This window comes from Halichoerus grypus, chromosome 2, assembly GCF_964656455.1.
Source record: "Halichoerus grypus chromosome 2, mHalGry1.hap1.1, whole genome shotgun sequence".
Lineage (NCBI taxonomy): Eukaryota > Metazoa > Chordata > Mammalia > Carnivora > Phocidae > Halichoerus > Halichoerus grypus.
In genome coordinates, this window is record NC_135713.1 from 184546630 (window position 1) to 184667013 (window position 120384).

General features: G+C 47.8%; 4 protein-coding genes and 1 long non-coding RNA gene across 9 annotated transcripts in view; 4 read left to right on the plus strand and 1 right to left on the minus strand.

Annotated features, from left to right (window-relative positions):
- Positions 1-1935, plus strand: part of TAC4 (tachykinin precursor 4) — an 8769-nt gene extending 6834 nt beyond the window's left edge. The window contains exons 4-5 of the mRNA XM_036094946.2: positions 259-330; positions 1546-1935. Of these exons, the coding sequence (XP_035950839.1) occupies positions 259-330; positions 1546-1589 (116 nt within the window). The 3' untranslated portion in view covers positions 1590-1935. The remainder of the gene's footprint in view (positions 1-258; positions 331-1545) is intronic.
- Positions 1936-9295: 7360 nt separating this feature from the next.
- KAT7 (lysine acetyltransferase 7) lies at positions 9296-40679 on the minus strand. Of its 4 annotated transcripts, XM_036094840.2 has the most exons (15): positions 40370-40525; positions 37783-37930; positions 35132-35308; positions 33092-33331; positions 29870-29952; positions 26538-26627; positions 25040-25138; positions 21402-21512; positions 19328-19519; positions 16790-16879; positions 16430-16570; positions 15261-15354; positions 12950-13096; positions 11998-12104; positions 9296-10976 (listed from the first exon to the last, which is right to left on the minus strand). In XM_036094840.2, exons 1-15 carry the CDS (start codon positions 40382-40384, stop codon positions 10875-10877), a joined length of 1836 nt encoding a protein of 611 aa, XP_035950733.1. In that variant the 5' UTR covers positions 40385-40525; the 3' UTR covers positions 9296-10874. The 4 variants fall into 4 exon arrangements, with proteins under 4 accessions (XP_035950733.1, XP_035950720.1, XP_035950751.1 ...); XM_036094827.2 differs by lacking the exon at positions 37783-37930 and having other exon boundaries at positions 40370-40679; XM_036094858.2 differs by lacking the exon at positions 26538-26627.
- LOC118537512 (uncharacterized) lies at positions 40651-59323 on the plus strand. Its single transcript, XR_004918174.2, has 3 exons — positions 40651-41200; positions 56594-56670; positions 59113-59323. It is a non-coding gene; the product is annotated as an uncharacterized LOC118537512 (long non-coding RNA).
- Positions 59324-60884: 1561 nt separating this feature from the next.
- Positions 60885-103041, plus strand: FAM117A (family with sequence similarity 117 member A). Of its 2 annotated transcripts, none has more exons than XM_036094871.2 (8): positions 60885-61099; positions 85088-85257; positions 93565-93660; positions 95317-95427; positions 95903-96037; positions 97172-97373; positions 98768-98918; positions 101812-103041. In XM_036094871.2, exons 1-8 carry the CDS (start codon positions 60904-60906, stop codon positions 102110-102112), a joined length of 1362 nt encoding a protein of 453 aa, XP_035950764.1. In that variant the 5' UTR covers positions 60885-60903; the 3' UTR covers positions 102113-103041. The 2 variants fall into 2 exon arrangements, with proteins under 2 accessions (XP_035950764.1, XP_077921709.1); XM_078065583.1 differs by lacking the exon at positions 60885-61099 and adding an exon at positions 82267-82884.
- A 2150-nt stretch (positions 103042-105191) lies between these two features.
- Positions 105192-111667, plus strand: SLC35B1 (solute carrier family 35 member B1). The gene is made up of 9 exons (XM_036094932.2): positions 105192-105627; positions 106303-106406; positions 106928-107058; positions 107330-107360; positions 107933-108090; positions 109075-109201; positions 109970-110076; positions 110225-110378; positions 111408-111667. The coding sequence occupies exons 1-9, from the start codon at positions 105413-105415 to the stop codon at positions 111458-111460; spliced, it is 1080 nt and encodes a 359-aa protein (XP_035950825.1). The 5' UTR covers positions 105192-105412; the 3' UTR covers positions 111461-111667.
- Positions 111668-120384: the final 8717 nt, after the last annotated feature.

The window sequence follows — 120384 nt, forward strand, 5'->3', positions numbered from 1 at the left end:
TTTCTGTCTATGAGAGGTACCCATGAGGTATCTATGGAAGGGAGGGCAAAGGGAGGGAGAATGAGGGAGAAAGAGGTGGGAATCAATGAATGAATCAGTAAATGAACGAACCAATCCACGGTTTTTCCTCACCTCCCAGGATGCTTGAGGAATGACTGCATTTACGAGGCCCCAGCTCTGGTCCTGGCCCTGCTCTGCCCTTCTTGGGTCCCAGGACAGCCTTACTGTGCTGCCTTCTTTCTTCTCTCTCTCTTCTAGCTCCACCACCAGAGCATCCGCAAGGACAAATGGTGCAGGGCCTCCTGGGCAGGGCGGGACCATCTACAGAAGGTAGGTGAGAGCCTCTGGTGGATTGCAAGGGCATCATGAGAAAGTGACCAGATGCCTCGCTGCCAGTCTCCATGGTGGGGGCCAGGCAGACGGAGAGACGGAGCAGCCTGCCCACAAGCCAACGGGCAGATGTCCCATAGAAGAGAGCAGCTGAGGCGTAGGGAGGTGGTCCCTTTCATGATCCAGGCTTGAGACAGCCAGAGTCCAGAAGCTGTACCCTCTCCACCCCAGCACGCCCAAGCACACTCTACACCCCGCCTTCTCAGGTCCAGCTGAAGCCACAGAGCATCAGGTGTGTTTTTTCAGACCCTGGAACATCCCCCTTATTCCCACAGTGATCAATGATTGTTAGAAAATCATGCCTTAGTCTTGAGATATTTCCTTTCCTCAGCAATCGTAAGTGTGAATCACTCCGCGAGGGGTCACACCGTAAGCAGTTACCAGCTAACACCTTCTGGCAGGGGCCACAATCCCAACGGGCCCAAGGGTACACTCAATAAATGAATAAACAGGCATGAAGGTAGATAAGCGACGCAAGCGGGGGAAAGATCAGAAGCTCAAGCCAGCGGCACGGGAGGGGGTCAGAGATACCGAGCTCCAGTCGGCCTTCGCTAATGCCTGACCTCTTCCCCCGGAGCGCATCCTCTAGCAGCATGCCTTTCTAGCTTCCCTGATTGAACACCTGCTCTTTCCAACATAAGCACTTGGGAATAAAGATGGCAAGTCCTCTCTTTCCCCCCAGGATTCTTTTCTAAGTGTCTGAGCCATTCCATTCTAAGGGCCATGGAAGTCACCTCAGTACCCAAATGGAGATGAATGTCCCTCCACACAGAGTGTGGGCAGGAATCCCATTTTTCAGGGATGGAAAGCAGCTTGCCTGAAGTCACACAGTGAGCCGAGGACAGCCGGGGCTAAAGCTGGGTCTGCCGTTACCTAGTCCGCGGCACCTTCCGCGTCTCTAGGTGGGCCTTTGGGCTTGCAAATACAGGATCGCCACTTCCCTCCTTTTAGAGAGAATAGCTGAAGGCTGGCTCGTCCATGCTCTGGAGGTGCTTCCGATTGAGAACTGGAAGATATGGCAGATGAACTTGTAATTTGCCCCAGATAGCTACAGCCCGAGTTAGGGAAATGGAGGGCCCAGGGAGGAGTGACTAGGGAAGTCCCCCCAAGGGTGGAGGAGACAGACAAGACTCCTGAAACCACTGTCACGTACAGAACTCTTCCCAGGCAGAGAGGATGAGGAGCATGGGTCAGAGTGAGCACCCCCACCGCACACTTCCCGGAGGACGAACCCACCGTCTCCTTCCCTGGACGATACAGCTGACAGTCGGCCAGGCCAACTCTCTTCTGTGTGTGTCCCCCGCGCCCAACACTGGTGTGTCCCACCCGGCCTCACTGAACTCATTGCGCTTCCTTCTAGGACTCTCGGTCCTAAGCAATGGTGATGCACAAATGCACTGTTGTTGCAGTTGGGAGCTGAAGTGACCCTGCCCTCCCTCAGTGCTCAGCCCCCATCTCACTGCTAAGCGGGGCTGAGTGTCCCCCACTTCTATGTCTCCTGTGCCTGGAACACCGTAGGGGCTCAATAAACGGACAAACAGCGAATAGCTTCTTCTCTGGTACAGGGCAAAGGGCAGGAACGGTCTGGGTGCTACGCCCTGCCTAGCGGCCTACAGCGCAGCAGGCCGGGGCGGGGGGCACTTTTCCAGAACTGCAAAGGGAAATAGTAAACAGCCCTGGTCCCCACGCTTGGGTGGGAAAACAGGCTTGGGACACAGGTGAGGAGGACAGCCCCCACCTGAAAGCAGACACCTTCTCCCTACTCAGAGTCCTCATCTCAACGCCCCAAATCCCTGTCTTCTGACCTGGAGAATTGGGTCCCAGGTCCTTCCTCAATTCTCATGCATAAAGTGGCTCTTCAACTCACTGCTTTGCTTTTGGGACACAGGCAGTTAGTCATGCTCTGAGCACTGGGAAGAGCTCCAGGGGCACGAAGCATTTCCTGCCCTCAGGGAGCCCCCCGTCTTATGGGGAGACCACTGTCGCTGCCCCTGTGGTTAATGGGGCAGGATGCAGAGGACCCCAGGATGCTTAGAGAGAGGCACCTCAGCCAGAATGAAATCGTGGAGGGCAAAGCTGGTCATGAGCACGGAGGGCTGCGTAAAGGAACGAGCTGGGAGTGGGGTGGGCTCAGCAGTAGAGGACAATTAGTGAATTTGCTAGGCTACATAACATTTAGCCTCTGTGTCCCTCTCTCCACAAAGAATGGGTTAGACGCTTTTTGGGGGGACGTCTGATCCTTTGGGAGTGGGTGGCCAGGCTGTTTTAGAAGGAGGGGAAGTGGCCCTGGAGGAGAAGGCATGCCCTTCACCTGGGCGCCGGGGAAGCTTTTAGCAACAGCAGAGACCACTAAGGAGTGGCCAGGTGTCCGCACAGCCAGCAAAATCCATTTGCCCTGTGATGAAATAGCCTCTATGTTAAGACAGACAGTTTGTCGTGAGCCCTGAATAAACCTCAGGCCTCCCCGGTCTTCCTTCTCCCACCTTACCCAGGCCCAGTGCGCCGCCCGGGGGTGGGGGCGGTGCGCGCCCTCTCCAGACACCACGGCAGAATCCCCCAATGAACGCACTTATTCCATACATTCCCAAACCCCTCACTCCCGGGGCACCCCCGGCGCCTTCCCCAACTCACCCCACCTGGTGCTGTGGGCCCAAGAGGCGGTTCACTGTCATAGCCAAACTTGAAGGATCCGTGAAGATTGAAGATTTTCTTCTCGTGTTTGAAGTTTGGGACATTTAAGAGAAACTGGGGTCACCAAAAATTTGGTGAGTTTCCTCTCTGTGCGGGCACTTTGCCAGGAACTCAGATGGCACTGGGAGGATTGTAGAAGCAGGAGACACATTTGTCCTTGAAGACCTAATGACTTCACAGGGAAGCTGAGATGTGCAAAGCCTGCTCTCCTTGCTCAAACCCACCAAGTTCCCTCAAGCTTCTGGTTTCTGCACATGCCATTCTGGGCAAGTCTTACTCCAAGGTCAATGTCTCTGTAACGCCTTCCCCAGCCGGGAACTACCCATCCACTCCCTCCTGAGTTCCCCAAGCCCCTTGCACGTTCCCCCATGACAATACTTAACATTAGATGTTCTGATTCACAGTTTCTCCCAAGTACACGGACACATCCCATTTATCTTTATCCCAGTGCCAGCGCTAGTGCTTGGCCCCTAAGAGGTCCTTGGAGAGTGTTTGACAAGACTCATACTTCCTGTCCTTGGGGAGTCTCTGTCTCTAGAGAGCCATACTTAATGCAAGTACCCGAAATAAATAATAGCAGCTACCACTTACGGAATGTGTATCCTGCAGTTCTCAAACTCACCATGTCCCACTGCCGAACCCTTCACCTACTGCCCCAAAGCCACTCCCCGCCCCGTGGTGGGCATCCCCACAAATGGCACCTCCACGTACCCTGCTGCTGGGAATTACCCTCCACTCTCCGCTCCCCACATGGAATATATATCCCCTAGTTCTTGGTTTCTCCAAAACCATCTCAAATTCCTTCCCCCCTCCACTACCACTGTTAATACAAACCATAGTCTGCCGTTGTCCGGGGGAGGCAGCCCCAAGTGACTTCCTTGCTTCCCATCTTACTGCCAGACCTGACCCATCCATTCTCCATCAGGAGCATGACCTCTTAAAATGAGAAATCAGGTCATGCCATCCCCTGCTGGCCATGGTTCAGCTTCTTGGGATAAACCTGACAGTCTCCTGAAGGCCTCCAAGGCCCTGTGTTCTCAGGTTCTTCCCACCTCCCCCCCCCCCCCCCCGCCCCCAGCCAGGCTTTCTCGCAGGCCCTCACACACAGCAAGGGGCTGCTTACACTGGGGTCTGTAGCTAGGCACTCCCCACTGTCTGAGCGCTGCCCCCATCCCTCCACTCCTCCTTGGACTAATTCTTCATTGTTCAGGCCCCGGGACAAAGGCCCTTTCTCAGACAGGGCTCCTTCTAGCTCTGCTCACACATCTTGTCCTTTTCCTTCATGGCACTGATCACAATTAGAAATCCTATGTATTAATATCGGTCTCCTCCAGAATGCAAGGTCCACATCTTTTTTGTACAAATGAGTATTGGTGTACAAATCAGGCATTCCACAAGACAATTTTCCCTTCACAATCACTGTCCTCACTCTGATGAGGATAAGCCATGTGCTCCAAGTTACACAGGAAATGGCAAAGCCAGGATTTGCGCCAAGGTGCCTTCACTCCAAACACCCAACCCCTCCCCACCTTACTTGGTCTATGCCATAATCATACAGACAAGTCCCAGGCAGAATTAAGACTTCACAAGGAATTCCTGGACGTTTTCAGCTGGTAAGAAAGAAACCCAAATATAAGCCTCCAGTGTACCAGTCTCTCAGGAAATGTTACTGTGTCTTCCCTCTAGGAAAACCCCCAGAGGGAGGAGGTTTTGAGAAGCTCTGATGTCAAGAAACATACTGATACTTTTTAACTGTCTTCCAAGTTTATATGACTACAGTATCCTTTTTGCCCATACTATTGTGTTCAATGCAATACATTGGGGGGCGGGGGCTGTTGAAGTGGTGGATTTCCCAGTAACAACAGGAAAGGGGATAGAGACTAATCCAGTTGCACTTTGAGACTAGGTGTCGGGTAATGATGAAAGCTATGTAGGCTGAGTCAGTTTATGGACAGACTTGAAAGCCAGGATCTGTGACCTTAATCCAAGCCCCGTGGATGAGCAGGGAAGTGACAAGCCAGGTCTTAAGAGCAGGATATTCTTCCTTTTTCCTGATCCACTTCTGTAAGGAGGTAGCTAAGATTCCCAGGCCAGGCAGGGACTTCAGGAGCAATTTGACTGACAGTGAGACAAGCTGAATGGCCAAACAGGGCTCAAACTGGCTCCCAGGCTCTCAGGGTGCCACTGTATGGAATAGGAATAGCGCCCCCTGGAGTTACACAGGGTGGCGGCCCTCACCAGGCACATCTGGTTCCCAATCACAGGCAATCGGCTGACGGAACCTCTGAGGTCAAACCAAATTCCAGTTTTCATTTCAGAAGTTCTCTTCCTGCATTTACCCACTGCTGTGTATCGAACCGTGCCAAAACAACGAATGGCTTACAGCAGTCTTTCGCACAGTTCCCGAGGTTGGCAGGACTCGGCTGCATTTCTTTGGCTTCCTGCGGTGTCAGCAGGGGTCACAGCTGAGGCTGCACTCAGCCAGGAGGGGGCGGGCATTTGGGTGCTAGAGGCTGCAGCTTCTTGGCCCTCCCCTGCATGATCTCTCTTACACGGCCCTCACCGTTCACGGTAGCTCAAGCTTCTGGTCTGGAAACATTTCTGCTGGTTTCCAACAGCCGAAGTGGAAGCTGCCAGAACATTACTTCTGCCACGTTCGATTAGTCAAAATAATGAAAAGTCCAGCCCACACTCAAGAAGGAAAAATCTCTTATTGGAAGGAGAACACATACCCAGAAATGGCAGAAATTGCTGGTGGTCAGCTCTGGAGATGATCTACCACACCAGGTTTGTGTGTGAGACAAGAGTGTAGGTTTCTAATGACTTCGGAATAAATACACGGTGAGCTGTTCCCAGAAACGAGCACCCGGTTAAGAAAGAGTAGCTTCTTGGAAAGAACCGGACTTGTCAAGGAAAAAGGTGTTTATAGCTCACAGCTCACGGAGAACATCTGGGAGGAGCTACGGAGCTGATGTTGCGCAACAGGCAGGTTATTTTCTCCACTCCTGTGCACAAATAAACGAGCCCCCCAGCCCCCAAGTGGTGGCAGCATGACCCGCATGGACAGGGATTGCACAAGACAGAAGAGACGAACGAGCATCTGGGACATTTGTCACCACCGGGCAGTCCTTTGTTTCCTTCTTGGTGACATGCATTGGCATTTTGTTGGAAGATGCCACAAAGGAAGTGGGCAATTATACTGCTCCCAGCAGCAGGAAACAGTCTGGAAGACGAGATCATAAAAGTCTGTAGCAGAAAGTTCTGAGGCAAAAACCCATGGGTCTAGTACTAGCATTCCAGGATCCCAGCGAAGAGCAAAAGATAGTTTTTAGAATTCCTAGCACACAGCACATATTTAGCAAAGGAGTTTTCACTTTATTCTAACAACATGCAGAACCCTGGGCCACATTTTGTATATACCTGTACTTGTGAGGCCATGGGAGGAACAGAGTGCCACAGCAAGCCAGGCCTCCTCCCTTGGTGGTCACTGCTTCACTCAATGGGACCTGTTATTTGAGCCTGCACATGCCAGCCAGTTTAGGGCCTTGGGGTGAGTGAAGGCAGGGTTAATACCTGCTCAAGGAGGCTTTCTGTTTCAAACCAAGGTTTCTTTCTTTCCTTCTCTTAAAGATTTTATGTATTCACTTGAGAATGGGGGGGGGGTGCCCACACGCAGGGAACCCCGCGCAGGACCCGATCATGGGACTCCGGGATCGTGACCTGAGCCAAAGGCAGCCACTTAATCAACTGAGCCACCCGGGTGCCCCAAACCAAGGTTTCTTATTTGACCCCAGTCTAGGAATGGACTTCAAAGGTCCAATTTCCTGAACTGTAGACAAATTTGCATCATGTGCGTTCAAGATCCAATTCTAGGATTCTTCTCGTAAGGTCAGAAGAGAAAAAAGGTAGAAAGGGTCACTGCTGAGAGCTACACTGCTTGATCCTGGCACGGCTCACACAAACCCTGCTTCTGGAATGCCATTTGGCTTAGCAATTGCTCTTCAGACAAAGGCAGGCAGGTTTAGAATTACGCTTGAAGTCACTAATATACCTCTAAGATGCGTTATGTTCCATTCCATTCCGTATTCCAGAAGGAATGTGTACTGAAAGCAAGCTGTGGTCTTTTCTACTGGCCTTTCACATGTAGCCCCAACCTCGACCTGAACCAACTGCCTTCACATCAACTCCATTCAAGGTCATTCTTAAGCCGAGACAGGCAATCTGCCCAGAACTGGAGGACAAAACAAAGCTAAGTCAAATGTCCTCTTACCCCGTAAAGGGTAAACCATACTGTCACCAATCACTTGACTCACTACTCCCCCTTGTGAGAAATGGGAACAGACACAGCATCAGAGGCCTCCTGACAGCTTTAGGAATGGGTATGGAATCAGAAAATCAGGGCTGGGGCTCCATAACCCAGAGGCAAGACCTCTAAGCTCCCAACTTTCCAATGAGAAAGAGGCAGAGAATACCCACCTTACAAAGGTGTGGTGAGGAGGGAAACCAGTCAAGGGACAGTGCTTACTGAACAGCTTATTCCTAAATCAGCAGCAGTGTCAGAATGGGGAACAGTTGCTGCTTGCTGGGTCTCTGGTCCCCAAATGCTACTTACAGGATCAATTAAAATCCCTTCTTTCATCTGAAAGCTTCCACCAGTTCCATTATTTTTCTTGTAATGGAAGCCACTAGAAGCATGGGGGCCTGTGGCCGAAGCCAGGCAACCTAACTAAAAAGGAAAGGATGATTAATCATTACGGAACTAAAAAAGTAGAGAAAGCAAATGGTAGAGGGGAGGGTGGAAGTTCTCAAGTTGGAGACCAAAATGAGTTCTCTGCCCTCATTGCTGTCACCTTAGGCTCCCGGTCTCCTCCTGCCAAACCAGTGTGAATGTCTCCTGCACCGGGGCTGACATGGGGGTCAGAGGACGCAGGAGGAAGGCACCCGGCAGTGCCAAGCATATAGGAAGCAACCAGCACGTCAGGGCTCCCTTTGTCCTCCAGATAGAGTGGGCGCTTCTTCTTAAAGGGTTTCGGGAGCTGGACCCAGGAACAGTTCTGCACTTGCTCTGCTAAGGAAGGAGCCCAACAGTGGACTTGCTCTCGTGCAGCTAGAGTCGGAGGGGACAGTTTTACACAAAGTTGTTAAGGAAGTAAATTCTCTGTTTCCATACCTGTGAGGGATTTAAACCAGAGAAATCTTTTTATTTTTTGGTAAGGCAAGTTGGGTGGCAATCAGGAGTCTTGGGGGCCCGACGGTGCACAAAACTTCAAGTGCCCTGACCCCTCAGCATCTACTCACATGGTTCATTATCATCTACCCTTATATTTTCAAAATGTGAGGGAGCAGAATTTCCCTTCATTACAAATATCTAGAATGGGGAGATTTGGGCATATATCAAACAGTGTAAAAAGGGTCTTCCTGTAACCTCAAGCTTCTCTCCAACCCAGTCTCCACCCCCAGTAAGTGGCACACAGGACTCTAACCTTACAAAGGAGAACCCCTAGTTTATCCACCAGGATAGGTTCTCAACCCTACCATGCTGAGCAAAACCACCCCAGCAAATACAACTTCCAGCATCCAAGTAAGTGCCGGCCCGTCTGCCTGCACTGGATAAATGCTGCAGGACAACGCAGCTTCCAGAAATCCTCTCAAGCTGGGAGAATCCATGACTGGGGGGCGGGGGGACAATGTTCACTATTGGCAAATGAACTTGGAGACGAGGAGGGATAAACCTGTCCCCACCCCATCCCAAGCATCCACTGTACCCCATCTATCCTAACTTCCTGCCGGTGCCCTTGCCCTTGAAATCACAGGAAAATGAGCTTAAGAATGAGTAACACTGAGGCGCAAGGCTGGCTCAGTTGGAGGAGCATGCAACTCTTGATCTTGGGGTTGAGTTAGGGTCCCACATTGGGCATACAGCTTTAAAAAAAAAAAAAAAGGAGTAATATTGACTTGTCATCACTATGCATACCCATTAGCGGCAACCAAGTGAGGCAGAGAATTCTTCCCACCAACTAGACAAGTTCAGAGTAATCACTCCCTCTATAGATAGCCTGCATCAGAGAAAAAAAAAAAATCCCACAGCCACAAACCACATCCCTCAACAGTCACCTCGCTGCCGGGGAAAATAACCGCCCAGTGTGCTCACTATTAACGGCAGGTGGGCTGCGCCCTTTGCAGACTAAAAGAAGAGCCCCTGAGTGAAACAGGCTTGAGCAGAGAACATGCTTTATTGAGGAGTAGATATAGAACAGCACATTCTACCACATGTGGGGAAGGGTTAGCTTCGGTAAAAGACCTTTACCCCTTAAGAAAACCCCCAGTGAAGTTGCTTTTGGATAAACGTTAACAGTGACACTGAAACTGGTGGGGGGCTGCCACTGACATGCTGAAAAGGGGCTCCCCCCAACCCACAGTGAGTATAAGTAGTGTACAGAGAGGACAAGAGAAAGGCACAAATGACCAGAGTTGGGACCGTGGGGAGGGCTCCACGCGAAGACAGCAGTGTTGGAGACCAAGTCGGGAAGGGGAGCACATGTCCTACATCCAAAGCTGCCCCAAGATAGCGGGTTATAATGGGCTGGAGAGAAATTAGAAGGAGCGGCTCTTCCTTTGCTTGAAACCAAAAAAAGGAGAGCAGAGAACGGGGCGGGGGGGGGGGGGGTGTCAAATCCCAAAAAGGAAACGGAGTTCTTGGAAGGGCAGGAGCACTTCAGTCCCAGAAGGGAGGGTGAGGCACTGTAGAAGCAAACGCTGGGAGGGGGTGGGGGGGCGGCACTCTGCCTTGTTGAGTCATGGGCTGAGAGGAGATGTGGAATCACTTCCTACTTCTCTGAGGAGGTTCAGGCAAAAATCAATGCAACTGAGGCAGAAGTACAGGTGTGCCAGATCAGAGCGACAGGTACCGGGGAAAAGGGTTCTGCAGTCTTATGAACTGATTAGCATGCGGCATGAAAGGGAGAACCGGACATTGTTTGGCCCCCGCAAATGTAAAAAGGGGAAGGGGGTCACAAGAGAGGAAAACATTTAGGGCTGGGCACTTTCTGGTGAGGCAAAAAGGACTCGTTTCCTTCCACCAACACGCTGCCCACTGGTGAACTCAAATCAAAGTACAGAATCACCACCTGTCAATTCTCTCCATTTCATTCAGATAAATTATGTGCAGTTACCAAGACGAGTCCCTGGGAGAGTCTTAAAAAATACTGGTCTCTCATCAGCTTGACACTGATCAAAAACCAGTCTTTCAATAAAAACGGCAGAAAAACTCAAAGTGAAATAAAATCCAAAGGGAATGGACCCCTCCCAGTACACACAGTCAGAAATGTTACCTCTTCCCTGCTCTTCCAAAAAAAAACACATGTAAGGAGTAACTGGAAAGGTCCTGGTGGTGGCAAACCATGGTTTGGAAGTCTGGTGACCGGGCAGCAAGAAGCACTAGTACAAAGTTTAGAAGACACAACACAACCTCATGGGGCTAGAGGACATGAGGAGAACCAGTGACTGGACAGGTACAGTACCAAACAGAACACCTTGGGTCAGTGCTACAAGGGATCTGCTCTCAAGTCTAACAGAGATCCCATCCGGGCAACCTCACTGAGGCCGAAACAACAGTTCCTCAGAACCAGCGTCTGCAGTGAACACGAGGGTCGGAGCCAGGACAGTCCTGAGGGGGATGGCCTTCCCAAAGGATACTGTACTTGCCAATCACAAGAGCAACAGAAATGACAGACAGATCCCTAGGGTACGGATTCCTACTGCTGGGGTTCGCTGGCTCAGAGTAACAGGTCACTTTAAGTGCCCTTGGGAGGGGTCCATTTTAAACAGCTTGGATCCATGGTTTTATTGGAGTTGGATCTTTTGGCCTCTTTGGCTATCCACTCGTCAATCAGGTCCTGCGGGAGAACAATAGGAAAAATGACTCTACATTCAACGAAAATGTCTTCATTAATATACTAATGGTAATAATACACCAAAGGCATAAAAGATTATCTTTTGATTTAGAAAATGTTTTCCTAGAGAAACCATTTCCAACTGTCCTCAGGAAGAACTAAAATCATTATTCAATATTCACCTTCCCTTATATGTGAGTCAACTAAAACAAATTAAAAGTGGGCATGAGTTGGGGCGCCTGGGTGGCTCAGTCGTTAAGCATCTGCCTTCGGCTCAGGTCATGATCCCGGGGTCCTGGGATCGAGCCCCGCATCGGGCTCCCCGCTCCGTGGGGGGCCTGCTTCTCCCTCTCCCACTCCCCATGCTTGTGTTCCTGCTCTCACTGTCTCTGTCAAATAAACAAAATCTTTAAAAAAAAAAAAAAAAAAAGTGGGCATGAGTTGAGATGCCATTTGTTTAAAGAATTTAAAAGCACTTGCATGAGGGGCACCCGGGAAGCTTGGTAGGTTGGGCATCCAACTCTTGGTTTCGGCTCAGGTGGTGATCTCAGGGTTGTGAGATCAAACCCAGCATCAGGCACCATGCTCAGATATATATATAAATATCTTTTTTTTTTTTTCTAAAGTGCACTTCCACAAAGATATTTTTAAATATCTTTAAAAAAGAAAACAAGTGCACAAGCCCTGGAGTTTATGAGGATTCCCCTCAGATGAGCAATTTGCTCCAATCTAAGAAAATCATCAGAAGTGCTGTGTGACACAAAGCTGCTTAACTGAGCTCCTTTGCTTGTGTCATCCAAATTTGAGACAGGAGCTTACTAAAAGCTTCAGATAAGGACAAGATAAGAAATAAGCCTAACAGGCATCACTGCACGCTTTAAAAAAAAAAAAAAGGTACATGTAGGCAAACTCCCTTAAGGAGAGAAAGCAGCTTTTTGGGTATTAAGGCCCCATTTTGCTCTGCTAGGCCTCAAGAGACATTTAGCACTAAGCCAGCAGCTGACAAAAACTTCAAAAACTTTACCTGTCTCTTTAAAACTAGGTGTTTTCCTTTCCAGTACTTGAGCATCTGAAGGGCCTGCAGAGTGCTGACAATGTCCACAGGATTCACAGCTGTCTCCTGGCTAATTTCTGAAATAGAAGCGCTACTGAGAACCGGGCCAAAGTGCAGACCCCCACCTTCACCGACCCCCACCAAGCCAAGCCCCGCACCTCGCTTAGAGGAAACCCAGATGGTTGAAATCTGATACTTAACCCAACCTGTTCAGAGAAAGCTTATGAAGCATTTATTTGACCAGTCCTAATAACTACAAAAGAGAAATACTACAGCAAGAAATCACTCTGACCTGTATAGAAATCAAGGTCAAAGACAGACTTGACTAATTCTTCTACCCTTACATAAATATACAGGCATGTCTTATCAGCTCCTATGTTTGCCAAAAGACTTGGAAAAAAAATATTCACGTTTTTCCTCCTCCTTGACTTTCATTAAGAATTAAAGTGTTAGGGATGCCTGGGTGGCTCAGTCGTTAAGCAAGCATCTGCCTTCCGCTCAGGTCATGATCCCAGGGTCCTGGGATCGAGCCCCGCATCGGGCTCCCTGCTCAGCGGGAAGCCTGCTTCTCCCTCTCCCACTCCCCCTGCTTGTGTTCCCTCTCTCGCTGTCTGTCAAATAAATAAATTAAATCTTTAAAAAAAAAAAATAGAATTAAAGTGTTAACCACCCCAGGTTTGTAAAACCAAAATCATATAGCCATTCCCAAAGGGCCAAATGCTCTGGAATCCTTAGGCACTTTCCGGAGGGTCTCTGCAGTGGCCCGCATCCAGTGGGCCTTCTGTTCTCATATTCAGATGAAGCACGGAAGGGATATTCTCTTTGCAGGTTACCAAGCATAGCAGGGACAAGTAGAAAAGCTGGAATGTTCAGTGGCATTAACACCTTGGGTACCAACTATCCTAAAGAGCCAAAAACCAACCTTTGATAGAAATCTCTTTGCCTTGGAAATTATGCAGGTAACGGAGAAGCACTTCTTTCCAGTAACTGCGATAGCTTATGAGCCCCAGGTCGGAGAGGGGACGTTCCGGGGAGCCGACTTTTTCTTCCACTTTGGAAAGTAAGTAACCTACCGAGGAACAAAATGCAGGCACTATTTTATCCTAATCACAAACACCACTGTGTCAACATGGAAGGCTTGAGGACAGGCTGCTTCACAGTACCAACTAGGGGTCGGACATTCAATACGGGGCGGCGGCTGTACAGCATGCTGCCTTGGGATAAGCCAAAGGGGAAGACTGGGGTGTTTGCACTTAGTTGTACTAGACATTAAGAAAACTCTGGAAGGTTTCACAAGATAGAAACTTTAATAACAATGGTAATCTGTAGGTGTGTGCTGGGAACAGAGATGGGAAGCCATTTCATTATGTCACTTTTTATATTTTTTGAGATTTTTTGATTTTAAGAATAGATTATCTCAGTACTGAATCTCCTGAAGCCTCTGGTTCTAACATCTCAATGACTAACGTTAAATATTATGGGGATGCAGTCCACAAAATCCACATTCCGCAAAACGCTAGTGGAAAACTAACGTGCTTTCAACAAATAAATAGGAAAGAAATACAGGAAAGAGATGGGAGTGGGAACTTTCAGATTAAAAGTGATTTACAAGCCACATCGATCAATCCCAATGTATCAATTCTATTTGGAACTAAGTAAAATAATTACATGTGTGTTTTCTTTAAAAGGAACAAAAATCACAAAATCAGGGAAATTTGAATACTATAACTTAGGGTTATTAAGGAATTTGGGGAGGTTTGGATTTTTTTTAATGTGAAATAGAGCTTATCTTTTAGAGATGTGAAAGTAATTGAGGTTGAGAATGGAGGTAAAACAAGATTGGCCATGAAACGCTGATGATACGTTACAAGGTCTTTTATTACCCAACTATTCTACACTTGTATGTTTAGAAATCTACATAAAATCAAGTTTATAAAATAGGTGTCACCTGTTCCAAGATATAGGGCCCCCTCCTCCATGGATTATGCCACTTCCTGATTTCATCACTTCCCACAGCTGGGAAGTGATGGGCTAGAAGGCTAACTCTAAGAATTGTAATTCTGACTAAAATCTCATAAGACAGTGAACACTGAACAAAATACAGTTGATTCTCATCATTTACAGGAGTTACATTCTACAAAGTCATGGCAAGCACTAAATTAGCAAACACTGAACCACTGCTCCTAGGGAAAACAGGGTTAGGTATCTGTAAGCCTCTGGTCATATTTTCATCAACCCATCGTTATGGTCACCTTGTTCTATGTGTTTCTGTTTAATAATGCCTTTTTAAATATACATTGTTGACTCATTAGCATCGAACTCCCGGCCAACAGCACAATCACCTATGCCTAAATGAAGCCTAATACGGGTATTTTCTCTGTAAGACACACCCCATAGCCTTTGTAGATGGCATTTCGGCGCTACACCTAGGGGCCATTTAAAATCAGCAACAAGGGTGCCTGGGTGGCTCAGTCAGTTGTCTGCCTTCAGCTCAGTGGGATCCAGGCTAGCGTCGAGCTCCCTGCTCAGTGGGGAGCCTACTTCTTCTCCTCCTCCCTCTGCCTCCTCCCGCTCCCCCCCCCCGCCCGCCCTGCTCATGCTGTGTTTCTCAAATAAAATCCTTAAAAATAATAAAATCAGCAACAAAATGCACAAAAATATGAAAAGCACGGCACTAACAGACTGCAAAAAAACATGTGTTTACACTGAGAGTCGAAACAAGGCACCTGCTTGTCTGACCAGAGTGGAGAAAATATGGTGACTTCCTTCTTGCTGCTGTGTGCATGTCCACAACTGACTGCAAAAGTGCCAAGAGTATTGATTTGGGGATTACAAATAAATTCGAGGAGGCGAATTCCCAAATACAGAATACACTACTAAAGAAGCCCAAAGCCTCTATCAGGTATAGGGATTGCCACTAGAAAAGTCCTTACAAAACTGCCAATCCCTAATCCAGGAATAGATTTGAAGCCTTATGCACGTATGTGCTGTTCCTAAGTCTCAAATGGGGATAATCCTCATGAGCTTTCTTTCCTATCCTCTATTTCCCCCACTATCAGGTAGCAACTGAGTCCTGTATTCATGAAAGATTCCAGGTAACACCCGGCTGACCAAGGACATTCAGATTCTGTCCACATAGCCGTTCACCTGCTGCACGCCGGGAACTACAGAGACCCAACCGTTCCTGTCGCCCCTGCAGCTCGCGGAGCCTAGGCCGGAGCAGTCCCACTTACTGAAATCGATGAGCATCTTGCCATAGCCCTGTCTCATGTACTGAGGCATGGTGAGGATACACGACACGTTGTAGTTGAGGAATGAATTCTTTTCCTAAAGTCAAGAGCAAAACAGATGACAGCACGTCAAGAGGGTTTGGAACCCGAGGTGTCAGCAGTCCCACAAACGCAAAAGAAGGCTGCTGGCAAACAGTCTGGTTAAGCAGTCCCAGGGAGTGGCTGTCACGCTCACAGCTGGTCCGTGCACACCGTTTCCTACGATGGCCGAAGCCAGCCATGCCAGGCTCTCCCTAGCTCGGAGACCAGTCTCATTTTAAGGGGGCTGACTGAGTTCCTTCTAGTCACAGAGCAGGGCAAGGTCTGACTGCTGAGTCGGTCAGGGCAACCCTCTGTAAATGTAATCTTTCAAAAGGGGGCTGCCTGCTGGAAAAGAGGGATCCCCAACAGTAAGCCCCCAGTCTGGAAGGGAGTCAACAATCAAATCACATACTGTACGGTTCCCTTTACACAAAACGCTCAGGACAGGCACACTTACAGAGATGGGGCTGACAGTGGTGGAGGGGAAATGGGCAGTGTTGCTCCGGGGGTGCTTGCTGGGGTAGGGAGAACGGAGCGGAGGGCCTGCGTGATTACTGCACTACACTCTGACCGTACAAAACCGCTGAGCCATGCGCTTTAAATGAGTCAAGTGTGTGGCATGTGAATTAGATTTCAATAAAGTTCCTAATAAAAAGTCAGAAGCAAAACCTGGCCTTCAGCCTTCAAAGGCACAGTGGCCTTATCACAGAATGAGCCCAGCTAGAAAACCAGGCGAAAGGAATATATTCCTGGTTTTAGGCTAATAACAGAGGGCAAAGCTAGGAGCGTTGGCTCGACTACAAAATGTGGGCTTCAGGGTTAGCAGGCAGGGCCTTGGACAGTAATTAATAGGTAGCTCTAACCCACAAGTCCAGAAGTGAATAAACCAGAAGCTTTTAATAAAGAATTGCAAACTTGCATTAAACAATCTTTGATACATGGATTTTTGCGACCCTCCCCCCCAACCCTTAAGGGAAGGGCTGTCATTGCCCAGGGTACAGCCTCTTCCTGTCAGTGAGCCGGGTCCCCAAATGCCAACATCAATCACCCTGCTGGGGCAGGTAGCTTCTTAATCTCCAGATCCTGCTGACCTTGGAAAAATATCCAATCAGGTGACAGCCGGTGTTGTCCGCTTCTGTCATAACATAAAACAGGAAGGGTTCCACATCATAATATAACGTCTTATGGTCCAGAAAAAGCTTGGCCAACAGGCACAGATTTTGGCAGTAGATCTGGAAGCAGAGACAGAATTCATGCATGGGCCAGTGATTCTTAAACTTATCAGATAAAGGCCTAAAATTAAAGATCATATCATCATTGTTGATGAGGCAGCAAGTGTGCTTTGGTCCACAGCAGAGTCCTACCTTCTTTACAAAGGGGAGATGGAGACAGAATAAATTGCTTCCAAGACCTGTGAATATACACCCTCCACCACCACACCTCCTTCTTACCTTGTTTTTCTTGCCATCCACTTCAAACACGGAGATGGAGCCTTTACGATAGATCTCATCGCCAGGTGGGTGTTTCCACACACATTTAGCCTGCAAGAGAATGGAATTTGTATCAGGGAAACAAACCTTCCCCAACAAGACTGCTGCTCAAAAGGAAAAATGAATCACAGGTCAAATTTAGTTAGTGGAGATGACAGACAGCTGGACACACTTGAGAATGTACGGCAAGAGTTGTTTTTTTGTTTTTTGTTTTTTTTTTTTAGTAAAACAATTAACGGCTTCTAAAATCATAGTAATGTGTTTATGGTATTTTTATAGCAGTTTAGGACAAGTTTTCTAGATCATACTCTGGCCCTGTTTCAACCCAGGAGATTAAAATCATCTACTACGTAAAAGCCAGATAAATAAAAAATACCCTCGATTCTAAAACGCCCTGTGCCAACAGGAAATTCTTAAGCAGCTTATTTCCAGCAGCTTAGAGTTGCTAAGAAAAGGTAGGAATACTTGATGTTCACCTTTACCCGTAAACTTTGTTACCACATAACCATTAGTCTTTTCTTCAGATTAGAAAACAGGCCCATGACAATAAAGACTAACCCCTACCAAAGCGTTCCCTTTGTTATATAAGGAAGATGAGCAAGTCCTTCTGTGGCTTAAAAAAAAGGCAAGGCAGCCTGGTTCAGCAGCAAGAAACTGCAGGGGTAGGTGGGCATCTGGCCACAAGGAGGCACAAAGAACCCCTTTCCTCACCCTCAATTGCTAAAGGATTTAATGCAGCCAGTCAGCCATTGCTGGAAATACGTGAATTCTTACAAGGTTTTATGTAAATACATTAAATAGTATCATTTAGGAAGCAGATGTATATGGAACATTTTCTATTAAGTTTTATTGTGATTTTTGGTCAACTCAAGAATCACACCCCAATTGTCACATGTAAATCCAAATACTAACTGGAATTGCTTCAAGAAAGCTCCACCCCTAGGCTTATTCCTATATCCACCCGTTTATTCATACTGGCTCTTTCCAACAATAACCCAACTAATACAATTGTTTAGAAACAAGCCAAACTGTTGGCCGAATGGCCAAAGGTGGCCCATTTCAGCGATTACTCATGAAGCAATGGGAATCAGAAGTGTAGACGAAAACACAGGTTTTCATTTCCTGAAAATCAGTTTTTGTACCTCCCGTAATGCAGATCCTCAAATATTCAAAATGTTTACTTGACCCTCAGATTTATTCAAACCGTTTATTTTCCCCGCCTACTACTGTGTCTTGCCCTTTCGGGCTATTTTATTGGTTAATGCCACTAAATAACCAGAAACAAAAAGGAAGAAGTAAAACCTAAACGGTAAGCAGTTCACATCAGTAAAAATACCAGCCTTACTTTCACACAGGAAAACCGGATTTTAGTTTATTTCCATGGTCTACAACCACGGAGACCAGTCCTCTGCTACCCTCACCCCTGTGGCCTAGTGGCCCCACCAGTCCTTCATCCCTCAGTCGCTCTCCCCCCAAGTCGAGTCGAGTGTGCAGGAGTCTGGAGGGCTGAATTCACAGGGGCGGTTCTGGGCCGCAACACTACAAGAGTATGGGTTCCAGAGATGAGAACACAAAATGCAGTTATCCCCCAACCCAACCGGGGACAAGAGTAGAAGGATAGGAACTCTGGGAAAGCCTGGGCCGTAGATGTTCAGCATACAGAAAACCTGGTAAATAAAGGTGGAAGGGGATGGAAGGAGGGACACCCTAAAAGGTCTTAGAGCCAAATTATGCTGGGATGACAGAAATAGGAAAAGGAAGGTGTCCTGCCCAAAAAGCTCCTTCCTCTCTTCCCCACCCCTGCTCCTAGAAATTCCCTTATTTAAGACAAGTTTTTCATTCTTCAGCTAGGAAATGAAAAATGACCTAAAGCTACAAAATACCTAGTGAGCATATTTATGAACAATAAAATGAGTGTCACATCTTTCTTCCTATTTGAATAGGAAGGACAATGTTCAGGAACCAGAAAGCACTAAACTTGGGAGAAGGCACCAAAGCACCCATTTTGTTAATTTCCTAAGTTGTCTCCTTTAAATACGCATTCATTCAACACACATTTACTGGGCACTTCCTGCCCTCGCTGGTTGCTAAGGATACAAAGTGAGTCACATTGTCCTTGCCCTGTCTAATGAAGTCAATCTAATGAAGTCTACTTGCTTTTATCTAGTTTGGGACACGTAAAAACTGTGGGCAGAGGTAACTGATATCCCAAGGAGAAATGGCAAAGAGCAGGCAGCAAGAAAAAAGACAAGTCAATGTGTGTGACAGGATGTGGTTATGGGACATCAGCTGCTTTGGGTGCCACATGGCACCAGCCAGGCCCACAGGCTGAATCCTCCCCACCCTGAAATGTGGCTTTCCATTTCCAATGCCTTTGTGCCATTACTATGGACCACTGAGAGAGGAAGGCTTAGAGATGGAGGTCATCCAGGTAGAGGTCAACATCTAGAGCTCCTCTGGCTCATCACCATCATGATCAGAGAACCCCAGACAGCTTACCATGTGTCGGCGGAGTATCGTTTGGCTCTTCATGTACTTTAAACAGAATTCGCACATGTAGAGACGTCCCAGGCGTGCATATTCTTCGGGATAGGGAGAATGGTACCAAGTATCAAGCTCATAACGACCAAAAGCAATTGTTTTAATCATGTTGCTCCCCTCTGTGATTTGGCCTTGCAGCCTTAACTTCTCCTATTGTAGAGAAGAAATCAGAAAGAGGATTACAATCAATCATCTTTGTTTTTAAAAAGCCTCTAGTATGCTTGTTTGCATGCCACCATGCTAGGCTAGGAGAAAAAATAGAATTGCCTTCTAACTCATGAGAAACTTGCACTAAAGAGGGGTACCTACCTGGACACAGATAGTCAAGATGGCTTCTAGAAAACTCACGATCTACACTGCCTGAAAACACAGGTCTCAACAGACTGTGGCTTTTCTCTGCTCCCTACCATGCTGTGTGGGCCTCGTCTCTAGAATCTCAGAACAAGTCCTTGGTAAAATTTTGTTTTTTATCAGCCTACACCAAACTTCTTTTTTTTTTTTTTTTAAAGATTTTATTTATTCATTTGACAGAGAGAGACACAGCGAGAGAGTGAACACAAGCAGGGGGAGTGGGAGAGGGAGAAGCAGGCTTCCCACGGAGCAGGGAGCCTGATGTGGGCTTGATCCCAGGACCCTGGGATCATGACCTGAGCCGAAGGCAGACGCTTAACGACTGAGCCGCCCAGGCGCCCTACCAAACTGTTTTATAAAGGCAATCTATCACAAATACAAATGCCCCACCCTTACAAAACATTCTAAAACCAAACAAAAGATTATCTAGAATGTGCTTTACTACTTCTAAAACTGTATGGATCTGTGTGACATAAATCCACAGGTATATGGGGCCATCCTCTCAACGCAGGTCCCTGAAAAAATATTTTTGAAACATGGACAATGCTTTAATACTGTAATCTAAACTCCAGATAAAGTAGAAAGTATTTTTGGGTATCAATCTCTACTCAGTGGCTAGGAGCTGACTACAGGAAGAAATTTTTTTTTTAAGGTTTTATTTATTTGAGAGAGAGAGAGAGAGAGAGAGCACAAGAGGGGGTGGGGTCAGAGGGAGAAGCAGACTCCCCACCAAGCAGGGAGCCCGACACAGGACTCAATCCTGGAACCCCAGGATCATGACCCGAGCCGAAGGCAGTAGCTTAACACAACTGAGCCACCCAGGCGCCCTACAGGAAGAATTTTTAAGCCTAACCAGGTGGAGAGCTGTGATAGGAAATGCTCTGCTCCAGAGCAGGAGAAAGCAGCTACCAAACCCTGCCCCCTCCAAGTTTCCAACAAGTCGAGGATTTGTGAATGAAGTATTTGATATAATTAAAAAAAAAAAAAAGGGTAAAGAGGATAATCACTCTACAAGCTAAATTTCCCTCAACACATTTAATCTGTTAAATCAGAGGTACCACAATTTTTTAAAGCAACCTTGTTGAAAATTCTGCCTAGGGTACAAAAACTAAGTGAGACTAACCGTAAATAAAAACCAGAACAGAAAACCAGCTTCATAGATAAAACGTGGCTGGTCAAATATTAATTTCCTTTATAAAACAACCAACCACAGCCTTTTCCATTATTCTTCTTCACTGTTCTCTTAATTCTTTTAGAGCTAGACTGGAGGGCTGAGGAAACCCTGCAAAGGCTAGTTCCTGGGGGGGGGGGGGGGTATGAGAACAAGAGAGGCTTAGCCACCAATCTAGAGGCTCTCAGAATTGCAAATTGCCCAATTGAGACCAAGGGGCACCTATTGTCTAAACCGGCCTCAACACTCCCACCGAACAGGTCCTTCTGGGAGGTGAGGTGGAGAGGGAAAAAGGGTCAGGGCAAAGGAAGGGAGGAGGGGAAATTAATTTTAAATATGAATGGGAAGTAGGATCATCCTGAAAAGGATAGCTGGGGGAGGGGAAAGAGATTCATGCAGCAAAGGACCAAAGGACATTTATTTCCCATCAACTGATTGCTGATCACTTTTCTTGGCAGTTGTACAAGCCCTTCACAAGTGGTCCACAAGCTTGAAGGTTTTAATACTCACCAAATCCTCTGAAGCCCGGGCTTGTGCTCTTCGGAAAAGATCCAAGTCATACTCGCTAGTCAGGTTTTCCAAGAGAGGTTCCCGAGTGTTCCCATAGGTCTGTCTATGTTCCTAGGAAAATAACCAGAGCGTGATTCTTTCTGCTTCTAAGAACTTCATCTATTTCATTTCAGTCAATGCCAACCAGAGGGCCAAGCACAACTAGAAGCTATTTATTTAGTGCCTACTGTATGCCAGGCATTATACTAGGCACTGGGGACTGAGCATAAGACACACTATTACCAGGTTAATGCCAAAAACAACCATTATCCACCCTAGTGAATCTGGAAAGAAAATGCTCCTACACCTTCAAAAGGGAGTTTCATTCTTCTCTCTCTAAATGAGCACCTCGAGGGTCAGAATTCTATGCCTCCATTTCTTCATCTGAAAATGTGCATGACAATACAAATAAATAAAATATAACAAACCCAAAGGCACTACAAATTCCTAGAATCTTGAGACCTGGAAGGAACCTTGGTGGATACTCCCATATTTCAAAGCAAAGCAAAACAAATAGCACAAAATCTCTGAGACTTAGAGTCTGAGATTTTAGACTGAAAGGAAAAGCCGCAACGAAGAAGCGGTATCTGCACTAAGTGGTCCTTGCTAAATTCTATCCCTGCAGTCGCTGGGCCCAAGACACTGTCCGCCCAAGGCCTGAAAGTCTCGCCTGAGATCTCCAGCCCCAGTGCATGGGAAACACAGGCTGGCCCCTTTAAAAACCACTGTACTAAATATTAAGCAAGAAGAAAGAGACAATACTCATAGAAAATCAGCAGCATAAAAATAAGCCAGTTCTCAGTAAGTATTAAATCTCACCATGGCAGTCATGACAAGTACCCTGGCACCGGAAAGAAAGGCCACAAGGCAAACTTCCCTTTTTAAACCTCTGATTCTAGCCCTTCCCACTCCGTCCTAGACTCCACCTCCCACCCATAGAATAGAAGATAATGGTTGTTAAGTGGAGTGGATGGCTCATCCCAGGGAGAACATTATAGAATTCACATATATATTAGCATATGAAAAAACTATTCACCAATACCTTGACCCCTATTACAATTTCTTCAGGTTCCTCTGGGCCCATCTGACCGGTATCTTTTGCATTTGGACTCTGTCATCTAAGATTCAGATTCTAAATATTAAGTTATTTCTTCTAGTTTCATAAACATTTTTTTAAGCTTAAAAAAAATATCCTATCCAGCATTTTTAACAGCAAAGTTGGATCCAAATAACTTAGCTCAAATTTTGGAAAGCAGATGTTTATAAACTAAATTTCAGGAGCTTTTACTTCAGACATTCTTTCTACCCCCATATGATTTCTGGGCAAATTACTTCTCAAAACCTCTGTTTTCTTATCTATGAAATAGGTAATACACCATCCATCACAAAGAGTTGTCATAAAGATGATGGAAAACAGGGCGCCTGGGTGGCTCAGTTGGTTAAGCGACTGCCTTCGGCCCAGGTCATGATCCTGGAGTCCTGGGATCGAGTCCCGCATCGGGCTCCCTGCTCGGCAGGGGGTCTGCTTCTCCCTCTGACCCTCTTCCCTCTCATGCTCTCTGTCTCTCATTCTCTCTCTCTCAAATAAATAAATAAAATCTTTAAAAAAAAAAAAAAAAGATGATGGAAACAACATAACCATGCCTTAGTGCCTAAGCACATAAGCACTCAATAAATGCTATTATCATGTTACTCATTCCACGTCTACCCAGTTTGTAGATAAAAACACTGAACAAGGCAGAGGGAAGCATACAACTTTGCACCTGACAGCCCACTACCAGAACCCTCCCCTCTACTAACCCCACAGTCTGGTGTAGGAATTCAGCTACAAATTCGCCCACTACCCGTTTCCTGCTGGCCCATATCCATCTCATTCATAAGATTATCATTTTCAGGGGCACCTGGGTGGCTCAGTCGTTAAGCATCTGCCTTCGGCTCAGGTCAGGATCCCAGGTCATGATCCCAAGGTCCTGGGATCGAGCCCCGCATCGGGCTCCCTGCTCCGTGGGAAGCCTGTTTCTCCCTCTCCCACTCCCCCGCTTGTGTTCCTGCTCTATCTCTCTCTCTGTCAAATAAATAAATAAAATCTTTAAAATAAAAAAAATTTTAAAAAAAAGATTATCATTTTCAAGGCAGTGAGGATGGCCAAAAAAGTAAATACATGGTTTGGCATATTTTTGCCTTAATGAAGCTGTGTATCCACAAGCCATACATTAAATAACCTAATGCCTAAATAAGCCAATATTCCAACTCTATGAAAAAATAAAAATACACATCAGAAAAAGACCGAGAGGGCGCCTGGGTGACTCAGTCGTTAAGCGTCTGCCTTCAGCCCGGGTCATGATCCCAGGGTGCTGGGATAGAGCCCTGCATCAGGCTCCCTGCTCAGCGGGAAGCCTGCTTCTCCCTCTCCCACTTCCCCTGCTTGTGTTCCCTCTCTCGCTGTGTCGCCCACTATCAAATAAATAAATATTAAAAAAAAAAAAGAAAGAAAGAAAAAGACCGAGAGATCGCATAGCAAAACACGCACTGGGAGGAGGGGGTTCCTATCTCAGAGGGTGATTTTTATTGGAATTTTTCTTCTCTAATATTTTCGGTATTTTCAATAGGAAGCATTTAACACATTTATAAATATCAGTCACATATACTTATAAATCATGTTTACAATAAATCTTAAGTTAAATTTTATGCAAAAAATTTTTTGAAGAATTTTTTATGAAATGAGGAAATTATAGTTCATGTTATTTAAAACACAGAATCCAAAGCTGTACTTACAGTAAAATCCAAATTACATAAATAAGGCATTATGTAAAAGGCTAAGAAGAAATATCCCCAAATGCTAACATGGCTACTTTTTAGGTAGTAGGACTGATGTTTATTTCTGTATACTTTTCTTATGTGTTCTATATTTCCTACTACAAATGTGCATTACTTTTGGGGCACCTGGGTGGCTTAGTCAGTTAAGCATTTGACTTTGGCTCAGGTCCTGGGATAGAGCCCAGCATCATTGGGCTCCCTGCTCAGCGGTGGGGATGAGGGGGGGGTGGTCTGCTTCTCCCTCTCCCACTCCCCTAGCTCATGCTCTCTCTCAAATAAAATCTTGAAAAAAAAAACAAAAACAAAAACAAATGTGCATTATTTTTAAAAGTAGAAAAAAAGTTAAAATACTACCCAAAAAATCTTCTTATAGAATATATCACCCAATTAATACTTTTTATCATTCAGGAATTTTGTTTTCCCATTAAAATACACAGACCACCACTTAGTTTGAATACTTTCCCTTATACAGACATCTCCAACATCCTGATATTTGTTCGAGTGGCTAAATTTAACCCTTTACAACTAAAGTGAGGTTTACAAACAACTACAGGACTGAATTTTTTTTCATCTAAATTCTAATTGTATTTTGTTTTTCGAAGCTTCCTGGTTTCCACTCTTAACAATCCAGTTTGAGGGGGATTATGGCAAACTCTAAGGGCCAGAGAAGGGCCCTTCTACTTGAGAATACCGAATGGCAAATCTGAAGAGCAGGGCTTAGAAACCAAAAGCAATCAAACGCAATCGCAAGAATTCATGTTAATTATTTAACTTTTTCTCACCATATATTTCTCTTTCTGCTCTTTGCTCAGCCCAGAATTCCTTTTCTTCCTGAGTTCAGCCACCTTTTCCTTATACCGCAGCTGCCTCTCTGTTGGTGCCTAAAAGGCAAGAAGAGGGACACTGAGAAGCTAGCTAGAAAATGCATGATGTCATTCAGTTTCAAAATGAAAGTAACAACACAAAACAAAACACAACCTGGGCAGGGAAGAAAAACATGCCAGATGCATGACAGCCATCCTGAGAGTACTATGGCAAGTTTAAAATTCCAAACTGGGTTCCCAGACCACTATGTTACTGTCAGTTAATATGGGATCAAACAGAACATAGATTAAGGAGGGATGTCTTCACCAAAGCAACAGGAATAAAATAAAGGTATTTCAATTCAATAAGCATTTCTTGAATGTTTACTGTTTTCCAAGCACTGATACAAGAATGAATAAAACTTTTAAACTGAGTAAGCTGAGAACCCCAGACAGACAATGAAAACAAGAGCAGCTACCATTTATGGCATGCTTATTACCTGCCAAGCACCGGGGATGGGCATTTTGTTAGCCAACTACCCTACCAGGTAGGTATTATTCACTCCTTGTTATTAACAAGGAAATAAAGTTTAGGGACCTAAGACCACACAGCTAGTGTCACAGAATCACAGTATTCAAATCCAGATCTGTTTGGCTCCAAACCCAAACTTTTTCCTCCTCACCAGGCTTCCTCTGCTACCCACCTATAATCTAACCACAAAAACAGACATCCGTATGATGAGCTGTGTATATATATGTGACAAGGGCTAAACCAGCATTCTGAGAACACTACAACAGAATACCTAAGGAAGAAATTCCTCGATGGTAGGAGGTCTGGGAAGAATTCCTACAACAGCTGAGAAGTGTTCAAGGCCTTGAAGGATAAACACAATCTCCTGGCACAGAGTTAGCCAGAAAAACAGCAAGAGCAAAGACCAAAGGCATTCATGGAGGAACAGGAATTAAGCATCATCAATAAGCAGGAATATTCAGAGAATCAGAAAGATTAGAGCAAAGCAGCATCTTGGAATCCAAGGCAAGAGAGAAGTAGAAGAAAAATGACACCACCCACAAGTGTCAAATGCTAATAAGCACAAGTCACTGGTGACCTTGGAAACATGCCAGCACAGTGAGGGGGTTTGAAAGTAACAAAGGGTTAAAATGGAGATGCGACATGAGGACATGGAGCAGCAAGTGTAATCTCTGAAATAATCAGGATTATGTGTGATAACTATTATTTTCATAAACAACATGATTCCTTCATTTATGAGGCAGAAGTGCTTGTTTCATGAAATTTTACTCTCTGGAAAGCAAATATGCTTCTGAGTGTACAAGTGAAGACGACTTAAGACGAGTTACTTAGAAATACCACGGGGAACAAGAGACAGAGAGAGACCTAACGCCCGATCCCGGGCAGAGGAGATCCAAGACTTGGCTCTCAGACTGTGAGCGGCCGGAGCTTGAACAAGGCCCGTACCTGGTGCCTGGTTGCATGCCTGTTGTTGTCATCTTGCCTGTGGGACAGCATCCTCTCTTCTATCTGCTTATCCCGGCTCTGTGCTCTCACCTGCAACCATCAACAACGTCAATAAATCCTCCTGCTTCTAAGACTAAGTTTACTTAAAAGCATAAGAATACAATGGTAATCCCTTGAATTTATGTTGCGCTTTTACTTTCAAAGGATCTTCGTGTTTATTATCACAAATCTCTACAAGAACAGGTAAGGCAGGCCTCACGGTCTGCTTTCTCAGCCATTAACTGAGAATCAGAGAAGCGAAATCATCACAGCTCCATGGTGGTAAGGCGAAGATTTTAATGAAGTCTGATAACCCTGAGCCTGGACCCCTCGCAATGCACAATGGGTAAGAAACAAGAAACCGTGAGGAAGTGCAAGAACAGGGTGAAGAGGTGCAAAAGAAAAGCCTGGATAGCTGGAGGTCAAGTCTACGGGGAAACTGAACTCTGCAGTTATGTGATCTTAAGACAAATCACATCAGCTCTCCAACAGTTTCCGCTTCACCTTCTGGAAGTGAGGGCTCATATCCAACCTCCTGTTCCACTTCACAACAAAACTCAGCACGGTCAAACAGGACGACTGATATTTTCCCACAAATCTGCTCCTCCCAACCATTCCTTCTATCGACAGATAGCAACACTTTCTAACCAACTCATCAGGTCAAAAACTTGAAGGTCGTCCTTGCTGCTTCTCTTTCTCACATCATATCCATCAGCAAGTCTATCAGGCTGCTCCCTTCCAAAATATATCCTGAACCCGATCAGTTCTTACTATCTCCACAGATACAGCACTAGCCCGGGCCACCAGCCACTGCCTGAGCTTCGGAGCAGCCTTCTAACTAGTCGACCTGCATCAACTCCTGCCCCGACCGGTCCATTCTCCACACACGACAAGCTGTGATTTTTAAAAAGCATTTATGAAGTTATATTACACCTCTGCTACAGCCCTCCAAGTGCTTCCCACCGTCGTCACAATAAAGACACACTCCTTGTGCTAAGGCCTACGGGTCGTTCAGGATCTGGATCCTCCTTCCTCATTTCCGATCATGCTCCAGCCACACTGGCCTACTTCTGGCCCCTCCAACCCAGCAGTTGATCCCCACCTCACAGCCTTTGTGCTTGCTCATCCTTCCATCTACATCTCTTCTCCTAGATCTGGACACAATTGTCTCTTTGCCCTCAGCCATGACTCAGGTCAAATGCCAACTCCTCTGGAAGGTCTTCCTTAACGACCTGAGCAAAAGCCAGTGCCGTACCCATCACCCCCAAAACAGCCATCACCCCCAAAACAGCCATTCTGTATCTTTAGTTTTTTTTGTTCCTCACAGCATTTATCACTGCATGAAATTCTTCTCTACTTATTCATCTGTATGCGTTTTGCCTCCCCCATGAGAAAGTTAGCTCACTGAATGCAGTCTTTTTATCTCATTCAGAGAACCCTCAGGTACCTGTACAGTATGCAGTCATGACATTCTGTAACCAAATAAAAATGGCAATATCCTTGATTGCAAACATTTACCAGGAAACTCAAGGGTAATCACGTATATGCAAGTACGTTAAAAATGACAGAGCTTTCAATAAATGCCAGGAATTAGTCTAATTTTTCCATTTGGGATTCTAAATGTAATAAAAATATATATCTTTCAGAAATTCCCCGGATCCTCTAGGTTCCAGTAGTAGAGATGGATTATGTGGAGCCTCATTCCTCTTGCGAAGAAGAAAGCACAAGAGAGGAAAGATTCAGGAAATGCTTTCCTTTTTTTCAGAATTTTCTTCCCCAAACTGAATTCTTTTTCTTTTCTTTCTTTTTTTTTTTTAAGATTTTATTTATTTATTTGTCAGAGAGAGAGAGGGAGAGAGCACAAGTGGGGAGAGTGGCAGGCAGAGCGAGAAGCAGGCTCCCCGCTGAGCAAGGAGCCCGATACGGGACTCGATCCCAGGACCCCGGGATCATGACCTGAACGGAAGGCAGGCACTTAACCGACTGAGCCACCTAGGCGTCCCCTTTTTCTTTTTTAAAAATAAATTGCTTCACTTATTCACACTGCCACAAGCCAACAATTTAACAAGTTGTACCTCAGAAAGACTTCAATTGTGAAACCATCCACAGTATCAGATCATGATATTTAAAGACAAGATGCAGAGGACAACTCTCAAAAAAAAAGAGATCACGGTCTTTTCAGAGAAAGAAATATCTAGTGCCTTGTCCGTGATCTGATGCAGATGTTGGCCAAGCTCTTCCTGTTCTGATCTGGTCTCAGGCGAATGGCAAGATAATGGGAAGACCTACCACTCACTCTTACGTGGAGGAGCAGAAGAAATGACCTTCCTTATACAAGAAAATTTGGAATGAAGAAAAATAAGAGTGTCTTCAACCTTAAAATCCATGTAAGCATTCAAAGTATACTACTTTGATGAAAGACTAAACACATAGAGAAATTTCCTATGGTGTGGTCTAGTTGTGAATAAGAGACCAAATTCCTGAATCAGAAAGAACTAATGTTGGCTAGGGATTCTAATTTTTCATAGGATGAAATTGGCTCAGACAGGAATAAATCTGTGACCTCGGCGTTGTCAGAAAATAACAGCCACAAGAACAACAGTTAATACTTCGATCTAATGAGCTTGGATAACCTGTCCAAATACTACCCACGCAATCCATTTAATTAAGAATGTTTCAACTCTTGCTTCCCCATTATTAGTTCCATCCTTGGTAGCAGCAACCCACACAGAAACATATAACATAGGATCTTAGGCTCTCCCAAATCCATTACCCCCAAATCCCAAGGGTTATTTAGGACTATATTTCTCAAGAATTTAAAACAAGAATTAGCCAAGAGTAGGTATGATTGACAGTAACAAAAACAAAAACTATTCCACGGAAACAGAGAAAAAGGAAAATAATTATGAAAAAATTTAAAGAGCAAAATGTCTTCACAGATTCGTGAGAAGAGAACCTAATGCATAACTACTGAGATCACATATTTATGCGAATTATTTCCTAATGGAAAAGGTCCCTGGCAGTCATTGAAGTCAATGATATTCCAAATATTCCATACCTAATCTCCCTATTAATTTCCTTCAAAGCATTCATTACCTACTAGAATTCTTTTATCTGTTTAACTATTTTTTTAAAAAAACAACTGTATTTTTATTGTTTCCTCCACTAGAATGTAAGAAAAAGGACCTTGCCTATTTTGTTCACACTGGATCCCCAGTGTTTAGCAAAGTGCCTGGCAAACCTTAAGTAAGCGCTCACTCGGTAAGCATACGTCAAGTAATGAATACAATTACCTTGCATTCATCAGCTGAAAGGTTATGATAGAGCGGGCATCCTGAGATGGAGAAATGTCTCTCGTGTTTTCCTGTAAGATGTCCTGTTAAAAGAGGGAAAAACTTAATCTCAAGATAAAAGATTTAAGCTCATAAAATGATAGTTTTCTGTATGTCAACCGTGTTATTTTGCTGTATCATTTTTATGCAATATATATCTGATCAGAGATTGAATCCACCAAAGGTAAGTGATGTCAGGGCCATAACTTGTACCCACAATAAATTCTTTTCTTCCACAGGATGGATCTGGCAATCTTTGAACATACTTGTATATGTTCAATATCAACTGTAGTTCCTTCTGTTCTTCTGATAATGTAGTTCTCAAATTCCAAAAAAATCATAAGCCATACATTTATAATAAAGGAACAAAACAAATGAACATTTTCTTCCAGTGAAATTTAACTTTCCTATGCTAAATTTTCAAGTTATATGTATATTAAGTGCTCCTTCCTTTCTATTATGCAATGCTACCTAATCTGAATTGAGCTTTCTTCAATAATCAAAAGAAACTTATGGAAAATAAAGAAAATGGACTCTTCAAATCTACAAATAGGCGTATTTTGATAATTTTGAACCAAATTAAATATATTCATTTTTTTGGAGGGGGGCTGATTTTGTTTAAAATTTAGGCTTCTTGGGTGCCTGAGTGGCTCAGTTGGTTAAGTGACTGCCTTCAGCTCAGGTCATGATCCTGGAGTCCTGGGATCGAGTCCTGAATCGGGCTCCCTGCTCAGCAGGGAGTCTGCTTCTCCCTCTGACCCTCCTACCTCTCATGCTCTCTCTCATTCTTTCTCTCTCAAATAAATAAATAAAATCTTTTAAAAAAAATAAATAAATAAAATAAAATTTAGGCTTTTTCTGTAATCAGACTTTTAAATAGACAGTTAGTATTTACAATAGCCAAGATATAAAAGCAACTCAAATGTCTATCTAAAAACAAATGGATAAAGATGTGTTCTATATATATATATACAATGGAATATCACTCAGCCATAAAAAAGAATGAGATCTCGCCATTTATGATGTGGATGGACCTAGAGGGTATTATGCTAAGTGAAATAAGTCAGTCAGAGAAAGACAAATACCGTATGATTTCACTCATATGTGGAATGTAAGAAACAAAAGCAAAGGAAAAAAAAACCAGACTCTTAAATAAAGAGAACAAACTGGTGGATGCCAAAGAGGGGAAGGGAGAAAGGGGTGAAATAGATAAAGGGGATCAAGAGTACACTTATCTTGATGAGCACTAGGTAATGTATGGAACTGCTGAATCACTATATTGTACACCTGAAACTAATCTAACACTATAATAAAATATATAGGAAGTCAGCACAAGGCACTCTTATCAGGGGACAATGTTAGTAAATAACAATACTGAAAGCTCATTTTATCTAAAGGGGTACCTTTTCACTTTTCTATTTTTCACGTGGTTTTGGGAAACACACAGGGAACTGAATGTTACTTCCTTTTTATACATCTCTTTAACCAAAAGGTTTACAAGACCTTTGGGTAATGGAGACATTGCCATTTAAAAAATCATACATGATTTATGGAGTAAGCTTTAAGGGATGAAATTATCCAAGTACTGGGGGAGAGAGGAATTAATATATGATATGCAGGCTGCCATTTCTCCAGGACTGTATTATTAAAAATATGATTTTAAAGATCCATTCAATTTATCTTGCACAGAAAAAACTACCTTCAGTGATCAAACACCATGTATAAAATGTAAAGCATCAATACTACAGAAAGCCTTCTTAGTATTTCTTAGAAATACCTCTATAAATATTTCTTTCTAAAATATTATGCGTCTATAACTTCTGGGTAAATTATTCAAGTCATGTCTTATTCTAGAATATATAAACTAAAACCAATCTAATGCGTCTATATCAAAAGTGTTAAAAAGGATGGCTAGTCTATTGATCTAGCAATTCTACTGCTATAAATTTAGTCCTACAGGTTTTCTAGGAAAATACCAAAATACATATATACAAGGCTATCCACTACAGTATAATTCAAAATAAATAAAATGAGAAATAATCTAAAGGTCAATCCATACTGGACAATTTAAAAAATTTATAAACTATCAATATAATGGAATTTTCTGTATTCTTTAAACAGATGGAACCCTAAGTAATGTAAAATATCCAAGATGCCAAACCATTATATTTTCCCTTTTGTGAATAACAAAATAGAAATATATGTATATACACGTGTGTGTGTGTGCATGTACATATAAACTTACTAGAATCATTCATTAAAAAACTACCAAGAACAGTTTTATACCCAGGGATATGAGTGAAGGAAAACTTTTACTTATGCATTTCAAGGCTCTTATAGGGTTTTAAGTTTTCACGAGCACAGAATACTTTTATACCAAAATTATTAAAAAAAAAAAATTAATGACGTTATTTTGCTGAACATATTTTCTGAACCTGATGGCCACGTTGAAAAGTTTACAAATTTGAGAAGTAGACCCAGTGGAGAAAAGCCTGTAATCTCAATCAGCGCCTTCCAACTCTAAACAAAAGCTTAAGCGCAACATTTGCACTGAAGCTCACCTTAAGGAGCATTCATAAGGTTTAAACCATTATAATAATCTGTCAGTAAGGGCTAAAGGTCATAAGAAAACACTGAGATATTCATTTATCTGAGAAGAAATATTTGTCTGGTTTATACTTACTAAGTACACAAAACCTAAAACCACTGAAGTCACAGAAGTCCAGCATCTCATCCGTGCCCTTTTAGTTTCACAGCCGTGCAATAAGAAATCTTGTTTTTCTCATTTCCTTAACAGCTCTGGCCATACAACCAGTATTCTGCATTAGCATACACTCCTCATTAAGCTCCAACTATGCACCTTACAATGAGCCATTTGGAGGTAACTGGTCTTTTGTTTTGTTTCTGAAGGAAAAAGGAGGAAATTTTTCGCAGGGAGAAGCTCTCAATAAACTGATCAGTGCATCACATTTAATGTCTTTGCAACCAGATCTATTATTATGAACCACAGGCCAAGAAAGCAAAAATACTCTCTACTTGAGTGGGCAACTTGGTGATACTCTGAGCACCACTGAAGAACCTAAGAAGCGAGATCACAAGAGAACACAAAACATTTCTTCATGATCCTAATTCCAGAGGGTAAGAACCACAGAACACAGGTGTCATGGAGCCGGTCACACTCACCTAGAGAGTTACAGCCTGGAGTAGGACATTTCATATTGAAATTGTAGCTTTCATGGAAGCGACGGCGCTTGGGGCGATGAGAGAGATCACTGCCCGAGTCCTTCAGGGACATGTCCTTGGCAATGCTCTCATCATGAGACACGTTGGGGCTGGAGATGTCTATGTCAGACTCAGAAGAAGGGGCATTTCCAGTTGGAGTTCGAGGTGGAGACTCATCATGATCAGCTGTATTTTTAGTTTCTAAAGCAAAAGCAATTGGTAGAGCTCATGAATGGGGTTCATTTATTTAGAGTTTTACTACTCAGAAGAGTTTATGGGCTTCCCAGATCCTCTATCATTTAACTAGTGACTTTTAACCACTTATCTGCTATAAAGCTATAAGGAAAATGAAGAGAAACTAACATCATTCCTTTGTGCAACTTTACATTCTAAGTAAAATTCAGTTTCGGGTTTACCCTAATACATTTCACTTATCTGTGTTTCTCATAAGGCCCCCATCATGGGTAATCAAAACTGGACGGAAGTAAATTTTTCTTTAAAATGACCATCCATGGGGTGCCTGGGTGGCTCAATTGGTTAAGTGTCTGCCTTTGGCTCAGGTCATGATCCCAGGGTCCTGGGATTGAGCCCCACATCGGGCTCCCTGCTCAGTGGGAAGTCTGCTTTTCCCTCTCCCTCTGCCCCTCCCCCCACTTGTGTGGTCTCTCTCTCTCCCCCTCTCTCAAATAAACAAATAAATTCTTTGAAAATAAAGTAAAATAAAATGACCATCCAACTCTCCTTCCAGGAGACACACAGGATGGAAATGAAAATGGGTGTCCTTCTGGATGACAGACTTGGTGTGAGAGTGTGAATGAACTTGACTCTCAAGCTAGCTTGTTAGTAATCTAACAATTCAGACTGTAAATCATGGGCTGTAAGCTAAATGCCTAAAAGGGCCGAGCAAGGCCAAATCGAGAGCAATTGTCCACCTCAAGAAGACAACTGCTATTCCGTTCCAATCAATACTGTGAGTGAATGGTCACCTCATGTTCCCAGAGCTTTCCAGTTTTTAAAAGAAACTAGTAACCCAGGTTTTTGTTTTTGTTTTTTTATGAAATTCTGTATTTTCAAATGCTGGCAACAAACTTTTAAAAATGTAAATAAACACTGGGGCACCTGGGTGGCTCAGTTGTTAAGTGCCTGCCTTCAGCTCGGGTCATGGTCCCAGGGTCCTGGATCGAGCCCCACATTGGGCTCCCTGCTCAGCGGGAAGCCTGCTTCTCCCTCCCCCACTCCCCCTGCTTGTGTTCCCTCTCTCGCTGTCTCTCTCTCTGTCAAATAAATAAGTAAAATCTTTAACAAAAAATAAAATAAAATAAAAAATAAAAATGTAAACACTGGGGTACCTGAGTGGCAAAGTTGGTTAAGCGTCCAACCCTTGGTTTCAGCTCAGGTTGTGATCTCAGGAGTCCTGAGATCGAGCCCCATGAATCTGCTTGTCCCTCTCCCTCCCCCTCTGCTCCCCCCCACTCCCTATGAAATAAGTAAATAAATCTTTAAAAAATTTTTTTTAATTTTTTTTAAAAAAGGTAAATACTGTGCAAGCAAACCAACAGAGCATGTTGGCAGGCTAGATGCTCCCCGGTCTGCAACCTGTGCTCTAAGGCATCTCATTTGGGCTGGTCAATCACAATCTCAACAGCTCACCACGCCCATTACCAAAGGTCACTCCTCCTCAGAAATTCAGAGGTAAGTGGACTGAAAAGCGTAACTATAGGAAAATCTGGTTCAAGCCTTCTTCATCTATGGGTAAAAGGGCTCCAGTCCCTTTTGCCTATTATGGGTTCAATCTAATATACTTGTTACTCTAGACTTTAAGAGTACTCCAGTACAAAACTGCTCAGCAAGCCATTCAAGAAAGGAATCAGACAAACAGCATTTACCTAGCTGAATTTTGTCAGTATTGGGCATCTATCTGCAGTGGGCCCAAGCCTTCCTTAAGAGGAAATTGACCAGATCCTCTCTGTAATTGACCAAATGATCCCAAAACTCACTCACCTCTATCTGAAAAGTCAACCACTTGCTCAGTTTCTGAGCCAGACGAACGAGTCTGCCGAAGGGGGTATTTTTTTGGAGTCACTGGGGCAGGCTGCTGCTGACTACGGGTCACTCTTCTGGTAGAATAAGCAGGCTCCTCAGTGCCAAAAGACTGCAAATTTCGAACAGGACTGGAATCTGATCCCCAATATTAAAAGATAATAAAATAATTAAAGAGAAAAGAAGGAAATTTGTTTTATTTCTTATCCATATGATTTATTAGCATGTATGCCCTCCTTGTCATACTTCACAAAATCCGACAAATAGTTAAAATATCTATTTTATTAAATAAAATATAAGCTAAAGAGCCTAGATCAGATACAGAGGTGCAATATAGTAGAGAATAGTTTAGCTTCTGGAATCAAGACTGACTCCCATTCCATTCCACTCCACCATACCAACTAGCTACAGCATCTTGGGCAAGTTCATCTCTTCAAGCCTTTTCCCTGATCTATAAAAAAGGTAAAATACTAGTTGCACATTCCTCACACGTTTGCTGTGAGAAGTAAGTGAATACTTCATATCAACTTCATTTAACGTGATCCCTGGTACCTAGATCTAGTGCTTTCTAAATATTAGCTGCATCCTCCCTTTCTTCCCTTAGTCCAACCCACCATAAAACAGATATTCTACTACTAAAGGTATAACAATATATAAATATTTCCTTTCTTTCGGGATCTCTGATACTCTGAAGCAAAATCATAATAGATTTATGAAGAGTGAGGCAAGAACACAGCTTCTGGAATTTTTTTAGATAACAAAACCTATTCTGAAACACCTGGCAGCCTTGTGACATCTCTAATTTGATGACACTTAAAAAAGAACTAGAAAAAGATGCAAAGCTGAAAACAAGCATTTTTTAAACAACGAAAGATCTTAAGGTGGTATGTAAATCGCACAGGTTCTCCAAAGAAAACTGAAATTCTCAAACTTTTGGGTAAAAAAAAAAATTAGCACACAGCTAGGTTACCGGCTTGCATACCTCCAGAAGGCTCAATTCAAAACACAATCTACATTTTGCTTTTGAGAAGGCTACCTTACATAGACTACATTGTGAACAATGCCCCTAGGAATTGTGCAACTCCCCAGTTATGAAGTATAACAACTAGGAAGAGACCCAGGGCCCAGGTATTTCCTAGCAGTTTTGAATATTTACAACTTTCAGGTGTCCGGGGCATGACCAATTACACTTTGTAAGAATATTATGCCCCTTCCTTTGCATATACTGTTCCCTCTGCCTAGAATAACATTTTCCCATCTTTCAACTTATAAATTCCTACTAGATCCTTCAGGAATTCCACCTTGGAGACCTGCCCCAAGTTGCCGGCCCCATCTCTGAGCTTCCAAAATACACTATGCAAACCTCTCAGAGCCCTTACCACAATCCATGACCATGATCGACTGACACATCTTGCACTGAACTGTGAGCACCTTAAGGGCAGGAACTATGATTTTTCTATCATGGCATTCCAGTACACAGCACAGTATCTGAATTACAGCAGTCGTTTATCGATATTCCCACTGTGCTAAAAAAATAAACACAAACTGAGACTCAAGAGACAACAGCGTCCTTTCAGCTGAAATGTTAAATTCAAAAATAAAATAGGGGTGACTGGGTGGCTCAGTCGTTAAGCATCTGTCTTCGGCTCGGGTCATGATCCCAGGGTCCTGGGATAGAACCCCACATTGGGTTCCCTGCTCAGCAGGAAGCCTGCTTCTCCCTCTCTCACTGCCGCTGCTTGTGTTCCCTCTCTTGCTGTCTCTCGCTGTCAAAGTAAATAAAATAGAATCTTTAAAAAATAAAATATAGAACAGTTGTTGAGAATGTTCCCATTTTCTTGCTTGATAAACTATTTTTCTCTCATTTTGCAATGTGCTCATGAAGTAGTAACCAAATTGGCACTGTTTAAGTGCTCAAAGCATATTACAAATTTTTCCCTCTTAATCTGTTATCACCTATTGATTATCAGCTTTTTGCATTAACTGCAACCTTCTTTCCTCCCCAGGGAATCCCAGAGCAGAACCAGGAGGGAACAGGGGTACCCTCCAAATCTAAGCCGAGATGGCTAATTGCAGAAGAGAACCTTCAAACTACCTTCCAACACAGAGATTCTCCATTCTTTACTACCAAAGCAAAATTCTAGGCATTTACAACTGACAGTTGGGTGCAACTATTTATATTCACTAATTGTGTCTGACTACATAACAGAATTAAGTACAAGTTTTAGAAGTACTGAGAAGGACTGAACCTCCTCCAAAAACAAGGTCAAGAGACTCTTCTAAGTCCCTAAGTCTAAACCATTCTAACAGAAAGTAAAGAGATGGCATTCCCATTTTACTGATGGAAAAAGGTAGTCTAAAAAAAAAGTTAAACGACTTAAGACATCCATGTGTCACACAGCCATTATATCAGACATAGTTCCTTTGGGTGTCCAAACTGGACAACACTCCTAAGGGAACCATTAAGACTCGATACTTCTGCAGTCATTCCCTCTGCATCTTACCAGATTCTGTCACCTACACCAAGCCAAGGGACCAGTTTCCATATTAACACAATAACATGACCAGTGGGTAGGCAGTGAGGCGTGGTCAGGAAGAATGAATTCTTATACCTTGGGAACTCTGGCTCAGCCGGGCTGAAGAGCGAGTAACTCGGGCAGATCGCCGGGATGTACCATCACTCTCTGAACTGTCTGTGTGCTCGAGATCTGTAGAAAAATCGGAATCTTCGGTTCCATCTGAACTACTGCCTGCATTCCTCTGTAACACCATAGATCCAGACATTAGCACAGAAGCATTTACTCTGTGGGTTTGTGTTAACACTGGAAATAAAGTGAACCATGATCCTGAAAACACTAAAGGAGGATTCCACCGCCAAATTCCCTTTACTTAAGGCATTTAAACGGAACAACCTACAAATAATGCACCTTTATAAATGAATGAAAGAATTAATTCTTACTTCATTAACACTACTTCGGAAACAAACCCATTTATCAGTCAGTACTACAAACTGGAAATAAAAGTACCCAATTCAAAATTGTCTGGCCAACAATGCTATGCACTTGAAGTCCATGGTGGTGAGAAAAATATCAGTGCTAGTCTCCTTTTAACTTTAGAGTAGCTTTTGTTCAAAGTCTCCACGAAAGGCCATCACGTTTTTTTAAACCATATACTAATTCAAAATATCATGATCCACAACTCTGATCCCAAGAGAACGTAAAGAAAAAGACTAAAATTCTTCTTTCTTATGTTATCTACCTATGAAGTTTCTCCACATGAATACCAAAAGTGCTTAAAAAAAAAAAAAAGTAGCTTGCACATGAAGACTTGTAGATATTCAAGAACAGAGATTTTATCATCTCTTCAATTAATAATTATTTGTCAATTATTATCTTCCTGAAGCATGATTAGTCATACAGATAACTTTTAACAGCTGAACATTAACACTACACCCTTTACTAAGACAGAAAGGGGAAGAGTATTTGCTTAGAAAACCATATAAAACTTCAAGCTACAAGCCCCCTGTTTTTTATTCAAAACCCTTAGGGACAGTTGTGTTTGAAATTCATAACTTTTTGGCTTTTTGGAAAGGGAATACTTTGCATATATCCCACAAGCAACACCCCGTCATCAAACACGTTAATATTTCTACAGCAGAATATGTAACAATCACACCCAACAAGACACACAAAAACTTTAAGTAGCCTCAGCATAGTTTAAGACAGGTTTTGCCAACCAAATGTTACTAAAAACATATTTTCAAAAGCTCTTTGTATTTGGGAATTGCAGAAAGGGGCCTGTGGACCTATTCCAAGGCACCAATACTATTCCAGCATGTGGTGAGCCTTAACATAATACCACCTAAGAGTGTAGGCCATTTTTAGGAGGAAATAAAAGGTACAGATGTTTGAAAACCTCCATGAAAAGAAAGATTTCTGCAGAAATGAGCAAGAATACCATGCAGCTTTCCAAATATTTCAAGGGTAATCTGCCCAGAAATGAGCAGAGGCTCCAGAAAATCCATGGGATGAAGGGGGAGTCTTAAAGGTCGTCTAGTCCAATTACCCAGATACTTGAATCCCCTGACCATCCCCTCCTGGTTTGACGCTGAAATTCAGCTCTTCTCTCTGGCTTTCACCATCCACTTCCCATCTTACTCCACAGGCGACTTAACTGCTCCCTCACTTCCCTCCCACAATACTTGTTATATACCCCCAAGTAGAGAATTTACTAGCTCCTTCTACAGTTATTTATATGCCTGTTTTCCCCATCAGACTGTGATCTCCTTAAGCCAGGGATCATGTCTAATTAATTCGTGAGTCCCCAGCAACTAGCACAGAAGCAAGTAGTCAATAAACATGGGTTGAATTTAATTAGATTTGTTCTGTAGTCCTGGCTCCGCTATTGCCTAATGGGAGTGGCTTGGGGCACTCCATTAGGTCTCTGTTTGTTCAGCTGCAAAGAAAAGGGATGGGGGTATCCCTCGGTGACCGTATAAATCCCATCTAACTCTGGAAAGTTTTTGCCTTTACGAACTGCATTTTCTGGCCGCTGTCCAACTGGGCAAATAAGGAAAAATTACTGCTTAGATGCAACAGGCCTGAGTGGGATCCCTAGGGAGTGGGCGCTGGTTCCTTACCACCCAGTCCTCTGCTTTGTTGTGCCCCCCGCCTGGAAAGGAAGGATGCTCCAAAACCCCGCCTATGCACCTATCAGCATCACCGGCCGGAAGGGCGGGGATTCGTGCCACCCAATGGCGCTACTGCTACACCGCGCCCCCACGGGACAGACTGCCAAGCCTAGCCAATCAAGAGAGGAGGGATCGTTCTCCACAGCCAGTCGGAGAGCGGTAGGGCCGGGCCCCGACACAGCCCCCGCACGCGGGGAGGTGACCGTTGGACCCAAATGGGCGGTGCCACCAGCCAATCAATATCCTTCTAGGCGTTTCAGCGACCAATTAACGAGAAGAACGCCTCCGAACCAGGCAAGCAGAGGGCGGGAATAGTTGCAAGCATAGGCCGAGGCCAGGATCGGGCCCACATTTTTCTGTTGGGTAGGGACAGAAGAGAAGGTTGCTGAGCTAGGTTCGGGGGAGCGGGAAGTTGGAACCCAACCACTGTGAGGCGTGGCCAACTGCGTCACGTTGCTCAATCGACTGTCCTTAGACACCCGCCATCCCTTCTGTCCCGTTCCTCTCACCTTCCTTCGCGGCATTGCCGGCGGCTGCAGCCCGACAGTTCCGATTCGGGCAGCGGCGGCAGCAGCAGTAGGAACGGTGGCTCCGGCGGGCTCCGTGGCGGCCTCTGTAGCAGTCCCAATCCTGCGGACGATCCCAAGTGCCTCCTGCTTCACAGCGTCTAGACCCTTCTGCGCAGGCGCCGCGGGCTGAGGCGCTTTTTCCTTCACTTCCGGCTGGGCCTCGCGTCACCTGACGTTGAGGGCCCGAGAGGGTGCTGGGAGGTTCGCTCCTCCTGGTGAGGCTGGTGAGCGCCATTTTGGAATTGGGCAGAAAGTAGCACAGTAGTAGAAATCCGGGCCAGCCATTTTTAGTTAGGGGACTGGCACCTTTTGTGGACGTGGGCAGCCATTCTTGTTTGGGGCTGAAGCCTGACAATTGAAGTTAGCGGCTCTCATCTTTACCTTGGGCAAATTTCCCTTCCCGGTCGTTTTAATTTCTGAAGTCGAGGAAGGAAACCCCCAGAATCCATCAGGTGGCTGAGGTTTAACCCCTTCGTTGCCTAATTGGCTAAAGGACATTTCTGTTTATTATATAAACTCAAAGTTGGGAAGGGATATTTTGCACAAAAACTTGTATCTTAAAAGCCATCCTGCATCACAAAGTGGTGGGAATGGGGGCTTATAAAAGGAACTAAAGGGTAGCGCCCATCATCAGTAAGTTTGTTTCTGGTAGAGGAGACATTGTCCTTGCCCTTAGCGAACAGCAAGTAAGTTAGTTGTTCACGTCGCGGAAAGAGGTAAAACCATTCTCCAGAAGCTGTAGCTCCAAAGAATTCCCAGTTTCACTTCATGGTGAGCGCCCACCTCCTTTCCCCGTTCTGTATGGGTTTGAGAGCCCTGGGTGGCCCCGCGGGGGTGGGGGCGGGTGCCGGTGCGGTACCAGTGTCGGAGAAGCAGTGAACCCTATTTAGCCCAAGTGACCTCTGTAAATCTAAATGCTTGAGCCAGTAGTTGGGGGGTGGGGGACGGTGGGGGAAGAAGAGGAAGGAATATTTTTAGTGAAGCTGGAGCTTTAAAAAGGCATGGATATTTAAATGATAATAATAATAGGGTCAGTTGTGAGAGGAAGGAAAAGTTGGTCAAGAATATCTGGCTAGAAGAGCTATTTTAAAAAGCTGGGAAATGATGAGCAGGCGTTGAGGATTTAACCTCGCTGGAGGAAATGCTTTGAGAGAACCAAAGGTTGGCGGAAAGCGACTGGGTGGACTCCAGGCATGCTCAGTCATTAAGTTAGAATCCTGGACCCCAGTTTCACCTGAGTTCCCCCATGAGCAGAGCTAAAGAACAAAGCAGTAGAAGGTAAACATCTGATTGATGAGAAAAACAGAGGACTCTGAAGTTAAAGTTCCAGACCTTTAGCCAGCACTGTCATCGGGGATATTCTGGGCTGCTGGTAACACAGGCAGCTTTCAGTGTTTAGTATTTAGCTTTTAGTGTTTAGTATAAATACCTCTGAATAACCTACCTAAGGTTGAACTGCACATAAGAACTTGTTGGAAAAGGGCTCACGTTTCTTCCTCTTGTATCTCTTCATTTAATTTCCCACTATTACTGTTATTTTGCATTTACTGGTGTGTGCCTGAGGTCAGTCGTGGATGCTCTGGCTCCCAGACTAGAGTAAGGAGCTCTCGTGTTAAGAGCATAACTCAGTTTTGTGTATCGTCCTTAATTGTGTGCCCAGACCGTGCTCTGCCCACACTAAATACTTGCTAGTCAATCAGGACATGTTTATTGTTCCACAATCTCTGAATGGATGGCACTCAAAGATGGTGAAATATCCCTCCCTGGAAATTAGTATTTTAGAATAAGATCTTATCCTGACTTAACCATTCATCATACAAATACCAGCATTACAAATGTTCAACATTAATTGCTTACACTGGATTCTCAAACACTGCAGCTGACACTGAAGAATTTACAGTTTCATTTAGACATGGTTCTTGTCCTTGGAAAGTGGGCACTCTGGAAGAAAGATGAAAAAAACTAACATCAATAGGATAGAAAGATGATCAAAAGGAAAACGTGTATTTAAGATGAAAGTGGAACAGCTAGGTATATTTAGAGTGGGGAAGAGGGAACCCTAAAAGCTTTTTTTTTTCTTCATTTCTTTTTCTGGATCAAATATAATCTTTACTTTGAGGGTCATTTTCATCATGGCACAATTAGCTCTTGAAGCAGAAACTGATGTTGGTTTCAAAGTTTCTTGACTAGTTGCCCCTGGCCCATCTTCATATGCCAGACTTCACACAGGCAGCCCAGCTCCACTGTTTCTCCTGCCTTTACACTTTCACACGGGCTTTTTTTTTTTTTTTAAGATTTTATTTATTTATTTGACAGAGAGAGACACAGCGAGAGAGGGAACACAAGCAGGGGGAGTGGGAGAGGGAGAAGCAGGCTTCCCTCAGAGCAGGGAGCCTGATGTGGGGCTCGATCCCAGGACCCCGGGATCATGACCTGAGCCGAAGGCAGACGCTTAACGACTGAGCCACCCAGGCACCCACACACGGGCTTTTTCTCCTGCCTGGATGCATCTCCCAACTTTGTTGAACATTTACTTTCTTCAGAAAGTCTTTCCTGATTAGGGCGCCTGGGTGGCTCAGACGGTTAAGTGTAGGTCATGTAGGTCATGATCTCATGGATCTGGGATGGAACCTATCACCTCAAACTCCGAGCTCGGCAGGGGGTCTTCTTCTTGAGGAGTCTCTCCTTCTGCCCCTCCCCCGACTCATGCTCTCTTGAGCTCTTCCCCTCTGTCTAAAATGGATAGGTAAATCTTTAAAAAAAGAAAAAAAGAAGAAAATCTTTCCTGATTTATTCATTCTAAGGTAGTAGGGCATAGTGATATATTATTTTACATTTACTACTATATTTATACTTTTCCTTATACAGTTTGGTCGATGTTCTGTTCCCCTTTCTCCTTTCCAAACAGATAATAGGAACTCCTATTTATTTTATTCATAGCTCTACTAGTACCCAGTCCAGGGCTCTGATGTCAGATCGGGAATTGACTTTCAGCTCTGCCACTTTCTTTTTTTTTTTTTTTTTTAAGATTTTATTTATTTATTTGACACAGAGAGAGAGAGAGTACAAGCAGGGAGGAGCGCCCGAGGCAGAGGGAGAAGCAGGCTCCTGGCTGAGAAAGGAGCCTGATGTGGGGCTCAACCCAGGACCCCGGGATCATGACCTGAGCCGAAGGCAGATGCTTAACCAACTGAGCCACCCAGGCGCCCCTCAGCTCTGCCACTTGTCTGCATGGCTCTCAGACAGGTTTTTGAATTTGTGCCTCAGTTTTCCTATCCGTGAAATGGAGACACTAATAGCCGCCCCACAAGGTTGTTGTAAAGATTCAAGGCGACGACTGTCGTAAAGCACTTAGCACAGTTCCTGCCAGAGTATATACTCTGTAAATGGCTGTTGTTGCTGATATTTATAATTCCAGTCACCCTAGTCATGGCTAACATCCTGCTGTTAGTCAATATATCTTTACATGGTCTAGTGATTGTTTGCTTTTGTCTGTTCACCCTCACTTCAGCTCAAGAAACACAGAGTAATTACCCGGGAATTCTAGCCCAGGTTTTGAGTCACACCCAATATGGGCAAGACAGCATGTCTCCCCAAGCCAGTAATCTCATGGTCCCCAAATACTGTAGAGTATTAATGGGAAAATAGAAGGACGAGCAAGGGTCAGAGTGGTACAGAGGAGGAAGTAGAGTGTTTTGTCTGGAGGGTAAAGGAAAGGATTTCTAGAATAGGTAAAAGAAGAGTGGGGTTTCATAGGACAGATGAGTTTGCCAGCGGGCAAGGAGAAGAGGGGCTTTCCATGCAAAGGGAGCAGCATGCACAAAAGCGCAGAGGGACGGAGCAGCATCGTGCATGGAGGTGACCAACAGCAGGGTGGAGTTGGGGGGTTGGCTGCCAAAAGAAGAGGCAGGAATGGTTTGGGCGACGCCCTGCTGAGGAGCCCGGACAGGAGGTGATGGAACATCTCGGAAGGACTTTAAGCAGAGTAGTCCCACGATCACACTTGCACTTTAGAGATCTCTTTCTGGAAGCCGTGAGGGGGACTAATCAGAGTGGCAGGGAGACCAATGCGAATCCTGCTGTAACAATAACCTTACCCAGAGTCGAAGAGGAACTGAACAGGGCAGGGGGCGTGGGGCTGATCTTTTGTGTATGTTCTTGTGCCTTTTCTTTCTTGTATCTGTATCTTATCTCTTCAGTCACATTTGTAAGCTCCCTAAAAGATCCCTGAGTTTCCTTTAAAATGCTCCCCTGCCAGTAAAATGATAGGTACTGTATTTCAAATGCAAAGTGGAGTTGTTTGTCTTTTACTTCAGAGGTCTGGCTCCTGGAGGTTGGGAGCCTTGCCTGGGCGGCTTCTCCCTGGCTTCCTGACATCTCCAAGGGTCAGTAAATTCAGCGGCTACTGCCAAGTGTTGGCTCAGTTAGGAAAGACTTGCACAGAACCAGCCACCCTCTCTCCTCTAAGCCTGTTTTTGACCAGGGATGTGCCAGGAGAGGATAGAGACAGTAGTTTCTTCTTTGTGCAGACAACTGTCCTGTAAGGTGGGGAAGCCTGCCTTGACCTTCAGAGTGGCTAGTGTAGCCGGGCCAATCTCCTGACTTCTGAGTAGAAGTGTTGGCCTAGTCTCTGTCCCTTCGGGAGAACCTCAGAGGTTGCCGATGCGACTGTAATTCATATTAAAATCCTTTCATTCACAGCTGCCTTCAACATGGAGTCAGCACAGTCACTACTGGTCACTTTCTCACTCTTCTTGGAGGGTGGCCTGCAACTTCTCTTCCCTTCTTGGCCGCTTGTGAATTTGGTTCCTGTTATCACCCTTATCTACCACCCACCCCCAACCCCACCCTGGGGGAAGGTATTGGACAGATCCCAGCGGGCTCAGGAACGGCTCCCCGCCTCTGCAGCTGGGGTTATAAATAACCACCAAAACTAAACAGTCAAATAACCACATTTTGAAAATTGCTAAAAAAAAAAAAAAAAAAAAAATCACCCTAATCCTGATTCAATAGCAGTTCTCCCACTCCTGCCCTTCGTCTCCCCCCTTCCTCCACTTATCTACCTCCCTTCCCTGATCTAAGCTCCCCAGGGAAGTCAGTCTGCGCATGAAGTCTATGTGTGATGAAGACATCCTTTTCCATATTTGACAGGGCCAAAGCCCTCCAGGGCTGTAGTTATAGTTACACAGCGTTGTTATGGCAGCAGAGGCCTCCAGGCAACATATGTTCCTGGGTGGTAATTGGGTTTGCTTTAACAGACTGTCTCTCCCTGGGTTCTCCAAGCCCAAATTCACTTATCAAGAAGACCGGGGAATTGCCATTGTGGATGGGCCTTCATTTTTTTTTTTTTTTTAATTTTAAGTAAGCTCTAAGCCCGATGTGGGGCTTGAACTCATGAACCCGAGATCAAGAGCTACTTGCTGTACTGACTGAGCCAGCCAGGCGCCCCACCTTCCTTTTTTTATTCGAGCAAAACCAAATTCTTCTTCATTCCCCAGGATGGAACGTGCCCAGTGACCCCGGGTTGAGACTTTTTGGACTGCAGGCATTTTCATTTATTCATTCAACAAATATTTACTGAGCATCTGATAAGTGCTAGGATTGGGCTAGGGGCTGAGTGCAACCGTGGATAAGCAGACGTGGGCCTTCCCCTCCTGGAGCAGAGGATGTAGGACAAGTGTGTATAGAGGGGGCTGGGAGAGTATGATTTTCACTTGTCCCAACCCCTCCACCTTTTCAAACATTAACACAGAATAACACTAAATAAGGTGTTTGGGTTTTTTGTTTTTTTTTTAAGATTTTATTTATTTATTTTAGAGAGAGAGAGGGAGGGGGAGAGCACAAGCAGGGCAGGAGGGGCAGAGGGAGAGGGAGAAGCAGACTGGCTGCTGAGCCAGGAGCTTGACATGGGGCTTGATCCCAGGACCCTGGGATCATGACCTGAGCTGAAGGCTGAGGCCCAACCAACTGAGCCCCCCAGGCGCCCCAACACTAAATAAGCTTTGAGAAAATAAGACATCCTTAATCTCACTGCTGCCACAAAGCTACTTTTCTTTTTTGCAGAGTACCTTCCAATTTTTCACCACATGAGCACATTTTATTATTGTGGATATTTTTGTATAGATGTGCCCATTGTTTACATGAAATTTCATATTTTTACATATTCTCAACATGCGCCATGTTTCTCTATGGTCTTCATAATTGTGATTATAATCATTGTGTGACGTTGCATTGTGGTACTGTGACATAATGTGCTCACTCCCCTATGTGGGATTATTGAGGATCTTTTACGTCAGATAACGCGGCAGCAAGCGTCCGTGTGCCTCTGCAGGTCTCTTCTCTGTTTATGTCTGCCCCTTATATATCACTTTTTGTCTTTCCCCAAAGACTTACCCAAATGTAAAGTGTCACCATCATCATGTGAGGGTGCCAATTTTAAGACATTATTCCCAGAAGTGAGTGTTACCACTTAAAAAAATCCTGCAATTTGGGGCGCCTGGCTGGCTCAGTCTGTAGAGCGTGTGACTCTTGATCTTGCAGTTGTGAGTTTGAGCCCCACCTTGTGTGTGGAGATTACTTAAAAATAAAAATCTTTAAAAAAAAAAAGATCTTGCAATTTTAGTCAAAATGAAAACTGTGCCTCCAATGTGCTTTGGATTTGATTTCTGGTAAGGATTTACTTCAGTCTGCCGTATGTTTCTTTACTAGTTCTGTTTCCTCTTCCATGAAATCCTCATTACCCATTTCTCTACGGGGGTCTTGATGATTTTCTTTTTAAGTCTGAACGAGGGTCAGATAGATAGATGGATAGATAGATAGATAGATAGGTAGATAGATAGATAGTCAGATGCTTCATGTGAGCCACATTCGGTTCCGGAGTCAGTGTTATTTAAGAAGGCAGAACATCCGCTTTGTAATTCTTGCCCTAGTATTTTCTCCTCACTGTTTCGCTCTGGCTTTCCAGTGACCTCTAGGGGTAAACTCTTAGTCAAGAATGCACGCTACTAGGGGCGCCTGGGTGGTTCAGGTGTTAAGCATCTGCCTCCGGCTCAGGTCATGATCTCAGGGTCCTGGGATCGATTCCTGCATCGGGCTCCCTGCTCAGCAGGAAGCCTGCTTCTCCCTCTCCCACTCCCCCTGCTTATGTTCCTTCTCTTGCTGTGTCTCTTTCTGTCAAATAAATAAAATCTTTAAAAAAAAGAATGCACGCTACTGAGAGAGAATGGCCCCGTGAACAGAATGTGGAGGTGACAGGCATGAAAGCAGTGAGGAGGCAGGCTCCCTTTTACCTCAGCAAGAGGTGTGGGGCCACTTTAAAAGCTGTAGTCACGCTTGCCCACTACAGGAACCTTGAAGATGGTTCTATAGACAGTATTTTCCCAGGGACCTAGAAGAAACCGAGTCCCAGAAAGAAAAAGAATTCCAAAACCAGTCAAGCTTCAGGAGGATGAAAAATGACCCTGAATTTTGCCATTTGTAAACTGTGGGTCTTTTTATTTTGTTGGGAGATGCTTTCCCAGGAATGGGGGCTAGGAATGGGTCCCTGAGTCATTTACACATGCTTACCCAGTCTCCCTTGTGACTAACTGTAGCCAAACGTAATCAACTGGCCGAAGTTAAGGATGCAAGCTGCAACTAGAAAAAACATTTCTCTATTTAAGGCAAATCAGCACATATATGGTCCAAACCCACAACCGTGGGCTTCTTACTCTTGCTCTAACCAACATCAGGGGCTTAGGATGATTTTTTTTTTCACTAGTCCAAAAATTACTTGAGGGTAAGTGGGCATCTGGTCATTTGCTTACCTGCCTTGCTTTGCCAGTAGATGTCACTACACCAAACCACATTCTCCAAAAATAGGATCAGAAAGAAGGAGAGGCCTTCAGAAAGGCTAAATCCAACCATCATGACCCTCTTATCCCATGGTTTCCAGTAATACCAGTGCAAAGCTATCAAGGATATGTACCTGGTTCCAGACAGTACTGAGGCCTGAACTCAGCAGGTCAAAACCCCAGGTTCTGGGCAGTCAAGAGTTCTTATCCAGGGGCCTTCCCCAGATTGGGTGGGGAGAACAGCTGTACAGGAAGGGCAGCAGGGTGAGCGGGCCATTTAAATGGGGGGCATACATGATAGAGTTATCTGGGAACAAGAGCCATAGTCTTGGGACTGTTCCAAATGTCACTGTGGAGCCGATACCTCAGGCAAAGCACTCCACCCACCCTCCACCCCTGCTCCTCTGTCCACATGAGCAGGGGCCATCCCTTGCCTGAGGGCTGCCAGGGTGGGGCTGGCTCATGAGTCCTGGGCCTCCCCAGTGCCAGGCAAACATAGCCACACCATGCCAGGACACTGGGAAAGTTCCTAGCACTTCAGGCCATCATTACCATTCTCCTTCAAGATAAGTATAAGCAACTTAGTAATCTGGGGAAAAGAGCCATTATTAACTCTTCTGTAGATTTTTGTTTCATATGCTTCTGGAGAATAATGACTGGAATCCTTACCTGGCCTCTAGGGTCCTGCATGGTCTGTCTTCTGTTTAACATTCCAGCTCATCCCACACCACCTCATTCTCTGTGTTGTAGCCTCATTGGCCTCCCTGCAATTCTTCTGGAGTGCCCTGGTTCCTTCTACCTCAGGACCTTTGCACTTTACTCTGCCTGGAATGTTCTTCCTCATACTCTTCTTCACCTATTTCCACTAATCCTTCAGATCTCAGATCACATGTCACTTCCTCAGGGAACTCTTTCCTAAAGCTTCCAAACTAGATCCAGGCCTCCATTTCTATACCTTTAGGCACCCTGTACATTTCTTCATAGCTCTCGTCTTGTTTGTAGTTATAAATGTACTTGTGTGACTTCTGGATTCTTTATCTTCCATACCTTAACATATACCCCAGACCACAGCATCCTCAGTATCGAGCATGGTGCTTCGTAGGCACTCAGTTAACTATTGGATGTTTGAAAACACGGCCAACAGTTAAATGAAGGAAGTTAGAAAACATTGTGTTACCCATATACACACATGCATATAGCATTCGTATACAAAATATAGTGCCTAATTCCAGTCACTTGGCTCCCAAGGAAGACCTATCAGAGTCCAGAGAAAGGTCATGTAAATTATTAGCCAAGGGAAAAGTGGGGGTCACCCTATGAGGCAAACTTTAAAAGACTGTGGAAAGGGGCGCCTGGGTGGCTCAGTCGTTAAGCATCTGCCTTTGGCTCAGGTCATGATCCCAGGGTCCTGGGATCAAGCCCCGCATCGGGCTCCCTGCTCCACGGGAAGCCTGCTTCTCCCTCTCCTACTCCCCCTGCTTGTGTTCCCTCTCTCGCTGTGTCTCTCTCTGTTGAATAAATAAATAAAATCTTTTAAAAAAAAAAAAAAAAGACTGTGGAAAGATGGAGGCTGAGGATCTGAGCCCCGCATATGAAAATGTAAGGGGGTTACCTGCCCATTGGATTACTAAATCCCAAAGCACAAAGGAAAATCTTTTGATAACTAGACCATGGACTCGGCAGAGAAGTGAACCCTGTGTGTTGTTCACCTCTATATCCCCACACGGAGTGTGATGCCTGGTACATAGTAGGAGTTTAAGAAATGCATGTGGAAATCTTTTGTTAAAGCTTAAAGGCGGTAGACTCGTAGACTCGTAGACTCGTAGACTCGGGTCTGGGGACAGGGTAGCGTGCAGTTATTCACTTGGGAAACCCCAGAGGCAAGAAAAAGAGAAAAGTACGAATAGGGTCAAGAAGGGTTCCTTTACATGTAGAGACAATAGCCATACAATAGACTGTTTCAGGGACATTAGGGCTATTCAAGGCCCATCCCTTGACCTTTTGAGATCACACTTATGAAGGGCAATTACCAGGCACTCTCATGGAAGGCATCTTCTTTCCCCCAGCCAGGACCAAACTGTAAACTATATAAAGCATGGGTCTCACCCTACATCACGTTGTTATCTCCTTCAGTGCCCTCCAGACTGTTGGGCACATGCCCTGTTGGTCCTCGGGGCATATTCTACTCTGGTTTTTGACCAGAGAAGGGAAAATCCCAGAAGGTGGTGCCCTTCAATCAGAAGTAAAAATGGCTGCATCTCTCAGGGCAACCAAAGCCCGGGCCTGGTATTCCCAAGCCCACAGCAGGGAGGCCATTAGCCCCGATCCCAAGAATCCCTGCAACCAGCATCTCTGGCTTTTAGCCTTCCATCCCTGGCACTTAACCCCCTGGCCCCTTAAGCAGGGACATTTCAAATAGTTTTTCTTGGAGCCGTGGAGGGTTCAAAAGAATTCTTGTACATGAAAAAAAATAAATCCTCCAAAAACACATATTGAGCTGCTCGACCTCACTGATTTCTTCCCTCGCCCAGCAGTATGAGGCTTACAGAACAGGCTGCAGATTTGGATGTATGTCCATTAGTCTCATTCCAGCCAGTTCCACGGGTCTCAACCTAGATGGTACCCGAGCCTTGGGCCCCAGGAGGGGTGACGGCTGTCTCTTGAAACTGAAGGCACAGGCATCAGGAAAATACTTTGACTCTTGTCAGTGGTGTACTGATGCGTCATGGAAACTAGTCCCTAATCCCAGGGGCTTCCCCTCTCTGGCTCCCCCCCCTTCCTTCCAGCAGCCTATAAATCACAGAGTATTAAATACTGTCTGGAGGACCCTTTTTACCCCACCCCTCTCTGGGGCTCCCTGCCAGGCAGAAGTTTGCAGCAAACTAAGCAGAGAGAAAAGAGAATGGGCAACAGGCAGGGGTGCTCATCATTTATCAGCCAAACAGGGCCGTCGGTCAGGCACTCTTCCCTGCCCTCCCCCGCCCCCTGTGTTTTCTGGCCTCGGAGAGCACAATCCAGCAAGAGCACACCTTATTTGGCTGCCCCGCCCCAGAGTGGGGAGATAGAGTCAAGGGGTGAGTCCCTTCCTTTGGTGATTATAGTGGTTTCAGAATTAAAATACACTTTCGGTCCCGGATCAGTTCTTACCTCCTTGCCACCCTCCTCTGCCGAGTCTTCCCTAGAGCCTCCTCTTGTTGCCTCTCTTTTGACCCCACGAAGAGCTTTCTCACTTTATCTGCCACACTACAGAAATTTCTTGAGTCTTGGTTCCAGAGCTCTGGCTGCCTTGCTTAGAGAGCAGCACTAACCCTTCTACCTCCTTTCATTTTGCTCTCGTTTCTCCCAATGGAAATCCCCCAGCTTCCCCATCTCTCTCTCCTCCCCCAAGCTGGGAAGCTTGGAGGAAGCAAATGGATTTGATCCTAGGCTAGTCCGCTGAAGGAAAGACATGCTTTTGCCAAGGAGAAGTTCCAAAAACTGTTCAACTCCCACACCAGGAACAGCTGGAACCTGCCAGACTCACCTCCACAATTTCTGAGCACCGCTTCCTGCAATATAAACAAAGTCAGAATTCTAGAGAGTTTAGGGCTGGGGAGGTGGCAGGGAGGCAGGGGAGTGGGTGGTCTGATGGGTGGCATGACGGGTCTGGCCTGTATTCCTAACTCTGACCTTCGACCTCTGGGTAAGGGGTGGTGACCCCCCCAACCCCATAGTGGTTATACATACAGTCTTTGAAAGCAGGTGAACCTGTCACTTCTAGCTATATAATCTTCAACCCATTTCCTAACCTCTCGGAGCCTCAGTCTTCTCAACCTGTGAAATGGGGATAATTATACCTACTGTATAGGGTATAATAACTATGACTGAGGATTAAATGAGATTACGTGTGCAAATTGCATAGCCTATAGTAAGCACCCAGTAAGTGGATGTTTTCTTCTAATGCTGTGTAGCCGGGGCACATGGCCTTTAGCATCCTGATTATATCACTTCTTTCCTGGGGGGGTTGGGGGGGCTGATGTTATTGTCTGCACAGGTGGTGCAAACTTCTTGGGAATTTTGAGGAATGCAGGCCCATTACTGGGTTCAGGGATCCCAGAATTTCTAGTCTGTCTTGGGAAGAATTCAGAGTTGAGTGTATAGGGCCAAGAAGTTGACAGGGCTGGTTTCTAAACCCTGGCTTGACATTCTGGGCAAACACCCAGGAGGTCAAAGAATTGGATAGAGCTTCTGGGTGGGACTTCCAAGGAAGGTGCCAACTTGTGTGATATTATCAGAGTGGCATGGAAGAAGCAAGGCCGAACTGCTTCCTACCCCAGCAGAATACAGGCTACTTTGTAGACTACCAGGCCTTTGCCTAAGTTGATTGGAAGCAGGGGTCATAAAGGCCACTGGTGGAATGTACTGGAACATTCCAGCCCCTTCCGCTGTACAACACAACTCCTCAAGTCTTTGAGCCATCGGGGGCTTCCAGGATTGAGCACAAGCTTCCCCCTCCCCTCCATGATGCACATCAGGAGAAACCACCTGCTCTGAAAGAACGGTTCTAAGTGCCATGAAGTTACTAAATGGGAGGAGTGTCAATTCAGCACTTTGGGACTTTCTCATGAGATAGACAGACTAGGCTGCCAAAGCCATTTTGTTGAGCCAGAGCCATCTTGTGGAATAAATGTGTTGGGTACAGGATATCCACAGGAAAAAGGAATAGACACCTCATTCAGTCAGGGCTGAAGAGTTGGACGGGATATAATTGGACTTCATTCTTTCAGTCAGAAACAGGCTTACCATGAAGCTAATGAAACTTTAAGAGTCTGAGCCCCTCACTTGCAGAGAACACTTCTAGGGCCTTGTACCTAATTCTATAATTTCTTTACTCTTTAACTTAAAGAGGAACCCCCAGATGATAAGCATTAGTCCTCACAAAACCTGGAGCCTTCCTTCCCTCCTTTCAGTTGTCAGGACTTTTAGCCCCAACTTCCAAGAGTGATCAGGAACATTCAAGAGCGATCAGTTGGAGAAACAGTCAGTTACTTAAATAACCAACACCGACTCACCACTGCCCAGTGCAGTGGGTCATGTTAGGTACTGACAGGAAATACGAGAGCAAGGGGCGCCTGGCTGGCTCAGTCAGTTAAGCATCCAACGCTTGGTTTTGGCTCAGGTCGTGATCTCCAGGTCGGTCATGGATTAAGCCCCGCGTCGGGCTCCACTCTCAGCGCGGAGTCTGCTTCGGGTTCTCTCTCTCTCTCTCTCTCCCTCTCAAATGAATAAACTTAAAAAAAAAAAAGTACAAGAGCAAATGGTTCCCTTTGCTCAGAACTGGGGAGAAGGGACAAACATACATAAAATGACTTAGGAGAAGCAAGAAAGCTACCCATAAGCTAGTACAAAATAATGGGCTGCAAGCCGAACACTGAAGCTGAAAACCTAAGTCCTGAGGGAATCATCAGTGCCTGACCAGGTCAGTTGAGGAATGTTTGGAGGAAATGAGGTCTAACTGGAAGTGGAAGTTGAAGCAGATGGTGAAGAAGACAGAGTTGCCAGGAGGCTGGCGGGGTGGGGGGGGGGGGCAATCTCATATACCAAAGCCCAGAGAATAAAAGTGAGGAAGAATCTGTGGTGATATTTTGCAGTTATCTATCACAAAAGATACCTTTAGAGATAATATTTTGAGCTCTGAAAATAAGCTCTGGAGCCTATGCCCTGGGTCTAAAGGAAATCAGACTGCAGACCAACTTTCCAATCATACATTCCTTCTGTTATATTTGGAATCTTTTTCAATTGGATCTCATGATACTTGATGCCTGATTTGGTGCATGGTGTGAGAGGAAGGGAGAGGGATTGGATATGGAATCAGATGGAGAATGTTTAGGGTGTTGTAGCTTATTTGCTCCCAGGTAATTGTATTTTTGAGGCCAACTTAAGGTAAATGGGAAAGGAAGAGGGAAGTCAAAGGGGCTGAGTGTCGCCTGGTTGGCTCAGTAGGCGGAGCATGTAACTCTTGGTCTCGGAGTTGTGAGTTTGAGCCTCACGATGGGTATAAAGATGACTTAAAAAATACAAATCTTTAAAAATTTATTTATTTTAGAGAGAGGGAGAGAGAGAGCTCAAGCGGGGGGAGGAGCAGAGGGAGAGGGAAAATCTCCAGCAGACTCCACGCTGAGCACGGAGCCTGGCGCGGGGCTCAATCTCACAACCCTGAGATCATGACCTGAGCCAAAACCAAGAGTCAGACGCTCAACTGACTGAGCCACCCAGGGGCCCCCCAAAATACAAATCTTTAAAAAAAAATAAAGGGAGCTGAGACTCTGCAGTCTCCTGGGAGGGTACATAACCCAATCTGTCCTTGGCAAAGACTCTGATCTCTGAGAAGGCCTGGTGTGGGGGTACACAAACTGTTCCCACCAAGGCACTGCTCTAGTTACCAAATGGTTCCTCAAGGCACCTGTGATCACGTGACCTGACAGAAGTCAAGTTCATTTTTGTGAGGCACCACCAGGCATGCCAGGCACAGAGCTCACTGAGTAATGAGAGCGATGACCAAGACACACCTGTTCTCCTGAGGAAACTTCTCTATTTTAGAGAGGAGGACATGTGTAACAATTGAAAAATGCCAGCCTGGGTGTTCCATAGGCCAAAGAGCCAAATCTTCTGTCTTTCACAGTGACCTTTTAAAAGGGAGATCACGGAAGTAGCTCTCTTTGTTTCCTGAGACATTCCCTTAAAAGAATAGCAGGGCTTGCCACACATCCGAGATCCCTCATTCGTACACATATCTAACTCCTTTTTTTGGGAAACAGCTTGATTGAGGTATAAATTACATACCACAAAATTCACTTATACATGTGTAACTGTGTGATTTTTTTTTTTTTTTTTTTGGTAAATTTCTAGAGTTATGCAACCATCACCACATTCCAGTTGTGGGTCCTTTCTTTCTTTCTTTCTTTTTTTTTTTTTTTAAAGATTTTATTTATTTATTTGACAGAGAGAGACATAGCCAGAGAGGGAACACAAGCAGGGGGAGTGGGAGAGGGAGAAGCAGGCTTCCCACAGAGCAGGGAGCCCGATGTGGGACTCGATCCCAGGACCCTGGGATCATGACCTGAGCCGAAGGCAGACGCTTAACGACTGAGCCACCCAGGCACCCGTTGTGGGTCCTTTCTATCCCCCCAAAAAGTTCCAGTGTGCCTGTTTCCAGGTAATCCTTGTTCCCTGTCCCAACCCTAGGCAAGCACTGATCTGCTTTCTGTCTCTATAAATTTGCCTTTTCTGGACATTTCATATAAATGGAATCCTATACTATGTGGTCTTTTGCGTCTGGCTTCTTTCACCTAGCATCATGTGTTTGAGGTCTAGGCATGCTGCAGCACATATCAATAGTTGTTTGTTTTCATTGCTGAATAGTATTCCATATAAATTCTTTTAGAAGTTATTTATGTTTTGAGGCAACACTGAATAGGATGCAGGAGTCCTGGTCTCCTACCCTGTCTCTGATGTTCTGAGTGGCCTCTGACCAGCCCTTCTCTCGTTTGGGCATCCATTTCCCCATCTGTAAAATCAGAGGGCTGATCAGGTAGAGTCTCTAACATCTGTATCAATTCTTTTTTTTTTTCTAAAGATTTTATTTATTTATTTGAGAGAGAGAGAGAGAGAGAGAGAGAGAGGGAGCATGAATGGGGGGAGGGGCAGAGGGAGAGGGAGAAGCAGACCCCCCTTTGAGCAGGGATCCCAACGCGGACGGAGCTCAATCCCAGGACCCTGAGATCATGACCCAAGCCAAAGGCAGACGCTTCACTGCTGAACCACCCAGGTGCCCCTCAATTCTTAAAAAAAAAAAAAAAATCTATTTTCTATTTTTCATGGAGTGCCAGCAGGACCGGTATACCAATATTTTGATGTCTCTGATCCCACATTTACCCTTTACCTGTTTTAGAACTTCCACCATACCCCATATTGTTAAGGATAAGGAATCTTCATTTTTAAAAGGCTGCAGTTCAGCAGGAAAGTTTGATTCCCACTGAGAGGAAACGAAGAGTGAAGGAGGGAACGTCATCCGGTCTGAAAGAAGGAAAATGAGCACGTGAGATAAGTAAGCCAGAAGACAGGAAGCGGTGGGCTGCAGCAAGGGATGGAATGTGTCAGACACAGACCCGAAGGTCGAAATCCAGGCCATCTAGTTACCTTGGGAGTAAGAGGGAAGGAATAGAGGGAGAGAGAGGCCACCAGAGTGGGAGAGATGTTGAGGGCTGGGACCCCTCCCTACTCTGTTCCCATAACCTCATTCATTCCCTCAACCCTCCTTCCCAATCCCTCTCCGGCTGCTCTGCTCCTTCAGTTCTGACCCCATTTCCTCAGGATCTCGTTCCCTGAGGAGCCGGGCCTGACATTTCAGACAGAGGCTGAGGAAAGGAGGTAGGTCGGAAAGAGACACTGTGTGTCTGCGTCATCTTATTTTCTGTTTTGTTATTTTGGAACCTGAGGGCCAAAGACGTGAGCACTTGGACATTTACCTGGAAGTACAGAGACAGTCCCCCAGGTACCAAGGAATATCAAGAGCTCTCTATTCTCTGAACAATTGCTATTGAGGGTCAGGTTTGGGAGAGTAAGAATGGTGATCTGGAATTCCCGTGCTTGTTGGTAATTGTGGCAAAAACGCATAGAGTGAGGGTCAAGGTGCCCTGGAAATAGGGCCGGACATCACCTTCAGAACTAGAAGGCCCTTCTTAGCTATGAGGACCCCAGCCTTCTCCTAATTCAGTAGCCAGTAGGATAAGACGTCCTTGTTGATCCTCTGATCTGCCAGAATTCCCTACAGCCTTTTGTCCGTGGTACTCCGTCTGACTCCTGCAAAGTATTGACATACTTTGTGTATGTACTCTTCCACTTTTGCTGTTTCTGAGTGCCTGCCTCTGACCCAAACTCCCTGAAGGCAGGAACCACTTCATGTCTCAATCAGAATGGCATCTAGCCCGGTACCATTTCTGCATACAGGCTTCAAGGCCCGCTGGGCTATGAATTCCAGGGTAGGGAGCATGTCTCTGAACGTTAGTGTCATTCCTTAGTGCCTAGCTCTCTGTCCAGTACATAGTGGTCATCTGAATAAATTTGTGCTGAATGAATGAATTAATGACAACCATGGTGATAAGGATGACAGGGGGAACAGTAACAAAGGTTTTTGTTTGTTTGTTTGTTGTTTTGCAAGCTACAAGATGCTTTGTAAGGCAAGGCATCTCCCTTAGCAGCACACAGCCTCCCCAAAGCCATGGTTTTCTTTCAGTGGAGGAAAAAGACAAGAGTTTATCTTCAGATGAGGCCTTTATCCCCACCATCAAGCCCGTGCCAGGAGAAGCTATCGGTGATAGAGAAGGGAATAAGAGACAGCTGCTTGGGCATGATACCTGTGTAAGGAGAAGACAGGGATCTCCTATGCATGCTTGCCTTCTCACTCCTCCGGCTAGGTCAATTCGAGTGTCTCCTGCCAACAACTTATCAGGAAGGACCATGACTCTCTGGACTCAGAAGATCCAATTCTTCAGCTGTGCCACCTCCACTGGCTCTTCTTCCACTGTCCAGGTCCTCAATTCCTGGTACCTTGGCTTTAGAACAAAATTTATTTTTTTTTTTAAAGATTTTATTTATTTATTTGAGAGAGAGAATGAGATAGAAAGAGAGCATGAGAGGGGGGAGGGTCAGAGGGAGAAGCAGACTCCCTGCTGAGCAGGGAGCCCGATGCGGGACTCGATCCCGGGACTCCAGGATCATGACCTGAGCCGAAGGCAGTCGCTTAACCAACTGAGCCACCCAGGCGCCCCTAGAACAAAATTTAAACACCATGTCCTTGAGGCTACCCACATTACCCTTCTCTCCAATGGAAGAATGCTGCTATCTAATACTGTGCCATTTTATCTTTAGAACCACTCTGTGAGATTAATGGAGGTGACTCTTGCATAGAGAAAGGAAGCCACCTGCCCAAAGTATTTCAAGATTCCTCATTCCAGGGCTTTTACCTCTAACACACGCCGTATGGCTTAAGCAATAACAATTACCCATCATCTCCTAAGAATGCCTGAGAATTTACATGTTGAGGGGTCCTAAAATGGAATATGTTGTCAGGCAAGAACAGATTTCAAGAGATCAACTAGCCATCCTTTGGCTCTTAGGTAGGCCAATTGTCTAGAAGTTGAGTGTTGGTTGGGAAAGTACTTGAATTTGGAGTCCAAAGACCTCCGATGTAAGTCCTGGGTCTGCCATTTACTGAGTGGATGATTTGGAGCAAGTCACCTAACATCTGTGACTTAGCCTTCTATAAAATAGGGACAATAATGTCTGCGTTTTTGTTTTTGGGGACTTTTTTGTTTGTTTGTTTTTACTTTACATGCCTATTGTGAAAATTAAATGAGATGATGTATGTGTACTAGGCAGTGTTAACATCTCAGGCAAAGTTGCATCTTTGGAGACTCTTTATGTAAAATATAAATAGTAATCCTTCTGTGTTCATAACAAAGTTTTACAAGAATAGGAGTTCAGCTCTGGTGTCAGGCTGCCTGAATAACCTTGGTCATGTTATTTCTTTCTGAAACCTCATTGAAGAGGAGATAATACCCATCTCATAGGTGTGGTCATGAGCATTAAATGAGCAAATGTACACACAGTACTTAACATGTACCTGGCATAGAGAAAGGAACTCAGTGAATGTTAGTTGCTACCATCACTGATTTTATTAATGGAGAGGTGGGGCAGGGTGGTCCAATAAGATCTGATAGAGATCTGAGCTACAGATCAAAAGGACTCACTTTCTTGGCCTCGGTTTTCCTACTTGCTCTATAATAAAAATCTATGGTTTTCTTCTTCCAGATTGTCATGAAAATTTTAAAAAAAAGCATATGAAGACTTTGAACTAATTGGACTTGAGGAACATAAGTTGCAAGATATTTTTGAAAAAAACTGAGTTAAGTTTATAAAGACTCTGACTTTTTATCAGTTCATCAGTTTTTGTTCATCCCTATCTGCCTGTGTTAAAGTTGTTCTCTTCATGGAAAAGGAATACAGCATTTCCCAGCCAATAAAAAAGATTTCAAATGTCAGATCTTGACATAAACCCTTCAAATCTGCTAGAGTACATACACTCTTCACAAAGAAAACCATACTTTAGGATGTTCCATTGCCTCAAATTTGTTCTGTGTATGTAGGGTGATTTTAATATTCAACCAATTCTTGAATTTCCACTTTGGGTATTATCTGCTTTCAATACGTAATCACAGAATGACCTCTCCTTGCCTTGCAGGATGCTCCCAGATTACCTCCTTTTCTCTGATTAACTAGGATGGCTTCAGGGAATACCTTCATTTTAACATTAAAGTGGGCAAAAACAGAAATAGAAAGATAAATCTGTAGCAAGATCAAAAATAGAATTCATAGCTAAATATAAATCTGGAGGGAATTATCCAATTATTTGTATGGTCCCTTATCGCAGACGATCCAGGGTTGATTGCCTTCTGCTTTTTCCTTATGTGGAACAAAATGGTTAATAAATGCCAAGAGTAATTTTTTTTCTTTTGAAGAGTAATAGTTTTTAATAGTAACTTAAATGCTGTTTTCTTTCCCAGATGTCCTCATATACATTATAGCATGTGATTTTTACTGCATGCATTCTCTTTGGGGACCATCTCAGCTCATTTTGACTTGTAGGTCAGAGAGCTTTGAACTGGGAAGACCAGGAGTTGTTAATGGAGTCACTGTACAAATTTGGGCAAGTTTCTCAGTCACTTTGTTCTTCCACTCTGCTGAGCTAGACTTGGAATGGACGGCTCTGAAGGGAAATTCCCTGCTCCTTTTCAGTCGCAATATAATTTACAGGCTAGCAGCTGGGTTGTTTTTTTGTGTTTTTTTTGGGGGGGGGGTTGGACCCACACCAGCTAGGGACTTGGAAGCGTGGAGAAAGACAAATGTGGGTGTCACATGAGGCACGGTAGCCATTAAGTGCAGGAATATAATGCAAATCGCATGCAAATATATGCAAACTTTGCATTAATTTGTAGAATCTTACGTTGGAGCTTGCGAGCAGCAGTGAGATCCTATGAGGGTTCACAACTAATATTTTTAGGTTAAATCAAAAGTAGTGCTTTTTTGAAGTTCTCGCTTTCTCGATGCTTGCCGGGCTCAACTGCCGAAAGTTTGACACTCCTCCCTACCCCCCATAATGATTCCACTAGTGCTTGATTCCATCTTACACCCGGCCCCACCCCCGCTTAGCCTGACGTCACGTGACAGTGTATTTGCATACTACCTGGGACTGGGTGTGACGCTCCCCTTTTCTGCGTCTTCTCATTGGCGGCACCGGAGAACCGGCCCTCTTCCGGACGGACCAATCGGCGGCTCCTCGGACGGAGGAAAGCGGGAGGGGGCGGGATGAGGGTGGGGTCTTGGGTTGGATCGCTAGGCATATCGAGCAATCATCCTCTGGAGTGGGAAGAACAAGCCGTGGATTGGTTGGGGGGAGGGGTCTGGGGCTCTGTAGGCCAATGAGAGTTCTGGGCTGAGGGGGCCGGTCTCCGCCCCGCACAGCAGATAAGCAGCCGCAGCGGGGGTTGGGGGGCTGTGTGGGGCTCGCTGTGGGGCCGAGGCAGGCAGGCGGTCGGGCGGGCGATGGCGGGGGCCGCAGCGGGCGGCAGAGGCGGAGGTCCTTGGGGGCCGGGGCGCGGAGGGGCCGGGGGGCTCCGGCGGGGCTGCTCTCCCCCAGCCCCCGCCGGCTCCCCCCGGGCTGGGCTGCAGCCGCTCAGGGCCACGGTCCCCTTCCAGCTGCAGCAGCCGCACCAGCGCCGGGACGGGGGTGGCCGCGCAGGTGAGCCGGGCCTGGAGCGGGTACCGGGGGGAGGAGCCGTTGGGGGAGGGGGGGCGCGTGATGGGGGGAGGGGCACGGGGAGAAGCGTGAGGGGAAAGTGGATGGGGGCGAGGGGAGAGAAAGGGGGTCGCGCAAAGTCTGCGAGGGCGGAGGGAGCGAGACGCTGGGTCCACCGCTGGGACAGAGTGTGCAGGCAGTCGGGGCCGGGAGGTGAGGGGAGGGACAGGGCAGACGGAGGCTGTCTTTGGGGGCGTAACCGAAAAGTGGGCAGAGGTGTCGTGTGGGGGTGAGTGGAAGATGCAGGGGTGGCAGCGAGGTGTGAGGAAGGAGTGAGTGGCACGTGATGGGGGCGCCCTGTGCTGGCTGGCGCTGGAGCGAGGAGCCGGTGGGCGCTGGACGTCTGCACGGGGAGGGGGAGGGGCATGGAGGAGAGCCCCGTGGAGCCATGTGTTACTTCTCCAACTTGAGTTTGGTTCCAGCATCCCGCTCTACGGCTCTGGAGTTCCTTTCCCCCCCACTTAACGTGCACTTCCCTTTATGCCACCTCCCGGAGCTGATTTCATCCGAGCCGTTGGAATAAGTTAGTTTAATGGCTTTTACTACGGTACAAACGCTCCGCTCCGATTCCCTACATTCCTCTTGGTGTGACCCAGAAGTTGTATGTTCCCAGATCATTGACCTGCTTAATATGGCTGTCTCATTCCAACTATCGTGTGGGTGTGTGTATAGGGCCTGGGCAGTGTGCCCCCTGCCTTTCTCTCCTACCCCCACCAAGGCTGTTTAGTCCGGGGCATTGCCAGCCAACGTGGCAGTGGGGTGAGGGCTACACTCAAGGGCAAATACCCCCGCTTTCTGAACAGCCCTGAAACGGTGTCTTAATAGCAGCTTGATGTGGTGGGTGTGGGGAAACTAGGGAGGAGCAAGATTAACCTTGCTTTCACACTCAAAGCTGTGATGGATCCCCCACAAAGGCAGGCAGTGAGGAATGGGAAAAGGAACCTACTTGCATGAGGAGGTTGGCAATAAGTTGAAAGTGAGGCTTGCATTTGATTCACACCAGATGTGAAAAAGATCATTGCACACTTCCAAAGCCTCAGAGTCTACCAAATGTACAAAAGTCATGGTCCCCACCGTCTAATGGTTAATGACATTCTCTACACCAGAGTTTCTTGAGCTTTTTGTGATTACTAGGCTTCATTGCGGCACACCCCCCTCCTGAAAGTATAGCTGCTACAGTGCCTTTCTAGGTAGGAATGGGATTAAGGGTCTCTGAAGTAGAAAGTCCAAGTCTATCTGGACCTCATTGTAAATGTTAACATTGCATCTTGGAACACAGAAACGTGGTCAAGTCTGGTAGCAAGATGGTGACCAACTAGTCAAAGTATGCCTATCTGGTGGTGTAGAGCAGAGCAATGCCCAAACTCATGCCTATCATGAGCTATAAAGCAAACCACAAGATTATAAACCTGTTGGTTTTGTTTGGACTTCCTTGGAGTCCAGGGGAGTTAGTAGAACAGCAAGCACCAGAACCTTAGTCACTTTTAGTAGAAATCAACAGAAAGCCTGCCTATGCTATAGCTGGAAATCTAATAGCAGTCATATTTTAAGAGCAGTTATTTTATGTCTACCATAGAACTAACATTAAAGGCACAAACACTGGTGGGTGCTGTGGAATGGAGAAGAGTGTAGGTTTGGATAACTGGGTTCTTTACGTGGCCTCTTCCTTTTTAGAGGGCCAGGGGCCCAAAGATCCTGGTAAAAATCATAGGAAGCTAGAGTTCTGCATAACTATTTGGATGATTTAGGGCAAGTTGAGTGGTCCTTTGTGTATGAATTGGGCTGATGGGTTATCCCTCCACCTTTTAGTATCCCAGAGGCATTAATGAGGCACTTATCTGCTATATGGTGGGATTATCTATAGATTTTCAGTGAGGCAGGAGAGAGGAAAGATAGGAAAGAGGGGTCTGAGCCTGTGGACTTCTCTGTGAGCAGACATTAAGGGGCTGTACCTGACCTTTGGTTTGGGAGTACATCGGGTCTTCTATGTGTTAACTTGACTGTCTATGTGTGTTCAGATTGTTTCCATTCCTTGCACTTGAGAAGCGGCAGGAGTGGTTTCCTCTACAGGCTAGTGGCGTACCTGCGATAGGAGGAAACGCCTTACATTCATAAACCCTTACGAGAATCCTCCTGGCTCTGGGTCCCAGGATTCCTGAATTTTGATTCCAGGCTCTGCCATTTACTAGCTGTGTGGCATGGAAGAAGTTTCTTAACTTCTGTGCCTCAGTTTCCTCATCTGTTAGAATGTGAATCATAACTATATCCTGAGTTAACAGTTATAAAGTCTGAGGCACCTAGAAGGTGCCATCAGTGTGCCGCTGCTTCTGTCGTTACTCTTCCCTCCACCCAGCCACGGTGAGAGCACTGTTGGCCAAAACCCATTGCCTTTCAGGCTTCAAAGAGCAAACCCATGTTGGTCTGAAACCAGTACTGCAAATTTCAGAATTTCAAGGCTGCCTCTTGCAGTTTTACTCCCTCATCTTTTAAAATGAGCTTTTCTAAACAGGGCTCCAGAACCCAACTGTTTAAAAAGGCATGTGAGCTGGGACTGGGTTTCAGGGACAATTAGGTGCCGTCACTGTTTCTTTCCCATCCCAAAGTGTCGTAGTGCTCAGGGCTGTGCAGTTATCTCTGCCACATGCCCTGTTGTGGTCCTGACAAGATATATTAGACCTTGTAAAAACAGGGTGATGGTGTAAAGAACAGGATTTACCTTCTGTGGCCATTCATCATGAGGGATGTCTTCATAAAATGAGGAATGGCTTCATTTTTCTGAGCCTGGGCTAGGGGTGTGGAAGGCAAAAGAGAACAGTGAGAAAAATGAAGGTCAAGTCTAGGAAAGCTAAGATCCACCCGTGGGGAATAGCAACCCAGGATACATTTCTTACAGCAGTTTCCCCTTTAATTAAATTCTCATTTGTGTCTTACGTCAGTTGGAGGCTGCTAACTTTTATGTTCTTCCAGGACTACTGATGGACAAAACGGGACTGGGAGGTGAATTGTTCTGGGTTCCAGTCTTAACTATCCTGTTCAGTGTCTCTGTCTCCGTATCTCTAGAATGAAGATAATGTTTAATCCAGCTTTGCAAATTCCTCTCTAGTGGACCAGCCCCACAGGGGTCAGCTGGGTGCTGGGGGAGCCACGGGTTGCCTCTGACCTCCTCTGCCCAGCAGAACCTTCTTTAACCCAGGGTTGGCAGTTATGGCCTGCAGGCCAAATCTAGGCCTCTGCCCGCTTTTGTAAATAAAGTTTTATTGGAACTCAGCCATGCTCCTTCATTTAGTATTGTCTGTGGCTGCTCTTTCACGACAGTGACAGAGTGGAGTAGTTGTGATAGAGACCATAAGGCCCACAAAGCTTAAAATATTTACTACCATGGCACTTTACAGGAAAAGTTGGCCTACCCTTGTCTTAAACAGTGTTCCTTACCATTATTCCTATATAAAGGTCAGTTTCAATGCATGTGGTGTACACCTCCTCAGAAAATTCTAAGGGAGTAAAGAAAAGTAACAAGCCTGTATCCCCACTCATGTTTTAGGCGAAAAGAAAAGGGGGGGGGTCATCAGCTTCCAGTCAGTTCTCAGTCTTTGTGGAGGATCAGCACATGTGAATGGAGGCTGCCTCCCTGCCCCCCCGCCCCCACCCCCTGCGTTGTCAGGTGGCATGTGTTCAGTAGACATAAACTAATTTGGATTTACATAAAAGCTTGACTGTTAGGCAAATATGCACCCCCTCCCCTCATAACCCCTCCCAAAACACCCACAACTGCAGTGAACACATTTCAAATCAGTTGGAAATGGCTTTAGGTTTATCTCCTGTTTGGGATTTTTCTCGATCACTGACAGCTGGCAGTAGTCGGGGCTGCCTTAAAACTGGCTTCCCCACAGGGACGTAGGATGGGTTTACTTCAGACGTCCATTCGGTTCTCCAGGATGGCCGTTTCAGTGAATATAAGGCAGCATTGTTAATAGCAATGCTATTGGTAATTATTAAACTCCTTTCCTTGCAATGCTTTGAAAACTTAGTCCTTGGGGGATGGGTGTTTAGATAGGTCTGGAACCACATTAAGGAGGTCCCTTATTAGGGACCTTGAGAAAAAGCCCTCATCAAATCATGGTCCTCCTGGACGCTGGTGTCAGAAGCAGTCCAGCTTCTCAATGCCAAGGAGCCATCTTGCTGTAATGAAGCCTGGGGGTGCAGTTAAAATCCTTTAAGAGCTACAGTCGTCCTTGGATGCTCTGTGATTGAGGCACCCTCTGGGAAGCATTAAACACTGCTTAGCCTGATGCTGCTAACTTGCTTTTGACAGCTTTGCTTGCCCCAGGCACGTGGTCCCCAAAATGTACTGCTGAAGTCTGTCTTAAATGTTATCACCAGTGACAGCATCCTTGAAATTTGGGGGTCACAGTGCCTAACTGCTTTATCCCGTCGGTCCCTAAAGGAGCATGGGTCCATGTGTTCTTCCATGTTTGGGATAGCAAAGGATTATATATATGGGAAGTTCTCCACTCATGTAACATAGAGCTAGGATATTTTAAACCGTTTGAGGTCAGTGGAGGAGGGATGAGAACAAAAGTGGGTGTGGTGGTAAGAGGACATCATTCTCTCTGGTTCCAAATATAGATGGATCTCCAGAAAATTTGGGGCAGGATTGCAAAACTTCCAGTTCTGGTGGCCATGTGAGTGTTGCCAAAGTGGTTGGTGGGCTTTAATAGCAGAGAACACTTTACCCATATTTTTGGCTAGTTTATACTGAATGGTGTGATGGGCACCCACGCCACACTATTCTTTGATCTTGTTCTTTTTTTAATTAAAGCATAATTAACATACGGTGTTATATTAGTTTCAGTTGTACAACATAAGGATTCAACAATTCTGTACGTTACTCAGTGTATTCCTTGATCTTCATGGAACTGTTAGAAATCAAGCGTCCTCGGGGTGCCTGGCAGGCTCAATCGGTAGAGCACATGACTCTTGATCTCCAGGTTGTGAGTTTGAGCCCCACGTTGGGTGTAGAGATTATTTAAAAAAAAAAGAAATCAAACATCCTCCTCTGGATTTTTATACCTCTCACGTAGAGACTTTGTGCCATAAGGATTCACACTTTAGGGTGTGACATGTTCTGGAGGCGGGTCTGGTTTTGAAATCTTACTGACACTATCACACTTCCCAAATGCTATTTGACACCAGCTCCAATGCTTTCCTAGTCTTGCCTGGGCTTACCCTTACTCTCCAGGCAGTTTGGAGCCCTTTCAAGGAGCTGGAAGGAGAAACCTTGTGTTTCCTTTCCAGTTCAGAGTGAAGGTGGGTGCCCACCAGCACGTTTGTTGAGTGGGAGTGGACAATCTCTTTGTGGGTTACTAAGTTTTGCCCCACTTTGAGGTGGATAGAAGAGGGGCCAGGAAGAGTGGAAACAGACAAAAGATGAGTGAGAAACCTGGTCGCCTTCCAACCCCGCCCCGGCTGAGGGCTGAGTTGAGTCTTCATAGAGGGCTCCATTATTTGGTTTGCAGGGTTATGAATTAACCAAACACGAGCCGAATCTATTCACATTGTTAGGTCAAAAACAAATCCCGATCTCCGAGAGAAAAGAGTTTTGGATTATATTTGAAGTTATAAATTATCCGTGCTCCAGTTCCTCTCCAGCGGTGTGGAGCTTGTGAAGGGGCCCGTGTTCTTGGGAACAGCTGGATGGAGGGAGTTTCTCTACACTGGCTCCCCCCACTCAGGCCTCCAGCTCAGGGTCCCCACCAAACCTCCTGGGTTTGAAAACTCTTCCTGGCACTTCGCTCTCCTCCTCCACGCTTTTCCTCAGGGTCACTACAAAGCTGCATGCTCAGCTTGGAGTCATTTAAATGTTTATCCTCAGGCCCGAATAAGCCTCAGTTGACTTTTACTGTGTCAGAAAACCACAGCCAATCAAGGGTGGCTTTAATGAACTCGAAAGAATGCTATCAAAGTATTTCATAATAGGGAATCTTTTAGCTCTAGCCCTTGGGCAACCTGGAACTGAAGTTGGGGCTCTGGACACCTCCCCTTCCCTGCTCACACGCCCCGGCTGGCTGATATTGGGGATGGATGGAGGGCCTTGGGCTCAGCACTGCCTGCCCATGAGCAGTTTCTGCTCTGCTTCCAGCTCCCTCATAAAAGGGTCGGAGGTTGGGGGAGGCCTGGGAAGATTCCTCTGAGGGCTTTGGTTGATCTGAAGCAGCGGGTCTGTGATCAGGGGTGGTGGAGTTTTTCTCTGAGGCCGCCTGGATGTGGCTTCTTAGTATTTGGCAGGGCAGAGTTGTAAGTCTGGGATGCCTCTTCTCAGACCCTGAGCTCCCTATCTTGTGAATGGAGGGTGGCTTTTTAAGCTGGAGAGAACTATGCCAATAAGCATAGGTCTAGTTCCTCCCCAGCTCTGTTACCTGAATCCCCTGTCATCTGATCCTCAATGAAAACATGCAGGAGAGCACTGAGGTCTCACCTCCTTAAGAGGGAAAGGTAGGATAAACATAGGACTCTAAAAGCAAATGACTAACATGTCCACCAGTGGATAAAATTTAATTCAAGCTGGAGGAGGCATAGAATAAAGGAATATTTATTCCTTTCATGTTACGTAGGGTTAATTGGAGAATTAACCGGGATATTTCCAGTAAGCTTTTTTCTCCCCCACCCAATTGGCCAGTGTATTATTCTCCCTAAGGTTAAATTAAGTTTTTACTCTTCTCTTTTCCCTTCCCTTTCAAAAGTGGCATTGGTGTGGCCGTCTGGTCAGCTGTGTTTCTTCACTTTCTCAGATCTCTTTAGTCCCTTCAGCCCATGCTGCAAATTGTGTGCCTGCCTTTTTAAAAGGTAGGCACCTCATGTTTCAAGTTCAAGTGCAATGGAACTCACCCTGCAGCTTGAACAGATTTGAGTGTTTTTGCAGAGGGAGGGCCAGGGCAGATGGGGAGTGTCGTGCTCAATAAATACTTGTTGGATTGAGTTGCTGGAAAGGCAGCAGGGGTGGGGAGAGTGAGCCACACTTCCCCCAGTCTCACTTGAAATGGTTTTTCCCACTTCTGGTCCCCACACACTGTGCCCCCTTTATAATACCTCTCTGCAGCTACTTCCAAGGCAACCTCCCCCCACCCCACCCCCACCCCCCGAAGTGTTAGTGTTCTCTCTCTCTTTAAATCACTGGTCTCCTATTCATCCTGGTCATTGGGCTTGAAGCCCAGCTGGTGGCAAAGACGTGGCATTTCCATGGATGTCATTGCTAGGCCTGTAGGTTCCCTTCCCCTCACACTTAAAGCCAGAGGGTGAGCTTGGGCAGTTAGTTACCAGGTGGATCCATGGAAACAGCCAACATTTAGGATTTTGTTTAAAAAAAAAAAAAAAAAAGCCAGACTACCTGGCTTTCGGCTTAGAAGTGGATATGGTGACAGGCCAAGGAAAGTGAGATGAATACTGCGTGTCCTTTCACTCCAGGCAAATTTACACCAAATTCCTAGTAGGCTAATGTATAGCAAAGGGAAGCAGAAAAATGAAATCTGAATCAGTGACTTTTCTAGGCTAGGGAGCAGAACTGTCTACGGGATTTGGGCCCGAATGGGGTTTCAGGCTTCATCTAGAGGTGTGATCAAGCTGGAAGCCCCCTTTCCCAAGCCAGGCACCATCCTGTTTCTCCTTCTCTCCCCACGCCGCAAGTTGGGAAATGCTGGAAAGAGATGCTCATTAGCATTCCCCATGCCCTGGACACATACACTGTCATCCACGGAGCCCACGTTGCCCCTTTGTTCAGGTTGCCAACCATGGACCTGGCGGCTTAGTCAAATTGTTTTCTAAACCTGTCCAGCTGGGGGTAACTTTGAACAGAGTAAAACTGCAATTGAGAGGAAGGAAAGACAGCTTCTCTTACCTCGCCCTTCCTTCTCCTCTTCCCTGCCCCACACACTGCCTTTTCTTTACCAGTTTTCTGTGCCCAGTGCGTGTTTGATCGCCCACACCGCTTTGAGAGAACCAGCACTGATAACACTTGCGCTCCCTGCCCCACACCTGCAAGCTGGCTGAAAACCTGCCGCACGGCCTCTGTTTGGGGATTGTCTTTGTAACTCATACCCATCAGAAATGACAAGCCAGGGTTGAGGGTGGAGCTGGATGGCATTTGGCGAGACCGAGGGGATGCAGCCAGAGTCCGATGCAGAGATTGGGAAGAAGGCAGTGCGAGTCACACCCATGTGGTGCATGCACTTCTTACTGTTGAGAGTAGCGCCTGGACTCTCTCTCACTGGAACCGCAACCCTGGGGAGTTCTGTGTTCGCAGGAGAAGGCAAAAACAGCTGCTTCAGTGGAAAGAAAGAGCCTGGGAATCCCAACAAACTTGTATTTTTCGGGGAAGTTGAGCATTTAGATAGCTTTAGTTTTAACAGTGTGTTCCATTCATTTAGCTCTCTGTTGCTCCTGGTCGGGATTCTAGAACGTTTCTCATTCATCTGCCTGACGGTCTTGCAGGTGCAGGTGGCATTGACTTGTTTTCACAGATAAGTTTGAAGTGCGACCTAGAAAGGAAGTGACTTGCCCAGGACCGTGTGACTATAAAGCCCTTTTGCTCCTGATCCCAGGGCTTTTCCCACATACGTGTGGCGAGTCCATTGTGAATTTCCTCCCGGGCTGGCATCCTCTATGTCACCTGCCCAGCACACGCCCAGCCCATGTTTCCCTTCGGCTTGTATGCCTGTATTCCAGGAGCAAAAATTCATCTGTTCAGTTGACCAAAAGAAAATTGGAAAGGAAAATGGGCTGCAAAGAAGTCTGTTGTTTCTTCAGCACCCTCTAAGTGACTATTCACTTGGTGTGGCTAATTGGAAGGTGACGGTTATTACGTTAAATGTGTGATATGGTGGCAGCTTTGAGTACCTCCCACTGGTTTGAGAGATGCAATTTCCAGGTAGAATGAGAAGCTAACCAGGGACAGACAGGCCCAGGAGGCAGGAAGGTTTTTCCTGCTTATAAGTGGGGTCATTGTCATGGTTACTGGGCTTGGGCCCACGTCAGGAAGATACCTCCAAGATGGAGCTTATAGGAAAGGGTGTCTTTCTTATGTGTGACTATGTGGAACCCCAAAGAGCACCTGGGAATAAATGTGGGTGGTGCAATCCTCTGCTGGGGGGTAGGTTCAGGTGCAATGGCATTATGATGACAGCTTAGTCTTCCATGTAGGGAACCCCTGGTGCAAACTACCCCCGCCCTCCCTGCCATGCTCTATTTGACTGTCTCCTCCTCCTAGCTTTAGGTTAAGTAGGAGTAGAGTCACTGTGATACATGATAATGCTTTTATGAGACAAGTGTGTGCCCAATAAAGGGGACTAGCGGGGACTTGAACTCAGAAGAAAGCTCCATCTAGGGACTTTGGTATCATGGAGAAATTGCCTGGCCTGTTTCACAGAGGTTACCTAGGCCCCCTCCCTGCCTCCCCGAGAGAGTTCCAGGCAGCTCTTTACCCACTTACCTCTCTTATAAAATCAGACTTTGTATAGAATTCTTGAATGTCCTGATAACCATATGCTTATGTGTATCCTTTCTTTGCCTGTTATTTCTCAACTTCATAAGATAAAATCCCATTATAACAAACATTATAAAAAACAATTCTGTATAATAAAGCTATTTCCATGGTTCATATCAATGCTTTGTTGTTGTTTTTTGTGTTTTTTGTTGTTTAAAGGAGAGTAACCAACTCTCTTCTTCTGTGTCAAGTACTTTTTCTGGTCCCTGTCCATGTAATGGTTCATCCCTGAGCCAGGGCCCCAGCACTAGCCATCTGCCTTGGGGGCAGGGAGGAGGGAGAGGAGCAGCGGACCCATCTCGAAGTAGCAAGGCTCCCCTTTGTTGGCATTTTATCTCGAACCTCCCACCCTCCTGTACGTCTTTGTTTTCAAACAGAACACCACACAAAAACCCAACAAAGGACAGTACGCGTGTTTATCTGAATGTGAGTGTGTGTCTTGAGTGTGAGTGAGCATGTAGGTGCTGAGTGTGAGCATGTGTGTGAAAAAGTGCACGTGAAGGAAAGCAAATGACAAAGCAGGTGGGACAAATGTTTGCCCAAAGGCAAATCTGGGTCAAGGTTATATGTCCTGCTCTTGTTCTCGTATCTGGACGTTTGAAATTACTTCCAAATAAAAAGTTTAAAAGATGAGTACATGCTAGACTAATTTGACGGTACCAGGAGTTCTTGAGAGTGTAAGTTCTCTTCTCTTCCTCTTATAACATCTCTTATTCTCCCCGTTTAACAGACAGCAAAACTGAAGCCCAGAGAAGTCAACTGACCTGAGTTCACGTAGCACACTGGGGCCGAGGCAGGATTTGGGCCCAGGGACTGACCACTGTGGTAGGCCACCCCTCAGGAGCCTAGACTGCGGCTTGCCCTGACTCCCTGAGCTGGACCAGGGGGGCATCAGATGCCAGGAACGATCGGGGGACCTGCTGTGGTGTGCCCACGCCCCATGCAGGCCCCGCACTGACCCAGCAGGGGGTCAGCCGGTGTGCAGCAGTCTGCCGAAGCACGCCAAGCACACTCAGGATGTCCAGGTACCTTCTCGGGACAGCTGCTTCCCTATTCTAAGGAACACTTTTACTCTGCTCTTCACTCATCTCTCTACATTTCTTAAAGAGCATGAGATCAGAAGCCTCTTGTGCCAGAGCCACGGAATAATTCTAGTTTGAGTTTTTATGTCAGAGATGGATGGGCAAAAAGCAGTCAGGTTCGGCGTAGAGAGCAAGGCTAGAGTGTGGGCCCAGGCCAGACAGCTTTCTCAGCCGTGCACCAGTCCGCTTGTGGAGGGACAGGAGCCCGAGGGAAGACGTTCTTGTGGTTCCGTGTGACACGTCTTACCAAGTGGACGAGAGTTACAACTGTGTACACAGAGGTAGGACTCGCTGTCAGTCAGGGAAAACTGCTAAGCACAGGGCCCGGGGACGGATCTGATCATCCTGCTCAGCTGGTTGAGGGAGAGCTTCAGACACTGCTGTTTGTTTCCTGGTCCCTTTGCTCTAACACCAAACCACAAGTCCTACGTCTCTCTGTGCTCCTGGAAGGCACCTGAATCGTTCCTGACAGTTTCACTTACTGGTATGTCCCCCCAGCTTCCAGAATTAGGGTTGAGTGAATGATTCTTACTCTGCTTCCTAACAGAACAGTTTTTGAAAATCTTTCATTTTAGCATGTGTCCTTTCTCTGCAGTGCCTCCCGGGCAGCCACCTTAGAGCCATGAGATTGTGGTTAAGTTGGCTTCAAAGGGTTTTTTTTTCCCCATGGGCTCCAGCCAGTTATGTGAAAGAGACCTGTGAGCATTTACTATATTATTACCCCAGCTTATATATACTTAGATTGCTTGTCTTTAGGCAGTTATCATGTTATATAGGCTATCGCCACAATTCTCTGGTTCTTCCTGGCTCTGTCCTACCCCAACAGAAGTGCTGGGTGGATGACATCCAGGGGCAGAACACAGTGCAGGAGGATGAGGAAAGGCTGCCCCCCTGATTCCTGGTGGGTCGTGTGCAGCATGGAGGTGTGCAAATGGCCAAAGCGGTCTACTTAGGACGGTAGCAGTGGCATTCCGGTTCTTAGACGTATAGATAGGATGTCTTGGTAATGAACCTCCCACACTGTTTCCCTGGATCAAATTCTCCTTTGTTTCAGGAGGCCAAGCCTTTTCTTTGCCTGACTTGTAAAAGAAGAGACTAGTACTGTTAAGCCCTTGATTTAAGAGCAGACGCGAAGCCCTTCGTGTACTTTGTGGAGGGGGTGTAACTTACCCTCCAGTGATGTGTGTTGTCCTGTCCACCTCTGCCTCCGTAAGGACATGGAGAGAGGTGACCTGACAGGTGTCCTGCTCTGAAGTCCTCAGTGGTCTCGGGCGTACACTGATGATAGGAAAAACCTTCCCAATGTCATACCTTTCAAGGCTGTTTCTGGAGAGGCCATCTGATCTTGCTTTTCAGAAGAGGTTTACCCTGGAGGCACTGCATCACCTTTGAATCTCGGAGCAACTGGCAAGACCAGGGGCTGCAGCAAAGGGGCTGCCCCGGAAGGTTGCCCGGCACGCTTTGGCGTTTTTCCACCGCTAGGACGACGGCCTGGGAATTTGCCTGGGATTTGAAGTCAGCCTGGGTCAGGTCCAGGATGTCAGAGGCCAGGTAGGGAACCACTAGGTGGGATGTAGCGGACTCTTGGGTGTCTCCGGGTGCAGCCGGGGACACAGTAGAACTTGCAGAAGGAGATGGAGGTAACCAGAGAAGGCTTTCTGCAAGTGGGACAGCATGGTCCACGCAGCTTTGCAAGGGTTGTCAGGGCTGGGCAGAGTGACCCTAATAGGATTTTAGACCCTGAAGGCAAAGCAGATCCTGTGACCGTAACCTCCTGGTCCTGAATAATTGAGCAACTGCTTCTTATGAGCCCACCTCCCCACCCCTCAGCCCCAAGCAAAATGAACCTGAGTCAGTGTTAAGAGCAGAGAACCTGACAGGTTCCAACCTAGTGAGGTGTAGCCAGTGAGCAGACCTGCCCTCTGAGCTCTGATGTCTGCTTGCCCAGTCATGGGATCAGCCCTTCTGCCTGTGGCTAGCCACAGGTAAATTGAGCGCTGTTTATACCCTCCTGCTTGGTCTGGGAGCCCATAGCACAGCTGTCTGATCAGCCTAGGTAAGGCAAATCTCCTTTTGAATTTGTGCCTCCCCCACCTTCCCAGTGAACTTACTTCACCCCAGATAATAGCATGGGCCCTGAGCTTTCCATTTAGCTGAATTGGTCAGTGGCCATCTCTTATTTACCCTTTAATAAGAGCTGGGGAATTCTAGAACTAGAGGAGGCTCAGACTCCTCTGCTGCACTTCCCTGTCTTCCGGGGGCCGGGGGCAGGGGGGTGGGTACTAATGAGACATCAGGGGCATGTCATTCTCTCTCCCCAGAGCTGTTCAGGGGCAGACTCCACATAGTCTTCCTCATCTGATTGTGATCAGCAAGGTCTTCCTTTTATCTAGCTGGACTCTCTCCTATTCTAACTAAAGTCTGTTTCCTTCCCTTCATTTTTGCATCCACACAGAAGAAGACTGATAAATTCTAAGTCCTTTCACCGTTCCCTGGGACCTACCTACCTTCCTGTCAGCCATGTTTACCCATCTTCTGTGAGATCTCACTGGTTTCTGCATTCCTGTGGCAGAGCAATAATGGCCAATGAATGCCCAGTGCTAACTTTGCTGGGCATAGCCAAGGTTCTGTCCAGTTGCAGCTGTGTTTCTGGACCTGTAGGAGCCCTTTCATTCTGCCCACAGTCTTGGTCTTGCTCCCGGGATGACGTGACCTTTCTTAATTTAACATCACCTCCTTCATTCGGTATCTTTATTCTACCTTGTCCTGATTTACATCTTTCAATTCCTTGCCTCAGATTAAGCTTCAGTCACTGTTTTGTTTCTTCCTGCCCACCTTCCCTTTCCCCAAATTAGAAGTCCAGAGCAGTGACCCAATTGAATTTGACTACAACCTGCCAAGATTGAAACGCTAAAGGGTTTAGATCCTTGCTGAGTAGTGAATTGAAATTTCTGTCTTCCCAAATTAAGCCAGTTCTTTTTTTTCTCTCACAACTTTATTTTGGAAGAATTTCAAACCTACAGAAAAGTTATAAGCACAATGCATACCCATTTATCTTTCACATAGACTCATCGATAACTTTTTGCCTACAGTTGTCAAATTTCTTTTCTCTCCTTCTGGGTATTACATATGTGTGTGTCTAGACTTATATGTGCATCCATATGTGTGTTTTGTTTATTTGTTTTGAACTGTTTGAAAATAAATGGCAAATACCATGACACTTTTTGCCCTTAACCACAGTGGTATCTCCTGAGAATAAGGCCATTCTTCTACATAATCATGATATCATTATTACCCTGAAGAAATTATCTATAATCCCATATCATCTAGTATCCAGTCCCTTTTCAAATTTCCCCTCTGATTGCTCTTTTTTTTTTTTTTAAGATTTTTATTTTTTTTAAAACAATCTCAACACCCAACATGGGGCTGGAGCTTACAACTCTGAGATCAGGAGTCACATGCTCTACTGACTGAGCCAGCCAGGTGCCCCTTGTTTTTGTCTTTGAGCCAGAATCCAGTAAAGACTCTTGTGTGGTTATATCTTTTTATTTATTTATTTTTTTTTAAAGATTTTATTTACTTATTTGAGAGAGCAAGAGAGCACAAGCAGGGGGAGCGGCAGAGGGAGAGGCAGAAGCAGACTCCCCACCAAGCAGGGAACCCAATGCGGGGCTCAATCCCAGGACCCTGAGATCATGACCTGAGCCGAAGGCGGACGCTTAACCAGCTCAGCCACCCAGGTGCCCCAGTTATGTCTTTTTAAAATGTTTATCTAGAATTCCCCTTCCACTAGTGTTTTTGGTTTTTAATGACTTTGAAAAGCACGGACCAGTTCTGCCTTCTAGCTGTCCCACATCCTGGATTTTTCTGGCTGTTTTTTCATGGTGGCATTTAACTTGTTCCTCTATCCCCTGTATTTCCTGCAAATGGATAGTTAGGTCTGGGGCCTGATTTGATTCTGGTAAAACATTTCTAGCAAGAACATTTCGTGGGTGAAGTTGTGTACTTTATATCACTTTAGGAGATATATTAGGTCAGAGTGTCCATTACTAGTAATGGCTAAACTTGATCACTTGAGGTGGTGACCACCAGACTTCCCACTGTAAAACTACATTATTCTTTTAATAAGTGGTTTATGGGGTGATACTTTGGCATTATTTAAAAATTCTGTTCCCTACAGTGTTTGGCACCCATTGATGACTCTTCCTAAGAGATTACTTTGGGGTTGCATAAGGCTGGTTCTAAATTAGCATTTATGGACGTGAGTATGGACATGAGAAGTTCAAAAGAGGAATAAAAATTTTTTTCTTTTGGGTTTTGAAATCATAGGTGGGGGGGAAGGCAACAAAACGGGGTCAAATTCTGTCAAAGACTAGGTATGTTGTGTGACTTGGTATTGATAATTGAGTAATAGTTGCTTACACATATATTGCTGTCTAGCAGTTTGCTTCAGGTCAGGGGGAAGGCAGGCTGGATGGAGCTAAAAATAAGTCCTAGTTGGTTCACAAAGCAGAAATTATTTTGACTATTTGGGAGTTAGCTGTAATTCTGTTCCCATTTCCTTTTCTTCCTTTCACACAGTTTCCACTCTCCTCACTAAAAAAGGAATCTCTCATTTTTTAATTGTTTTCTTCTCCCCCTTGACCCACCCAAGATGCCCAGTGGGTAAAACAGTGTTCCTGAGACCCAGGAATGATCACCCTGGTTCCTAGCAAGGGAAAGGACTAGAACTCTTCCAACCCGTGGACTAGTTCCTGAACCAAAGCAGCCAGGTGGTCATGATGATTGAGTCTGACAGTGGAACACAGGGGTGGGGATTCTATTCTCACAAGTCTTCTGGGGAACAGAGATCTGCATCTCCGTTTGCTCTGTGGCCCTGGAGAAATCAGCTCACCTCTTTACATGAGGGTGCATCACAGGCCCCCACCTGTGACCCCTTGGAAGCTCTGCATCCTCTTCCATCGATGAGTTCACGCGAGTATAGGGTGCACACCTTCAGAGCAGGAATCAGCGAGTTTCAGTCACATGTGTCCTCTCACAGGGTTTATTGTAGATGAACCACCTTGATCTCTGGTTCTTCCTCTCCCTCACTTATCTTACAAGACTACCTGAGAGCTGACCGGATGTTGTGATTTCTTCTTGACTTGATAGGAATCAGACTGTTGTGAGAAGCGGAGATACTGAAGGGTTTATGCCTGTCCTCTGAGTTTATAGGCCACCCAGAGATTCGTCCCTCCCAAGTAACCATGGGTGGGGATTTTTTTTTTTTTTTTTTTAAGACGGAGAGGGCTAGGCTATGTGCTATTTATGCTATTCTTGCAGAGGCCAAGTGGCTCCCAAAGGAAAGCATGCTCCAGTCACTAACTGCTAGTATTTTGTTTTGTTTTAAGAATGTTGAAATCCTACAGAACTCTTCAGAGAATTCAGATAAAAGGTGAAAAGTTCACACCACTTCCTTTTCTTCTAACTGCAGCTTCTTGAGAATTGAACAACCGTCTAAATAACTGTTGTCTACTCTTTATACACACACGTGCGCGCACACACACTTGGGATCACCCTTTTCCCTCCTTCCTGATGCAAAGAGCATATTCTTTATTTTTTTCTGCACAGTGACCTCTCTAGATGGGTTTCTCCTGGCCCTTCTCTCCAGCTTCCCATAGATGTGGTCTGCGTGCTGGGAAGTCAGACACTGGGCCAGAAATGCTTTCACGTGAGCTGCACACTTAACCGTGGAATTAGCAATTAATTGAGGGCCTGGCTGAGTAGTTTTTCATGCGTATACAACTATCATCACTCTTGTCTCTTTAGATAAGCCTTCTTGGTCAGGGAAATGTGACGTTTCTCTTCTTTCCTTCTTTCTTTTTAACTCTAGTTTCTGTAGCTTTTTCTCCCTATTGTGGCTGAAGTGAGCTCTCTGCTTGGTATTGAAAGAGTTTAAAGCCCCAGGTGTAATTTTCCCAGCTGGGATGGATGGGGTCTCCTTGGGCTTTCCAAGGAGGTCTTCTGACTCTTGTATGGTCACATTGGGGATTTCAGTTTGACCACAACTTCCCTCCCAGACCCACACGTCCCTGAGTTAAGCAGCTCAGCAGCGCCGGACCACAGGTTGCTCAGAAGACCGCCTGCAGTGTTTAATCCCGACACACAGACTGAAATGGAAAAAGAATCCCTATCAAGCTGCTGGAAGGAACTTCCCCTCCTTACTGACAATCTGTTATTGGGGAAATGTTTAGAAATTCTGATTCCCTGGTTTACTTGGCTTCTCTCCAGATTAACATATCCCCCTCCCTCCTGGCCCCCAGCAGAAGTGCTGCATCACAGCTGGGGGGGGGCAGGGACAGGGCAGGGCCTGCTCCCTTGATGGCCAGCCTTATGCCCGGCCGCAGCTTCCTAGACTGCCCCGCCCCTGCCTGCTCCTCTTTCTGAAGGAAGATCAGTGACGGAAACAAGCAGAGTGCAGAAAAACACGTATCATAGGATCTCATTTTATTAAAAAGATGCGCATACATGCGTGCATGGGGAGAGATCAGGAAGGATGTGGACAGGAGGCGATCTCTGGGCCGGGGACATGCACAGTTTTAACTTTTCAGTTTTTGCTCATCTGCATTTTCTTATTTCCTCCAGTATAGCTCCAGCTTCTGGTACTGTGAGCTATCTCTATTTAAGAGGAGAGGTGGGAGACTAGTGCTAATAATGCTTCAAAGCCCAACAACGTGAGAAAGTGACTGACTCGTAGCTCATTTGTTAGACTAGCTAGTTGTTGAGTTTGGGCCACGCGTATGATCTCATCGGCTGTCTTTCTGCCTTCTGCAGTCCTTCTTGGGTATTTTGGGATCTCTAGGCCTCGTGTTAATGGAGGGTGGGGGAGAGTAGCCTTGTCTCATTTCCCAGGCTTCTTCATTGCTTCAAAGGTGGTAACGTGAGTGACGTCGCCCACCCCCCCCCCCCCCGATGCCCAGCTGGGACCCTTTGGCCAGCGGCTGCTTTCTCCTTGTAAGCTGCCAAACCTCCACCCCACACTCTATCTCTGGCCAAGCTGAGAAAGGCAGCCACAAAAGCCTCACTTCCTGCATCATCTGCTGCCTTCCCCTGACCCCCTCCTGCCCTTCTCCTGAGTGTTGTCATCCTCCTCCTTTGGGTTCCTGGGGTGAGGGTTTGCTGGTGTGGTCAGGCCTGAGCCAGGGATAGGAGGGAGCCGCAGAGACGGTTTGGTGGTCCTTCTGAAGTGGCATTAGCTGGGGGGACCCCCAGGAGCTGTGTCTGGTAGCCTGGCCCCTAGGGATTACAGCAGCCTTGCACACTTCACCCCCGTGAGCAGCTTCAGGTGCTCCTCCTCCTGTATCACTTATAGGTGCTTATAGGTTGGCTCGGCCTGGGTGCTCAGAATCTGCTCATCAGAGGAATCAGCCCGTCCATGGTGGTGCGCCAGGCCCCTCTTGGCTGCTGTCGGTCCAGTGTCTTGTCTGCTCTTTGCTTTCTGCCCTATGGACTCCTCCCCAACGCACAGACACCCGACTGCTGGCCCTCTGCCCTCAGAGCCCCTGTCCCCACAGCCATACAAATGCAGCAGTTGGGAAACAGAACCGAGTGGCTCTGGAAGATAGCACCTAAGGCTTCTTATCTCCGGTGTGTGTCGTTTTGTTTTGTTTTTTCCATTTGCTGTTGCCCAAGAACACAAGCATCCGCCACTGCTCAGCTGCATGGTGAAATGGCCTGGCCCCGTGCCAGGGTACTTCGCCAGGTGGTTGGGCTGTGGAGGCTGCTGCATGCGATGGGCCGATAATACCCCACAGCGCTGTAAACAGGACACTCCACCCTCCCGCCGGCACCCAGCCGGTGCCCCGGCAGCCTGCTGCTTTGTCATGGCCCGTCATGATCTGGGCATCCCTTCTCAGATAAGGGGAGCCAATTGTCCTCTTGCCCTCCTCCCCGTTTCCCAAATCTGAGAGGGGTACTTTCCAGAAATGAAACCAGTTCAGCTTCCAACCACAAGCAACCGTTGTGACTTCTCAGTGCTTCTTCGCTGACCATAATCACACAATGGCAGGGCAGAACCCAATCCCCAGATCTTTCCGGTATATCCATGAGGGAGAAGGCCACGAGCTCCCATTTCAACTACGCTCACTTGTCAGATTTCTTCGGGGACGTTCCCAGCTGAGCGAGGGCCCCCTGGGCAGCACAGGCACGTGCAAGCCGTCTCTGCACCGTTTCCTCAAGGCGGGGTCCGTGCTGGGTTAGGCTGTCACCGGTCAAAGCTTTGATGCTAAACAAGTACACCTTCCCAAGGGGCAGTGTGGCTGGAACTCATGCTGTGTGTCTTTTCTGGGCTGAATCCTTTTCTAGGCTCCTTTACCCCACCTTCTATCCTAAAGAATTGTGGAGGAGGGATGGTTTAAGTGACATGAAGTGGTTCAACCTAATCTGTTTAGTGAAGACTTAAAAGCGGTTTTGCAACTCCCCTCCTGTTCTTAAAGGCATCGATAGGAAGTAACCGTAGGCTGGGATTGAGCTTCCGCTTGCCAGATGGGAGAGCAGGTCCAGGGAGGTTGGGTGTGTTGGCTGCAGGGCCATCAGGAGGAAGGTAGAGCCTCGGTCAGAAGTGGGTCCCTCACATCTGAGCCTCTTGTGGATATTCGGGGGCCACACTGCTCCAGCCTGTTGCCCGTTGGACGATGGCACAAGACCTGTCGCTGTCTGATTCTAGCTTTAGTTTGTGTTGCACTTGGGGGGAACTTGACACATCGGGTTAGCCCTTCATCGGTTTTGGCGCCCATGTTAGCAGGTGCTCTCCAAACCACTTAGGACGAGGTTTCTGAAATAAGTGCTAAGTTTTCATTTCCTATCAAAATCTAATTTTTCAAAAAGTGGCCCCCCTCATTTTCTGGGCATGAAGGAAACCTGGCATTTTAACTCTCTTCAGAGGTGTTGGGACATGCCAAGAATTGGGGGCTGGGGAGGGGAAGTGGGGACTTGCTGAGGTCTCTGAGACAGAAGGTGATTCTGTCACCTTGTGACTGGTAGGAGCTGTGCCAGCGGGAGGTTGTGGTCACCCTAGAAATAAGGCTGAGGCCCGGCTGCCTCCTTGAGGGAAAAGAAACTGAGACAAGGCCTCCAGCTTGACTTGGATGCAGTAGGAGCTGTGTCAACGGGAGGATGTGGTCACCCTAGAAATAAAGCTGAGGCCTGGCTGCCTCCTTGAGGGAAAAGAAACTGAGGCAAGGCCTCCAGCTTGACTTGGATGCAGTGAGATCCTTGCAGGTCTGGCAGAGAGGAGGGCATCAGGGGCCACTGGTCCTGGATTGGGGTGCTCAGTTTCTCTCCATTCCTGTCTCCCGCCCCCGTCTTGTTTTCTTCCTTCCTTTATTTATTTATTTATTTTTATTGTGTAATTTTTTTTGTATATGGAAGAGCAAGTCAGGACCCATGACGCCCTCAGAGTCTTTGTGAATCGCTTTGGTCCAAGGTAGCCAGAAAGCATGTAGAGTTGACCAAAGTGGATGGTTGGATTCTCACCACGAATTCCAGGATTCTGGGTCCTCCTTCACCCCAGGAGTGCCGGGAGTACGGTCCCATCTCTGATGGCTGCCCTTGAGATTGGATTCCTACTGTAGCTCATGAGCGGGGTGGGATAGGAGGGGTAATGCGAACTGATACCAAACGCGTGTGGTTTAAATTGTCCCTGGGAGATAGTAGAATCCCAAGGTTTCAAAGACTTCAAAAAAAACAACCCAACCAACCCGAAAAACAGAAAGTCAGTACAGGCACCTGGGAAATGCCGGCCGTCAAAAGACTCCCTTCCCCGAAAAGGAGCTAAAAAGACAGTCCTTCCTGCAGGTGTCTAGGCAGGTGTCCCCTGCAACCTCCGAGAGCGTTCCTGATGCCGAAGGGCCAGGAGCCCAAGTGGGGTGATTGAAGAGGAAGGAGGCTTGGCTTTAGGCGTAGGACTGCCTCGGACCTCGTGGGCAACCGAGTCCAGTCAGAGATTGGCCCTTTCCGGGCCTCGGTTCCCTTACAATCCCCCCAAGCCCCTTTCGGGGCTGATGGGAGAGTAAAGACCCATATGAAAGGACTGTGCAGATGGGGTGAACCTTAAAAGTTCTGTATAAATACCGGAGAGCTCTCATGGTCTCAGTAAAAGAAAAATCTCCGGGAGGCTTTTGCTGCACTTTCTGCCGAGGGCTGGGCGAGGCTGTTCACAGAAATCCCTCCTCGCTGCTGAAGCAGCTGTCAGGATCACCGTGTTCTGGCCTTTATGGTGGCCTCTTGCTCATCGGCTTCCCACCTGCCTCTCTGCCGCTCTGTCACGTGTTCCCGTAAACTTGCTTTCTGGGGCTGCCGCCCGCCTCATCCCCAGGCTCTCCCAGACGGTTTCGGAGGCCCACAGGGCAGCAGTGTTGTGTCTGACCTGCCTGCCAGCATGCGTCAAAACCTCCCCAAAATATCTGGATCGACACCTTTTAAACCCAGGACTTTTAAGAGTTTGGCATGCTAGTGTGGGAGGTGAAGTTGGGGTTTGAACCCAGCGTGCCTGTCACTGACTTACTGGTGACAAGGCACAGGGAGGAGAAGAGAGAGGCCAGGCCTTCCTAAGCCAGAGAGAGGTAGAGACAGGCAGCCCTAGGGGCTTTACTCGTGGGGGGCGGGTTGAGCATGGATGTGCAAGGCAGACAAACTTCGAATCCATGATGTAATTAGAGCAGGTGTTCCCTTGTAGTAACGGTTTTTTGATTTTATATGAGTACTTAGGCATCTGCCAAACACCAGCCCTATGTTCTCGGCACTGTGTGGGGTACAAAGATAAATTAGAGACAGTCCTTGGCCGCAGGTTGTTTATTATCTAGGAGTTAAAATACCCATAATCCAAGAGAGAGGATTCTAAGTACTAGAAGAGTACAAAGTGCTGGGGAAAATCAGAAAATCCTTCCAGGGAATCCAGAAGGCTTTGTGGGTGTAAAGGCAGGCTGGCCCCAACGCATGGGGCAGATTTCAACTCTGGGCACCTATGCAAAACCTCAGAGGAGGGAAGACACAGGACATGGGTGGGAAATGGTTCATAGTACAGCTTGTCCAGGACATAGAGACCTTGAAGAGGAGTGAAATGTACAGGAAAGGTAAGTAGGACCAGAACATGAGGCCTTTGGCTACTGTCTTTGAAAACGAGCCTTTGAAGAGTTTTAACAGAAATGTTAAGATCTTTTAAAAGGATATCTTGTAGGTCAATATATATTATTTGGAAGAGGGTTCATGGTATAAGGTGAAAACATATTGCAAAACAATATATATAGTATGGTCCCATTTTTTATTTTAAAACCTACACAGAGCAGTCAGGCTGACAAGGATCTCTCTCATAGTATTGCAGTGATTATCTCTGGATGTTGAGATTCGAGGTTTTTCTTTTTGTTTATATATTTCCTGACCTTTCTGCAATTCACACTTACTACTTTTGCAATGTGTCATTTTCTTTTAAATGAACACATATGCTAGCTGAGGGAGAGGACTCAGAAATATGCCAGGAATTAGATAAAAACAGACTGAAAGTTATCCATGCAGTAACATTTGTGATATCTAGATTGTGGGCAGGGAAACCCCTCAAGTGGACAACTGTATACCAACCTAGGGGGATATTATGTAGTCATTGGAAATGACAAATATGTAGATTGTTGATACCTGGAAATGGGTATATGAAATGGGTAGAACAAAGGAGAACATAATGTATATTTCACATTGGTTACTACTATGTCAAAATGTGTGTAAATACAAAGATGGATTTGGAGAATATACAGTGTTTTAGCATCTGCTTTTCTATCATGGTAAATGCTTAACATAAATTTTACCGTTTAACCATTTTAAGTTCATAATTCAGTGGCATTAAGTACATTCACGATATTGTGCAACCATCCCCACTATCCATTTCTAGAACATTATCATCATGCCAAGCAGAAACTCTGTGCCCATAAATAATAACTCCCCATTCCCTTCACCCCCTAAGTCCCTCATAACCTCTATTCTACTTTCTGTCCCTATGACTTTGCCTCACAGAAGTAGAATCATACAATATTAGTCCTTCTGTGTCTGTTTTATTTCACTTAGTATAATGTTTTGGAGTTTCGTTGTATTGCAGAATGTATCAGAATTTCATCCCCCTTTGAGATTAATGATCCATCGCATGTATACACCACATTTGGTTTATCCATTCATATGTCGATGGACACCTGGTTGCTTCTACCTTTCGGTTATTGTGAATAGCGCTGCTATGAACATGAGTGCGCAAGACCCTGCTTTTGGTTCTTCTGTATATTTACCTAGAAGCGCAATGGCTGGATTGTATGGTAATTTTATGTTTAATTTTTTGAGGAACTGCCAACCTGTTGGTGTCGTTTTAATATAAAGCTCTTAAAGTTTGTTTATACCTACGATCCTAAATGCACACATGAATTATCAAGGGATTACTACAGATGTGAAAATGTTTTGCTCTGTTAAAGGAAAGAGGCTTTACAGATCTTAAGATAGTAGAATGTTTTGAATGTGGCCGTGGAAAGCAGGGTCAACCCAGACAGATGATTGAAACTTACAGATGATTCCAGAACCCTTACATTTTATCAACAGTCTCAATTTTTACCTTCTCCCAAAAAGCTTTAACCAAGGTAAAAATTAAATAGATGGATTTATAATTGCTTTATTTTTGTCCCATTTAGCCAGAAGAGGGGAGACAGAGGAGGGAACCAAAAGACTGATTTTCCTAAGCTGGATTCCTCCATCCCGGATGGTTGAAAGGAGTTCTATTGTTTCTTTGTCTCAGTCACCTAGGTTCCCTGAGCTAACCAGTCATGAAGGAAGTATGAAGAGTCCTTCAGTTAATTGGGTTGAATTTGTGCAGTGCTTAGGAGCCCTGCGGTGGGTGCTGGAGAGAGGAAGAGCAAGGGATAAAAGATTGGTTTGGGGCCCCTTAGAGTTCCCTCGTTAATGATGGGAAACAGTCCTGCTCTCTGGAACTCAATCCGAGACTTAGGAGTTCAGGGCTCATAGTCCACTAGGAACAGGAAAAAGATAGAAGACATTTATAAAGTAACCCCTTGTCTAAAGTAAAATGATGTAAATTGTTTCCAGTGATAAAGGCCAGCTGGTTAAGTCAGAAAAGCTCTGGTCAGACTGTATTTGCTTTTATGGGCCGCTTCAAAGAATCTTTTAGGAGGGAGGTGTATACAAGTGAAGACGTGGCCGTCAGGTGAGGCTTTCCTAGGAGACAGAAGGTTGGTTACCTCGTCTCCTTCCTCCATGCTGATGTCAAGGTGTGCGGGCTGTGCTCTCTTCCAGCCAGCGTCCCATGCTCCGTGGCCCCAGAAAAGTCAGTGTGTAGGCCTCAGCCACCCCAGGTCCGGCGTACATTCTCCCTGGACACCATCCTCAGCTCCTACCTTCTGGGCCAGTGGCCACGAGATGCCGATGGGGCCTTCACCTGCTGTACCAATGACAAAGCCACCCAGGTAATGACGTGCTCTCCTAAGGGGATAAGGATGGGGGGTGGGGGCTGGCTGAGGAGACCTTTGGTCTACTTACCAACTCTCGGTCACTGAAATGATCTGTCCTGGGTTTTGGCTGCATATCTTCACCATATGGCTTTTCAGCATCTGATATTTTACCAGCTTGGTTTTCTCTGTAAACTTACGTGAGAACGAGTTTGCATTCCACCTGGCTGGTGGAAGAGAGAAGTCAATCTGGGTTTTCCAGTCTGGCTATGAGTATTCGTGTGTGGGTAAGCAAGAGTTGACTTTGGAATCTCTTCTAGGTTTTCAAAAATGAGATTTACCTTTCTAAAATTAAGCAAGCCAACATTCAACTGAGTTTGTATTCCCCAGACAACTGGGAGAGAGGCCCAAAAAGTGTGTTGAGCCTGGATAGATCCTGCTGGAGCAGTAAGAGTGGAAAGCTCTCAGATAATGAAGACTCAAGCCCTAGCCAGCAGCCCATGGGAGTCCACTGGGCCAGTTCGAGTCCTTTGGAGCCCAGGTCCTCTCTGTCAGTATTTTTCTTCCTGGCAGTCTTTTCTTTCTTTTTTTTTTTTTTAAAGATTTTATTTATTTATTTGACAGAGAGAGACACAGTGAGAGAGGGAACACAAGCAGGGGGAGTGGGAGAGGGAGAAGCAGGCTTCCTGCAGAGCAGAGAGCCCGATGCGGGGCTTGATCCCAGGACCCTGGGATCATGACCTGAGCCGAAGGCAGACACTTAACGACTGAGCCACCCAGGCGCCCCCTGGCAGTCTTTTCAATAAGAATCCTAAACTTGGAAGGAATCTCCGCAGATAATCCACCCAAACTCCAGGCTTCCCAGAGTTTTTGAATAAGATAGTGTTGACCGGAGCAAGGAGTCGTCTCCTGTGTAAAATTTTGTCTCTCTTTTTTTTAGATTTATTTATTTATTTGAGAGAGAGAGGGAGAGAGCGTGCCTGCAGGGGTGGGGAGGGGCAGAGGGAGAGAGAGAATTCCAAGCAGACTCCCAGCTGAGCACGGAGCCCAACTCGGGGCTCGATCTCACGACCCTGAGATCACGACCTGAGCCAAAATCAAGAGTCAGACACTCAACCGACTGAGACACCCAGGCGCCCCCATACAAAGATATATCTTAATCTGATTCAGGACTTCAACATTCTTAGCAGTTGTTCAGAGTCCAGTCTTTTCTCTTTTGATACAGTTTAAACCCATGCCTGTTTGACTTCAGAACAAATGAGTTGTTCTCAGGAAAGAGGAAACAGGGTGGGAAGAACAGGGGCTCAGAAGCGGCCCTGTATCTTGGGGGTCCTGGGCAAGTCGGCTCTTCCTTTGCAAGCCGGGAGCGTGTGCCCACTCTTCTTGCTCGCAGGTGGAGTGACAGCCAAGCGTGAAAGTGTTCCGTGCACTCACGTCCCCTACCTCCTCTTTTGTGCATGTCCCGTTGGTCCCCTTCTTTTATTTATTTATTTATTTTAGTGAGATCCATTTTCAAATGTTGCTAGTGAACATCTAAATGCCCAGTACTGTTCTCGGCATGTCGGAATGAAGGATAAGGAAATGAGAACAAGATTTGGCCTCTGTGAGTCTGGATGCCAGTTCCATGAAGGCCAGTGAACAGACAGCCAAGGGATGAGATGGGGCCAAATGTTTGGCATGGTTTAGAGGAGAGGAATTCTCATGGGAATGCCCCACCTTGAACCAACAAGAATTTGCTGCAGCTGAGATCAGTGGCCCTCTTTAGATCTACAAACAGAAAGTGAAGGGAGGACAGACTCCAGTGGTGGACGGCGGGGGCCTGCTTCCTTGGAGCCCCAGGCACTGCTGTTCCCTGCATCCCTGGGAAAGGCTGAGTAAGATGGCTTCTGCTTTGCCCTCATAGGCCTGGGGTACACACCCCCTTCTCTTTGGAGAGTAGTGTTTAATCCAAACAATGTATCTAGTCAAGTAGGGCTTCCCGGAGGACAGGACCCGAGGCTGCTTCTGGTGTGCAAGCTCATGAGTGCATCCCCCTTTGTTGGGTACGGGCTTCCCACCTCTCCCCATCTCTGTCACTTCCGGCCACCAACCTTCTAGGAAGCCTCTACCCCACTCCTTGGAGAGTGTTCTCTTTGTCAACTCAAGGGAGGGTTGGCCTCAGATGTTCCCTGGCGGGATTTAGAGGCCTGGGCTCTAGGCTATGTGTTTTTGCTCGGGCTCCAGCTGCAGGCCAGATCTTTTATATAACAAGTCTGGGCTTCTTGCCACGGCAAGACAGAGGTCAGCGATGCGCCTCCGTGGGTCTGGCAAGGCCAAGCTGTGCAGCTTTCCTCTTTTCCCGGGATGGGCTCCAGCCCTCGAGGAACTCTTAGCAACCTGTCAATATTGTGGCTGGAGTCAAGAGGTAGGAGAATTCTGATCAACGTAGGCATCCAAACCAAAATATGCGCTCTGCCCATCTTTCAGTCCTGGTCTTCTGGGAATTTTCTGCTTCTGGATTTTGGGCTCCAGTCAAATTCCTGTTCGAGCCCCCCCTAGCCTGACACAAACTACCTCCTTCAACACTGGCATTACACCAGGAAGACCTGAGGCTCTGCTGACCTCTCTCTAAATGATTGCTGTTCCTTCTCTCCAGAGCATGGGCATATCCCCAGAACGGGCTAGATACAAGGGGCATGGACAAGGGTAGAGGGAAGGTGGGGAGGCAAGATTTACCAAAGTCCTTGAAAGCTTTTATGTTGTTAAAAAAAAATAGATTGAGGCCAGCACCTTTCCCTCATTTCTCTGAGCCCTACCCCTGCTTCCTGCCCCTTCTCTTCCAGACACACCAGTGTAGCACTTCTACTGTGTCTGGCAGGCAGGCCCTCACTTCTGTCCTCCTGTTTGCCCTCCCACCCCCCACCCCAGAGCCAGCAGCTCGAGTGTGGCGTTCCTGGGGACATGCCTTGTAGTGAGGGCAGCACCATAGTTGGGCTGAACCTCCTAGAGGAAACAAGAACCCTGCCCGTTCCAAGCAAGTTTCTGACCTGGGCCGCAGACACAGAGCACCTGCCATTTAGATAGCCAAGCGTGCTGCATTCTCGAGTCTTCCTCGCAAGATGGCTACCCAAGTTATTTGGGGCAGGGGAGGAAGAGAGGTGGCTGAGTCTTATTTGGGGAATTGGGTGTCCTGTGAAATTCTGCGTGTTCTGAGCCAGGAAGAGCAATGGGAGAGAGCTGCCCAGGTCTCCCAGAGACAAGCTTGGTGAGCCCAAGGAAGAGCTTGGGTGCAGCGGGAGTGGGGCACAGAGCGGCCAGCTGGGGAGGACTAGCAAGGCTCCTGGATGGAGTCCCCATCATCGGAAGGAGGTTCTTTATGTCTTGGAGGACTTTGTCAGGATTCTGCAGGCCAATCTGAATACGTTTTCCCCTCTCTGGACCGCCCTGTCCCCAGATCAGCTGGTAAACCCGAGCTGGCCACCAAGTGCTCTGGGCTGGCCCTGCTAGTGGCGGGCCAGGGCGGGGTACCATCTCCACCTCCCGTCTTGCTGTGCAAAGCACTCGTGTCTCCGTGCACTCTTCTGCAGGGAGGAAGTGGTCTCACCACAGCTGGAATGACTGTTTGAGCACAGTTCCCCTGCTGGTCTCATCCTGCAGACAGACGGGACCCTGGGTTCCCGCTCTGCCCGGCCCCCTGTGCTGCTTATCCCAGCCCTGCTTCCTCCGCATGCTCCAGGGGAGGTGCGGAAGCCTCTAGCATGGACTTTCTTCTTTAGGCTTGATTTATCCGATGGAGGAAAAAAATAGCTGAAGTCCTTGACAAATCTCCGAGAGTGTCTTGTAGGCCAGAGGCAGAGGCGGCCTTCTTTGTTGAGGAGGACGTCCCTTTCTGGGACTTTTCCCTACTGTGTGTCCTTTCCTTTCATTACTCTTTTTCCCAAGCCAGTGCCTCGGCGTTTAGTGATGACACATGATCGAGTCTGCCCATCACAGGCTTGCTTTCTGGGTGTGGGGGCCTGGGCATGGTGCCTGTTTTCCAAACTGGCGAGCAGGACCAGTTGGTCAGCATATGGTTTGACAGCAGCACAGAATATTTGAAAATGGGTCCATGATGGAAAATCTGAGGGTTACATAGTCACTGGAGGGCCAGGGACGGTGGCCTTGGCCACCTCCAGCCGGAGTTCCTGGCTCGGGCCAGCGGACCACCCTCAGAGAGCCTTTTCCTGCCTGTGTTTCGCCAGAGTCCCCCAGGGGCTGATTCCCTGCCGAATGTCATGTTCCACACGTAGTTCCAGAGCATCTTCTGTACCAGGCCAGGCACCACACTGTTCTTGGTCCCTGCATAGGTATATGGGGCTGTGTTTCCAGGGCCTAACTGGCTCCACCAAGGTCCCTGGAGACAGCAGGGCCGGGACCCTTGCCTGGGAGTCCAGGTAGAAACTGAGTTGGGTTGGGGTCAGAGAAACAGGTTCTAGTTTGGAGGGTTTTTGGCTCCATCCCACCCCTGTCTTCTTGTTCTATCGGGCTGTTCTTTGGACAGCTGTCCTCCACCCCCACACCCACTTATCCTTCCGCATGTGGCTCTGAGAGCTCAGAAGCCCAGGCAAGGCTTCCTGGGTTTGACCCACATCCAGTTGTGCATAATTCGAGCGTCATCTGCACAGGTGGCTGATGTCACTCAGGGCTAGTACATGGTCCTGCTTGTCTCTCAGCTGCTCCCCTTGGGCCAAGGTGTTAAAATAAATCTGTTCCAGTGCATGAATCCCCTTGACAAATATGATGTTTTGATCTGCTGACCAAAAGCTCAAGCTCCACTCCACTTCCAAAGGATCATGTGGAGCGACTCCTTCCATTGCTGTCCTGCCGCATGGCTCGACCCTTATTGTGCCATAAAGGGGCACTCTTCGAAGGGGAGCCTTTCTGTGCCCCAGGGAGACCTTGGCTCAGACCTCTGTGGTGAGACCCAGAGGTGAAGCGGCCCGTCTACCCAGATGCACTGGAACTAGGGAGCAGGGCATGGTCCCCACTCTTGACATGCCCCGTTGAGTCGGAGGGGCCAAAGCCCACACCTGTGCATGAGCCTGCCTTACAGATGCTCAAAGCCAGCATGGACGCAGCTTCATACACAGGATGACCTACTGTGTTAGCTTCCCGGGGCTGCTGTGACAAATGACCTCAAACTTCATGGCTTAAAACAACAAACCTTATTCTCTCACAGGTCTGGGGGCCAGAAGTCAAATTCTGTTTCACTGGGCCAAGATCAAGGTGTTGGCAGGGCTGCGCACTCTCTGGAGACTCGCTGAGAGATCCATTCCTTGCATCTTCCAGCTTCTGTGGCTGCCAGCGTTCCTTGGCTTGTGGCCACATCACTCCAGTGTCTGCCTTTGTGGTCACATCCCCTTATCTTTCTCCGTGTGTGTCTGATTGCCCTTGTCTCTCTTATAAGGACACTTGTAATGGCCTAATTTGTCTGGATAATCCAGGATAATCTTCCCATCTCAAGATCCAAACTTAATCACATCTGCAAAAACTTTACCATATAAGGTAACACTTATAGGTTCCAGGGATCGGGACCTGGTATCTTTGTAGGGCCATTTTTCAGGCTATCACACCTACTGACCTCCTCATCTACTGCTTTGCCTCTTGCTCACTCTGCTCCAGCCATACTGGCCTCCTTATCATTCTCAAACAAACCAGGCTTGCTCCTGCCTCAGGGCCTTTGCGCTTGCTATTCCCTCTGTCTGGATCACTGTTACCTTAGATACCCACATGGCTCACTCCCACATCCCCTTCACGTTTTCCTTCAGATGTTACTCTTTCATTGAGGATGTCCCTGACATTTAAAATCACGTTCCCCTGCCCAGCATTCCTATCTCCTTTTGTTGCTGTGTTTTCCTCTTAGTACTTATCACTGTTTCAACTATGCCCCCAACTAGAACGTAAACTCAAAGGGGACAAGAATTTTTGTTGTTTTGTGCATTGCTGTGTTGCCAGCCCTGGAATGGTACCTGACACGCAGTGCGCATTCAGTAACTATACGCTGAGCGTGTGGATGATGGATACTCGGAGCCTATCTGTACGGAGGAGACGTGGGGCCGAGGAGCAGTCAGCACGAGGTAGACAAGTTAGACGGGCTCCCCGCGGGCAAGGCTGGGAAGTTGGTAGGGCAGGCCCTCTGAGACGGAGAGGCCAGGCTTGGGGTCCAGGGCAAGGGGAGAAAGGAGGCAGAGCTAGGTTTGCCTGGATGCAATGAGGGCCCGGTACAGAGGGCCCGTGGGATGGAAGGTAAAATGGCGCCATCTGTGACCAGGGGCTGGCCGAGTGTTGAGGCAGGACAATAGCCTTGATAGCATGGTTTACCCAGAGGCAGCAGCGGTTGCGGGAGGATGTGGCTGAGCAGAGAGAGGTGAGGCAAGATGGACCGAGAGACACGATCCCAGTTTGGCATGAATTTTCACATCCTTTCTAGCCTCTGCTGCCAGCCCACGTTTCTCCTTCCACCCTCTCACGCATCTCAGAAGGAAGGAGGCAGTTGAAGAGTCTGCAAGAGATGTTAATAGAGCTGCTGACAGCCTGGATGGGGCTGTTGTGAGTGCGGTACCTTCCTAGTGGAAGGGAAATGGGCATCACCAGCTTAGCCTTCGCCATCCCTCCCCTGTGGCCTCGGCCACCTTCCAGGGACAGCAGGCTTGCGTGGAGCTCAGCTTGGATGAGCAGAGCTAACGATCTGTAGGGTTGGCTTTGGAGCTCCGGGAGTGGAGGCGCGTTTGTGTGTCTGCTGGGCCGAGGGGGCTCTGGGAGAGGGGGCCCTCCTCCTCACTTTGCAGTATGTGCGGCAGCTTTCCTCAGGCTCTGGCTGCCGGCACCCCAGTTTGGGGAGACGCAGGCATTTGGGAGTCGACCAGTTAGCCGCTTGGTTGCCGAATGCTGTCACAGCCAGCTTTACCTCGAGGGCTTGGGCTGCGGCCTGAAGGATGCGCTGCCTGCCCTCTTCCTGAAGGACGGGGGTGTGAAGACTGGAGCCCTGGCCCGTCTTCCTTGTGGCGTTGTCAGGGAAGGAGGGTGGGGCAGCGGTCTCACCCTGGCTGTGTCGCATGGCCCGGCAAAGGTCCTGGTCAGCAGCTGGGAGAAGGAAGAGCCAGGGAGACTCAGTCCCCTGTGGCCCCTCCATACAGCTGTCACACAGGGCAATCTGCCCCCCCCCCCCGCCACTCTTCTTCACAGCTGTTGGGTAGTGAGTGGTTGGGGTTCTTCTTCCCCCCCTCTTATCCTCCCCCTTTTCTGTTTGCAACAGCCTCTCGGGGGAGGTCAGCAGATCTGTTGGAGGAGATGGTTCCCAGGCCCTCATGGTTTGGCAGCTCATGTAGAGAAGTCAGAGCTGGTTCCCCTGGAGCATTCCTCCTTGGGCCCCTCCCTTGGAATGGAAGTAGGGGGTGTTGGTGGTGGGAAGTGATCTAGTCCTCCTCTGCCTCATGCTTAAGCCAACAGCTTCCTCCCTCAGGTTGGGGCCCAGGAAGTGGGTCTGCAACTCCCCCTGCCTCAATCTTGGGCCCTTGGCCTTCTATGCAGCTGGGGAGTGGGGAGGAGGCGGGGGGATATGGCCGACTGAGAGGTCTGTTCTCACAAAGGGCAGCACAGGGCCCAGGAGAAGGAGCTGTGATAAAGCCAGAAAGGGTCAGGGTCAGGGCTGAGTTCAGAATTCTGGCTTCCTCCTTCCTGAGAATGTCCCCTCCCATGCCTATTCAGGAGGACTTCAAGTCTGTGTGCAGAGCCCTCCCTGAAACCAGCTCGAGACACTGTGCTACACAGAAGTCTCCTGCTTTGGTCGAAGATGGAGGACGGGGGACCTCTACTGACATTTTTCCTGTTTTACCAAGTAATAATGATTGCTTAATGGAGTCCCGTCTCGTAACTTGTTTTTCACGACATTCCCAGGAACCTGAACTTGTGCCGGACCCATAAAGGGTCCACGAATCGAGGATGCCAGGGGTCCCCCGAGCCCGTGTTCTTCTGGAGCTGGTTGGGAGAGGGAGGGGCAGGACTTGTCCCGTGGGGAGCACCTGGAATAGCTGGGGCCAGAATCCCTGTGTAAAAGTCACAAGAGAGTAAAGAGCAGGTTGGCCTTGTTGGCTCATCAGGGAAGGCTTCCTGGAGGACGTGGACTGGGAGAGTGACGGTGCAGGTGGAGAATCCTCAAAGAATAAAAGAGGCGGGCAGTGTTCAGGAGGCTGATGACCAGACGACAGAGACGCCTTCAAAGAGCCACCGCCTCTGTCCAGGAAGTGGCTGCTTCCCCGGGGCCTGCCCGAGAAGCTGCTCTGTCTCACGGGGTTTCTCCCCCTGCAGACACCCCTGTCCTGGCAAGAGCTGGAAGGTGAGCGGGCCAGCTCCTGCACACACAAGCGCTCGGCGTCCTGGGGCAGCACAGACCACCGAAAAGAGGTATGTGCCCCCTTTGACTCCCTGGCCACAGCAGCTGCCTCCTGTCCACGCCCAGCACCGTGGATGTGTCTGCTCCAAAGTGGCCTCACATCTTCGGTCTCACTTGCCTTTTCCGGATGAGATGGCTCCTTCAAAGCTGCCTGTCAGTGTCCTGGTGGCCCGGCTTAGGAGTCCAGCCCCTTCCGCCAGCAGGGCCTTTGCCAGCGACCGCTGGTGCCCTCCAGCAGCCCAGCGCGGGGTGGGAGCCACCACTGTTCTCGCTTGCTTGGAGCTTGTATCCAGATAAGCTGTTCCGAGTGAGTTTCTGGGAACTGGAAGCCCCCAACCTTACCACCTACTGAACTGTGCATCCAGCCTTTTTTTTGTTTTATTTAAATTTTTTTAGATTTTATTTATTTATTTGACAGAGAGAGAGAGCACAAGCAGGGGGAGCGGCAGGCAGAGGGAGAAGCAGGCTCGCTGCGGAGCAGGGAGCCCGACGCGGGGCTCAATCCCAGGACCCTGGGATCATGACCTGAGCCGAAGGCAGACGCTTAACCGACTGAGCCACCCAGGCATCCCATCCAGCCTTATTTTTAGAAGAGAAAAATAGTTGTGTGTTCCCAAACACTTTTCACTGGCCCTCCCCCTCTCTCAGGAGGACTCCAGTCACTGAGGTTGAATAGAGAGAAACACAGACGGGGATTCCGGGCTCCTAAACCAGCTTCACCTGCCACTCCAACTGGCGGCCCCTGAGGGCCGACTCGCTGGGAGTCACCTCGAGCCTCTCTTGGTTGCAAGAACAGAGAAAATGTGAAGGGAATGCTCTGCAAGTTAAAAGCTAGTGGGAAATATGGAGTTCGGAAATTTTAAGTTCGGAATGATCAGAGTAAGCAAGTTATTTACACTAAGCGTGGAGTCATGGTGTGAATGGTGCCCGATAGCAGATCTAAAACCACTTTCTTCTTGGCAGTGGTCATAACTTGTATGGCTATGGGCGGCAGATCTCCTCTCTGAATCCTATTTCATTGGGGCCCATATTTAAATAGATCTGCATCTCCTGAGCCTTCTCCAGCTGAGGGCGAGTAGGTGGAGAATTACAAATGTGACGGAGACAATAGTCAAAACCATTGATAATAATGCATAATTGTTACAAGATATGAAAGTCAGGACAAAATCTGATACTCCTTCTTGAGCATCAGCTCCTTGCTCAGTGCAGTTTACTTTAAAATGAGGGGAAATCCTTCCATCCTTCCTGGTCCCGGGGCCTTTGAGATAGCTCTGAATGTACTTTGAAGAGTGAATTCAAAAACATCATTTCCCATTTCTATTAATAGAGTAGTATTCCACGCCTTTGGAATCCGTGAAAGACAAAAATGGTTTCGGCATTGCGTATTTTGAAATTTTTGGAAACTGATCCATCTGATTCATATTTCCAACTGATCCGTAGAATACATGATAATTCAGAAACACCAAATATCTAGTTAATAAGGTCTCCAGCTGGCCTGATGAGCGTGTCATCAGTTCTGAACTCACCGAGGTCTCCTGGGAGGTTTTCCATCTTCCTTTTACGCATTATCATGGGCCTCCGGTGGGAGCCACGCCGGGGAGGAGGGACCCCGTGCCCTTTAGCTTTGTTCCACCTGCCTCTCCCCCCTCCCATCTCTGGGCTACCAGATTTCCAAGTTGAAGCAACAGCTGCAGAGGACAAAGCTAAGCCGCAGCGGGAAAGAGAAGGAGCGGGGCTCCCCCCTGCAAGGGGACCATGCAGTGCGGGGAGCACTGAGGGTATGTATGTGTCCGCCCCCTCCCTGGGCCCGCTCCCCTTGTTGTCGCCCGTGGCGGCCCCGTGTGGGCAGGTCCTCGCGGGTCTTACAGCCGCTGACTGAGCCTGCCACGCTGCCCACCCCATGGCCACGTGGCTGCCTAGTTGGTTTGGGCACAAACTGGGGGTCGCTGAGTGAGGCTGGAAGGGCTTTTTGCCCTCACGAATGGCTCTCCCCTCAACCCCCACGCCCCCCTACAATTGACGCAGTGGTGAGCCCGCAAGCGCTAGAACCACGCTCTAGACTCCCAAAGCGCTAACCTCTGGAGAAAAACCCACTGAGCTTTCCTATTGCAGTCAGTCCCCGTGCCCAGATCCTCCTTTATTTGCTTGGTTCTGCTGTGTAGACATGACATTACCCCCTGGTCAGAACTAGTAACTCTACGGGGCTCGGGGGAGGGGGGGGTTCCGTGACCGCTCCATCTGCCTCCTCCTCAGGCGTCCCCTCCCAGCTTCTCCTCAGGGTCACCTGTCTTGCGACTCAGCCCCTGCCTGCACCGGAGCCTGGAAGGGCTCAACCAAGAGCTGGAGGAGGTGTTTGTGAAGGAACAGGGTGAAGAGGAGCTGCTGCGGGTGAGTGGGGCGTGCCCTCGATGCACGACGAGCCAGCGGCTTGCTGAGTGTGGGTGCAGGCCGGCGGGACTCTGGCTCTCTGGGGGCTCCGGGCTGTGGCCACGTCAGCAGCGCGGTGCAAACGCCAGCCTGCACAAGGAACACAAATCGGGTTCATTAGATTCAAATGGACTTGGCCACCAGGACAGCAGAGCCGGGCGGTGGAGCCGGGACAGGCTCGTGGTGCTGGGCAGGAAGAGAGGGAGCGGGGCTCAGTGGAGGGGAGACTTCTCAGCCAGGAGGAAGGGGCTCGGCGCCACTCTTCAGCCAAAGCACCGGCTCCGTGCTCCCTGCGTCCTCATCCCCATCACCATCACTGTCCCCCTCCCGTGCCTCAGTCGCTTGTGTAACCACCTCTCCCCCCATGTCCACCTGGTGACCTGCATTCATCCTTCATGCCCAGTTGCCCCTGTGCAGCCTCCCCCCTCCCCCCCACCCCCACCCCACTCCCAGGCAGAATTATTTGCTACCTTTTCTGCCGTCTCAGGCACATTTTTATACTGACACAGTACAATTGGAGAATGCCAGTTGGGCAGTATTAATATAATTCTAATGGGCACACTCCTCAGTTTATGAGTTACTTGCTAGTTGATTTTTAATTGATGTATATGTAGGATTTGATACCCACCCAGGCACCTGCTCGCAATTCGGTGAGCTGTGGGTACAACTACCATTGATGGCTAAGAAGCAGGGAGGGGGTATTTTATACGTGATAATGATGTGCATGCCTGTCCTGCAGTGGCTTGCGTGGTTAGTGTCCTGGTGGTTCGCCCCCTATCATGCTTCCCAAATGTTCTTCATCTTTGTGTTCCCGGAGAAGGTCCCTGCCCTCGAGGCTTACAGCCTGCTGGTGGCGTCACCATGATGAAACCATACAAATAAACATGTGATTCTAAATTGGGTCGCAAGGGCTAGGGGAGAAATAGGAGGGGCTTTCCCTTAACTCAGTGACTTGAGAAAGCCATGTCCTGGTGTAATTGTGTGTCAGGGATAGAGGCCAGAACAACAGCGAGGGGAGGAGCTTAAGGGTCACTGCCGCTCTCATGGCCAGAAGAGAGGGGCCTGAGAGTCCTTCCCCACCCTCTTCCCTGGCAGATCCTTGATATCCCTGATGGGCACCGCGCCCCTGCTCCCCCCCAGAGTGGCAGCTGTGACCACCCCCTCCTCCTCCTGGAGCCCGGCAACCTTGCCGGCTCTCCCTCCGTGCCCCTGGCATCCCCCCAGCCTTCGGGCCCGGCCAGCCACGAGGAACACCGGGGTGCTGTCGAGGAGCTGGCATCCATTCCCAGTGACAAAGGTAAGCTGAGGGGGGCTGGGGCAGCAGCCTGAGGTACGGGGGACCTCCACGCCCTTTCCCCCTCTAATCAGGTTCAAGCCTGGGAGTCCTCCTTACTAACCAACTAGAATATCATGGGTTGTCTTTATTCTGTATGCGATACTAGCAGTAGTAATGGTCCTTCACACAGATCCTGATTTATAATTTATATAAACTCTCTGCACCCGCACTTCTGTTCTCACTGGGAAGCACGGAAGCAGTGCCTCTCATCCTCCTATTTTGGCTAATGAGTAGAAAGCCTGTGGGTCTGTCCGGCTGGTCCACTGCACGCATTACCAGCAACAGGTCTCAAGGTGTTTGGGAAAGGTAGACAATAAGCGAATGTGGTCTCTTGCCCCAGGGTCACGCTGTTTGACCCGGATTGAAACCCAGGCTTTCCAACTCCAAATCTCTACTTTGTCCTGTGCCCTGGCTCCTTTACGGGAGGATGAGACCCAAGCCCTTCCTCCCCACGATAATGATCCTCCTGTCCCAAAGCACTGTGGCCTGCCTCCCCCAGTTGGATTCTCACAGCGCCCTGTGAGGTAGGCTGGTCAAGGGCATAATCTCACACTACACAGAGGTAAACAGAGCATAGAGTAATAAGGAATAAATGTGAGATAAATACAGATAAAGTCAATATTTGCAGCCTAGGCAAAGTACATTCACTGTGTGGAAAGGGAGAGGATTTTATCCCACAAGTGGGGTTGAGTAAAGACTGCTTCTCTGAGTTGGTACAAGAGCTCTTCCTGGAAGAAGGGATAGCTTTGCAGGGCTGTGGAGAGGACAAAGCTGTGGTGTGTTGGCAGCAGGGCGGTGCGGTCTTGGAAGAAAGCAGGGAGACGGAAGTTAGGATTCCTTTAAGTCAGACTTGGAGTCCCAGTTGTAGTCTACCTCCTGAGAATACAGAATTGCTATTAGACCTGATTTTTCCATCAATTCAACTGTATTTTTTTAAAAGATTTATTTATTTATTTGAGAGAGAGAGCACAGGGGCAGAGGGGCAGAGGGAGAGAGAGAATCCCAAGTAGCCTTCCCGCTCAGCATGGAGCCCGACGTGGGGCTCAGTCTCACAACCCTGAGATCATGACCTGAGCTGAAATCAAGAGTCGGTCACCCAACCGACTGAGCCACCCAGGTGCCCCTCAACTGTATTTTTTTTTATCCTGTATAACAAGATATAGGTTTTTGTAAGCCTTCTTAAAGCTATTTTAAGGTAAATAAAGCATGGACAAACAACCTGGATTAGCATAAGCACTGCCAACCCCCTCACCACATGTCCCAGTCTCGCCCCTTTACACCGAAGCCTGAGCCCAGGAAAGTGGAGAGCCTCCTTTCCTTCAGTTCCACTGGCCTCAGCCTCACTCTGTTTGCAGCCTCCTCTCCGGGCCGCCCAGCCTGCCTTGAAGACAGCAGCCCGTCTCCGGTCCTTGCCTTTGCCGCCTCCCCTCGGCCCAATCACAGCTACGTCTTCAAACGGGAGCCCCCGGAAGGCTGCGAGAGAGTGCGTGTGTTCGAAGAGGCCGTGTGAGTACCTCCTGTGGACCGTGGACCGTGGACCGTGGGCGGGGTGGGCGGGGTGGGGCGGGGCCGGGGATGGGGGTGAGCCCTGCACTGTTCTCTCTGACAGGCCCTTCTTCCATCTTGGGCTCTCTCAGCCTGGGGCCGTTGTCAACTTCAGATGATCGGGAGCACACTTTTGCTACGATCAGACTTGTCGACATGACCTACTCGGAGCCCTTCAATCTTTGCTTATCGTGATCTCTATGGAAACCTGCTCTCTGCCCACATGCCAGCCACAAGTGCTGTGGGAGCTGGAAAGGAAAGAGATCTGAAACCCGAGCCCTTTGTTTTTTCTATTTTTTTTCCATCCCTGGGGAAGGTGTGAGTTTGCTAGATGGTAATCGGAGAGAGAGAGAGCATGTTAGTAGTTCTCTTCAGGCAGAGATGGGAAGTGTTTTGTCCCCAGTGGAGTGGCAGGGGGACCTGAACAGCTTCCTCCCTGCTTCTGAGTCAAGTCTTCACCCTGTCGCTCTAGTGGTTCAAGGGTCATGAACTCCCAGACAGAAATTTCCAGTCCTTACAAGGAAGGACTGTGGAATATTCCAAACCAGGTGGGACAGTTCAGAAGCCGTTCTGATGTTGATTGACTTCTTTACCACGGTTCCCTCCCATTAGCAGAGAGGATGGAGGGCCGAACCTTTCCAAATGCCCACCCGGTCCCCCGTAGCAGGCACCCCAAGAGCTCATTTTCTTCCCCCCACCAGCTTCATAGTCAGAAGGGCAGATTCTCAGTTAGGAAGAATTGGTCCTCGTGTGTGAGCTGAGATGTAGCTAGGACAGGGTTTGAGCCTTGAGAGCTCCATTCACGTCGCAGGTAAGGGACAGTCCATGGTAGCAACAGAGGGTACAGCTAGAAGGCAAAGTAGGAGTTAGGGAGAAAGCCATGGCCCCGGGAGTGTTTGCTCCCAGCTTCGCTATGTAGCTCTCCAAGAAGCCTGGGTCCTCAGGGGTGGCATGGAGGAAAAAGACCAGATCTTGCAGCTTAAGCAGACTTGGGTCTCTCCCCAGTCCACGTTATACTTGAGCAGCCACCGCCTGGGATTGCTTGTGGAAATGAGGCTGGTGCCCATCCTGATTCTTCCACAGACTCACGATGCCAGCCGGGGTCTTCAAGCCATCTCCCCAGGCTTCCTGTCCCTGTGTTAATCCTTTGAGAGAGATGGTGACTCTTGGGGCCCTGGGTGGCTCAGTCGGTTAAGCATCCGACTCTTGATTTCGGCTCAGGTCATGATCTCAAAAAAAAAGAGGTGGTGACCTATGGATTGCTTTCCAAGAGGCCCTGGGAGAGAAATTCTCAGCTCATTGGGGCCTCTTCCTTGTATCAGCTTGCCCATTGGGAAGTTCTTGTTTAGCAATTCTTCTGTCACATTTTCCTTTTCCTAGCTGCTGATCCTATAAGATGGCCTGGATTTCCCAGGAGGGGAATCAAGCCATTCAGGGTCATGCCATTTGTCCTTCGAGAGGGGCTTGGTCTCCTGGGTCACCTTCCCCACGTGGGCATGCACACAGTGAGAGCATTCCCCTCTCCTGCCCATTCCTCACAGTCCATAAAGTGGGATTCTTGTAAACCCTTCTTGGTCAGGGGAGACCTTGCCGCTGTGGACTCTGCTGGGACCCCAGGCCTTCCCAGATACACCCAGCACATGGGTCTTCACCTCTTTCTTCCACCTCTCGCTCTGGGCTCACCCCTGCCCTCCTCCTGTCTTGCTCTTCTTCCTGGATTTGGAATTATTAGAATTCTACAGTTAAAATGGTCATCAATTTCCCATGCTATACCCTAAGTGCATTTTTCTGTCTATATATTATACATAAAGAGGAAGGCAGTCGAGGGATCCACTGGTAACAGAGCTTCACCATCACACCACACATTTGGCTTTTCCCCAGGAGCCCTCGCAACCAGCGGCTTCTCAACCGCTTCCCCTCAGAGCATGGCCAGACACTCCTCTTTATCATAAGGATTCCTTACTCTAGAACTCCCTGACCTCACTCCTTTTATCCTTCCATTTCTTCCACATGATTAGGAAGGTGGGGATGGTTCTTTCCACATTCCAGGTGAGGCAGGTGGGTCAAGAGCACATGGGGAGTTAGAGCCCAGACCTCCTGTTAAGGTCGGCCTGCCTTCCCGCCATGGTTGTTACTTTGCATCTCAGCAAGGGCTTTGAAAAATCACACCTTTCAAATGTGTTCAAGAATGAGACTCTTTAGGTCAGTAGATTTCAATGGGAGACATTCCCCCCCTTCCCCACGCCCTGGGGACATTTGGCGATGTCAGGAAACATTTTTAGTTGTCACAGCTTAAGGGGGACACAGGTGGCTCCCGGCATGTACTGGGCAGGTGCTAGGGGTGCTCTTAAGCATCCTACAATGCACAGGACAGCTCTCCACAACCAAGAATTATCCGGCTCAAAATGGCAATAGTGCTGATGCTGAGAAACCCTGCTTTAGGCTGTCCAAAGTCTTAGAAAATCATTTTGCCTGGGTCTCTGCTTTTAGGCAAGTGGTCTGCCCTCAGAACACTGTTTACTGATGAAATCTCTCAAATTAAAAGATCCCTTGGTCTCCTCTTCTAAAGTCCCCTCGTCAGGAAGTTCTCCTTCCTGTCTAGCTTCAATCCCTCCTGTTTCTAGCTGAAGTAGGTTTCCTGTTGTTCAGCCATATTCCTAATAAATGGATTGCTGCGGGCCTAAAGACTGGATGTTGCTCAGCAGCCTGTAGTTTTTTGGTTGAGTTACCACCCTGTTTGAACAGAGACCCAGCTCCCCTGCTTCCCTGATGCCATGACATCTCCTGTCAGTTCTCACTGGCTGTTTCTCCCCGTGTGTGTGTGTGTGTGTGTGTTTCTCTCTCCATTCTCCAGGTCCCCAGGCCCCGACCTGGCCTTCCTGACTTCCTGTCCTGACAAGAACAAAGTCCATTTCAACCCGACCGGCTCGGCCTTCTGCCCCGTCAGCTTGATGAAGCCCCTCTTCCCCAGCATGGGCTTCATTTTCCGTAACTGCCCCTCAAGCCCGGGGTCCCCCCTTCCCCCTGCCAGCCCCAGGCCACCGCCTCGGAAGGATCCAGAGGCCTCCAAAGCCTCCTCGCTGCCGTTCGAGCCATGGCAGCGCACCCCGCCATCAGAAGAGCCCGTGCTTTTCCAGAGTTCCCTGGTGGTCTGAGGGCCCCAACCCCACCACTTCACCATGGAGACCAGTGCCTTGGTGGCAGGCCCCTCCCTAGCTCCCCTGAGGTGGGGGATGAAGGAGCCCTTCCCTCTTGGCCTTCGAGCACTTTCATTTATTGTGTCAAAGCCCCGGGTCCTCTTTCTGAGGGACACCGGCCCCTCCGAATGTGAGGGGACCTGCCTTCTCCACTAGCAGCTGGGCAGCTCACAAGTCACACCTGTGTTCTTGCCGCCTCTCTCACTTGGTGGAAAACTCACCCGAAGGTCTTGGGTCCCCCACCCCTGGGTGTGAGTCCAAAGGACTGTCTATGGGGCTCTTGACCTTGTCATGGAGCAAGCTGGCCATGATGGAAGGAGAGGGGACACTGCAGATTTCCTTCCCTCTCCTCCACAGCCATGGAAGAGGAGACCCGAAGATAGATAGCCCTATCCTCTCAGCGCCCATCCCCGTGCCTCCCTCTCATTGGAGGAGCTGACCAAAGCAGCCCTAAAGGGCCCTAACGCTTGACCAATCCAGCTGCTGGCAGAGGGGGGAACCAAGCGTTTTCCCAAGTGGCATTTTCATCTCGCTTTCACCCTAAGATTGTCTGAAGCAGCCCAGCTTGCCCAGCCCCAGGTGGGTGGCGGGGGAGAGGGAGAGCTGGTATTCCTCCAGGTGGCAAGCGGCGACTCTACGCCCTCCGCCTGCCCCGGGACTGGGTTGGAGTAGAAAAATGCCTATTTTTCTTGTATCGATGTAGAAACTCTATTTTCTCCCAAAGACACTATTTTTGCAGCTGTTTGAAGTTTGTATATTTTCCGTACTGCAGAGCTTACACAAAATTGAAGAAGAATGTTAATGTTCAAGTTTTCTTATCCTGTGTTTAGAAGTTGTTTTTTGCAGATCTTGGTGTTAATAGACCAAATAAATAAGTATTCCCAGCAGCTTGAGGTTCTGTTAAACATTTTTTGGGGGGAGGGGATTGAGCGTGTGATATTGATCATCCTTGTCTTCAAGAGAGGTCTCTACTTAACACATAATGATGTGGATGTGGGTGTTAACGTGGATGCACAGAGTCCCTGTCCTCAGGTCGCCAGGCTTGGATTCTTTAGATGGACAGCTAAGCAGTAGGGTCCACGGAAAGGCTGTCCAGAATGAAGGGGGTGGTGGAGGGTGGGGTGAAGAAGTCAGTGGGGCAAGTCATTTATTCTTGGATGAGTCTGGAAAAGCTCCCTAGGGAGAGTGGGTTTCCGAGGGGAAGTGAGGGTGACCAAGTTTGACATTGTGGTGCACCGGCAAGGGGAACAGGACCAGGGAATGGTCATCGGGTTGAATCTCTTGGCACAGTTTTAGGGAAGCTTTAGCTCTACTGGAGTATTCTTTCCCTCTCGTGAGTACCCACAACACAGAGGGGTTTGCAGCCTCTCAGCTTTATCATGCTGCACCTGTAAGAGCTCAGAGGCTTTGGGGAGAAATGGGAATAATCATCCCGACATTCTGATGGTGCTTTACGCTTTACAAACTTTTTCACGACATATTATCCCCACTGTATGGGTGAAAAGTTGACTACCCCAAGGGCAGTCATAATAACTACAATTGTATCTATGTCAGAAGACCTCGAGACAAACTCTTAAGGCAGGCTATCCCAACTACCATTCATTGGCCCGGTAAGCATCAGATACCCTGTTAGTGCTTGACATGAAATGTTATCGAAATACCACAACAACCCAATGAGGGAAATGTGATAAACCCCACTGTACTGATAAGAGGACAGAAAGATTGTATAACTTTACCCCCAAGACACAGATAGGAAGTGGGGGAGCTAAGATGGGGAAGCAGATCCCTTGAATCCAGTGCCCATGCTTCTAACCACAGTGCTCTCCCACTTGTTACTATTTTCGCATTAATTTCAGATGAGGAAACTAGTTTGACTCAGAGGTCAAGAGAATTGTTTGAAGTCCCAGCTAGTGAAGGGGCAGAGCTGGGACTGCAACCCAGGTCTCTCACCCCAGCTACTGTCTGGTGCCCTGGAATCACACTGATTCAGTGGAAAGAGCCACTGGGCGGGAGAGCAAATGTGGGGGCCCCATCCACACTGATGTAAAGGAGACAGGGGCTTGAGGACAGACCCTATCTTCTATTTCTTACCCCTCCCCCTGAAAGATGTTTGGCCTACCCCCAAAGCCTTAGTGAGTCAGGCCTGGAGTGATGGGTGTGGTGCTGCCCTGAGTTTCCTTCCTTTGCCTGAGGCTGTGCCAAAGAAGTGGGCTGTCAGAAGCAGAGAAGGAGCCTCTACCCAGATAGCAGCCAGAGTCCATTGATTAAGTGGGGTTTGGGGGTTATAGTGGAAAGTCCTGGGGTGTTGCCCTAGCTCTTGGTGTCCGCAGGTGGAGGGCTAACACTTGGATGAGGGATGGGTCCAAAAAGGAGGTCATGAATGGGAAAGAATCTGGAGGGCAGCAGGAGGGTTTGTTGTATTGCTGGTGAGGTGTAAGACCCCGGAGAAAATCCACTTTGGTAAGCTTCCATTTCCACCTCCAGGATGTGAGGAAATAAGATCAGAGTTGAGAAAGTGTAATGACTAATGATACCTTAAACTTGCATAGCACACTTTACAGTTTTTGAAACACTTTCACAAACCTCAGCTCATTTAATCCTCAGAACAGTCGAGAGGCGACAAGGTGGTTGCTACTAATTGTCTATCCCAAGTTTCCAGGCTGGGAAAACTGTCGCTCGGAATGTAGGCGACACGCGTAGGTTACCCCTTTGGAAGCCTAGTGATGTGCCCTTAGAAGGAGGACAGCTCTCAAACGCCAGCCTTGAACGCTCTTCTTGCAGAAGGGGAGGCGCTGACGCGGGGCAGCCGCTAGGGGGCGCTGAGGGTCCACTGAGACTTCCTGGCGTTAGGACCCAGCGGAAGCCTGACCGCCGACTGGGGAAGAGACTGGGATTAACCCGGCCGGCCGCACCTCCTTCCAGCTCACCTGTCTGTCTTCGCACAGCGCAGCCAATTGGTGACCTCCACATCCTTATACGTCATCATTCCCCGCCCGCGTAGCCCCTAGGCCATCCCGTCGAGCTCTGGGTCGCAGTTGTCCTCGAAGTTGCCTGATCGGAAGACTCCGGGGGCACAGCATTAATGTCAGGGCGGGTGGCTCCCTCGGCCATCAGGGACGAAGCCGAGGTCCCAGGGCGGGTCTCCTTTCCTTGGAAACGGTTTCTGGGTCCCAAAGCCTTTCCCTCCCGGAGGCCCTGAGCCGGCAGCTCTGGCGGTGGCTGCTGGGGCCTACTGGGCGGCGGTCGCATGCAACTCCTATGAGGCCCCTGTCGCCGGTCGGCGATGTCCGGCTGGAGCTGTCGCCGCCGCCGCCGCCGCTGCCGCTGCCGGCTGTGAGCGGGTCTCCGGTCGGGTCGTCCGGGCGTCTCATGGCCGCTAGCAGCTCCCTGGTGCCCGACCGGCTGCGCCTGCCGCTGTGCTTCCTCGGCGTCTTTGTCTGCTATTTCTACTATGGGATCCTGCAGGAAAAGATGTGAGCGGGTCCCCGGGACCGGAGCGCAGACCTGCCCCCTCTCTCGCCCCTTGGCCCGGTTGGCGGGCCCCCCGCCCCTGGCCCGGCTGTTCCTTCCTGCCCGCCCCCAGCCCCCGACACCTTTGCAGCCGCGGCTGAGCCTGCTCAGATTTCCCAAACGCCAAAGTTGGTCTCCGGATCCTCGGGACCTGGTTATTTTTCTTCTCTTGTTTTTCTGCCTAGCGTTCTAAGGGCTTGGGCTTCACAGGCTGGCAGTTGTACCCCGTTGCACACACAGGTTTCCTTGCCTGTGCCAGCTCCTCTCTGGTACTTCCAGATGTTTGCGGACAGCGGATTCTTTTGCCCCCGGCCTTGCTGCTGTAGCCCAAATCCCTTCATCTGCTGCTTGGGGTACCTACCTCGTTTCACCGTCTAATTTTCCACGTTTCCTCTAGCTCCATCCTTTACGGATATTCTTTCCCTAAGCTACGGGATCAGCAGGCTGGGATGTCTGGCTTCTAGATCCAATAAAATCAGCCCCTTTTGTGAATGAGGCCAGTGAACCTTACCAGACTGTCCCTACATCCAGAGAAGCAAAATCGTTTTAAAGCTTTCGGTGACTCTAGACATACTAGATGACACTGAGTGAAATACACTAATTCTTCTCCTTTTTTTTTCTCATCATTTCATTCTTAGAACAAGAGGAAAGTATGGGGAGGGAGCCAAGCAGGAGACGTTCACTTTTGCCTTAACTTTGGTCTTCATTCAATGTGTGATCAATGCTGTGTTTGCCAAGATCTGTGAGTACCTATCTAGCAATCTGTTGTGTGCCCCCTCCCTGTCCACCTTTAAGGTTTAACTGGCAGCACTCCCACCCTCTTTAGCGTTTTCAAAGCCTCTCTGTTCAGTCAACTCTATTTCCTTACATTAGACCAACTTCTGAGTCAGAAATGTGCAGAGAATGGGTCTTCTGTGTGCCGGATCCCCACTGAGAATACTTAATTTTTTTCTTCTTTCTTCCCTTTGATTTTCTTTTATGTTTCCGCTTCAGACGTGTTTTGAGCTGCTCTCTTTGTTCCCTGGGGGCTACAGCAGAGCTAACGAGTCCCTTGAACTGAATGAGCCCCCATTCCTGCTCTGCATGTGGTCTTGTGTTAGGTGTAGGTGAGATTGGAGAGTTGAATAATCTTCAGAGATTTCCCAGTCTAAGAGGACAGAAATATCTTGTGCCTCTCGTCTTATTTGACACATCCCTTTCATGTGGCTTCAACTTTGGTTCAGTTCACCAAGTTTCTGTTATACATTTTTTGTCTCTTCCCAGTGATCCAGTTTTTTGACACTGCCAGGGTGGATCGTACCCGGAGCTGGCTCTATGCCGCCTGTTCTGTCTCCTATCTGGGTGCCATGGTCTCCAGCAACTCGGCACTACAGTTTGTCAACTATCCGACTCAGGTGAAATCTCAGGGTGTGATGAGGGTTGGCTCAGATGTTTGAAAAGACCTAAGAATTCTTCGCTCAGGTCTGTGACTTAAACAAAAGAGAATGTGTTGGAGAAATTCAGAGGGCAAAGAACCATAGATCTGAGGTCTAGTGGTGGTGGGTTGGCCATGATAGTCTGTGGTTTCTGGTGCAGGCCCCACGGTTACTTTTCTTAACAGAGCACCTAGCACAGTGCCTGGCACATCCCAGAGGCTCAGGTACTATTTGCTGGATTTCGTTTCAGGTCCTTGGTAAATCCTGCAAGCCAATCCCAGGTAAGCGGAAGCAGATGGTCTCCCTCTACCATCCTCACTCTTCCTGTAGCAGGCTCTCTACTCCTCTGCTAGAGCTATGTATCCCTTCGGGGTTGTCATCTCATCACAGCTATCTCCAGAGCCGGCCCTCCATCCCTTCCCCCTGCCATCCTGTCCTCTGTATCGCTTCCGGTGGTGTTGGATGTGCATGGGCCCGAAGCTAGAGACCAACCTAGGCTGCTTCCCGTGCCAGTCATTTTGGTGTCCTGGGTGCTTACATTGTCATTAGAGTTGAGTCCCATTTTGATTGTCAGTTTCTTCCTCTCAACCTCTCTCTCATCCACTGTCCCCACCCTTTCCCTGTTCCTTCTTGGATCTTTCACCTTTGTTCTCTGCCTTTTCCTTGCCTTCTACCCTTTGTTCCCCCCGTTGCTCAATCCTCTCTATCCAGGTGCCAGCTTTGCGCCTTCCTCTTAGCTTCTGTAGGCCTTCCTTCTCAGACATTGTTTTCTCCCAGGAGTCTCCTAAGAGGACAGTGTTGGGCTCATCAATGCCTGTGGGTACCCGAATTTTCCACTGTTTCTTCCCTGTAGTCATGCTCCTTGGAGTTACCCTCTTGAAGAAGAAGTACCCAAAGGCCAAGTACCTGTGTGTGTTGCTAATTGTGGCCGGAGTGGCCCTTTTCATGTACAAACCCAAGCAAGTAGTTGGGATGGAAGAACACACAGTTGGCTACGGAGAACTGCTTCTGGTATGTGATCCTGGTGGGAAAGGCAGCCTTTTCCGGTAATCACAACCAAGGAGCATCCCACCTGGGCATGTGAAAGGCCAGTTATGTGTCGAGAGAGAGATTGCGATGCTCCTTGCCCCCCATTTCTCGGCTTTGTCTCTTGTTGCATGGCCCCCGGCTCTCCTAAGGCCACAGTGGGAAGCCTGAAATATTGAACAACAACGCAGCTCTCCTGGGGAAGGGGTGACTCTGAGGCCTGTGTTTAAGTGCTGGTGTGAGGCCGGAGAGACATGAGAGCAAATAGGGAAGGAATAGCGTGTCACTCACTGTGGCTTTCTGAGAAACCTGGAAACCAGAGTTTAAAAATAATACTATAATAGCTCTTGCTTACTGTGTATTAGGCCTTGTTCCCAGTGGTTTACCTATTAGTTGGTTAATTTCTACAACAATAACCTTATATATGTTATTATTTCCATTTTCCCTATGAAGACCCTGAGACACAGAGAGGTTAAGTCACTTGCCAGGGTCACACGGCTATGAAGTGGCAGAGGAAGTGGCTAGCTTGGCCCAGGCTTCTAGTCTGGGCAGTGTGACCAGAGAATCTAGTCTGGAGCGCCCCTCCAAGCCAGGAGGCTAACAGGCCAGTACCAGACGTCCTTTCTCTACTCTCACGGGAAAATACATGGCTCAGCATGGGTTCCAGGCCCCTGCACGCGAGGCTTCGTGGCACTGCCTTGGGAAGTGCTAGGCTTCCCATCCCACTCTGATTACATTACTGGGCGGCTCAGATAGGCTGTCGTGCTGGTGCCTGGGTGGGGCAGGAGGCAGTGAGCGTGATCTCTCCGGACCCTCCACCCGTGACCGAATGCTAGCATTTTGTTCTGAGGACTCTGACTTAAGATAGCGGCTTTGTGAGGAGTCTCAGAAAAGTGAGAGTCCTGTGTCCTGGGGTAGGGAGGGGCCCTGGTGGCCTTCTTGCTGCAGGGTGCATCCTCTCTTTTCCAGTTATTGTCTCTGACCCTGGATGGACTGACGGGCGTTTCCCAGGACCACATGCGGGCTCATTACCAAACAGGCTCCAACCACATGATGTTGAATATCAACCTTTGGTCGACATTGCTGCTGGGAGCTGGTAAGGAGCGGTTCTGCTGTTCTTCCGTGTGTCACCAGAGGGCAGACTGCCGTCGTCCAGTCGATCCCTAGCGCGGGTGCTGGTTGCTGACTTTGCCCAGGCCGGAGGCCTGTCTCGGCTGTAAGATGCCCTTCTGTCCAAGCCCCTGGAAAACCTTCTTGGAGAAACTTTCCCTGGCGGGCTCTGCTTGCTCCTCATGACTGGCACAATCATGGGTAGACCTGTGCCAGTTTCCTTGGGGGGACACGCAGTAGTAGGTCACGGGGGTACCTTGGGAACTCACCTTCTTCTGATAGCGATGACAGACTGGTATTTGGTGTATGCTGACTGTAGTGTGAACACGAACGCATGTGCTTTTAAATCAGTGCCTCCCAACCTTTGTTCAAATCTGGGCGCACGCGGGAAGCATTTTTGGTACAGCACAGTGGGGTTCACGGAGGAGGCTGCTGATGGCTGGAGGTGGCCATGCGTGGGGCTGCCTTGAGCTGGGGATGTGTGGGTCAGTATCTCCCCAACATCTGAGGATCTCCGCTACCAGTAACTTTGGCAGAAGTAGCTAGTCGACTCCCAAGCCTCTCTCGGGAGAGTCTTTAGTTAGTTTGTCTAATCAGAAAACTAGGAGCAAGGTGCCTGACAGGACGGTGTGCACTCCGTCCCTGCACTTCCCGACGTGCTGTTCCGTGGAGTACTGTCCTGGGCTGCGTGTAGGCACGTGCGCTGACGCAGGCACACGGGGTGCGCCATTCATCCTTTGCCGTTTATTCCCAGGAATCCTGTTTACTGGGGAGCTCTGGGAGTTCTTGAGCTTTGCCGAGAGGTACCCTACCGTCATCTATAACATCCTGCTCTTTGGCCTGACCAGCGCCCTGGGTCAGGTGAGTGCCTCGAGACCGGGGAGCTTGGCTTCCCCAAGGGAGCCCGAGCCGGCTGGAAGAAGAGGGCGGCAAGCCCAGCCCTGATGTCCTGTCACAGACTTTGACCTTGGGGCGGAGCTTTCTGACCCCGCTTTCTCGGTCTCTCTAGAGCTTCATCTTCATGACAGTTGTGTATTTTGGCCCCCTGACCTGCTCCATCATCACCACGACTCGAAAGTTCTTCACCATTTTGGCCTCTGTGATCCTCTTCGCCAACCCGATCAGCCAGCTGCAGTGGGTGGGCACCATACTCGTGTTCTTGGGTAAGTTCCGCGCGGAGCTCACGTGTCTGGGCGTGTGCAGCAACAGTCTCGGGGCTTGCTTTTTTCTTTTTTCTTTTAATTAATTAAGTTTTTGAGAGAGAGAGAGAGGGAGCGGGGAGGAGCAGAGGGAGAGGGAGAGAGAATCCCAAGCAGCCTCCCCGCTCAGTGTGGAGCCCACCTCGGGGTTCGATCTCAGGACTCGGAGATCCTGACCTGAGCAGAAATCAAGAGTCGGACGCTTAACCGACCGAGCCACCCAGGTGCCGTGTGAGAGAGCTTTAGATATTTCTTTTCCTGAAATGTATATTTATGAAAGTGATTTAGTTATTTTATTTTATTTATTTATTTATTTATTAAATACAAATGCTCTTTTTTTTTTTTTTTTTTTAAGATTTTATTTACTTATTTGACAGAGAGAGAGACAGCGAGAGAGGGAACCCAAGCAGGGGGAGTGGGAGAGGGAGAAGCAGGCTTCCCGCCGAGCAGGGAGCCCGATGCGGGGCTCGATCCCAGGACCCTGGGACCATGACCTGAGGCGAAGGCAGACGCTTAACGACTGAGCCACCCAGGCGCCCCTATTTAGTTATTTTAGAGAAGATGTTTTTAAAAAAGGAAAGGAAGCATTGCCTCTAATCCACCCTTCCCAATGAGCATTTCATTTTATCCTCCAGTGACATGGGCTTCCTCAGACACTGAACAGGATAAAATTGTTAAACTTACTCCCTACCAAGTTGTGCTGCCGTGGATGAGCTGAGAGAACTAGCTGAAGTTTTGACATTTTTTCTTTTAGTTCTACTGTATTTTATAATATATACATAATTACCTGTGTCTTGGTGATTTTTCTCATTTGATGCCATACTTTTTCTCTGAGGGAGTTCTATAAAACCAGTGTTTGGAGTTAGTTTTCTTTAAAGCCCCAATTTTGGAGAACCAAGGCTGACCTTCCCCTCCCCCCCATGCCACTGTCAAAACCATTGGTAGGTTTCATTTTTCCTCGTAAAGCTAAGCCCATCTTCTCCCTTTTCATAGGTCTCGGTCTCGATGCCAAGTTTGGGAAAGGAGCCAAGAAGACATCCCACTAGGAAGAGAGAGACTACCTCCACTTCAAGAATATTTAAGTTATTATCTCAAATATGGACATCTCTTGGGCAAATGGACACAATAGGGATAAAGGACTGGGCTCCAGTCTGTTTTTGGTTTTTGTGTTTTTTGTTTTGTTTTTTTTTGTTTTTTAAGAAAAGGAAGCAAAATCACATATTCTAAAAAAAAGCACTTCGATTTTAACAAGACAGAGTTGGCAGTTTCTGTTCTGGATGACCTGGAGCACAGCCTAACGCAAAGAGAGAAGGGGGAGGGAAGAGGCAGAGCTTGATGCTCTTTGCCCAAGCTCCCTCTCAGGTGTAGGAAACCCGGTTGGGTGGCTAATTCCCCCAAGAGCCCAAGCATTGTAGGGAGGAACTTGACTAGATTTGCATTTGGGCTTGTGGCCTCTGTTCCCACAGGTGAGGGTCTAAATCTGCCAGGACAGGTGGCTGGCTGTTGGAGCCAGAGAATGTCAAAATCACTTTATCACTTCAAGCTCTGGTGGGCAAATATTTCTTTAAAAACTCCAGATACAGTCTTTCCTCAAGAAACCTCCCTTGAGGTTGGGGGGGAAATGAGCCCAGAGCCTCAGAGTCTGCTGTGTTTTCACATTTCCCCACGGCCTCCTCTTCAGCCAGAGCTCAGACAAGCCGAGTGGGGACCCAGTGTATGTACCATGAACAGCTTGGGAAGGTCGATTCCCTCCCTCCGTCTCCGAATCTGTTCTCGGTCCACCTGGTCCCCTCCTGGGGAGGCTGGATTAATCCTATTCCCCTTTTCCCTTCGGTTGCTAAAGCATTGCCGTCCTCTGCCGCTGTGGCCGCGCCAAGGTGTCCCCATGCCAGCTTCTGCCTGTTGAAAGGGATGCTGGCGGAAGGCATGGTGGCTGGGTGCTGGCACAGAGCCTCTCTCAAGTTTCCTGGGTGGCAGTGGGGGGAGAAGGCGGAGCATGGAGCGGAGCCACCTGCCCACGGCCGCCTTCAGAGCTGGAAATCGCAATCCTCCACGGACCAAACTTTACACATGAAAGTGCATTTCCACCAGCTGCAACTTTCACTCCATCTGTTCAGCAGCCCCAGCCCCTTGGCTCTCCAGCTGGGAGCCCAGCCTCCTTCCTGAGCGGCTGCCTCCCCACCCCTCCCCAGCCTTTCAAGCCAGCCTCACTGGCACTCGTGTTGCTCTCTAGGGGCCCTGGTGTCGCTGCAGCTCCGCCCCCAAAGGTCCCCTCTCATTTTGAACTCCTCCTTGAGAGAAGAGGTTTTAAGTACATCTGGCTGAATTTCCTTCCTTCTCCACCCCTCTCCCCTCTCTGGTTTTTTTGCTTTTTGTTTTTTTTTTTCATCCCAAAGTTTGCCTCGATTAGCCCCTTCCCTTCTGGATTGATAGTTCTTCCAAACTGTCTTCTGTGGATTGGATAGGTGGTCAGAGCGTGTGACCAGTGCCAGGGGCCTACAGGCCCGTTCCCCCGACCATCAGACCAGTCCCCTCCACCTCCAGCCCCTGCCCTTCCCAACGAGCTGTCTCAGAGATGCCTAATGCTAGGCACCACGAGCAAGACAGAATCTTCGAGAGCCCAGCATGGCTCTCACCTGCCACCAGGTACGTCCTGCCTACTGCGTGCCAAGAGCCCGCTGCTGGTGTGTCTGTTCAGCCCCCCGTCTGCCCGTCTAACCCATCACTCCTGTGTGCCACATCCTGTGCACTTGCTGGGAGTTCAAAGCTGAGTAGGACCAGTACTTACCCTCGGGGGGGGGAGTCACAGCCTCACGGGGAGCCAGGTAAACAAATCAGTGCATCTCAGACGCGCAGCGCCAACAACCGAGTGTCTGGGCAAGGCGAGGCTTGAGCTGCAGCATGTGGGAAGATGAAAGGTGCGGGCGGCGGAGCCAAGTGGGAAATGGGGTTTTCAACTGCCCACCTCCCCCCCGCCCCCATACTCCTGCCGTCAGTCAGGTCAAGTGGGAGCCGGGGCTCTGCCCTGAGGCGGTCGTTCAGCCCGAAGGGGAGACAGGTGGAGATGCGGCCTGAGCTGCCGCCGTGCCTGGTGGCACGCTTACCTCCCAGATCGGGGGGACCCGAGCGTGCCAAGTTTGACCGAAGTCAGCAATGCTCTGTCAGGGCATAAGGGCTGATAAATGTGAAATACCAGGCAAGTTCCAACAAAAGGGAGTGTTGATCGCTAACCCTGGGCGGCCTGATGCCTCAGGTTTCTCAAGATCAAAGGACTTTTCATCTGTAGTTAATTCTCAGCTATGTGTAGAGGGGAGGGAGCCAATACACAAGTCTCCCTGAACACTATGTTTTCAGTTGGGGGTGTACTGTACTGAACGCCTATTTTGGTCAAACCATCAGGTTGACCTCCGCTGTTGGTGCTCAGGCTCATGGAAAAGCGGTTTGTCCATCTCCTGGACACAACGTGGCCTCGTGCAAGGGCAGGGACCCACCAATGTGATTTGGGGTAACAACATGGGGAAAGCTATTCGGAATTAAACATTAAAAGAAAGAAAATCTACATTGTTTTTAAAGGGACAGTAATTAAACATTCCCTGTGGACCATCTCTCAGGCGAGGCATTTAGGAACGGATGATGTGTTTTCCCACAGTCCTGTGACACCCTGGCAGAAGAAGACCGGGCAAGCCCCTGTCCCTTACAGAAATGGGAAAAACAAGTTAGGGAAGGCTGGGGGACCTGTGGTAGGTCCTTGGGTATGTGCCTACGAGATTAATTAGAATTCAAGGTTCCCTGAGTCCTAGTCACATCTTGGACCTGTGCCCTCAGAGGGGGAGAAGCAAAGTTCCTCAGGAGACCCATTGCCCGTGCTGTCTGGTCCCACTTCTCGGTGGAACAGTTTGCACATTTAATGAGTGGTGGTGCTGGTCACTTTCTCCAGATGCCATGGCAGAGAAATTATCCTGGGTCTCTGCGGGATCATTCAACCCCTCTCACTGAAAACACACCAGCTGTCTTCAAGAGCCACAATCTCCTATGTTTATGGAATTCCTTTCCCAAAGCTCTTTAGTTCCTGAAAATTTGTCCTCCCAACACTCCTAGGGAGAGCTTAGGCCAGGACAAGTCTCCCCTTTTGTTTATATATATACATATATATATATGCCTGAAACCCCCCAGAGCGCATCAGCTGGAAGTCCCATGGCTGTGGGAAGGCAGGGCCCAGAAGTGAGTCTCCACTTCCCACATGTCAGAGGTCAGGGAGCTAAGCTACTGGTTCCCAGCCATTTGGATTTCCTGGTCCAGTAGAATTTCCAAATAATTTGGAGGGCTGGCTTTCCATTTTTTTTTTTTTTCTTTTTAAGTAAGGACATTAAAAAAAAAAAAAACCTATCACCAATATGACTTACAAGTCATTTTAACTCTAAAAATTTTAGGAAAAGCTCAGAATAAAGGACCCTTCTTCCAAAGAAATTATAGTTGGAAATCATACCGCAGTGTAGATGAGATAATTTTTTAGTTACAGAAAATGTTCAATGTAAAATGTTCTGTGATAATACATCGTAGGATCTATCCTTACGATTGTTCGCTCAATACAACTTGGGTCAGTTTGGGGGCTGTATTCCACAATGCAGTCCACTGACCCTGGAATGTCACACAAACATGCTGACAAAGATGGAAGCAACCGACAATGAGGTTTTTACCTAATTTAGAACATTTGGAGAGCGTCTGAAAACAACATCCCCCCGGACTGGGTCACTTCTGCCTTCCCTCTATAGGGTTGGGAGGAGAGCAGGCTGTGGGGATCAGAGAGCTTTCCAGTAAGGGCCATAGGAGGGAGACTTGGAGACTTGGAACACCCTGCTCCAAGATCTGCTCCCAAAATGTTCCAGCCATGGCTTTGATCACCCAGCTCAGAGCATCCAGAATTTACTCTGGAAGGTTTTCACCTACTGATTAAAGGCAATTTCTGACAGACGTAGCCCTTAGAACCAGTAGGCTCTGCCTGCCCTGAAGAAGGGCGGGGAGGGGAACAAAGAGGGTCTTGGAATAGGGACTGATTTCATTCAGTGCCTTCCTGAATGAGGCGGAGGCATAAGTGCACAAGGGCTGGTGGGTCTTCTGTCCAAATAGGCCTGATTCCCTGTTGAGAAGTGGAAGAGGAAAGAGGTTCAAGGCATTTGCGAAGGGGAGGGACTGAATGTTTCTTGCTGCCCACTTCTGGGTTTTGTCATGTATGTGGGTGGCCAGAGCTAGGAGAAGCGCCATGTTTCAGTTTAGGTTCTGACTGGACACCATTTCCTCCCACTCAGGGTCTAGAACTGCCACACTGAGACCACAGCCCTAGAAGGAATGTGTCGCTCTTATGTGAAGGCTTGGAACTCCCTGAAATTTTACGTCTCTGTGTGTGTGCATGGCACAAGCGCTCACACATGTATCAAGCTGGTAAGTTCATTTTTCTGTAAGGGGTCCACAGCTCTCTTCCAATTCTCCAAGCGGTCCATACACGGTATCCACCGTCATCCCGGGGCTCTGTTAATGAAAAGCGATTTCCTAAATACAGCGGTGTAACTGGGCACCACCGCAAAATATGAGAAAGCATCTTCCCCAGCTCTGCTTAGAGGGGGGGTGGTGGGGTTGAGGTTGCAGAGCTGCTCCAGGAGAGTAACCCTTCCAGGTTCGTTTCTGGTTTTCTCCCGGCCCCTCCACACACTTTATCTGGGACTGTCCCATTCAGCAAATAAAAACACGGGATGCCCAGCTAAATGTGAGTTGCAGATAAACAACACATAATTTTTTTTTAACGTATAAGTACGTCTCATCTAATACTTGGGACACCACTTATATTAAAAATATGTGTGCAATATTTGAGGCATACTTATATGTGCTGTTTATCTGAAATTCAAGTTTAGCCAGTGTTGCGTATTTATCTGACAAGCCTGTGGCATTAGTCATTATCACACATGTTCTCACGGGCCTTTCTTTTCCTCTCAGATACATCACCCTGCAATTCTGTGCGGGGGCGGGGGGGGGTTTCCTTTCCAGGTACTTTTGCTGGGGCCAAACATGGCAGAATTCCCCTTTCGGCCCGGGGGAGGTGCAAGCCTAGATCTCGTCAGCAGGGGGCACCATTTTCTTAAAATAGATCCCCCAGCGGCGCTTCAGGGGCCTCAGAAAGAGGAAGTGGGGCATTGAAGGGAATTCTCTTTGCTGCTCCTGTCTTCCCTCCGGAGCTCACTTCTCCCCACCTCACACCTTGCCAGACTTCTCTCTGAAACAAGACTCTGCTCCTGTTACTTCACTCCTCAAATCACTTCTCAGGGTCCATGGTTACCATCAGAAGGTGGCATAAAAAGGGCTTCAGGATCCCCCTGGAGTCTGTTTTTCCCTGCTTCAACTCCTGACGCTTCTACCCTGCGGGATCCCACCCACCTCACACTTGCAGCATCTCTGTTCACCACCAACTATTTGCAGCTTCCCTGTACACTATTTACTGCCATGCCTTTGTGCCCCCAGTTCCCTCTGCTTGGAGTTCCCTTTCCCACCTGGTGCTTCCAGCGTCTCTGTTCATTCAACACCTGGCACCCGAGCCCGCGCTGAGACCAGCCGGGTACCAGGCACTCAGCCTTGCTCCCGAGGTACTGTGCAGGAGGCAGCCAAGCCCCTCCCACGATGGGGTGGGGGGAGAGGAGCAATAAGCAACTACTCAAATCAACATGATACTTAAAATTGGTTCCGGGGCGAACCCATCCGACTTCTTCCAGCAGAGTTGATGGTTCCCTCCTCTGGTCCTCTGATAGCTTTTCATTTCAAGGGTCCCGAATTCTCACACCTGCACAATTGTTGCAGGAAGCCTGAATGAAGGAAGCCAGCCAGTTGGAGTTCATAGGGAAGGGCTGAGGTGGAGAGGTGGGGGTGCGTGGCCTGTGAGTGCACGTCCCGTCCAAAGGAGACAGTGGCTTATCACCTCTTCCCGATTGTTGCCAAATCTGTCATTTCCAAAAAAAAAAAAAAAAAAAAAGGTGGAAATACCGATTTTTACATGAACTCTTCCAATTTTTTTTTCTAAGATTTTATTTATTTATTCATTTGAGAGAGTGAGAATGAGAGAGAGAGAGCACATGAGAGGGTGGAGGGTCAGAGGGAGAAGCAGACTCCCTGCTGAGCAGGGAGCCCGATGTGGGACTCGATCCCGGGACTCCAGGATCATGACCTGAGCCGAAGGCAGCCGCTCAACCAACTGAGCCACCCAGGTGCCCTGAACTCTTCCAATTTTTAAAATTCTTTGCCGGCTAAACTAAACACGCCCATAGGGTCAATTTGGCCTAGGGCCACTGGTTCACCCCCTACCCCATCACAGCACTATATTACTGCCTTGCCTCTGATTAATATTTGTGGACACTTTCTCCCCCGAGACCATGTTCTTGTGTCCTTCGCCTCTAACACAGTGACTGGCACATGGAAGGTGCCACACATCAGTCAGGTTTGTGGAAGGGCCGAAGGGAGGGAGGAGGGACACCAACGGGGAACAACAGTTTGTTGATGGAAGTTCTTTTTTTTTTTAATTTATTTTTATTTTTTATTTTTTAAAGATTTTTATTTATTTATTTGACAGAGAGGGACACAGCGAGAGAGGGAACACAAGCAGGGGGAGTGGGAGAGGGAGAAGCAGGCTTCCCACTGAGCAGGGAGCCCGATGCGGGGCTCGATCCCAGGACCCTGGGATCACGACCTGAGCGGAAGGCAGACGCTTAAGGACTGAGCCACCCAGGCGCCCCTGTTGATGGAAGTTCTTATTACTCCTGCTCTGGGCGTGGGACAGATGGGCCAAGGAAGCCTGAAACAGTTTATTGCGGAGCGTGCCTGTGTGCGTGAGCGAGTCCCCGTGTAAGCAGGTGTGACAGCTGCGGAATGTGTCTAAGAACCATCAGCTCCTTTCTTGGTGGGCTCCCAAGCCCTCCCTCCCCATTCTTGGCGGATGGGAGGGAGGCAAAGAACGCAGGGCTCGTGGTGGACTCCTGGCTTCCTTCCAGGGCCTGCAGTCGCTGGCACCGAGATCAGAAAGAGCTTATATAGGCTTTTGGCACCAACTGATCCGTTCTCGGGGGAAGGAGTCCGGCAGCTCTGCCACCCACCGCCTGCCCACTGGAGTGCCCACTGCATACATAGCAAGCGGTTGCGGGGGGGGCTCACTTGAGCTGAGCGAGATAATCAAAATGATCCTTCACCGGGCATTGGGGAGTCAAAGAGAAGGAGCGGGGCAGGGGGGCTTAGACTCCCCATTGCAGCCCCTCAGAAACAGAGCAGGGGCCTGACCACTGGAGCAGCCTGCTGATTTCTGCGAATGGTATGCTGTCCCTTCTTCTTCTTTTTTTTTTTTTATCAAGAGAGGAGGCTGCCTTGTGCCCACACGGAGCATCTCATACGCATTCTTTTTTTTTTTTTTTTAAAGATTTTATTTATTTATTTGACAGAGAGAGACACAGAGAGAGAGGGAACACAAGCAGGGGGAGTGGGAGAGGGAGAAGCAGGCTTCTTGCTGAGCAGGGAGCCCGATGCGGGGCTCGATCCCAGGACCCCGGGACCATGACCTGAGCCGAAGGCAGACGCTTAACGACTGAGCCACCCAGGCGCCCCTCTCATACGCATTCTTACTGCCCCCCTGAACAAGAACGTATCTTTGGAAAATAGACGTCTGAGGCTTAGAAAGTACGTTTTGTCTAATTTTCAGGAGAAGTAACTAGATCATTCAGGAATCAGAGCCTCCATCTTGGCCCTGAAACCTCTCGTGAGGTCTGGAAAATGCCATTTTCTGAATCAGAGAGTGTGGAGGGCGTTGGGGCAGCCTCAAGTACATAGGAGTCATTCTTTAAGCTGGACTATGGAAATTTCTGCCCCATGACTTTCTGGTGAGAGGGCTCTTGAAAACCAAAGCCACCTCCAGCTTCCAGGCAGGGTACCTCTTGCTCCCTACCAGTGCTTGGTCAGCCAGAAGCTTTGAAGCAAGACCTCCAGGAAGCAATGTCTCCCGCAGTCCGTGCTGACTCAACCCAGACTCCAGGCTTTAAGTCTGGTGCCTGTCCCAGAGAAGCCAGCAAAGGCAGAGGCGCAGAGGGGGGCTGTGTTCCTGGGCTGTGTTCCAGCTGCCGGGAAAGGGGGGAAAGGGGGCAAGGACAGAGGGGCACGGACCCTGAATCATTTAGGCTTTTGCTAAGGGAAAGGGGAAGGTGACTCAATAGTGGCCTGACTCCTCCGGGTTCCAGCACCCTTTAATGAAATCTGTCTTTTCCCCGTTCCCGGAGGCAGGGATGGTGGCTAATTCAGTACTTTGCATTTGGGAATGAGAAAATCCTTCGGTATGTTCCCTGGCTCTCATTTCTAATCTGCCATGGGGGTGGAGGCGGTGTGACTGACCATCTCTCTGACTCTCCAACATCCTCTTGCCCAGATTACCCTACTCGGATTAAAGGGAGATTCATGCTCCCTCTCTCCTCCTGACCTTTTCCAAGAACTACCTGATTCCTTCCACCTCTGCTTCCTGCTTCCCTCCTCCCTGCCCTCCCTCCCTTGGTCCTTTGCTGTCATTTTCCTCTCTCCATACTCCTACCTTCTCTCTCCCTTCCTCTCTCTCTCTCTCTCTGCCTCTCTCTCTCTCTCTCTCTCTCCCTGCGGTTCTGATGGCAAATCCTTTCCCTGGCACAGACCCTCCACTTGCCCGCCAGCCCTGCTGGGTTACTGTCCTCATTCTGTAGCCCCTATCCAGTTACCTCTCTGGCCAGGCTCGTTGGGAGCCCTCCCCTCTGGCCGCCCTGCCTCTTGCCTTCCTGCTGCTGGCAATGTTATCACCCACGATTCGTTTCCATTTGGGGAAGGGGGTGGAAAACTGTCTGGAATGAACGGGGAGATGTTTGGCAATCCGTTCGGCGTTCTACTCCAAGGGCCCCAGAAGAGAATCTTAGGGAAGAGGGCACCATTT

Bases quoted from the DNA above. Each gene is read 5' to 3' on its own strand.
- KAT7 (XM_036094827.2), bottom strand. From the start codon at position 40,664: ATGGCGCTCACCAGCCTCACCAGGAGGAGCGAACCTCCCAGCACCCTC. The intron at 16,880-19,327 runs GTAAGCTGTCTG...ATTCTCTTGCAG, and splicing joins CGATACTCCGCCGACACATG to GCTAAATGTGTGTGGAAACA. The intron at 10,977-11,997 runs GTAAAGTTTTTG...GTTCTCCCGCAG, and splicing joins ACCTAGTTTTAAAGAGACAG to GACCTGATTGACGAGTGGAT.
- FAM117A (XM_036094871.2), top strand. From the start codon at position 60,904: ATGGCGGGGGCCGCAGCGGGCGGCAGAGGCGGAGGTCCTTGGGGGCCG. The intron at 95,428-95,902 runs GTATGTATGTGT...CCTCCTCCTCAG, and splicing joins CAGTGCGGGGAGCACTGAGG to GCGTCCCCTCCCAGCTTCTC. The intron at 98,919-101,811 runs GTGAGTACCTCC...TCCATTCTCCAG, and splicing joins CGTGTGTTCGAAGAGGCCGT to GTCCCCAGGCCCCGACCTGG.
- SLC35B1 (XM_036094932.2), top strand. From the start codon at position 105,413: ATGAGGCCCCTGTCGCCGGTCGGCGATGTCCGGCTGGAGCTGTCGCCG. The intron at 107,361-107,932 runs GTAAGCGGAAGC...TCTTCCCTGTAG, and splicing joins ATCCTGCAAGCCAATCCCAG to TCATGCTCCTTGGAGTTACC. The intron at 108,091-109,074 runs GTATGTGATCCT...TCTCTTTTCCAG, and splicing joins GCTACGGAGAACTGCTTCTG to TTATTGTCTCTGACCCTGGA.